At 40.6% G+C, this 144,179-nt stretch overlaps 3 protein-coding genes across 12 annotated transcripts; all 3 read right to left on the reverse strand.

The window, feature by feature from the left end:
• Positions 1–15,239: 15,239 nt before the first annotated feature.
• Positions 15,240–24,101, reverse strand: FBXO5 (F-box protein 5). 4 transcript variants are annotated; one of them, XM_074580442.1, is made up of 6 exons: positions 23,971–24,095; positions 22,826–22,869; positions 18,665–19,398; positions 18,242–18,332; positions 16,961–17,122; positions 15,240–15,817 (listed from the first exon to the last, which is right to left on the reverse strand). In XM_074580442.1, exons 2-6 carry the CDS (start codon positions 22,832–22,834, stop codon positions 15,566–15,568), a joined length of 1,248 nt encoding a protein of 415 aa, XP_074436543.1. In that variant the 5' UTR covers positions 22,835–22,869; positions 23,971–24,095; the 3' UTR covers positions 15,240–15,565. The 4 variants fall into 4 exon arrangements, with proteins under 4 accessions (XP_074436543.1, XP_074436542.1, XP_074436545.1 ...); XM_074580441.1 differs by having other exon boundaries at positions 22,826–22,931; positions 23,971–24,055; XM_074580444.1 differs by lacking the exon at positions 22,826–22,869 and having other exon boundaries at positions 23,971–24,101.
• Positions 23,380–39,534, reverse strand: MTRF1L (mitochondrial translation release factor 1 like). 2 transcript variants are annotated; one of them, XM_074580445.1, is made up of 7 exons: positions 39,165–39,534; positions 36,379–36,458; positions 35,005–35,188; positions 27,894–28,057; positions 26,820–26,937; positions 24,944–25,080; positions 23,380–24,479 (listed from the first exon to the last, which is right to left on the reverse strand). In XM_074580445.1, the coding sequence occupies exons 1-7, from the start codon at positions 39,454–39,456 to the stop codon at positions 24,264–24,266; spliced, it is 1,191 nt and encodes a 396-aa protein (XP_074436546.1). In that variant the 5' UTR covers positions 39,457–39,534; the 3' UTR covers positions 23,380–24,263. The 2 variants fall into 2 exon arrangements, with proteins under 2 accessions (XP_074436546.1, XP_074436547.1); XM_074580446.1 differs by having other exon boundaries at positions 36,379–36,519; positions 39,165–39,300.
• Positions 39,535–45,155: 5,621 nt separating this feature from the next.
• Positions 45,156–119,052, reverse strand: RGS17 (regulator of G protein signaling 17). Of its 6 annotated transcripts, none has more exons than XM_074580447.1 (5): positions 118,769–119,052; positions 74,706–74,849; positions 51,943–52,032; positions 49,779–50,013; positions 45,156–46,241 (listed from the first exon to the last, which is right to left on the reverse strand). In XM_074580447.1, the coding sequence occupies exons 2-5, from the start codon at positions 74,822–74,824 to the stop codon at positions 46,053–46,055; spliced, it is 633 nt and encodes a 210-aa protein (XP_074436548.1). In that variant the 5' UTR covers positions 74,825–74,849; positions 118,769–119,052; the 3' UTR covers positions 45,156–46,052. The 6 variants fall into 6 exon arrangements, with proteins under 6 accessions (XP_074436548.1, XP_074436553.1, XP_074436551.1 ...); XM_074580452.1 differs by having other exon boundaries at positions 118,773–118,937; XM_074580450.1 differs by having other exon boundaries at positions 51,943–52,020; positions 118,773–118,908.
• Positions 119,053–144,179: the final 25,127 nt, after the last annotated feature.

The raw sequence follows: 144,179 nt of genomic DNA on the forward strand, positions 1-144,179 counted from the left end.
AACCCTCTGAGTTCTGTCACTCAGCCAGCTCTCGATCCACCTCACTGTCACCTCATCTAGCCCATACTTCCTCAGCTTCCTAATGAGGATGTTATGGGAGACAGTGTCAAAAGCCTTGCTAAGGTCAAGGTAGATGACATCTACGGCTCTCCCCTCATCCAGCCAACCCGTTATAACATCATAGGAAGCTATCAGATTGGTCAGGCATGATTTGCCCTTGGTAAATCCGTACTGACCACTTCCAATAACTTCCTGTTCCTCTACGTGTTTGGAGACGACATCCAGAATGAGTCGCTCCATTACCTTCCCAGGGACAGAGGTGAGACTAACCGGTCTGTAGTTCCCTGGGTCCTCCTGCTTGCCTTTTTTGAAGATTGGAGTGATGTCAGCCTTCCTCCAGTCCTCAGGCACCTCTCCTGTTCCCCATGACCTTGCAAAGACAATGGAGAACGGTCTAGCGATAACAGAGCCGTGCTGCAGCCCTGTATACCCCAGGCCTATTAAAGTGCAGCTGCTATTCACTGGCCTCAGTTTCTAAAGGCGAAATAAACAAATAAAAAACATAACACAGACGTACCTAGCATACATAATGTCAACAAGCCATTGAGGTGGTTTCACGGGCTCTGAGCAGCCAGAGGCACCTGCTGGCAGGCCTGTGTCAGGCCCAGAGACTCTCCTCAGTCTGTCTCTCGCTATAAAAAAGTGTAGATATGATTCAATGTCACGCGTCTCCCCACTCCCTCACTCGATCTGTTGAAGAGAGAAGCTCATCCTGAACTCCTCCACTTTCCTCTCCACCTCCGGGTGTTTTGAAAGAACTGCCTGTCCTATTTTAAAGCAGACCCCACCTCACGGTGAATAGGGGAGTCTAATAAAACCTTAGGGTACCAATTCTTACTGTTCGCCATGAACCCCTAAGGCTACTGAGACCGCTGTGGTTTGTCCGTGGTGACCGACTCGACCAAGTTACCAGCTCCTGAGGCCCGGGTAAGGGAAGGGCGACCATTTCCTACAAGTGCTCCAGGCAAGACCCTGACACCAAAGGTAGCCTCCTATAGAAACATCCCGCTGCCTTTGCTGCTCCCGTCACCGAAGGGAGTTACCGCCTTGAGGGGAAAAGAGGAATGAAATAAGAAGGCAGTCCTGACAGCCTGCTTTTCTTCCCCAGCCTCCGGGCTTCTATTTTGGGCAGAATAGGCAAATCCGCTGCTTCTCCAGCTGCACAGCTCCCTGGAGCAGCAGGGAAGAGGACAGCTGGAAGCACAGCAGCCAGCTGCAGCCTTCTGAGAAGAGTCAGCTCTGAGTCACCACACCATCACACCGCATCATTATCACCACTTAGCATGCACGATGACCAACGCCTTCCACAAAAGGCTAATAAATGGCTATTACTTCTATTTTAGCTTTTAGCCTTTCCCTTTTTTTTTTTTTATTGGGTCCAATTTCTCATGCCAGCACTTCACAAGCATCCTGAAAAGCAACATTCAAAGTGTCTTCTCCCAGGCTCTCAGCTATACATATTAAAGGAAATTAAATTTCAGACAGTAGCCTGAAGTTTATCAGCACCAGGACCGTATCCCAGCTGAGGGGTGCCTCTCTGGGCTGGCTTGCTCCAGAAGCACGTCTACCTGGTGGAGCATATGGAGGCACAGGACAACACCTGCCCCCCTTCCTAGCTGCCCTCCCACACTGACACAGTGACAGAGGCTTGCCCTCTTGCCTTGCTGTGCCGGAGCACTGCTGGGTGGATTGCTAGGACTATGTGCATTGCTTGAATAACCACTCCTTTGAGGAGAGGCTGAGGAGCCAGGCAAGAGTATCCTGGAATCTAAATCCTTTTTACATGTCACCAGCTGGACTGTGCTGCTCTAGAAATTTTTTTTTCTCCTTGTACAGGTAGACACGCTAGCTGTTAGCAGTACAATAGTTGCAAAAAATACTCTGCAGGGGAACACCAGTTCTAAATATACTGTTATTATGGAACCATCTCATAAAAATCTTCCGCAGATCTGATGACAACTCCTTGCTGAATTATTCAAAGTGATAGCATCTTGGCGTATTTTTAAGAATATTGCGTGTGCTCGCCTGCTTTTCTTTTCTGCTTGAAAAAGGTTCTTGCTTTCAATAATATTCTCAATATTTTAGCATTATTAATTAAATAGAATAAACAGTGTTTTTCTTTGGAAGAGCATTAAAAAGATAGAATCAACATAATATTGTGATTTAACCACATATCTATTGTATGATTAACACCATAATGGACCTAAGTATATGCTTGATAGGTTTTAAACTTGACAACGACAGCAAGAAACATGACATGACCTGGCATTTACATCTTTGCAATGCACATGTCGGAGCTAATTCACCTCTCACTCAATGATGAAATATTTTTATGTTCTCTGCACTTATTCCAAAATTGTGCTGGTACAAATCACAGGAAAAACAGGTCTCAAATTCCTTCACATATAGTAGAAATTACCTAGACACAATTTGGACTGGATCCTCATAAGTTGTGAAGCGTGTAGGTGTTTTGATTTATATCAGCTGAAAAATCTGTCCCACCAGACCTAAATTACAGCCTTCACCTGGGAAGCTTCAGCTGATGTGGAATCTATCTGCTGTTTTCACCTGCAGAATCTGTGTATTATCAATCAAACTCTTTAGTTGCTGAATATTGCCGACTATACTGAGGCATAGGTAATGCATGGAGACGTTCAATAAGTAGAACCATACTTTCATCTCGCAGCCCTCTCCTTTCCTTCCCAACCAGCAGCAGGGATTTCAGAAAGAGGTTTTCTTTCCACTTCCTTGACATTGCTCTGGACTGGAAGCCTTTTTTTCCCTGCCTTCTCACCATGGTACGCAACCCTTTTTACTTCTTTGTTCCCTCCTTCCAAGATAGAACAAACCCCTTTCTTTCCATGTGCCTGGGACAAAGCAGAACAGAGTCCCTTCCACTCAGCTCAGTTATCTGAGGATGTGTATCATTCCATAAATGTAATTAAGAATGTGGGCCAAACTCTAACCACTTTTAAGCAAACTTCTGTGGGCCAAACTTCTAACCACTCATATTACAAAGCAGAAGAATTTACCCTAAACACCACCGAATGAGCTTTAAGCCAGGACTAGGACTGATTCCTGGGACTGTTACCATGCTCAGCGGATACCCAATACTTTCTTAAAACTCTGTAACATACTCATACATTTGATGCCTAAAAATACAGCCTATGATATGAATACCTTGTAGCGTAATACATATTGCTGTTATGGTGACTATTATTTCATGACAAATTAAGCGCGTGCTCTAGTTAGAAAGCTTAAGCTGGGAGAATTAAAAGCTAAGAACATGGCTGTCACATAAAGCTTGGAAAGTATGGCTTTTTTTGTGCAAAGGGATGAGTATGCACATGGAGTCTGTGCCTGCAATTAATAATATAGCGATGCCATCATGGACAACTGCATCAATAGTTTAAACCACCCCCAATCTCATTGTAATTCAACACTGTAGGAGGAGAAGGTCATGGCTATATTCAGGGGTTAAAATTAAGAGGAAGATTCATTAATTTTGAATCCAGCTCATCATGCCTGCAAGACTATGTACTGGGCAATGGCTTCACATTCTTATTAAGGCAGGAAGCACTAGAAACTGAAAGACTATTGAAAATAACTTCACTTCAGTAATACCGAAAACTAAACAGTATTGGCTATAAAGCAAGGCAGTAATTCAAGAAATATAATTTCTTTTAAAAGTGCTCATGAATACATCAATAAATAGATAAATTCAATTACATTTTCTCATGTTGAACTCTGACATCTTTTGGAAATTAATGATAATCAACAACATAGGAGCACTGTGCTAGGATGTAGTGCAAAATATGAGTTGAAATGTTTACGCCTGACAAATATCTAATGAAAAGTAAAAATCTTTGGTACTTTATTTCAAGACCTTTTCTTCACCTCCCTCCTCTTTAGCAGACGACCCTTACTTTAGATGCGTGCGTGGGTACCGGTATTGTTGTTGGCATCATGGAAACTGTCAGAGTTACTGAGATTAGATCTGATTTTATATGCGCTCATAGCAGTGCAAAGAAAAGAGCACAGATATAAAGATAGCCAAAAGTTGAATTGTTATTAATATGATAGCAAATTTGAAACCAAGGCCAAGTTTAGAACCAAGGATGTGGGATGGCACCGATAACATGAACTCTAATGGTTTTTACAGCAAACCTCAGCAGCAGGAAAGAAAAAGCTCCAGTATCACTGAGTTAGTGTAACAATTTCTGTAAGGTTGTATCAGTGTATCAGAGTTTCCACAAGGAAGGTCTACACAGGCATCAGCTGAAATCACCGAGTTCGAACTCTGCCCTGGCCAAAGATGGAGAATTATCCGTGCCTGTGCTTTCACCTGCTTGTTTTAAATCCCTTCAGACAGCTGGTAAGAAGACAGCTCTGTCTCCTCTCCTGTGACGGTAAAGTGTTAACTGGGCTTTTTTTACAAAGGGGGAAAGACTTGTATGGGCGCTAGGTATTTCAAAATAACAAGGCTTTCAAAAGAGTAGTCTCCAGTTGTTTCAGAATATGGGATGGATATCATGGTTCCCCTGGTGAGGATTTGTGAGAAGGCGGCTGGAGTGGGGAAGCTCTGTTGCAGGTCTGTTTCTGCCGCGCTGCCTGTGACAGCGATGGAAAGCAGCACCCTTCCCGCCCAGCCTGCTCCCGGCTGCCTCAGGGTGGCCAGAAATGGGGGAGTACAAAGGTACTTAAAATTTTTCTTTTCACGTTCGGCTCTTGTTTGCTCCAAACATGATAGAGCCTGAGAGGGGAACCAAGTCTTTTATCACCCTGGGGTTTTGATGAGACTAACAATAAGGGATGTTTGGTGTTCCTGCTGTGAACTTGGTGCAGGAGAGTGCTGTAAGATGAGAGCAGGAGACTCGTGTATTCAGTGCCTGTATGTGTGAATGGTGGAACAGGAGCAAAACATAGTACATGTTCATGGACATCACTGCAGTCTCACTAGTGTAAAGAGTAAAAAGAGTGAAGAGGGACTCTTTGTCAGGGAGTGTAGCAATAGGACAAAGGGTAATAGTTCTAAACTGAAGGAGGGTAGATTTAGGTTAGATATTAAAAGGAAATTTTTTACTGTGAGGGAGGCAAGACACTGGAACAGGTGGCCCAGAGAAGCTGTGGATGCCCCGTCCCTGGAGGTGTTCAAGGCCAGGCTGGATGGGGCTTTGAGCAGCCTGGTCTAGTGGGAGGTGTCCCTGCCCATGGCAGGGGGGGTGGAACTAGATGGTCTTTAAGGTCCCTTCCAACTCTAATGACAGTATGATTCTATGAAAACCAAGGAGCAATCCTGAACTCCCCAGCATGCATTCAGGTCTGTGCTAACTCAGTCACATGCCTGGTTTTGGATAGGACCTGCCATGCTTCCTGCTAGTTCACAGCACAGGCAGAGAAATCACAAGTCTGTCCGGAAAAAATAAAAAGAGAAAGGCACTACAGACATGCCCTTATCACATACTCACACTGGAGGCAAAAGAGCTACCTGAGGACTAGTTTTATAAGCAAAAAAAATCTCTTGGACAGTCACTTACTAGTTAAAGAGGGATCGGACCTTGACTCAGGCCTCTTTCGAATCATATGGTGTTTAACATCACAAGTGTGCGTGATGTGGAAATCACACTGACAGATGCGCAGTAGCAATTACCAAACTTCTTGATTGCAACTTTTATTCCATTTCATCATCTTTTCTGCACTCTCTGGGGTGCAGAAGCGTTTACTAAAACTTTTCTGTGCTGTTGCAAAGTAGTTCTTTTTTCCTTTGTAGCTGTTCCCCAGTGGTCATTGAGTAAGAGGACCTCATGAGAGGTCGAGTCTGCTGACTCAGAGAGAGTCTTAGCTTGAAAGCTTGAAAGATAGTGAAATATTCTTGAAAGTATTTAAATCTGTCATCAGTATTGCAGGAACAAGGTGATAGAAATCAAGAGTTATTAAGCAGAAGACTTTATTAAATTTGTACAATGTTTTAAATCAACAAATTTAAAATTACACGGAGCACATAAAGGAGACAAGGAAGTCTCATTAGAAGTGTGTTCTCCGCTCCCTGAATTAAACTCTGTGATCCCTCAGATCTACCAAATGATATATTCTATGTTCCTTTCATGTTGTTTCAATTTTAGCATAAATAAAAAAGCTACATGCTACTACTACTCTGAATTCAAAATGAATTGATGCTAACTGAGGTTTAATATAAAAATGATGCTGCTGCTTTTTCATTGTCCTCGGGGTTAACATTTATTACCTGCAAAACACATCCAGACTAGAAGCACATTGAAAATATAATCAGAGAAGTGTATTTCTTCACAGCAATTTTGCAGCAGCTGCTATGGCAATACAGCAGCAACTCTAGACCAAATTCATATACAGGATATATAACGCCATTGAGTGTTCTGAGTTCACCACCAGATGAAATCCATTTTTCAGTAACACAAATGCTGGCTTAATTTACAAAGATTTATGGATCAATTTCTTGCCCACAGGCTGTGTATTACAGTCCTCTATTGAGCTTCTTTCATGCCCTTAAGGGCAAGCCTAAGGAGAAGCCTTCTGGATCATGTTTCCTGCCATGTTAATTTTTAAAACGGTGGGCTCACTTGCTGGCTTTGAACAAGTCTTAAAAATGGTAAACAAAAAAGATGCTGACTTCTTTTAATTTCTAATCCTTCAAACTTTTACTACCAGCTATACAGCTTGCTACCAGCAAACTGTGGCAGCCTAAAAGGGAGCACTGTGCTTTCACTTACAAACTATTTAAAAATATGAATATTTTAAGCAGCTATTTTTTATCCTGCTGGATTAAGCACTTCCCCAACTATTGCAAGCTGCGTAATAAATAGTAACTACACATTTCCCCTGTAACACTAGGAGCTCAGGTTACAACCTGAAAGCCAAATCTACCCTATTTTGTATTATCTAACATGTTTTGTGTTAAGATTGACTAAATTATCTGTGGATAAATACAATAGTTACATACACATAAAACTCTGGGATAGAAGAATTCTTTAACCTTATTCCCTGAATACAAATTTGGCTGGTTTATAGTAAAGAATTTCTGTGATTATGGCAATGAAAGTATCTATAATTATTTTTGAACTTTACAACTTTATTTAATGATGAGTTGATTTCTCTGAAAAAAAAATAATCTATTAATTTCAAATCAAAGGAACAGAAATAAGTAGTAATATAGCTGATGGGTTTTTCTTTCCAGCATATAATCCTTGTAAACCCATACCAGATTATATACTTAATTTATTAAGGCACATAGAAGAGGAAATGTTATAGTTACCCTCTACCACCCGCTCCTCAATTTATGTTTTTTACTCTCTAGAAGCCCAATCCACAGGTCAAGTCACAGGTATGCCTTCCATTGATTCCATTTTTTTCACTTTGAGTGACAACCATTTCTGCCTAGTTAGCAGTGCTAAAAGTTTATCCTGGTTTTATACGGGAGCATAAACTTCTGCTCTCATCAGCTGCATAAGTAACAAATATGTGATATAGACTTAGGAGGGCTGTAGAAGTATACACTGCTACCTTGCAGTAAGAAGTTGCTTCAAAGGGTAGATTCTGTTTCAGAAGGAAAACCGTGAGTATTTGCTACCTCTGGTCTTCATTTGATCTGAAGTGTTTGAGGCATGAGCTGAGCCTGGTTTTGTCATTTCAGACAGCCTCTTTTGTACATCTTTTCTCTGTCTTCTTTTTTTTTTTCATCAATGTAAGTAAGCAGATTAAACCGGTAATCTTTTTTAAGTAGAGAAGCCCTCACATTCCTTAAAGTTTCTTTGTTTGTTTGAGCACCAAGTATCATAAAATACAAAGTGTTTCTTGATTTACCACTTTAATTACTATGAGAAGCAGGATGGACAAGAGAAGACATAGTCCCAGAATTTGGAGTCAGAAAGTCCAGACTGTATTTGTAACTGAACCACTGCATGACCATGGACCGAGCATTTTGTATCTCCATTGCTTTACATTTAAAATAGAATAAAAATATTCGTCTCACGACATTCTTTGCAACTCACAGATAAGAAAATGACATGCGATTTAGGTATTGTTATGTTCTATTCTATGCCTGGTTTATATTCCAAGAACCCAAGATCATTCTAAAAACTATTTCTGAAAAATTTTGTGTTGGTCATGGATTTGTTTTGCTTAGTGCAAACACTCAGGAGGAAAATGTTTCATGAAGATCCAGCTATCACCTTTAAGAAAAGATCATGGAGTCCCTGAATACTATTTTTCTCATTTCATGCATTGGCAAAAAAAAATGAAACTGCAGGTCAGGGAACTACATCTCCTAAAAATCAAATAGTTCTTAGTGTAAGAGTTACCATTATCTGTCCTACAAGTCAGTGTTTTTCAATAATATGATTATTACTTAGTACATTGGAACAGTTTCTTTTTCTCTGAGTATTTCCAGAGGAAGAAGGGCATATGCTCTAACTTCTTAAAACACGCACAAGCAGTACTTTTGATTTTGGTCAGCAGAATTTAAGAAATTGATATGGAAAAGAATAAATACAGGCATTTAATTTGCTTTGGTGTCAGTATGTATGCACAGGAAAACTGAAAGCATTTTAATCATATTCAAGACTGGCATGTAAACATAAAACAACATACCGAATTACTGTCTGCTCCAGAAACTTTGTGAAGACCTTGCTATAGTGAGGATAAAGCTGTTCTGTATGAACAATGAAAACCTTGCTTTTGATTGAAACTCCGAGGGAAGAGAACCTTTCTTTTGCTGTGATACGCAAAACACAGCAAAAAGGTTGTCTTCAGCTTGTTAAGAAAGTCAGGGTATAATCTATTTACAAGAGTGCTGAGAACGCTGAAGAAGATTATGAGTACTGACAAGAGAATAAGTATTGTGAGTATTAATACGCTGAGAGTATAAATAGAAATATTAAAAAGTGTACTCCTTATCTACTTCATGGTTAATTCGTAGCAGAGAGTGGTAGTGTAGGGTACTAAGACATCTTTCTTTTACATATTTTACATTTGTATATCATGTACAAACACTGGGAATATAACTGGCATTTAAGAGAGGTGAGGAGACCAGAACAAATATGAACTGCTTGCTTTTCTGACACTCTTTCTAAAATGCACACAGGGAGACTGGAAGTCCCGTGGTGCTCTTACTGATTTACTTACCTTTAACATCTGACACCTTCCATGGTTTTTAACACTGCTCCAATGGGCTTTTTCTAGTACAGTTTAACATCTTGTCTTATTACACAACCACAATGTGCCATAAAGAATGACAGGGACATGGAGCAACTCACAAACTTTCTGTATTTCATACTCGTACACAGATTTTTTATCTAGGGGTACAAGAGTAAATGCTTTTCAGAGACTAAGTGTATTATTGTGCTGCCTGTTGTGAATATTTTCAAGGCAACACAGAGCTTTTTAATTTAAAAACATTATGTGTATTTTTACAAGCAGCTGGTGTTTAAAGTACGTTTGTAAGCAAATTGCAATTGATGTCTTCTCTACTAATTTGGTATCCAGGGACAATCTCGAAAATTAGATCTACATATGACTAACGAAAAATCTGTTGTACGATGTAATTAACCGAGCCGAGGTAGACCCTCATAAAATGACACTAAACGTAAAAGGTAAGTCTCAGGGGTCTTGTGTCATCCTCTTGGCGTTGTGATTCGCGCCTGAGCCCGCTCCCCGCGCAGCCCCCGGCAGGAGCCCTCCGCGCTGCGGAGCAGGGACACTGCGCTCTCTGCTGGGCATTCGGGAGCCACGGGCTGGAAACCGGGAGTTTCGGGAGGTGGCAACCAGCGAAACGCCACCACGGCTGTATTCATCCTAAATCTCTCATCTGAAGCGGTAGCCGGCACACATTAGCTCTGGGAAGAGCTCTACCTCCTCCTGAAACATGCAGGAGCATCTTCCGAGCCCGGTCCTTCTGCTCAGCAGCAGCGGACCACCTGAAGTTTATATGCCCGCAGCAAACACTTTTTGTTAGAGCCAACTCCGACTTTCACGAGGCTCTCAGTGCGGGTCCAACACCGGCTGAAGAAGGCAGAGTAATTTGGCCATTTAATGCAACACCAGCATTCACCTACTGTCCTGGTTTGGTTACAAGGTAGCACCAAATATCCATCAGCCTTTGCTTTTCAGCAAACACACACATGCAACAAGCTGTGTTACCTACTGAAAGGCCATAGCCTGCACCCACCCGGGGCCTTACAGCCACCCCAGCTGACTTCCCCAACCCTTCCTTTGTTCCCCAACGCGCCACAGTGCAGCCCCTGCTCCGGCATCAGTCTTCCTCCTCCCTCTTGCCAGGCACAGCTACACCAGCCAAGGTCAGTAGCACTTCTGGCACCTCCCAAAAACTAGCCCAGCGCTTAGGAGATGGGAAATAGGGCAGAGGAGGGGCAGGGTTCCCTCCCACTTCACAGCCATGCCCCTGCTCATCCAGGGGACATCCTCAGGGCCATCCCTGGGGTCATGGGCTGGCTGAGGGCTGACCAAGTCAAAACCTGCAGAGCAGTCAGCAAACATAGGGAACTGAATTTTTTTGCATCTTAATTTCTCAAAATACCTCCTAAGCCCTTGGCTTGTTTGAGTGGACCTAACAGGGCAATTTGGTCATCATCAGGTAAAGACTCATATTCTGGCAGTTGTCCATCTCTGTATCTCCTCAACCTCTACTCCAAAGTTTAAATGTAGTAGAGGGGGAATCTTTTCTACCATGGCAAGTGTATTCCAAAACCAAGCATCTATCACAGCAATTTCCCTGTCTATCCTTGCATTCAGGTAATGGCATTTCAGCTCAAGACAACAGCTCCTCCTAACCATGGCAGAGGCAGTGTATGAGAAGTTGCCTTACCTGTTCATGCTATGCCTTTGAGATATTTTGCAAGTCGGCACCATTAACTTGTGCCAGAGGACATGTCCAGGTCACACCACAGCAGTCACCCAGCTGAGGTGTTCACCGAACCTCTGTTGGTCAGGAACACGACATCCAACCTGGGAAAAGCTTCACTCGCTGCTTGTTCCAGACCCACGCTGAGTGCTTGATGGGACAGCTTGCACCCACTGCTTTGGAGTGGTGGCTTTACTCTCCACTTGTCACTACAGTGGCACAAGGTGGGCAAAATAAATGTGATGTTTTTAGGGCACAAAATCACTCCTTGAAGAAGGCATGTACATTTAGCAGCAGGATGTGGCTTTTATGGAAGGCACATGTATTTTTTTAAGTTTTGCAAATAAGTACATATCCTACACAAATATGTTTGAAAAAAACATTAAGATCAGTAATTGAATTAAAGGTTTGGGGTTTGTTCTTTTAATCACAGTTATAATGTGATTACCCGTGACTGTAGTAACTAGATGGATAGCTACTGTCAGTGGTGGTGGAGAAAATATCCTCTCCGTGAACACAGCAAGATGGAACTCAATGAATTTGGCTTCATGCAGTGTATCAAGAGCACCATCTCGTGGTTTTCCCTTTCCAGAACATATTTTATTTTTAAAAATCTCTATACTACAGTATAATTGCCTCAAAAAGGGTGTCAGCCCTTGGCTTTAGGAGTAGATATTTTGGGAGGAGGGGAGGGAATTCTTACCACAATCTTAATCTAGATTGCCTTTTTAAACTCTGTGGGTCAGGCCAGACTTTGTTTTTTGAGAGTGATCACTGCCAGAACTTTGAGTTTTAAACTCTTTTTTTTTTTTTTTTGCCAAACAAAACATTCTGCATGCTAAAATGTCACTTTTTTTGTGGTGGAGCCTTTGGCTAGTGACAGCGTATCTGACACATGCTGCAGTTTTGCCACGCGTTAGAAACTTCCGAGGTGAACAGCTGGGCTCTGTGCTGTGCTAAGGCACCAGCAGTTGCGGAGTTGAAGTAAAAGGATTTTTTTCTGTTTTGGTTTTCCCATGTCCCACAGTCCTCAAAGGAGCCTCAAAGGCTGCTGCTGGAGGATAAATTACACTGATAAGTGCATACAAACTCAACCTTGTTTTCGCTAGTGAGTATATCATAGGATTAATCATCATTATCTGACACTTCCCTCCAGCCTCTCTGGTTGCTGTGGTGGGACAGCTGAAATTGCCTTTGCAGAAAGATGTAAGTATCTTGAGCAGCTCCTCGGGTTTTTCAGGACAGAATCCTAAGTGCAAGAGACAAGACCTGCAAAATGTGGGTATTCAATATTAATTTCAGAAGGTCCTAAACCCCTTCTTCTGCTTGCCTCCCGGCTAGGGTCAGGATGAAGTTAAGGAATGTTCTGGCTGCATAGTTGTTCAGGCCAGGGGGACCAGTTGCTAGCCACAGCAATTTACAGCGCAGAGAAACATCCCGCCCTTTTCCTCACCATGCAGAGCCATGCCTGGAGATAAGCAAGTAGCTGGGAGAAATCTGTACTCTGTTGCACTAGCCAGAGAGGGGACTCTGTCAGCCTGCAGGTATTTATCACCCTCTGTAGATCTGAAAGGCATATGTAATGTGGGTAAGAAGCTTATCACGTTCCTGCAATGTCACTGGGGCTGCCAATTGTTGGGTCTGAAAGTGGTTTTCACAACACAGCTGTTGTAGTTGGGGACTACTCATCTCCATATGGCAAGGGCTATGCTCTTGCCTTAGGTAGGACTCTCACATTGATTACACATCAAAGGCAGGCTCAAGATAGGCTCAGCACAGCCATTAACAACAATCTGCAGCTACTACTTTGTTCCCACTTTTGGCATATAAATCACTCTCCTCAGCACTGGTTGGGGCACCTTCTAGTACTAACTTCCAACGCCCCCACTCTCCATAAGGATCTGCTTTCTTGCTCAGCAGTAGATGCCAGGGTGGAGACCGATTTTCCTGTTTTTTTCTGCCATACACCATTTACTGAAGCTATTGGTGGAGACGATTCGCAGTAAGATGCATAGTTTTTATACAGCTCCAGTGCTCAGCATTGTTGGGCAAGGTTTCAATGGTTGGTCAAGATTACCACAAAGGAAGAAATAGCCATGTGGCCACTACAGATCCCCATGCTTCTCTAATAGAAATTTTGCTTAAGAAAATTGAAAGCATTGAAAATAGGTCGAGGTCCTTAAGGAGCTGTCACCCACCTGTTGAAGGCTGCAATCTTGAATGTCTATTCTGATTATTAACACTAAAGCTGAGAGGGCAAGGGTCTGAGGACCAGGATAAGGCAAAAATTGTTGGGCAAGAGGAAAGAAACAGCCACAATAGTTTGCAGCAGACCCATTCCAGCTTGGCCAAAGTTTTGTTAGAAGTCAAGTAATCTGACCATTGCAACAAGGTTTTGGGAAGAAGTTAGTTGCCTCTTATCACTCAGAAGTTATTGAAAAATGTCTGCTTCTTCGTATTGTTCACCTCCAGCTGTGACCACTGAAGCCTTGTAATCCAATTCTTCCCCCTTATCTGAGGGTAACAAGGAACTTTCCTCAAATTCTACATGAGCAGATAAATTTCTACAAGAAAGAAGCAAAAAAGAAAAAGCACAGCTGTTCCTCACTCTCTGTGTACAAGTTTTTAGGCCTACTAGAGAGTGGATAGTTTCCCTTAGCAAACTCAAAACCTGAAAAAGTAAACCTGTTAAGTTTGCAACTTCCACATTCACCTCCGAAACAGACACATAGATTTTAATTCAAGATGTATTGTACTCTGCAACACCAGCCTGAGTGTGGATGCCTGTGCTGCATTTCTCAAAATTGATGTACAAAAGGGGCAGTTCTGTCCAGATCACATTACGCTATCTCTACTCTTTAGGACATGGGAATTTCAGTAGACACAGATGAAAGTTTCATAACAAATTTTGCTTATATTTCTTATCTATCTGTGCTCAACCTACAAACAGGCTCATGGTGGCATGCATATCAACCCCCTGACCATTGCCTTTTCCATGTCTCACAAACAATACTGGAGGCACCAATATCCAGTAGCTGAGGGCTGTTACTTCCTATAAAACCCCGGACCTTCGGGCCTGCAGGACTGGCTGGCAAAGGTGGTATGGTCTAGTTACCAGAATAAGGTATAATAGGATGGAAGACTTGTACTTCATTCTCAGATCTTGAGCATATCCATAAATTGGATTTAAACAGACATAAGATTTATGGATTAAAGTTCTTCATCAAAAGATATTACTCATCCAGCCTCCTATTTTAAGTCTCAGGTTTAGGTTAGGAGATTAAGTTCACCACATAAAAATAGAACGCTAGAGGTGCTGCTCAACTCTTTTACCACTGTCACAAATGCAGAATTAACAAGTGCAGGAAAACTGCTATCCCAGTTCAAGGAGCAGGACCTACAGTGCTGGCTGCTCAGTTTGTTATCTACTTACTAACAGGAAAAGAACACCCAACCCTCAGACATTTCTGGAAAATTTTCGTGAAAGCTTGCCTTTCTTTGCTGTGGAATTGCTAAGACTTACTGACAGTGAGCTGGTTCTGCAACAGCAGCATTAATTCAGCCAACAGAAGATTTTTCCATTGAATGCGTTGGTTCAGAAACTATCGGCAATTACTGCTAAGAGCCTTTAGGTAAGCTGAAGGAACACAGCATGAGAATGTATTCAGTACATTTTTACACAGAATCAGGAGATTTGCTCTTTGTTAAATCAACATTTTTAAGAAGCATGTACTAGAAGACATGAGAAACAAGCATGAAAAGTAACCTTTTAAGATGATAAATAAACAAGTACAGGTTTGCCAACCAAGTTGCTGAAAACAGTAATTTATTTTCACATTTAAAAGACAAACATGAATAATATTTAAAGTACATTTACAAATATATACAAATATTAAAAATCTTATCATTTGGAAATAACTGGCAAAGTATTTTTCTAGTCAAGATACAGTACTTTTTCTTTAAGTTGGAAAAGGTATCACCTCAGTTCAAGGAAAACCTGCAGTTTCTGAATGAAGAAATGAAGAGCAACAATTTACGGTTCCCATAAGGTAAACCATCAGAGAAAATGGTACTATGAACTTTCACATTTTAAAATTAAGGCAAAGCCTTGAAAAAAGAAAAATCATAGAATTCACTCACTTCAATTGACATTCTCACTAGAAATGTTTTTAAAAGACTTTTGAACAAGAGTAAACATTTAAATAAAACACAGTTTACCCTTCTGGCATTCAAGAATTGCTAGGGTTACACCTGGAAGGTTACTTGCTAAAATTTTTTTTTTTTTGTTCAATATTACTGTGGGGTGTTTTGAAGACTGGAACACAATAGACAAATTGTCAGGACAATATTTAAAATGTTATTAGAATCCGTATCCAGAATTTTATTTTAAATTTAGATATTAGTAAGGCTTTTTTAAATGGATATTTATGATGATTCCTAGGAATTTGACCATGACTAAATAGTACAGAGGAATAATAAAATTAAACCTTTTTTAAAAATATAGAATAGCAGAAAGCATGTTTTTCCTTGATTTTCTTTGTGGAAAAGTTCATACCCTAAAAAGACTTTTATGGGACACCTGAGTATCTGTACTGGGATGGATGGATGGATGGATCACAATCGCCGTAGATTCTGTTTGCTTTTCTTAGTCCCAGGAAGCGGCCCTAGCTTAGAGCTGGGTTTCACTGGTTTGCCACTCATACAGTCACTGGAGCTGTGGTAGCTGCACATGCACTTTGTGCAAAAGTCAAAGCTACAGCTTTCACGATTACACGTCGCTCTTTGTAGATAGGAGTCATACTTTGCAGGTGAGCCACAGCGATGGCAGACTTTAAGGCTTTCAGTGTTTTTCAAGGTCTTGGCAGCCTGTTGGAAAAAGCATATAAAGAAAATCATGAGTGGAGGGTAAACACACCCCAAATATTCCCTGATGTTATCCAAGTGCCACAAAACATTTAACTTCTCCTACTCCTACTTAAGCCTAATTCTGGTTGTACCAAATTCTGATGGAGATTGAACAGGAATAATTGGTCTATAACTGTGAGTACTTTGGACTGGAACAGAGGTAGCCAATTTAAAATTCTTTAAATTTGAAATTTAAGGGACAGACAGACTAAATGTACAGCTGAACTTTCAGATTCCTAATGGTACAAAGTGCCATATAGTAGTATGAGAGCAGCTTGATCATACTTTCCAGTGTGATTATATCTTCTTCTCTCATTGTACCAATTTGCAGACTTTGGAGCTTGAGTGTAAAAACTTTTTCTAGTTAAGAAAATACATTGCTCATTAACAAACAATGACCTTCAATAAACATTTTAAAAAGTCTTATAAGACCTTTGCAACGCAGACCTGCACTTACACGTGGAAAAACAAAAGCTTCAGAAAAACAACAAGGTAAAGGGAAGCTTACACTGTCAGCAGTTGTTAACAACTCCAAATGTGTGGCACTTAATAAATATGAAGTTAGAAAAAGACATTTCAATGTCAGATAATTAGTTGAAAAATAAGCATAGAATGGGCAGAATTATTCATTCATCCCATTTAAAGAAAAAAAAACCTAACTACTTAGTCTTTACCTTTAATAAAAAAAAATTAATTGCCAATCAGTGTTGAAGCAAAATTGATAGTTTTTGTGCGAATGCTAGGTGGAAAACATGATTCATTATAAACCCATGGAAACTAAGAGGAAATTACTAAACATTTTCATGTCTTATCCAAGCCAAAATTTAAGCCAAATGAACCCCACTAAGCCATTTTGAGGATACCTAGGCACCTGGGAGGGGCGGAAAAAAAGATGTAGGACATCTCAGTGTATGTACCAATATTCTCCACTTCGTTTCTGATGTCATCTTAAAATATGCTCAACAAGCAAAGTCTGGCAGCCATACGAGTAGGAGTTACAAGCACTTCAAATTGGAGACACTACTTTTAGAAATACTCTTCACAAGCTGATCGTGGGCCAGACAACATATGAGAAATTAAAGATGAATGGAAATCACCAGTTACCTCAGAAAACTCCATGAGCCTGCTGTGATTCTTAGATGCTTTGGATCTGGTGCCTTTTTTACTCAAGTTTTTTGGTGGGGTTGCTTTCTGAATGGAAGCTAAAGCTGCTCGGTAGACAACAAAGTCCCTTGTTGCTGCATGTTCTGGTGCCTTAGCGCCATTCTAATGAAAGAAAAACAAGAATAAAGTTTGAGAAGAGACTTATCAGATACTGACTTTTGGTTTAATAGAAGTCTACAACTTATTTTTGATCTGTCCTCCTGGCTAGAAGGTTTCCTATAATAAAGTGTCATACCAAGTAGTATGTTAATTTTACCTTAGCTTGCTTGGTTGCTACTGTTATAAATGTGCAGAATAGTCCACTAGTTCAGACCATCAAAACCAACCATCTTCTATTACATAATGCAATTGACTTTCGTATTAACATAATTATTTAGGTAGAGCATGTAACCTAGTCACAGCAATGTTTTAAAGAACAAAGTAATACTTGTAATTCTTTACAGTGAACAGGGATACTTTTTCAGAGAGAAAACTTCAAGCAAACCCCTCCCACACTAATTTTTTAAGTTTGCAGTTCAGGTTAAGAAAAAGCATACAATGCCAGGGAGGAAATCAAACTTTATGGGATGAATGTTCACTGGTGTCCAACTACTTCATCCCAACAGGCTAGCACCATAAAATACTACCCAAAATTCAAGCTAGTTGACCACCTTATTCTGTGGCAGACTCTAAGCCTTGTTTAATTGTCTCTCAAGGAATAAAAACACCCTGAACATTTTAAAAGAGTCCTTCCTTGGTAAAGTGCAATGCTAGCGTGGTTGGATCTTGTATTTTTTTTTTTTCGTGGGACAAATAGGCACTAGGAGTAGCTGATAATGCAAAAAGCCTTTCAGTTTTCTGAGGCCAACATGTCGCACTTCAGAGACTGTTGCTAGAAAGTATAAGCAGAGAACCTGCATGGCACAGGCAGCTGAGTGGTTTCTCTGTGTGCCTTCCTCTGTGCACAGACATGCGGAAGCTCCTAAGAACATCTACATCTCTTCTTGGGTACCCTGCTCAGTCATCCTTCCTTGGGCTCCAGAGTCTATGCACTACCAGTGGAGTGACTAGCAACACCCGAGACCAGGCATCTTAACAGGACACACTGAGACACTTCAGAGACAAAGTCTTCTATCTAACAAACTCTTCTGTGATCTCTTAAGGCTGGAAGGAGTCCTGAAATAGCAGAAAGACACTGCTGGTTTAGGCTTGACATATCCTACAAGTGTCCTACAAACTTACAGAAAGGTTTTTCACAGCTTTATTATACATTTGGAAAATCCATTTGTCTTCTTGTAGAATCTTCTGCCATGTTGTGCTGACTTTGGCAAAACTGTAATGACAATACAAACATATCAGTTACCTCCTAGGAAAGGAAAAAACTATTTTTTAAGAGTAGGAATAACTATGTAATCTTTTTCTTTCATGGAGAAGATGGAATATATTCACAGTAGTAGTCTTTAATTTACCTTCTAGGGAAAAGACACATTGTCCATATTTGGCTTATCCATGGCTTACATCAACAGTTCGTGTTTCAATATATTAATATATAATACTAACCATTGTCTTTGTCAATGTCACAAGCCCCATATCTAAAACATTCTTAAACCATCTGATTAGGTTGTTTACTTTCCCAATGAAATACAACAAGATTGATATACTTACTTTACTAAATCCATCTCACTGAGATGCCTTAAGATATTTGCTAATATATGCTTCAGGTTCTTTTGGAAGAGTTCGGCAAGAATGTCTATTTTGTCTAATCCCATTTTCTTTCCAATTAGGTTACAAAGTTCAACCTTTCCCCTGAGAACAATTTTGTCCACTACAGCCCAAGACTTGAGATTTCTTTTACCACTTTTTTTCAAAGTTGAGCAAATCATTTCTTCGTAATGGATTACTGGCAACAAAGTCTTCTTTGAAAACTGTGCTTGGTTTTGGTTCTTGAGACAATGCTTTGGTGTGCCACAGAGATTCCCAGCCAAAGGTATACTATCATCATGTTCTATTGCATCAGCGTATTGGCTACTTAACATAGAGGAATAACCACTGTCCTCATTAAATTTGCTGTTTTCCAGTGCCTCCATTTCATAGATACCTTCATCAAGCGTCTGGGTTACTTGTTTATTTTCTTTATTATGTACAGGTCTTCCTTCATCTTCAAGTTCTAGATTTCTGGTGGCCGCATGGTTTGAGTCACTAAGAAGTATTTTCTGATGGTCTTCAGCACAGCTTTTACAAAAGCCTTCCTCATAATTCAAGGAGCAGGATTCTTCCAGTCTTGTTTTCTCCACAGCAGACTTCAATGGTGCAAACCCAGCAGGAAGAGACGTACAATCAAAATCGCGTTTCATTTTGAAAGAGTGGTTAAGGTTTGATTCAATTATTTTGTTTGTATCCTGCAAGAAACAACAAGGACAGTATTACAACACAGCATAAACTGCATCACAGATTCTTTTTCTTATAAAGAACCAACCACACCTTTCTTCTGCATTACACATTTTAAGCTTTTATCTAACTCACCCTCCAGGGTCTAAAACACAGACAACTGGCAGAACTGAGAATCTGATCAGCCACACATTAAATCTATGAGATCTTCTCAAAATTTGAGCTTTCTGCTGCATATAACTGGGGCTAGAGAACCGACTAGATGATTTACTTCGTTACTGTTCCACCAGTACAGATTACTTTTAGAGACACCGATGTCTCCACTTCCTACCCTAATACTCAGGACACTTGCGGTCCCTTCTAGGGACACCAGTGGCAGAGGGTCCATGCGTGACAGCAGGCCCGTGCAGGGCTATAGCCAGGTCGGAGCAGCCTGAAGTTTGCATCCAAGGGCAGAGGCAATGCTGCTGATGCAGGCAGATATCTGGCATTTTTAGAGAGGGAGGGGGCCAAGTGGCACAGGAAAAACATGAGTGCTCACATGCATGTGTAAATTACAATGCATGTATAAATTACAATGGAAAGCAGCGACCCTTAAACAATCGTCAAAGTGAAATACAGCGTACTTACAAGTATGATTTTTAAGAGGGTGGAGGGTCAATAGATATTATAGGGAAACCGGGTGCTTTTTGCCCTGTTGCCTTCCCCTCCCCCCGAAGTGTGGTGCTATCTATATTAACAATTGCGGGGGGATGGGCGAGGGCTGAAGGGAAGAAGGAAGCCATCTCTGTGGAAGTGTTAAATCTAGAGGGAAAATAATTTTCAACATGCTTTGTAATCCATATGAAAAGTAAGTTCCCCCATTTGAGCAGGCATTTTAAAGGATTTAAGCGCTTCCAGCCGTTTTAGAAAAAACACATTAGGAAAACGTGTTTCGTGAACGATTCAATAAAAAAAAAAAAAAAAAAAAAAAGAGTCCCTTCTTCGTCCCTACGTTTGGTGGAAGAAAGGAGCAAATAGGCTTATGGCTTTGTACAGTGTGAGCGAACCGGGGGGGAAAGGCGAGCCCTCCCTAAGCCTCCTTCCCCTCTTCCCCCCTCGCTTGCGCGGCGCGAGCGAGCAGGGGAGCTTTTGGGCTGAAACCTTGCAGAACTGGGTAACATGTGTGTGTTCCCCCCTCCTCCTCGTTCTTTGGGGCGCCCAGGCCGGCCCCGACCCCCCACCGGAGCGGGCTCAGCCGCGGGCCCCCCGGGCGCTGTCAGGCTGCTCCCGCCCGGCGCCCAAAGATGGCCCGGGCGGGCGGCAGGTAGACCGGCCGCCGGACCCACCGTACCCCGCGGCCCTGGACCCCGCGCTTTCGTGGGGATGGGTCTCCGCTTTCCCCCCGTTTTGTGGGATTCTCCCCTAAAATGGTGGCGGCGGGGCGGGCAGGAGCGCGGTGGGGGGATGCCCCCCTCCGGCGGCGTGGCCCGGCGGGCGGGAGACAGCGCGGCGCGGCGCCTCCCCGCCCGCCGCTGCCCGCCGGCGGGAGCTGGGCTCCCCACCCGGCCTCGGACCCGGACCCGGTCCCGCTAGTACGGGATGGGCCCCACACGCGGCTCGGTGGCGGGACCGGGGCGCTCCGCGGCCGGCCATGCGCCGCCGTCCCGTCCGGTCCCATCCCATCCCGCCGGCGGGATGGCTGCGGGACGGCTGCGGGACGAGGCTGGGGAGGGCGGCGAGGCCGCCGGGCATCCCCGTCCCCGGTCTGCCCGCCACCCCTCGCAGCACCGCCAGCGCCCGCAGCACCACCACCGCGTACGCCGGTAGCCCCCAGAGCCCTCACCATAGCCCCGGTCACAGAGCCCTCGCCACGGCGTCCCACCGTCCCCAGGCACAGAGACCTCGCCACGGAGACCTCGCCGCGGAGTCCCGAACGGTCCCCCAGCCACGGAGCCCTCGCCGCGGAGCCCCGCTGCCCCGAACGAGCCTTGCCGCGGAGCCCCGTCCCCGGCACCCGCCCGCGCTTACCTGCAGGGCCGCGTCCCGCAGACCGTGAGTGCGCTGCCGCCCGCGCCGGCTACTTTTAAATTAAAACTTTGAATTTGGTATCCAAAACCGCGCCGGCCAATGGGGCGCCGCCGGGGTAAGGGGATGCGGCCAATGGGAGGCGGGCGGAAGGCGGGGGACCAATCCTGAGGGGCGGTGGGCGGCGCCGGCCCGGCTCAGCATTTTCCCTCCTCGGCCGGCAAAAGGAGGGAGGCGAGTGGCGGGGAGGTGGCGCGCGCGCGCTCGGCGCGGGGTGGGGCCGGGCTGGGGCCGGGCTGGGGGGCGGAGCGCGGGAGACCCGGGCGCGGGGCGTCTCCCGCCTCTTCCTCCTCTTCCTCCCTCCTTCCCTCTTTCCCTCTCCTCCTCCGGCAGCCGGACGGGCTCGCGGCGCTCTCCCGCACCCACGGGCGACTTCTGCGCCCCGGGGGAGGCGGGGCGGGGGTTGACACAGACGTGTAAGCGCCCGCCGAGGACGGATGCGCCCGGGGCGGTGACATCGACCACAGCGCGCAAAGCTCCTGCCCCGGGGAAAGATTTGGGCTCTTACACCTGGGTTCTTCCCCCGTGGAAGAATTGTATTTGTTTGGCAGCATAACCAGCGTTATTCGCAGCTGTCCGGGCGGGGAGATGAGGTGCTGGGGGAGGAGTGGCACTGGGAGCTACGCGGCGTGGACACCAGTGAGAAGACAATCCTCACAGCCCAGGAAGGTCGCGTTTGTAGCGCGACAATTAATATTCCTCGTTGCTGTTATACCAGTCATAGCTGTTGTATTTATTCATACAGTGACAGTTCAGATTCCTACTTCAGTGACACCGTTTCTGAATATTGTAAGTAGTGCATTCCAGCTTCACGTGGTTGGAATCAAACAGGAGTGACCTCCCAGTAGGTTTGGTTTTGATTGTTTTGGGGTTTTTTATATACTTTTTGTTAGAATCACTCACTACTCATGCCCATGCTTTACAGATACTGACTTCTACGTGAAGCCATGTATCGGTATCTTATTAATGTTTTAAAGCCAACAACACCGTTGGAGGGAATCAGTTGAAGTCTCTGCATCAACTCAAACAGATGCTGTGTCATCATTAATATGGTGCATCTATATTTAACTTGCGTTAAAATGAATATGGAGCAAGAAAGGGACTTCAAGTCTCCACACAGCAATGCTTGCCACGACAGGCCAAGAAGGCACAACTCAGGGTAGCAAAGTCCACCTTGTATGATGCTGTCAGATGCCAGTTTTGGGATACCTCTGTCAACCTCCTGCCAGAACCACGTGATACCTGGGATTTCTCACACCGATCAGAGGCAACAACACATCTAGTGTCTGTTCAGGAGCCAGGCAAGAAGAGGGAGGCTGCGAGCCAGGCATGAGACCTAGGTCTCACTAACAGGAAATATGTGTGCCTCACCTTATGCATATGGGCATTCCTGCATCTCCAGTTAATGTACGCATCTTTAATGAAAAGATTTGGAACTTAATCATAGTTACCACGCAGTATTTCCTAGAAAATAAAGCTGATAAAGGTAATAAATGATTCTATAAGTTTTTCTGACATGCATTGGTTCAAACTGCAGTCTCAAATGTAACACAAGATGGTAATAAACATATAACAATCAGTTGATTTTTTTTATACAGAATGTTTAAATAATGCATTTCTATAAGCTATCTCTAGCAAACTTTCTTCCATTTCTCATTTCTTACACTAATTTTAATTACAAGTCTGCAAGTATATTCCTGATAACATTTTCCTTAGGTTCCAATTTCTTATTTACTGGTATTTACATTTCAAATACATTCTGTGTGTGTATACACACATGCATAGATACAATGCATGATGTGATACTGTGGCATGGAAGGTGCAGGTTTTGTATTGCTGTATGTATTTGGCATTGTAAATGTAGTCTAAAATAAATTTAACTTAAAAGTCTTCTTTACCCACAGATATAAACACAGGCACATGTATCAGTAGGTAAGAAAGGCAAACGTTTTAATTTGATTTCACAGATCAAATGTTTTAAGATGCTGTTAAATAAATAGACAAAACCAGTAAGATGCCGTTCATACCACATAACGTTTAGGAAATCAATAAACTGGAGAGTCAATTAAAAAAATAAAGGATAAACTGGACTGAAGCCACATGGAGACTGAAATATCAGACAAACAATATTGTAATGATTCTATTCACTTTTGACTCAAGAACAGAAACATCCTTTTCAAAACCAATTCATATAACTTGGCAGTTGGCTTCCACCACTTTTTTTTTTTTTGAACGAGGGATATTCCTTAACATTTTTTTTTGTTTATTAATAAGGGCCGGAAGGCCATGATAATATGAAGGATACATATTTCGACTCCCTCTCCCATGCCATGTATAAGTGATTAACAAATATACAGATTAGTATTGGGGTCATTTATTTATCACTTTCTTCCAATCACTCAAACAAAATAGGATTTTTTTGTTCTCTCAGGTAAGCTATTTGACACTGTCCTGATGTTTAAACTATTGTTTAAATGAAAACTGGAATTAGAAATACCTCATTTTTTGATGCGTACCTTTCGAGAGTGGTGTGTCGGTATCTTCTCGGCGGAGAAAGGTAAAAATCGCAGTTACTTCTGGCCCAGTCAAATTTATTTTTTAAAGGGACTGCTGCAGCAATAATGTCTCATATGAAGGTAATAAAGTCTTTTACTCAGCAAGTAAGAAAACTGTTTATCAGTCATGAGGAAACAAGTTGTGGTGTCTTTCATGATCTGAAAAGCAGTTGCATTTTCTGGGTGGTGCTCCAAGAAGCTCCTTTGCAGACAAATGTCTGCATCTGTTGTATTGGGCTGACAAAGGGCAACGTTCAGGATAGATTCTCTTTTTCACTTTCTGAAATAATTTCCATTAAAGATTCATAATCAGCATATTCTCTCAGAGTTTGTATCATTTCATCTAGCATTTCTTCCCCTAGCATGAAAGACTCAATATGATGCACTGATCTGCTTATCCTGTGGTCAGTAATCCGGTCCTGTGGAAAGTTGTATGTTCGGATCTTCTCCGATCTTCCTTTTGTGCCAACCTATGAAAAAAGAAGAATCAGTTTATCATCATCATATTTTTTATAAATAGCATGAAATATTGATTAAGCATCTGAAGCAAAAGCTTTCTCTTCCTCCCATGATTATCCAAAATGTTTTATAGTTAAGTTGTATAGTGCTTAGACCAGTTCAGCAGTTGCAGTAATTGTTCTCAAACATGTAGAAGAATTATTTTACTGTATCTTTTTCTAAAACTGTTCCGGTTCTTCATGTTCCGATCCAGTTTCTTTCACTAAATCTCTAGAATTTACATACTACTGAAATTTTAAGTCTGGCTTATAGATGACCTTTATTGCTCAAGTAGACTGTAATTTTTTTGCCTCATATAAGTCCTTCCTGGGCTCCTTTTCCTCTATATTTCCATTTACTATTTGCAGTTCAACACAGGAGTTACCCTAAGAACACATGCTTTTACAGAATTATATCTTTACTAACTGAAACTTACTTGAATCTTTCGAACACTGTTTCTCTTTTTGGTTTCTTCTTCCAGTTTGGCATTGTAGAGTTTAGCAGATAACATTTGCATAGCCTTCTCTTTGTTTCTAATTTGAGATCTTTCTTGCTGACATTCAGACACGATCCCTGCCAAAAATATCATGACATTTGACACTTAACGGTAAGGCATACTAAAAGGGTTTTGGCAATTTCTAGAAGTCTAGGCTTATTAATGTCTAACAATACAGTTTGGGAGAGAAGTGCAGGCTGAGTTTTACAGGTGCTTTAAGCCATAAAACAAGAAATTTAATTCGATATGTTGGACAACAGGCAGATAAGGAAATAGAAGATACGTGATGTAATCTGAGTTACAGAATACAACTTTAATACTTGTAATTTTTGGCCACAGTTCCAGGAAATTTAGGATTTAAGGAGCAGTAAAATACACAAGATAGTGAGTATACAGAATATGATCAGAATATAAAAAAATGGGCACTATTTTCTTTTAAAAAAAAGGTGTGGTCTCTTCCCCCAAAACATACGAGTCAAATTAAGATGAGAAGTGAACAGATTAAGAAAGAGGAGAAGAAATACAGGAATAAGACAGCACAAGCTAAGTTGTTACTTGGATTTACTTTAAGTAACTCTGGTAATTTGACATTATGCTTTTATAAGATTACATAGTATTACTTTATGAAAGACTTGTTTACAAACTTTTTGGGTCAAAATAAAGGTTTATAAACCTAAGAGTTAGGATGAGAGAAATAGAAGAAGTAACAGGACAATTGTAAAGGAAGAGAACCCAGAGGAATGAAGAAGGGAATGGTGGGATAGGAAAAAGTCAAGAGATAAGGTGAAATACAGACACCCTATGAATGATCTGCAGTGCATAACCACAAAAAAACTTGCAATACATTTTAAGATTTCTATAACTAACACTAATAACTGCCTTCAGCAAAACCTAAGATCATTTGCTGATTTTAGTTTGTGTGGGGTTTTTTTTCCCAAACATGCAGGCAATCCAAAACTTTTTGAATCTGGAGTACCTTTTTGTCACCATACCTTGAACTGAATTCTATCCTCTCTACTATTTACCTTCTGCTTTACTGAGGTGATGCAACAAGTGCAGAATGGATTAATGTCTTCAATAAACATGAAGAAATGGGTGGCAAAAATCTGCGTACGTGAAGATACTTGGGATTACCTGAGGCCGTAAAGCCTGACTAATGTTTGTGGTAGAGAAGAGGAAAAGTTAAAAAGCAATGAAAGTCAAGACAGCTGTTGTGGATTGCTCAAAGGGAAGTAAAAAGCTTAGGAATGGCAATAAAAAGAAAAGATATGATAGCTAAAATCAGGTAGCATTTGAAAGCGTATCTCACATCCCTCCTGCATTTCCTAACCTGAGCCCTGGGGCTGGGCCTGCTAATTATATGTGTAATCTACGGGAAAGGAGCCAGCAGACAAAAAGAAGCTGGCATCATGAGTAGACTCTGCAATTAAAAGCAACATTTTCATATGGAAATAGAGCAATCTCTCTTTCAGAGACTAGTCAAGAAAAGGCAAATCATCAGATTTTAACCTACTCAGTTTTTCAGTTTCTTTTCCATTATTTGAAAGCTTAAACATAACTTTTTAATAGAAACTGATCTGGATGCTTTTAGAGTGTCATGATTAATGGCAAAATGGATAGCTCACCTACTGAAGGCAGTAGTACTCGTTATTACAAAGTGGAGTGGGCATAAGATGGTGCATTTACAGTACCATGAACACACATGAAAACTATATGAAAACTGCTCTACTGTTGCCCAGGGTTGAAAATAAAACCATTGTTTCAAACGACATTCTGACAGCAATATAGATCTTGTACTAAGGAATAAATGAAGTACCTGTTGGAATATGAACTATCCGTACAGCACTGTCTGTGGTATTGACATGTTGGCCTCCAGCTCCACTAGCTCGCTTTGTTTCGATCCGTAGATCTTTCGGATTAATTTGCAGCTTCATCTGTCATGGGAGACAGAAGAAAAAAAAAAAAGAATGTATTCATGTTATTTCTTTCTAGATAGATGTCAAATATGCATAGTTGGTTTATTTTATATGGCACATTCAGGCAAGATCAAACTTTTTAAAGTTTATGAACGGTATCTCACATCCTCTTATGAACATATTAACAAATCCTTGCAGCCAGATTGGAACGCGACATGATAGAAGCCAGGAAATCAGACAAATAGTAGCTTAAGGCATAACCATCCCTTAACACTAATCTTCTTCTTCTGAAAGCTCTGCACCTTCTTCCAGCAAAGCTAACCAATATTTGGACTTTACCAGATGGGTTTTTAGATAAAATGGAACATATTCCCTTGATTGGCTCTGGAATGGGGCGACAGTCTCTGGGAGGAAGGAGAGAGACAACTTCGGGAGAGAATAGGAAGGATAACATCTTTGACAATTTGCGAGGTCAACGTGAAACAAAGATCAAAACAAAGCTTTAATTCTTAGTCAGTTTTTTTAACCAAGCAAATATGGCGAGAATGAATTATCACCCATACACTTTGGAAGGGGAAAGTGAGGACACTACAAAAATGGAGAAGAGAAGGTGCTAAAAGAAATCTCTATGGGCTCTGTAAACTAATTCAGCCTGTTGTTACTTTGTAAAAAACCTAAAGTTTTCCACAAAACATGCAAGACACAGTCACAGTGAATTTTCAGGTTACAGTGAAGTAAACTGCCAGTGACTTTCTTGAGAATAGGATTATGAGGAAATCCAGAAATCCTTTATTGCACACATCTAGACAAAAATAAAAATAAACCAATAAATATGACTTAGGTTAAAACTAAGATTAAAAAAAAATCATTAAGAGAGAATAACAACAGAGACAGAAAACATTTGGGTATCAACAATACAGCATGTAAAAACATTGCTCATGGTAAAGTCTGTTATACTAGAAGATAAATATTACCTCAGTGGGTTGGGGTAATATTGCAACAGTCATTGTGCTGGTGTGAATGCGTCCTTGTTTTTCTGTCTTTGGCACCCGCTGAACACGATGCACTCCTCCTTCAAATTTCATGTACTTGTAAGCCTCAAGACCTGCTATACTGGCAACTGCGTGTCTTAGACCACCTTAAATATAGAAGAAAAACATCTGTAAAGCTGTAAGAAAAACTGCTGGTACTATGCTATTTCAGTGTATTTAGGCATCATTGTCATTTGTTTCTTAAAATTATGATTTTTTCCATTTAAATATTTAGGCAGAATTGCACCAAAAATGCAAGAAAAGTCTTAAAAACAAAGCCAGACATACATGCTCACACACTACCTCAAGTAAAGAACTGTCTAATTTTTATAGAGTCCAATTTTATTTTTTTATAATCATAAAAAGATTGCCTAGAAACCATGTACATACATGTACACATACAATCATAAACCACAGTAGAACTCTAACACCAGTAAGTTTATGCCACCTTCAGAAACTACATCAATTTTTTTATTGTTAGTTCAGAACCTTATCATTCAATGGGAAAAAACCTAACTCTAACTAAAGGATGAATACTATTCATACTCCTCTTCCTATCCATTCTCGTCTAGGCATCCTACCCGTGTCTCATCTTTGCTCTTTCATTTCATTGTAATCTTTTGCTCCCTTTGAGTAAGCAGAACTTCAACTCCTGCCCCTCTTACGAATACATCCAGCAAAACATTTGACAGCAATATCCTAAAACCTAGCATTGAACAGCTTGGAACTTGCAAGTAAAACCCAGTACAATTATGGTTTCACAACAGAAAGAGTTTGTTGCAATACTAGTTTCTAGCATTCTTGGTCTTCCTTGTTTGCTACTGTGCAAAGCCTTCAGTCACGCTGGTATAACTGTTTGAAGGATCAGAGAAGTGATGGCACTATAAATGATTGTGTTCCCCAGGGGTCAGTACTGGGTCCAGTCCTCTTCAATATATTCATCAATGACCTGGACGAGGGGATAGAGTGCACCCTCAGCAAGTTTGCCGATGACACAAAGCTGGGGGGAGTGGCTGACACACCGGAAGGCTGTGCCGCCATACAGAGAGACCTGGACAGGTTGGAGAGTTGGGCAGAGAGGAACCTTATGAAATTCAACAAGGGCAAGTGTAGGGTGCTGCACCTGGGGAGGAGCAACCCCCTGCACCAGTACAGGTTGGGGGCTGACCTGCTGGAGAGCAGCTCAGCTGAAAGAGACCTGGAAGTCCTGGTGGACAACAGGATGACCATGAGTCAGCAATGTGCCCTTGTGGCCAAGAATTCCAAGGGCATCCTGGGGTGCATCAAGTGTGGCCAGCAGGTCGAGGGAGGTCATCCTCCCCCTCTGCTCTGCCTTGGTGAGGCCGCACCTGGAGTACTGTGTCCAGTTCTGGGCTCCCCGGTTCAAGAGGGACAGGGAACTGCTGGAGAGGGTGCAGCAAAGGGCTACCAAGATGATTAGGGGACTTGAACACCTCTCTTATGAAGAAAGGCTGAGGGATTTGGGTCTCTTCAGTCTGGAAAAAAGACGACTGAGGGGGGACCTTATCAATGCTCATAAATACTTAAAGGGTGGGTGTCAGGAGGATGGGGCCAGGCTCTTTTCAGTGGTGCCCAGCGACAGGACAAGAGGTAACGGGCACAAACTTGAGCATAGGAAGTTCCACCTAAACTTGAGGAGGAACTTCTTTCCTTTGAGGGTGGCAGAGCACTGGAAGAGGCTGCCCAGAGAGGTGGTGGAGTCTCCAACTCTGGAGACATTCAAAACCCGCCTGGACACGTTCCTGTGCAACCTGCTCTAGGTGATCCTGCTCTGGCAGGGGGGTTGGACTAGATGATCTCCAGAGGTCCCTTCCAACCCTACCATTCTGTGATTCTGTGAATGTAATTTTTCACCTGTTTTGGTTTTTAATCCTGCTCAGCTCCCAGATCCCATTCTCAGGACTGTGGATGGTGTGCCAAGGGAATAATTGAAGAGGAGATAGGTGGCCTTCAAAGAGCACTGCAGTTGAAGTCTTGCAACAAGAAACCACAGATGAGGAAAACAAGAGGAACACACTTCTCAGAAATACTGTTTTAGGCTGTCTCTAGACTAAGGAAATCGGCCATAGGGACAAGATATCAGCTTTTTAAGAGAGGAAAATGAAGACAACATAGAACATGAAAATGCCCTGCAGAGCATAAAAAAATCATTAGCCAGAACATAGGCCAAGTTTTTCACTTCCACAGAGAAGGTTTGCAAACGTTTTCATTCTACAGAAATTTAACATTCCCTCATAACTTTACTAAAACATATTTCTTTTTACAGTCACATTTGTGGAAAATAGCCTAAACTGCCTCTTCCTTTCTCTTTCATCTCGTTTTTGTCCTTCTGACTTCTACAAGTTTTCTTCTACTTGTACAAATCTGTACCACTTTGATTCAAATGCACTATTCAACATACCTAGTGCTTCACTGATTTAATTTATAGCCATCATCTACTATCAATTCTATGAGATAAATCAGTTATGTTTAGAATAAATATGACCATAAAGCATGTAGTTTAACAAAGAAGAGTATCTGTCAAAATCTTCAGTTTAGATCAGTAAGTTTCATTCTAACAGGTACTGTGAAATCTTTCTACTGCTATGCAAATGCTACTCAAATGAACAAAAGATTTCTTCTGTACTCTAAAAGAATCTTACATAACCTAAAATAATTAATGCAGTTGAGGAATAAAACTTATGTACTCCTTTACATATAAAAGCAAGTACTAAAAAAATCATAAGCAACCTCTGCACATGAGGAAGGAGCCAGGCTATGCCAGGAGTAAAAATAATGTGAATGTCCACAAGGCTATGGTGCTACTGAAAAGTATTAATTACGTGATAAGCAGTTCATTGCAAAAGCTAATGTTCTGTCTTTTCTCCCTCACTTCTCCCAGCATTAACATATACATACCATGGGTACAGACTGTCTGAGCTGCAGCCACACCTGTGACACGTTCAGGAGAGTTTAAGTTTGTAGCAATAACAGTGTGCCTGCGGCACCATAGTGCTTCACATGAGATGACCGAGAAACTGTTTCAAAAGACGGGTATTTTAAGTCATACTGCTTCAAATCAACTATCCTGTCAAATATAGTTACCTCTTACGAACTATATGCTTGCCCCTTTCAATTAAAATGTCCCTCTCTATCCTGAAAGCTGATGTTCACACAACAAGGGTCTGAGTTCATGCTTGTTTTTTATGTGGCGTCTTATACCCAGATTGAGACTAAGTCCCAAATCTGTGTCTCTGCCTGCCACTACAGGGCAAGAGGCAGTGGATAAATAATGACACGTGGGTTTGTGCTGTAATGTGCATACTAAATCTTGAACATGCTATTTTTGCACCATGGCATCCCTTGGGGTAGGTCAGTAAAGTTAGTCAAGAGTGGTCTGAAACCAATTCTTAATTGCAGCTTTGCAGCTCAAACATTCGCCTTGTTCACACAGGCTCACAGTCAGATTTCAGCCAAATTCTGGAGCTCTCTGAAATGAGGGAGGCTGATGTGTTAATGCAGGACCTTGCTCTTGCTCATGCAGTCCATAAAAATGAAGCATGGCTGGGATGCAACAGCTTAGTGTCACCAGCAAGCGTCCTTAACTCCATTCTTGCTCAGCACAGCTCAGACACTTTGAACCTGAGGGTTCAAACATGCCTTTCAGTGGCAGTGCCATCTATAGTGCCCCTACCTCCCAACTGATTTCTCGCTCCTCAGTTTTGACAACATGCGGTCATGCAAGTAAGATCAGAAAATACACCGCAAGAGGCTGACAAAGGCTAGGGCTGCCTTTATTTTTCTCCAAATTTACATCCTACCTTCCTAAACACTCATTTTGGTGCAGAGACAGGTGCAAAAGAGTTTAAACCAAATATATAACCATTAAAAACCTAGCGGTTTCAAAGAGAAAATACAGTTAGATATATACCAGGCTAACGTATTACTTCAATTTCTCACTTAAGGCATTGAAGAGAATGCCTCTGAAGGTGTGGGCTCCTTGTCCAAGGATTGAGCTTTCACCAAAAGGGTAGTCAAGCACAACTCCCTTTCTCTTCCAATCACAGGACCACAAGTTGAGTCAGACCCGACTTTAAACTATCCAATCACTGAGAGTTTTTAAGCCAAATCAGCGTATTGATCCAATTAGCACTGTGGCCTCAAAATTGCTGGAGCTGAGAGAGAAGGAACACACAGCTGGCAGCTGGATGGAAGGTGGGACAGCCCTTGTTCAAGCTGACTGTGAAACTGTGCTCTGAAGGTGAAGTTGTGTGCGACTGCTGGGGTTCACCCCACCTACTTCTTGCTTCAATGGGAAGAGCAACTCCCTCTAGTATATGAAATAAGGAGGACCCAGACCCTTCCCCCATTCTGTTTAAACGCAGCTAACCTGCATGATGTTTATTCCATATACTTCAAAAAAAAAAAAAGAAAAAAAAAGTTAATAGAGTTCTGTCAGCTTTGAAGGCTGAACGGGATCAGCTCCTGGCAAAGCGTTTGCCTGGTTGTGAGTGGGGACAAAGATGACTTTCCTCTTTCAGCAACGAACTCCGCTGTAACGTGAAGCTGCTTCTTGTCCCTACCTTCACTTGAACTGTGAAAACAGTTTACTTGACAAATGACCTCTTGACCATAAAAAAAAGTTTTATTAATAGTAACAAATCTAGACGGACAATAATGAATTCAAGTATCACCAAAGTAAAAAAACGTATATTAATTGAATCGACAGCAGACACTCTGGAAGGAGATTCTGATACTGTAAAAACCTGAGATCATGTTCATCAACTTGAAATGTCACCAGCTAAGAACTCTAATGAACATTATTCAAACATTTTACAGATATAGCACTTTTAAAAATCAAATTCTAGTAAAGATTTTAAAACCCCAGAAGTGTAAGTGAAATCCATAGTAAGTTAAATTGTATCTGTATATCTGAAAGGTGAAGTGTGAACACAGACAACAAATCAAGCTAGTTTGTGATGTCCAATTGCATTTCTTCCATGGGGTCTGATTTTTGAACCTTCTTTTAATCTCTCAATATATAACAGTGAATCAAAAAACTGTACTTATGCAAGATGGTCTTAGGGCACAGTAAGACCCTCATTAGAAGGGGAAAGTAGCTCACTGACATGAGAAGCTCAACTAGGAGAGCTGTGGATATTGATTGTATTTTTTTTTTCATTTCTACACAGTTGTAACAGAAAGGGTTCAAGATACTTGAAAATATCACTGAGTCCAAAATACGGCGTAAGTAACCAGAAGGAGTGTTAGAACATCTCTCAAAGCTGGCTAAAAATCTCTCTGCAATTATATTGTGTTGACTGAAAAAAAATATGAGTTTTTCTGACAGATTGCATATCCTAACATCCTAGCTTTTCTCATTTCTTCTTCAAAGTTTCACTAAAAAGAAAAAAAAATGCTGATGAAAGTATGAATACAGGTAAAGTTTCACAAGTGATCCGAGGTATGGGCAGTAAGCTGCACAAGCACCCATCTACTGATCCATACCCCCTATGATACATCCGTTACCCCCACAACAATATGTGAGTAAGCAAAATGTGCTGGCTCTACTCACAACAGCATGGGTAACAGTAAGCCTGCAGATCTGTTAACACAGACAGACACAGCAAATCCAGCCTGCTGAAGAAACGTGGCTAACAATCTATCAATCAAAACCCGAAATCCCTGCCACTGGTTGGGCATGTTTTGGGTTGCAGTTTCACAGTTGTCTTAAGGTGACTGAACCTCTTGCTGCTGGAAGGAGGGCCTGGTTTTCTCCCTGTCAGCACTAGTAGCCACACACTTCTGCCTCCACCACCCACATGAGCATTTCTCTGCTTCCGTTGTGCTGCATCACCTGAAAACTAATCGGGGGTGGGTTTTTTTAATGCTATTTTTCAGTTGGAGTGACTTGGTGATGGGACTCTGCGAAGATGCATAACGCCAAGTGCCAACGCAAAGAAGTCAGCAGCAACACAGAGACAGCAGCCTGATCTTTGCGAAACAACTTTACACACTAACTGGATTAAGCTAAAATTAACTAACATGTGCCACAGCCTCAGTTTGTTGCGTAATGCTACCAGTCCCCATCTTTACAAAGATACTGTTCCATGAGACGTGGTGAACCAACTTCACAGCTCATCACCAAAAGATCCAGTTTTTCCACCTCCTTGCATTCACCCCCCTGTTGCTGCTTATCTTTTGCTAGCTCTAAGGCTCATGAGAACTGATTTAACACATTAACTAGGCAAAAAAAAAAATACCCGTTGTAAAAAGCAAAGTCTTTGCCAGTTTTAGTGAAAGGACATCAAAACAGACACGCACAAAAAAGGTAGGACTGCTCAGAGAGACAGTGAGGCAGTAAGGGAGAAAGGAGAAACATCTCCTTTTACCGGCAACAAGCTGTTAAACTGATTACCTGTAAAACTTTCATAAATAATTAGGTCTCTTATCTCTCCTCTGAAAGTCTCAACAATTCCCCCATTTTGCTCATCCGTTAGCTGTTACAGATGGCCTACGTAAATCCTCAAATCACATTATTTCAGATTAATTCAAGACGTTTTAGATTAAAACTCAAGAACAGTTTTAATAATACTCATCTCTCTCTGCCAAGGTATTCATAATAATACACTGACTTCCAACCCGCCACCAAACCGATCTATAAACACTAGAAACATTCAGTAACTAAGTAGAACAGTGTATCCAATAAAAAGTATATGTAATCTGTATTTGTAAAAAAAAAAAAAAAGCTAAACCAACATATCTGCATCTTCTTCCACCAAGCACTTGGTTTCATTTCTACTTTTTTGAAACTAATGAAAGGCAAGTTTTATATTTTAGTAGTTTAGTATTTTAATAGTACTCCTGAAATGGAATTTCATTCTCAAATACAGAAGCTGAGGAAAATCATATTCAGACATTCAAACAATCTTCCGCTTCTAAAATTAAGTTAGTGCAAATTAGCTTCCTGTAGTCAGGAAATTCAAGTGTCATATGAATGAGCGTTTCAACTTAAATTAAAGAGTTACAAAGATTAAGTATATCCATTACTGACCTATTTCACTGGGAAAGTATTCTAATACTTCAAATTTCCACTGTTTATAGGCAGCATATCGTTGATACATATCAAATATCTCCGAGGTGAACAGCATGGCTTCCTGCCCTCCAACTCCAGCAGTTACTTCCATGACAAGATCACTCTTGTCTGTTTCTTCTGAAGGAATCAAAAGCAACGCTATCTGCGAACACAGAAACACCCAGCTAAGACTTCCCCCTCTGACGCTGCTATCCACAACTGGGACAGTATAAAATGCCAGACAAGCCTGTAATGGATCTAGGCTGTGTTTTCTCCTGCACGAACTCCTGGGATGCCCAGAGGACAAACTCCTCCTGCCTCTTGCAGGGAAGCAGCAGTGGTCGGGAAAATGGGGAAGGGAGGGATGCTGCATGGCAAGAAGGCTCCCTGTGTCTGGCTGCAGGAGCGACGTAGGTCTCTCTAAAGACATATGAAACTTCACAGAAGTTTTCACACATCAGGAGCACTGCGACTTTTGAGCACCACGGGATACACCCTGGTTCTTGCAAGACAACTGAGCATCTCTCTTCCCAGCAGGTTCCCTTTTAACCTGGTCCCAACTGCAGAGCTAATAAGGTATGGATGTTCAGGTGGACAGTCCTTCAACAACAACTCAGCTCTATTATTCATTTATTTATTTACAAAGGGAGAGACAGCCTTCTAGTCATCTGTAGAAGAAAGATACACTAGAACAAAAAAAAAACCAACTCTATCACAGTTTTGCAGGCTGGATCAAAACTCTGGATGATTTGCAAGTGCTTTTCAGTCATCTTCCTTTGCTAGCATTAGGTGATGTTTCTTTCCACAGACTTCTCCTCCTTCTTTTGGCAAAACCATAAGTATTTAACAAAAATATTTATAAAGCGACTGTTTCATTGTTGTCAAAGGAATAAAGAATGTGACAATACCAGCTTTTACTTCATCAGTAAATTAAGAATATGTAACAGTTTGTTTACATAAAGATCATTATTTTTAATGTAGCAGTCTAAAGTAGTTACATACTACTAAAATACTTTTTTCAAAACCACTGTGTATTTGATACTATACAAGCTGAATGTTTCCAATGGATAAAAAGCTGGACATCCATAAAGGTACACCCAGACAAGACAAATTATAGCACCTACTTACAAAGGTGTATTGATTCAAAGAATTTCAGATACAAGTAAGCGCTTATTTAGAGGCTGTCTCTATACCAGCTGCGTTGTTCATTTTCCTTAGATAACAGACACTAGTTGAGGAGTACAATTTGAAGGGGAGAAGAGTTGATTGTATACATCATGTTTTGATGAAGACAATTTGTCTTTGTTCATTTAAGAATGGCAAGGTAATAGAGGCTTTTAAAGGGGATCTAACCTCCTTTTTCAGTTCAGCTATCTCTTCTTCACAGGAGGCGATTTCCGTTTCTGCAAGCTTCTGGAAATCTTCATTCTCATCTGGAATATTTGAGTATGGTTAATCCTCAGACTTTTATCAGTGCCACTCTCAGAAAACCTTCTGAAAAATAACCACACGAAAAATTTACTCTACAAAAAAAACAAAAAAACCAAAACCCCACCACACAAAACCCCGAACACACTAAACCTGTCAGAAAATGAGATTAATAATACGATCTGTAACAAAGATGAATAGTACACAAAAACCCCAACAAAACAACCCAACTCAACGAAAAAAAACAACAATCACTGTGCTGGTGGTCAAACAGTGGTACAGGTTGCCCAGAGAGGTTGCAGATTCTCCATGCTTGGAAATATTCAGAACCCAACTGGACACAACCCTGAACGACCTGCTGTGGGTGACCCTGCTTGAGCAGAGGGTTGGACTGGACAATCTCCAGAGGTGCCTTCTCACTTCAGCCATTCCGTGATTCTAAGAAATTACTCGCTGTATTTGACTGCGACAGGAACATAAAAGATTTACGGAGCAGCCCCACGACTGACACTTCCTTAAAAGGACTATTACCCCGATCATTGTATGCAAAAATTTGAAGACAGCAGTGGTAATTTCATGTATTTCATGTCTGTCAATTTATTCCAGAACAGCTGCAAAACTTCTAACACATCACTAAAAACAAAGGTATAGGAGAACTTTTGCATAAGAAGAGGAACTTGTAATTTTGAAGTGTTACTTGACTGATCAACACAAATGCTTTACAATTAAGACTTGTTTTTCAGTACTACAGTTTCGATATGTTAAAATGTTCCTTTTCTTCTGGTCAATATCAGACCCCCGCCCCCTCCCCCCCCCCCCCCCCCCAAAAAAAAAAAAATTCAGCATCCTACATAGCCTCTGATCCGCACTGATTCAGCTCACTCACCCAGAAGAAAAAAATATTACCCCAAAAATGAGAAAATGGTATACACAATGAAAAAAGGGGGAACTGGGGAAGGCACAGGAACACGTAACTGCACAGTCAGCAGCAAGAGAAGAAAAAAAAGATGCTAAACTTCTTTTTTCTGTGTACAGCAAGCTTCAAGAATGCACTCAGCTGAGACAGAAGGTGTACTCTTACAGTAAAGCCACATCTTTTCAGCACTTTAACTGCATTTAGCCACTAGCACAATTTTAAATGAAGCTTTACAATTTAGGTTTAACATTGGTAAATTACCCCCCCCCAGAATCACTTCTGTAAGAAGGAAATTCTAAAGCGAGTCATGCGTAAAATTGTTTTAAACAACAAATGTGCTCTTTACCTACAGCTGAATAAGAGCACCCACGGTTGACTACCTGACTAACTGTAACTCTTTAAACATGTAAACTTGATCATCTCCAACTATCTACATTTCTTTACAATAACTGCTGATCAAGGGCTAGTCATTAAGGCTAACAGAAGGAAGGATATGAATTAAGGAATTACAAATTGATTACAATCAAATCAGCTATTCATAATGCAACAATTATACAATTAAGAAATAATCTATTTAAAAGCAGTTGAATACTTTAAAGTGCAAATGTAATATAAGTTCTAAAATAATTTAAAAATAATATATACAAATATTTTTAAGTAGGAACTACAGAGGTGCTCAAAGTTACTGACTAAGCCCTTGTAATCACTTCACTTTGCTGAAGTTCTAAACCTGGTTTTGATGGCACCTACTTCTCCAACAGGTTCTGAAAGGCGAGGAAAAAAAATCCCTCCGTTCCGTTTCATTCTGTTAGTTTGGGTCATTGATTAGTTTGTTCAGAAGAATCAGTTCTCCTTTTTCAGTATGAGGTGAGAGAGAATGAACAGAAAAAAAAGAGGCCGTTTCCTGTCAGACAGTGTTTGCCATCTCCACCGGCTGAAATAACTGAATACAGTTAAGACTCTTATTTCAGCAGTATTTAGAGAAGCAGTAAGTATTAAATGATCTGGGGAACATTTCATGATCTAGTGAATGCTTACTGATCTTAAAGTACTGTTCTTCTGCATTTTGGTTTCTGACCGCTACCAAAACAAAGTTTGATTTGGGGAAAAAAAAATAAATATTTGGTATTTGGCAACACTAAAAGCTGACAACACAGCTCAGAGTTAAATCAGAGCACGGAGGCAGCACGAAGAGCCGCTGAGGCCCACGGCTGCCAAAATGGGTGCAAGCGGGCATACCACAGCAAGAAAAAAAAAATTATAAAAAAATTTTAAAATTAAGTTTTTAATCCCTAATTAATTATCTTTATGTTATATGAAGTAGATGCTGTTACGCTGCCCTTCCTTCAGGTACCAGCGGCTCCCACGCACGTTGGACGCGCCTCTCCCACTCCCACTCCCTCCCTTCCTCCTTCCTTCTCTCCCGCCCGCGCCGACACCCACTCGTGCCCTGACCTCTGCTGCGGAGGTGTGCTCGCCTCCTTCGGCCGCGGAACCCTGAGGAACCACCCCCCCGCCCCCGCGTTCCCGCACTGCCGCGGCCGACAGGCCTTTAACCCTCCCACGCGTGTCACCGCCCTCCCGCCACCGCCACGCGCGCCCCGCACGCGCCGCCGACACCCTCACGGGTGCGCCCCGCCCCCTTGCGGCGCTCCACCAGTCGCGTCGGCGTATGCAAATCACCCCACCACCCACACACACCCCGCCAGTAGGCGCCGCGGGGCAACGCCTTCGCCCCGCCCCTCCCGGCCCAGGCCCCGCCCCTCCCCGTGTCCCAGGCTCCGCCCCCCCGCACCTTGCCGCGCCAGCTCCCGCGTGTCGCACAGCTCCCGCTCCTTGTCGCGCAGCCGCTGGATCCGCGCTGCCAGCTCCGGCCTCGCCCCGCCCTGCGCCCGCGCCTCCAGCAGGCGGTGTAAGGACGGGGCGGCGAACAGTTCGTCTAAGCCGGGGCGGGCGCTCAGCCCGCGGCGCGGCTGCGTCCCCGCCGCCCTGCCCCCGCCCGGCGCTGCGCGGGGTCTCCGCGGCGGGGGCAGCGCGGCGGCCCGGCAGCCTTGCGCCGCGCGGAGAACTCGCGAGAGTAGCCGCATGCCTGGCTGGGGCGCTTGTCCTCCACCGGCGCTGGCCGCGCCGGCCGGAAACACCTGAGCACCCTCAGCCGCCTCCCTTCCGGGTTTCCGGAAGCTGCCGAAGAGACTCGGGAGCGACCGGAAACTGTCGTGACTCCTCCGGCGGAAAGGGACGAAGGGGTTCGTCTCCCTTCGGCTAGGAGGGGCGGTGCCCGTTGGGCGGGTGCGCTGTGATTGGCTAGCGCTGGCAGGGCGGGGCAGGGGGCGTGCCCCGGGGCTCCACGCCTGTATGCAGGCCACAGTGGGGCGGCTGTCGCCGTGTGAGGGGCATTTGGGTGCGTTTTTATTTATTCTGACTAAAAGAAGCCCCCAAACCTCGCCAGGTCCTCTGTGCCACAAGTTCAAAGCAGGGCTCCCGGGGTGAGGGCCCGCGGGGGCGCTGAGGTGGGCGTGGGGGCGGTGTCGTGTCCTCCCACCCTGCGGCCAACCCCAACCGCTTGTGGGGACGGGGAGGCGGGGGGCTGGATATCCAGGTTACTCTCCTTTTTCCTCTCGCTCCAGAAGAAATTTTCAGAATTAAAACACCCTGAGGAGGAGGAAGCCCCAAATACTCGTGGAAAGATACCTCCACAGTAGAAGCAGGCGCAAAATCACGCGTTTAGAGGAAAAGAAGAAAAAAGGGCAATTGAAAGCGCGTTCACGTCAGGGATAAGTGGTGAGGCTGAGAGTACCTTTTACAAAATGCAGCATCTGAGCACAGTGTCTCACGTTAAAGTTTTAAGCTGGAATGCAGTGAAGACGCGGTCGTTTAGTAAATGGGATGTGACGGGTGTTGTGGGACGATCCTGACAAATCCCTTCTGGTATGCAGACAGGGTGGCATAGTAACCTTGTTTTACATAACATCATTAATGAGATTCTTGGCTGAACTCAAAACAGTTTGAAGAATATACTTTATTATAAAAATGTGCAACTATCCATGAAACTTTATTAGGCAGTATTTTATATTACAATCATTGGAGGAGTCAAAGTCAGGTCTTTGCTGTTCTTCTGTCCTTGTTCATGTCTAAACAGAACTACGTAAGCATACTTTACAACTAAATTCCACTGATGAAATAACAGTAAATTCCACTGGTGGAATAACAGTAGCTTCCACGTGATACATTAGTAAATTGTTATTTTCATGAATGTAATATCAAAAGCAAGAGGAAGGCTTGCACGCCTAAGTAGTTTTGGTAGTCAGAAATGAAAACTTAGAAGTCTTGTTCCATTGTGTAAATCCAAAGGCAATACGGTCAACATGAGAATTTATTATTTGGAATGTGAAACGTTAAAAGGAATGGTTGGGTAAAAACTTTTTTCTATGATTCCAAATGCACCACTTTGAATAAGGTTTATTGTCAAAATATACTGTAGCAATAATTTATAAGTAAAATCACACTCGGAGAGCTTTGCGGAGAATGTACAGTCTGTGCAGGCTAGTCTGGCACTGATAGACAGCCCAGGCCGTTGCCTATGAAATCTCACCCACCAAAGTCTTCCCTTGCACTCACTGCTGACTGCTCATGGAGCTTCTTGAAGCTTTCTTTCAGAAGGGTAAAGGAAAAATGATCAACTTTATGCATTTAATAGACCAAATTTTGGTGGTCTCTAACAATAAAAGAAACTGTGAGAGTCTTAATGGCTGTGTGAACCCTGCTTGTGAGACAACTGCACAGAACTCTGGAAATTTAGAGTAAGGCGTGATTTAATGTAAAGTTTTTGAGAAGGAAAAAGGTAGTGTGAGTCAATGTCTGCTGGTCAGCCTTTGAATCACCTGAATTGTATCTCTGTTTTAAATCGTAAGGGTGGATTTCCATAGGATGAGTTTATGGATAAAGGAAGGGGCAAAATCTGGCCTTTGGTATAACATTAAAGTAATACACAGACTTTTTTCCCAGCTGATTTTGGCACCATTATTGCTTTATTCGTTCATCCCACAAACCAGTCACTTCTACTGCTGGCAGAAGTATTTGGGAGCAATATAAATAGGGCTGATGTTTTGTCACTGCAAAGGTACTGAGGCTTTAGGTGAACAGGACTAGACCTTTGTCACTGCAGCCATGTCCCGGGATGTGCTACAGTGCTACTCTTGGTTCTCTCAAAAAATAACAGCATTATGGGGTGAGAAAAACTCCGTTTTGAAGTTGGTAGTTAGACATGGTTCAAATCAACTTGGAGCAGGTGTTGCAGCTGTTTGTCTGTCTATGTGCAACCTTAATTTTTTGCAGTGTTGGATTTGATAAGGACTCAGGCTGTCGTTGGCTGGGTTAACGCTGTCGGGAGCAGGCTCACAGATATTGTAGAGGTATGAGCTTTACTGTCATGGTGTAGAGAGTCACTGACATTAGGAGACTGTCTTGTAGCAGCTTTGATTGCTTTTGAATTGGTGATGTGGAATACTTATGCTAAATGGCTTTCACAAGCACTTACTGCATACAGAAGCTGCTGGTTCCTGAGCAGGCTCATGGCGTTGTCAGTCCAGCAAGCTGCTCCCACCGAAAGAGCCCCCCACCTTTTTTAGGTACTGGTTCCACAGGCAGCTTCTCCTTGTGATGGAATTTGCTGTCTAGGGGAGCAAGTCTGGCATCAGGTGACAGCTGAAACCCCAGCTGTTTAAGGTAGAATGTAGGTCTCCTCTATTTGCTTAGTTCAGACCACAGTCTAATAGACACTTTAGCATGCTTTTTATTTGAAACAGAGCTATTACTACCTTAAGTCTGGTTTGTGTCCACTCTCTGTTGTCCTGCGAATAGATTATGTGGACTCCACAGGTGTTTAAGCAAGTGGTGGACAGGCTGTGGAGCTGGGAGTGCTATGGCCACGTTTCCATGGTACCTGGACTCAGTTGGTGAATATGCAGCCCAGCGACCTGTGTCACTGACCTGTCTTTTCTCCATCATACCTTTAGTTTCCTTCATAACATATGTGCCTTCAGTCGAATTTAAATACTCTTGATACTATCTGCAGGTTTTGTTTTAACCTGCGTATCCCAAACTACTTTCAGCTCAGTTATATGAAAGTTGACTATAAACACCTAAGTTGAACACATTCATAATACAATAAATATTCAGTTTCTTTGAAAGGTAAAGGTCAGGAGCGTACACAAGTGCTCTGCTTATTTGTGGCTATTTGGCATTAGGCTCTGCTTGACAGAAAAGATTACACACTGGGCAAAAGTGACGAAAACATAACTCACTTTCTGTAGTGCACTTGTTATATACATTCTCATGAAAAACTGAAATACAAGTTAAATACATACTTATTTTATTCCAGGCTATAGAATAAGTGTATTTAGGCAGTTTTTCAAAGTGTATTGTACACTGCATGCACAATAAATCAGTTTAATAGCTTGACTGTTTTACAATTTGTGTTCAAAGAACTGTATGATAGGCAATGAGATCATGTTACGGCATGACTTGTTGTCCATCTAGACCATGTGCATTTTTTTCATAAAAAAATTTTGGAAAACCCAAACGGATGGATGAAGAGTGTATTAAACATTTTAATATGAGCATTTGCTCCAAGAAGGAAGCTTCACATGTTATGTTAAATTTTTAAATCCCTCCAAATAGAGGATTTAAGACAAGAAGTTTTGAACGTGATTTCATTGCAGTATTACACTGAAGATTGGTGTAGTATTTTTCAAAATGATGTAACAGTTTCCAAATACAGATTTTTTGAATCTTACGCTAGAAATCAAGATAATATTTTAGGGCGTGCACATTTAGCTTTAAAACTGTCTGTGAAAGGATGACTTGTCTGTGCTGACAAGAACTTCTACCTGTGTGAAATATCTTATAAAGATAGTTTATGACTAGCAGGTCACCATCAAATAGTAACATTAAGGATATTCAAGTCTACATTTGTAAAGACTTAATGCATGCAGTTTTGTCTCTTAAACATTGCTTAGATGTGTGGACTAAATGTATTGTGCCTCAAACACCAACAAACTTGAAATTACACTATGTAAATATATACATATATGATGCTGTATATGTTTAGTACCACAGTAAATATAACTGTAATCAAATGATACTAGACATATGTAGGACCATAGTTAAATTCCAATTAAGAAAAAAAAGCCAGAAAAATTCATTTTTTCTAACAGCATTTCACAGTAGGAGGAGGCAGTCCTTTTTTCACTGAATTTTCCCCCCTCAGGATTTGTAAACATCATAGCTATTATTCTATCAGTATAATAATTGAATATTTTATTCATAATGGTAAGTAGCTAACCAACATGAATAAAGTTGTCATAACACGATAACACTTTCAGACAAAACAGGTATTTATTAAAAGAAACATTTATAAATATTTTGTCTTGCATTTTAAACTACATTTTCATAAATAACAATATTTAAAAGTGCTGAATATGGTAGGATAGTCAGCAACGCCACTGTAAACAGATTTGTTTTCCACTTTGCAGATTTTTTTTTTTAGATCCCATTTTGTCAAACACTACAACAGTTAAAATATTTGCATAGGGAATAGAGAATAGCCCTTTTAATCATCTCCTGAATTCTATTTAAATTACAAAACCAAATGAGTTTAAGAAACAGTTCATTAAATTGTTCATATATATATCCAAAAAAAGCACACAGGTTTCAAGTAAAAAGAATGATTAAAAAAATTCCCCAGACTTGCTTTTTGAAGCATGTTCAATAAATTAAAAAAATGAGAGGTAGTAAAACAAAGGAAAAAAAAAATAAGCCCCAGAAAATAAACTAAGACCTGCATCCCACCCGTTACTGTATAGCAGCAGACCCGCCTGGGCGGCAGCGTCTCCAAGCGAGAGCCGGCACCGGAGGCTGCCTGCGAGGAGTAACCGGGTGGTTGGAGCCACGTGTGTTGGGGCTGGATTCCACTCAAGGACACAACTGCCAGACCTTCCGGTCCCATCGAAAGCAAGGGGCTGATGCCGTGTTTAGTCCTGTGTGAGTGAGAAGAACCTTGCCTCTGAAGTCTTAGTATAAGACCAGAGTTGTCAGTGTTAAATATATATATATACACGCATACATCCATCCATATATATATATTTAACAAGTATTCAAAGCCATTTCTTGGTATATCTTTAGCAGTTTGTGAGGGATGCTAACGCTCATTTTGCTTGTATATGGTAGGTATGAAGATGTTTTTTTTTAAGTTCCGAGTCACTGTCTCTTTAAACATCAAAATGCATCCTAAAATTGGACTTTTTTTGATAAAAAGGCCAAGCAAACACCTATTAAAAACACCATGGCAGCCCAGCGATGGGAGTACTGTGCTGCCTTAGCTCTGATTAAGGGCTCAGTACAGGATTCTTTACCCAGGAAAGACACGCGTTGTGTTTCCGTAGGCATTTTGCTTGGGTAAGGACTGCAGGTTTAGGAGCCCTTGAAGTTTGGTTTAATATTACTCTCCAAACCCCTCGTTTTCAAGGAGTTACTCGAAATCAATGAGGTTAGAAGCTAAGATAAGACTTCTTTAACCTGCCACCTCGTAAAACATTACTTTGTTTAAAAACATTTTTTCACTGGATTTAGCTTTCAAAAAAAAAAATCTTACAGGACAGATGCAATTCATCAAAATGTTCTAAAATGCTCTAAAATGCTACATGTAGGCAATCTTTTATTAAATTTCTTTATTAAAAAAACTAAATTATCAAGCTTTTTGTTTTTTTGTTTTTGTTTTTCTTTTTTTGCTGAAGTACATAACATTATACAACAGTGTTAGAACTGGATAGCCAGTCTTTAATAAATCAATTACAGTATCTGACATCTGAAATGTACATTGAAAATCTTTGTTCTTTTAACAATTAAACAATATCAGCGCATAGATTGTGTCACCCAGATACGGATCCCTTTAAGTGGTTTGTGCTTTTTTTTTTTCTTCTTTTTTTTTTTTTTGACATTGCAAACTCTGTAATGAAAATGCCACAGTTTTGGCAGTGAACAGCCAGAGGAATCCTCCGCTTGATTTATTTTAAATAAACAGTGATAAATAGCTCTTTTTTTTTTTCTGTACAGAAATATTGGCTTCAAAAAGTCAGTGTATTGTACTCAGTAGAGCATGTTCAGTAATGCTACACCTTAAAAATTGGCTTTTTTCAGTTAGTGATGTTAAAAAATGCAAGCCTCTTTCTGGTTTGCTGCAATTGTTTCTATGTACCATAAGACTGTATTGCACAAAAAAAGTTCTTAAATACAGATATAATTTATGTTATTGGATTAAATATTGCAACAACTAAGTGGTAAGTGAAGCAGTTTTACCTTGCACATGCAGTGTGAGGATACACAAGGAGACTGTTCATAAAACTACAAATACATCATTGCAATCTTGACTGCAGTAGGGTGAAAGGAGTGTGAAACAAATGTATTTTGGCAAATCCATTGTTCCCCTCCCGTGCCATCTCGAGCAAGGAGGACCTTGGTAAAAATGTAGACAGAGACCATAATACGTATTTGTTTTCTTCACAGTAGCCTGAGTAGTGCTAAACTGTAGTTCTCCAGGAACCCAGCTCCAGATGTTATTAAACTACTTTTCTTCCATCCCACCCACCCCCCAAAAAAATCAAGTTATTTTGTTTGAAAATTAGAACTAAGTTTCAGAAGTAGAGCCTGTAATACTTTCAACGAGAGACTTATAAATCTGAGAGTTCAAAAACCTTGGAAAAGAGTCTCTGTGCATTAGGGTGTATATCTGGAGTTGGGCATCTTCATACATGTGAGGGCTGGGATCCAACAAATTTCTGTTGATCACTTCTCTCACACGGGAATCAAGACTAACCTGAAGAAGATAAGAACAGACTAATATTAAACAGTAATATCAGAAAGGCTGTTATGTGTAACTTTTATTTCACGGGGCTCCCCAGAACATGCCGGAGTTTGTCAATTTATTCAAGTAAGGCTCTGTGCTTCTTTTAGGGCCACCACACAGTTACAGACTGAGACCATCAGCTCTATTTCAGTTTTGACTTGGTCTTTGCATCCATCTTAATATCTGTAAGATGAAGTGCAGCCGTATAACAGAAAAAATACAATGCAACTAAATAAAGCTCTGCAGCAACCTGGATTTCCCAAAATATGCTATTTTACTTTTTTTTTTTTACTTATTTAAAATTATTTCAATGAATGTTGAATTACTCTCATTCAGAGAGCTGAAATGTTTTTTTTCTGACCCTTTAGCAGATTTCTGTTCAGCATTCTCTTCTGGCTGCCCTGCAGATTTTTTCCCAATTTTTTTCAGACACTACACTTGTTACTCGCAAATTACCCAGAGGTTTTTTGTCATTTTTATCATATTAATCTCCCTGTTAATATTAACTATTTCAGATTTGTTCTTTTTTTCAAGGCCCTTTAACAGCTGGTGATTTTCAGGATATCATGTGTCTGTATTGAAGTTGTTAGCAAGTCTCAGTTTTAGCTTCTCATTTACTTTCCATTTGTAATGAACTCCTGCACCTAGGCAGAAAAGGGCATATTATGCTTGGGATGAAAGCACAGATGATATTAGAATATTCTTTAGAAGTTTGAGTGAATGTACAGCTTATCCACAAAATACTCAAAAAACAGTAAAATTAATGCCTTCTGGATTAAACGAAATGGCAGTAGCAGGGAAAGCCACCGGGGCCAGCAAAGGTTTACTCAGCTAAGAAGAAAAAGGCTAAAAGACTGAATAGAGAAATACCAAGTACAGATCAGTTAAGCTACTGTGATTTACACCGGTTTGCGGCCTGCAACCATGTAAATAGATATTCATATTTCTGAAGGATTGAGTTGAACCCTGGAAAGCTCCACGTACTGAGATAGCTTGGTATGTGAAGGATGCTAACAGACATGAAAACTCAGAACGTGTGTGGATGTGTGAGCTTCTGGGTTATGTATTTGTGTATACGGTGAAACAAAGTATTTGAAATCAGTGGGATGGGATGGGATGGGATGGGATGGGATGGGATGGGATGGGGTGGGGTGGGGTGGTAGTGAGGAGATATCTTCAGTACCAACTACAGAATCTTGCATTGTTGGTTTGTTGGCATATTGGAGTATATTACTGCTACAGCAGGCATGCTCACTCTTCTCCAAGATTTGCTGTTACTTGGTCGGTCACAAGGCACAACTGCGATGCAGCCTAACTATGAGTAAATTGTTGCCCGTTCATGCTAGCAAACCGTACCTATTACTCAAGTACGCTACCTCTGCAGAACATCCCTTACGCCTGCTTAGCCCGATTCTCTCTACATCCATCTACACTCATCTACACGTCATCTGCAATCCATCTACACGCTCCATCCAAGTGCTCAGCACCCCAGGGCGCAGCAGGCGTCCCAGCTGTACGCCTCCCATACGGATGGGCAGGGGTGCTGCATCGGCTGCCATCAACAGCCTCCCCCCCTTTCCCATCCTGGCGGGGCTGCCTGGGCAGCCCCCCAGCTAGCTGAGTTAAGGGATCGATCGATCTGAAAGTGGCTGTTTCTCAACCCAGGCATTTTTCTGATCGAATTCATTGTGTAACTAATGTAGCTGTGCAAGCAAACCGGGCTGCTCAGCAGGAGCGAACAGACCAGTGGGGCTGCTTGAACAGTGTCTACCTGCTTTTAGACACAACAGCGTGCAAGGGTGTAGCGTTTATGGTAGTTTAAAGAAGCTGTGTTGCAGCCATGTATCTTTGGAATTTATTGGAATAGATTTCAATCCTAGACCATTGCATTTCTGTAGCACAGAAGTGGCACACTAAGATTTAAGCAGTTCTCCCCCTGACACACATGCACATGCACGTATCTTAGCAAAAACAGTTTGTGCAGGTAGCTAATTGGTTCTTCATTATCAAATATAATAGCTGGGATAAAAAGCTCAAATTTGTCAGGGTGGTGGGGTTTTGTGCCATTGAATCTACTAAAAGTTAATTGCACTTATAGAATGAAAAAATGTAATTATGGAACTATTAATTTACATTGTAGTTTTTCAGTGACTCGCTAAAGCCATATGGCAAAACTAGTTGGAATTACAGAAGGTATTTCCTTGCTACACAGATGAATACAAGGTATCTGTTCAGAACACTAAGACTTTCTGCCTCAGTAACTTCATCACTGAACAAGTGATGCTAAATATTTTGGCTCTTATGCCAAAAGATAACATCTGGAATGGGATGCCTGGATGAACAAGAACTTTTCAGCTCCCATGCTGATCTAAAGCATTGCAGGCAGTTCTTGTTTGTCTCATAAGATGTCCAGTAGGGGCAGGAGCAACTGGATTGATGACCTGCACGCATGTCCAGTGCATCAAGTTTGTGACTAGTTTTGTTAAACCCTAAGTCAAACAACATTTAGTTAGTATTTGAATTTCAACTGCTGGTTGATTTTAGCTTAAAAAGACAGCTGAGCATTCAGCACATATATATGTATTAGAGATATTATATTATGTTATAAGGAAAACTCATTATTAGCTTGCTGCGCTGGCAGTTATCTCACTCCGAAGCAGAAGTATACATTATGGCACAAGAGAAGATAATGGAGCTATAAATTGCTGTTGGCTTCATTCATATGAATGAAGTTGCAAATTATTACTGAATGTAGTGCAGAAGTAAAATGTAGGAAGCAAGGTCCACAGTGAGCATAAATTAGCATAATGCTATTGAGTAGAAAGTCAGATGCAATGCACATAGACAAGGCAAAGGAGCTGAAGGTACGTGACGTGGTCTAAGAAAGACTCTTCTATAGTGCTTATATATTTATATATTGCAAAAGATGGTTTGATAGGGGATTCTTTTTCATTGCTCCAGGTGAAGATCATTTCAGAATTTGTCTATTTCAGTATAAGGGTTGAAAAAAATCTCATACAATTTCCTAGATAGTATCATACCTTTCATTAGGGAAAATATGTGGTCTCCATTCCTGGATTCTCACATAGGAATTACCGGTGCAAATTTAGATTTTCTCCCAGACAGCTGTTGCAGCAGATAAATCTATAATGATTCTGATTTAAATTTCCTAATTTTGGTGCCTTTTCTCCAGAAGTCCATTTGTATTACTTCCTCTCTCTGGCAGGCATGTAGCGTTACTAAAGAAGCATACCTATTTGTCAGCCTTCTCTTACTGGAGTTTCTTGAGTCTTACAGTGAACTTTGAGGTGTTGTAGCCAGTGATGCTAAATGGCCCAGCACCTGTGTCTCTACTTTTTCTGTCCCTTCCTTTCCTGATTTAATGTCCATACTAAGACGTTCATCTGACAGATCAGGCAGCCTTTCAGACCCCCATCTGGAAATCCAGGGTATAACATTTCTGCTCTGGAATAACAGAAGATGCATATGTAACATTTACAGCTTTACCTCTTTTGGTGATAGTATAGAAATGTAATCTTCATATATAAGTCTAGCTTTTTCTTCAATAACTTTCTTGTTCTGCTCCTGCTTTAGATCTTCACATGCAAGCCAGAAAAGCAGGTTCTCCTCACTATACTCCGTTCGAAGAAACTCTCTGAAAAGGTTCCTCCCAGCTGGTGTTTTCATCATCTTGTCAAAATTCTGAGCCCAAGACAAAATTTCATCTGCAGTAGGGTTTTGGCTGCAAAAGCAAAGTATCATTACAAATATGCTTCTATTTTCGTAACACTGTTTTCATACATTTGTCCAAAAATTCTCCTTTCAACTGCACTTTAGTCCACAGTGGAAACTGGAAGCAACAAGGCTTCAGCGGTGACAGGCAAATTTTGTTCACTCTTCACTTGTGCATTCATTATCTGAATAGCCCTCTAAATGTATTTAATGTTACGCGACATGCACTTGGCTTTCTACAAGTTCTCTACCAGTGTTGTTAGCCATCAGACTCAAAGACAAAATCCCACAACAACACTGAATTCCTGCCTCTGCAGTTACAGGAGATGTGATTTCAGGAAGCTGGCAACAGACTCTCTTTCACGAGGGGTTTAGATGACACCTGATGTCCCTGCCTGCTTCTGATGGTGTTTGGCCAATCACTGGCTGCCACCCAATTTGGTTCAGGAAGGACAAGAAAAACAAAAGGCTCTTGGCAGCCAAGAGCATACTAATGAGGCCCAACAAAATAGTGATTCAGAGAGCTTTTAAATTAGCATATTTCTCTGTGCTTGTACCTAAGGGTTGCTAAGCTTCCCTCTGTTTGGTGCTATTGACCTGAATGATGATCTATTGGCACGAGATGTGATGGATGTTGCTGGCAAAACTGGAGAGAGAAGAAAGGGGAAAAGTCCTTATTCCCATTTTCTGAAGGAAACTATTTGTGGCTTGTAACAGTGGACGCGCTGGATAAGTGATCAGAAGACTAACTTGCGTCACTAATCCATTAATGTACCAATGAATAGCTTGAGAAGGTAATATTCCAAGTTACTTAACAACAATTAAATATGGTTTCAAACTTAATTCTGAGCATTCACCCTCCTCTTCCTGATAGGATCCAACACAAGAGCTTTACTAGCTGTTGTTAATAGCTTCTGTGTAATCATGTTGCACAGTTAAGTGACATTGGTCTATATGATTTCTCTTCAAGTCCATTTATCAACTCTACTCTGCATGCAAGGCAGACTGGATGATGGGAAGCTATTTGTGATAGCTTTTCGGCAGTCCAAAAGATGTAATAAATGAGAAGGTGTTTAACATTTAAAATATACAGCAAAATAATTGTAATCTGAACCAAAAAGTATAAACATACAGATTTGAAGGTGAAAAGTCCTCTGTCTGAGGAGACTGAAAAGAACCTGCTGAAGTGGATGGAGCTGACAAGCATCCTGTGCTCCCTCGTTGTCTATTGGGAAGCTCTCTTCGTGACAGTATTTTGTGGAAATTTCTGATGTTGTCTTCTTGTAAATGACCATGCGCAGCAATGAAGAAGTAGCAACGAATGAAGTAGCAACAAGAAGATGTTTGGGTTGCTCTTGCCATCAATCATATCCTCTAGAATTAAGTTTTAATTTGCTTTTTATGGGATTAGAGAATTCAAGGCCACTGATATGTTAGCATTTTTTCAACACAATAAACATGGGCCCAAGCTTTAGACAGAAATAGAAGCTCAGGCTTTCAGTGCATGTTAGCCTGTTTTTCAAGGTTAATTCCAATGAAACCGTGGTCCAAGCTGTTTATGAAAGGTAGCCATGATAAAAACCTGACTGTAAAGTACACTTATGCTGGTTAGATTTTCTTCTTGTCTGGATAAACAGAAGAAAATGATCCCACAGGTAGCACAGGCTTCTTACAGAGACCCACAGGTCTATGGAACCATCCTTGCACCTCCCATTCCTCCCTACCTTCCCCACAAATAAGAAACTGTAAGTAAGCCTGACTTACGAATGTCTCTGCTGGCATTTCATCGTCAGGACAGATTTTGCTTCCTTTTGTGTAGAATTTTTTGAAGGAAAAGTAATTAAAAGGACACTCGTAAAGCATAAAACTCAAGGCAATTCTTGATATTAGTTATAGGCAAATTAAAAACATTTGTTAGGCAACAGTTTGACCAACTCACCATTCTTCTATGACTTGGATACTCTCCATTTTGGTCGTATGTGTTGGCCTTCCTGCATTGTCTCCTCTATCTTCATTCCTAACAGTGAGGCTGCAATGTAGTACAACACTTTATTTTGTCTAGAGAAAGTTAATTTAAAACAATGACTAAAGTAATGCAAACTTTTAAAATATACAAACCTATGTAAAGTGTAATTTTTCACTCTTGCCCCTAAATTTTACAACCACAGTTTGGAGAGAAATTTTTGATAATGACTTTTTCCCTTAATTCTGATTAATGTTAATTAACAGTTGCTATTAGCATGTGTAATTTTTTTACAAGCTCACAGTTAACCCACTGAAAGATGGACGTAAACTTAGAGGTCACTTCTGGAGTGATTTCACTTAGTAAATTGAGAATATTAGTAACAATAAGGATGGGGGGGATAAGAATATCTGAATTGGGTATCGACAAGGCTTTGGTGCCCCATCAGTTCTGGATGGTTGTTCATTCTTTATGAACGTTCCCTTTTTTCTTTCCAGGATACGGTGGCAGTAGATGGCTTGGGTACAGAACTTAGGTCGTGGCAGCTCCTTATGATTTTCTTCTCTGACCCAAATTCATTTTTCAGTCCAAAAAGTAAAACTTACTGGCCTCTTAATAGAAAGGCATCCATTACCTTCACATTACCAGAAGAAAGGAAAAGAAAGACTTCCTTTAGGTGAGGGTGTTTTTAAATTAATTTTTTTTCTTCTCTTTTGAGCTGGTAACTGGCATCATGTATTTTTCTGTAAATATCTTTTAAATTGGATTTGCTTTAGTGGTAGCAACTTCCTCTGTGCGTGCTGTCTAAGAATGTTCTGGAACATGGTATTGCCACTGAAAACACAATTCCTGATAACTACTGCAATAAAGCACATTTTGAATGGCATAAGTATTCATAAAGGAAACCTAGTTCCAATAATTAAGCTTAAGAAGTGGAACATAGTAATGAGATGGAGATTTCCCCTCATCAGGTGTCCCCTGCACGTCCAATTGAGAGAAAACAAGCAATTAAACAAAAAAATCTCCCCTCCCAATCCTAACAGAGCTCATATTTTGAATATTGAGTATTCACCATACAACAATGCTCTCAGTCATCCTAAGTGGTGATATACAAAAATATGTTGGTAGCATAAAGCTTCTCCCTCCCCCACTAATCTGAATAACTGCTCAGCTTTAAGAAGAAATCCCAGCTTTGAGACATTTTTAGCACCAGTAACTTTCTTTCTAGCCCCTCTGCATTTATGAGTTTCATCAACACTTTTTCAAGCGCTTGCCAAAGTTTATAGGTGAACTCGAATGCTCATCTGAAAAGTGGAAGTTTAAGCTCCCAGGCAAAGCAGAGCACATATTAAGACTTAAACATTACAAAGACATACACTTTCAAAAAAAAGCTGTTTGATACTGGTTGCTCCTTCACTTACCTGCCAAGACCTTAGTTCAGGCCCTTGGTCCTGCTTCCCCTGTTACAGCGTAGGAATGCAGCTCCAGTGCTGCTAAGGTGTTAGGGTGTCATCAACTGCTGCAGGAGAAACAACACATCCTGAACTCTGGGGTTGGCAGGTAAAAAGCCTTTCCGTCTCCTCTGACCTGTTGCTTGTCAGTCTATAGAGGGAGCACCCAGGAAAGCCAATGGGAGTTCCGTATATAGGAGGAGAAAAAAAAGGGACCATCCATCCACTTTCTGTCTTGTAATCTTTAAGTCCACACATGTAACTGCTTAGGGTCACCTTGCATCTGGCTGGAGCACAAAGTTGGGGTGAGGGAGAAGCAGGGAAGGCACAAACCTTCTCACTCTTCCTCCCTCCCTCCCTCCTTTGCAGTCCATAGGTAGAGCAGCATTTGTCTTCTCTGCAAGGTGCAGAGAAGTGAGTGTCCTTTGGTTCCATGGAAGAGTAACACCGTGGAAGGAGGAAACAGCTTCTGTATGTTGGGAATGTAAGAGGGTGTTCACCTGAGTCCATACAAAAGGGAATTAAGCTGCCCATTTTCTTTCCTCCATCACATGAGCAGCAGCTAAGCTGTATTGAGATAATTTACTTGTCAGGAAGTAGGCTTATTCCAAGGTTTGGATGCAGAGTTTTACTGGAAGTAGAAGGTGACTCATCTGAGAGCAGTTAATCAACACTGCTAATTTAATTTGATGTCTGGGATCAAATACTATTGTTTTGCTCATGCAAAATCTCTGCTAAACTTAGGAAAACCAACATGGGCGGAAGAAGGTGGAATACAAGTAGTGAGTGGGGAGTAAGAAAGAAAAATAGGAAAACAGACAAGAAAGCCATGTTGACTTCATTGCACTTTTTTACCAAAGAACTAACGGATAGGCCCTATGCATTTTGATTTTCTACGAGATTACATCTCAGTAAAGAGTCCAGATGGTGGGCCCAGAGCATAGCGCGTGGTTTTCTGGTGTCTATACCAAAGTGACAATGCGAGGTACACACTTGGCCCTAATTCCTTCATCTCACCATTCGTACCTGGAGTTCAATGGCTGAAGTTAGTCAGCATTGCAAAATAGGGAAGACTCTAAAGAAAGAAGTGTTACACTTGGTTGGAACACTTTCTCAAGTTTTGGTGTTGTATTTAAAGCTGTGCTAAATTTATAATACATCTTGGCCTGAATTATGCGTTATGTTTCCAGTGACAAACGCTACACTACATTTCAACTTTTATTTATCTACATCTGTCAAGGCTGGAGTTCCATCGGATACATTACTTTTGATATGTTTTTCCTGTGAAAGAAACCATCATTTTTATACAGAAGTACATTCAATTCAGACAGGTTCTGTTTTCACTCAAGGAACTGGTTCATGTTTGCTTAGAAAAAAAAATTAAATATTTATACATTTGTGACTGCTAAGCTAATTTGAAAGCAGCCTTTAAATAACTCTGATCACAGTAAGAGATTGCTACCTTTTGCCTCAAAATGACAGCACTGCATTGCTATTTGCTATGTTGCTATCTTCGGTTGAAAACACCCTATCCTTTCACATTTCTCTGTGGAGTTCAAGCAGTGCCCAGCAGACAAGGCAGCCTGCATACCCTGAGCTGGAGTTCTTGATACATTATTCCATCACGGAAGCTAGCTGATTATGTCAGAAGAATTATGCTGTATAGTGTAAAACTAAACAGAGTAAAAGTAACAGGATAAAGATTAACAAAATGATCTTACTTAGTTAAGGCTTTGAGGAAATTGCTGATATGCCTTATCAAAACATAGTTAAATAAAAAGGAGTGTTCTAGAGAGACATCTGATGTAACTTAACATATATAGTGCCATTATTATTTATTAGTTGGAGTACATCCAGCAGATGTCTTTAAAATTTGGAGATGTAAATTACCCACGACAAAAGGGCAAGAAAACCACTAATGCCTTAAAAAGAGAGAATGTGGGGTATCTAAAGGCAGAACTTAAGTGGAAAGCACGAGCACTGGTTTGTTTTCCTATGGAAGTTTTGTTGGAGGTTTGTTCTGCCCATTTTTATGCTGATTCTATTGCTCTGGCGAGTATGGTAAAAAGTACGTCAGCAAGCCCAAGTGGCCTGACCTGGATGTACTTTTCAAATATATCTTGGGTTCCTGATTTCTACAAAAACAATAGTTTCTTTAACTACTGCAGTAGTATTATTAAGAGTAATTTCTCTTTGGAGTGAGTGCATATCTATTTTGCAACTTCACAAACTTTATAAGTAAAAATGTTAATGACCAGGGACTATTTGAAGAAGTATACAATACAAAATGAACAAATTGCCACACATAAGGTTAAACTCATCCAAGTTCCTAGCTGGTGTGTTTTTGGAGGAACTACTGGGATTCAGAAGACTAATCTTTATTTATTTAGCTACTATTATTCAGCTGTTAATATTCATGTTCAGCAATTAAGTAGTTGTTCTGTTGAGTAATTACTTTGCTACATCAGTATTGCAGGCCACTGGTGCATGGTAAGGTAAAAAAGCCAAGCTAATTGGATAAAATCATCAAGAGAGTTGGACTAATTTAAGAGCAAAAATCTCACTGGCTCTTCCTCCAGGTGTTTCCAGCTGTTGGTTTTAGCCTTTTTTTTAAAGTTGCTTAGCATCCCTACTGCTGCACTTACCTTCTACTGCAATTAAGAAACTGAAAATCATTTAGATCTTGGACCTGATCTTTTGTTCTCTGTCTATCCAGTACACAAATACTCTTTAATTGTTTCGTAGCGTCAGATTCTGATGTAGCAGTAGCCTAAATCTGGTGAATCAGTGAAATTACTGTTACCACTATGGCAAGAAAACTATGCCATTGTGACAGGTGCTAAGATTTTGCCCATGCATGGCTAACAGCAGTTACTATTCGCTCAGGTGTTTTCTCAGTTATATGCATCATATGCAGTATATCATCACAGTATTTTGCAATTATGTCTGGCATTGAAAGCCATGTGACGATTAAAGCCTCTTGCCTTAGCCTTTGGGTTTTTTTGGGCTGCCATGAAGGTAAGGAGAAGAAATCAAACTGGGACGCTGTGAACTAGTTGGTGGGCTCTTGGGTTGCCATTCAGGAGGTCTGTGCTCAATTCCTGCTTCTCAGCTGAAGTTTGCGGACGTGAGGCCCTGCCAGGCAACGATTACATTTTAGGCTGAATCTGTGTATGTCACACAGTGGGGCCACGACCCCTCTAGCCACCACTGTAACACAAAAACCTTCCTTATTCCACCCCAAAGGCCACATAAGGCCAGTTGCGCATACATAATCTAAAGGCAGAATTTGGTTTTTAGGTGAAAGTCAATATTCAGTTAAGATCCTCCGGATAATACGTGTTCTGATACGTTTCTTTCACTGATCTGCCCTTTGAAAGAGTGTATCTCACTGGCTCCGCTCTTCACCCTATCCTACTTCTAGGAATTTTTATTATCACCAGATCAAGACACAAAATATTTTTAGGTTATAGGTCCAAAAACAAGAAGGATTTTTTTGATGCTTGAGTCCAGCTTCCAGTGCAAGCGAGCTACAGGCAGGACTGACAAAACTTACATAATGGTGATTTAATAGGTGTGGATTAAGTGGCGGCTTTCTTAAAAAAACAACTCTCTCCCCCAAAAAAGCACAAGAGATCAGTATTTAATTATGATTTTAAAATTCCACTGGTAGATGATGTAAAATGGTCATTCACCTAAAAAGTTGACAAACACAGGTTGAATGTACCGAATAGATTCAGTTAGGAAATATTTTTTCAGGGTCGTTTGGAGGAGGAAAAGCCCTCCTTTAAACAAGCCGGTTAGTGCACTCATTCAGGATTTGACACACCCTCCCTGTGGGACTGTGGTAGGGTAGATGTCGTTCAAGCTGTTCTGCTGAAGCTGTCCTACCTCGGTAAAATTAGTAGAGTACGCATTACACAAGACAGAAATAAAAGACTCTGAACTTAATGGCAAATCATCATGTAGTGAATACTTAAGCATTTTATGTAAAAAGTACAATATTATACAACTTTGAGGGGAGAGCCTGAAACAAGAACGTGTGATTAGTGCGTTTTCCTGAAGTGAGGGGAAGGTGCTTTTGAAAACTCTGAAACAAAGATGGGCACCAACCCTACATCTTTCACCAGATGGATAAATACCTTCACTCTTCAACACAAAGTGGTTGTGCCCCTGCCTGCCTCCCAGCCCTTTGATTCCTTTACTTTTATTATAAGTGTCTGGCATAAAACATCCTGTATGAGCAGAAACTTATTTCTTCTGGTTTTAATTTGGATGCAGAAGAAGGGCATGCCAGTGTCTTCTCTCATTTTTGATTGCGGCTCAGTCTGATTAGACTGTCTTCAATACAGCCAGTCATTGAAAAATCAACTGTCTGCACTGCTGTGTTCACAAATGACTCCTGCATGCTGAGGCAGGCTCTGGTAGAAGTCAGAGATGGATGTGGTCCCCGTCTGCAGCCATGAAATAAATAGACAGCTGTGCTGGCACTCTTTAATTTCTTTTATGAAACAAAGAAAAAATTATTTTCTATCATCACCTTGTTTTTCTGACAGCTGGAAGATTTAAGCCCGATAGCAGTGAAAACTAGTCAGGGCTGTGTTTGTTTATGACCAGAGGAGCATGATGATTTTGCTATATTGTACGAAGCAATAATAAGGAAAGATAACTGCAATATTATCATGATCCATTCATAAAGAACAATACAGCTATGTTACTCTCAAAAATCACTTCGACAGAGTCTAGTCAGTAATGCTATATTCTATCTCCCTTTTATTGCCACAAAAATAGGCATCCAAGAGAAAGAAATTATTACATGAACAGAATTATCTTTCTTTTTTTTTTTCAGACAAGTAAAGGATAACAAATGCTGCTATCAAAGTTAGGAAAAGAGTTCACTTTTTGTTGCAATAAATGAATATCACCCAGAATAATTATTCTGAGAAAAACTAGAGCTAGACTTATGATTTTTATGAAGAATTGATGCCTTGCACTAGATATTTTCATAGGATCAGAGAAAGTTATAGCCTTCATGCCCCTGGCTGTATGAGAAAGGGGAGGCATCAGCCATCAGCCATGCGTTGTGGTGCCTTATCTCTCACCTCTGAGAATTTATCTTCTTGGAAGAATAGCTAGACAGACTAAAGCACTTAGACTGTTGTAATAATACCTGTATATGCAAAGCATAGAGGTGCAGAGCAAACTTCAGCCAAATTAGCGGCGCTAAATGAATTCTGGAGCAAAGGCTTGCGTGGACCCCTGGAGGTCTGCAAGGCCAGCATAAGTGATGTGCAGTTCATCCAGAGAAAGACATGAAACAGCAAAAATTGCAAATCTGGTATCTCCATATGTCAGCATTGGTTTTCTGTGAGAAAGTTTGGAAGGTAAGAGTGGTCAAGAGCCTTTGGAGTCATTTACTTAAATTGATCAGAATCTGGTCTTAAATCAGTCATCAGAACATGAAAATTTTTGTTCCATAGAAGAAACAGATCAAAAAAATTTGAAGGATTTTTTTCTTTAATTAGTGTCCATCCAGGTTCTTTCATGAGGTAAGATTTATAGATCTTCACTGAATTCAGTAAAGCAATATAGGATGTAGAATTTTATACTGCAAATAAGTTGGAATTTTAGTGAAAAATAGCATCCTGCTCTGAGTAAAAAAATGAATTGTCTTGTGCTTAAATCCAAATGATGGAGATTGTGTTTGGTAGACTGACACAGGAAAGCAGTCTGTTGGGGAAAAGCCAACAATTACCATAAGGCTGTAATCAGCCTACTTGGCAGTGTCCACTGAAACTATAAACTCCTTTCAAAAAGTCCAGGTACCTGTGGTGCTAAGTTTCCTGAGTGCCAGAGTTACATTTGCCTTAGGTGAAAAGATGGTGCAAGAGACATGTATAATCCAAATTGTTTTAAAAGAAAAAACCAAACAAGCATAGACTCCAGCTTCGACTCAGCTGGTTTAGAGTGAAAAAAAAATGTGTTTGCAGGGAGAACTTATAAACTTGAGATCTTATTCTGCAAGCCTGACATCATGTAGGAAAAAAACCCCAAAGAAATATTTGTTTTCTTTTGTTTTGTTTATTAATAATGCAACTATTTGCAAGGTTGGCATCCTGGAGATTTTATATTACAGCTAAAAAACCTCCAATATTTCAAAGCTTCAGATGAGGGAAGGAATGTGGAGTCACAAACCCCCCAGCTCTTTGTTCAGCTTACACTGTGGTCTCATCATTTTGACCTGTAACCATAAAAGCTGCAGTGATAACAGGGCTTGTTTTTTTTTTTTGGTCATAGGTCACAAAAAGTAAAACAAAAATGAAAAAAATTATAAACCCAGATGTTTTGTCTCTTCCAATGGCTAGAAAACATTCATTTTCTTCCTTTCCAATTTTCCTTGGTGGCATTTTTTCCCCTCGATTCACTTTGCTATGTTGTAGTGTGGTGTACTTCGTATTTTTTCCCTTTTTTCCATCTCTTTGTTTGAAGAGCGTACAGCTGAGAAACAGTCCGTAACAGACGGTTGGGCACTTGTGTGTGCCGTGAATGTGCTTTCAACTGAAAAGCTCGGTGTCTGCTCAGGATCCAGTAATAGTAAACGCAGGCAGACTTCTGGCTCCCATATGCACCGTTCTGCATACCATAAATCCTGTGGGCCAAAGGGGAGCTCAAGGTGGAACTTTTCTGGTCTGATTTCTGCTACCCAGGATGGGTGCGGAAGCTGTTTCACAGGCGCTTCCTCTGGGGTTTTACAGAGAATGCAGCTGACTGGACCTGAGTTTGTGTTCCGCACAGATTTGACAGTTAAAGATAATTTACTCCTGAACTGGATTTTCCACAAAATAGTGTTGGTGGAAAGGTTTAAGATGAATGAAATGTCATTTTTTTTTTGATGGTTTTAAAAATAGTTATCATTAAATTGTAAAATGAAATCATCGGTTGTCTTGGCTTCATTCATTGTTAGTAACTGTTATTTTCCCTAGTCTTTTGCAAATAATTCTAGTGAATGTAACCAAATAATAGATTTAAATGAAATACTGTGCTTAACTTTAAAAAGCTCTTTAGGAAAATTACATTCAATGTAACATTACAGTGTTTTTCCTCATAAGCTTTCTGATTACAAGAAAAGAGATTGTCTAATAAGCAAACAGCTACTATAAGCTGTTTGCAAACAGCTACTAATAAGCTAAACAGCAGCTATAACTCTTAACTTCGTGATACCTGGAGTTTATTAGAACTTTGTCTCTCGGAGTCCTGCAAACAGTTGGCAGCCCCACCTTTCACTCATAATCACGTTTATACAAGAACTGTGGAGAGAAGCTTAAAGAGCAATGCCTTACAGTGTCAAAATCCTAAAGCACAGCAAAACCTGTGTTTGTTTTTTGGGTTATTTCGAAGTATCCTCACTTGGCTGTGGAGTGTGTGAATACAGTAATAAAGAGATGTGGTCAAAACCCCCTGTGCCTACACGCAGGTATCCTGGCCTGTTCACTGCCGTATTTCTGACACCTGCGCTGTAGCAGCAATCCAGGGGCGACTGAAGGAAGCATTGACAATTCTCCTGTCTTTGTTCCATAGCACTGCTCTTGCAGTGTTATGTAGACTTTTCTGTGTGAAGGAATAGCTTTTAACCCTGTGAGATATTTGAGAGTTTAGAAGGAAATACACTTGAAAACACTACTTATGAATGGGATCCTACCTTTCTTCCTTGTGAAAACCTGGACTAAGGTCTGTGAATTTTTTTATTTAAAGGCATATGATAAGGCCAGCTCATCATTGTTCAGAGTTGTGAACATCCCCGTGAAAAATTAGAAAGTTCTCAGTTCATCTGAGATTGTATATTTCTGCCATACTTTCAAGGTGGGGGAGAGCAGGCTGAATTTCTTACCTGTTTTTCAATTGCAGTGCTTTCTTAATACTGTGCTGGATTCAGCGTAATTGGACAAAGTCATTACAGATTCAACTATAAACCATAAAAGAAAAAGGAGATTGGTGGAAATTGAGGTTTAAGATATCTGGAGCATCTCAGGCTATTAAGGTCTAGTCAGTTAAGACATTTAACTCTGTCCTGATAGTCTTATTTATGTTGTGCTACTCCTCAGCTTGAGTAAAAGCAGAATTGAACCCAAGTGATCTAGTGCTTAAGAGCATAATCATCTCTTTGTTAATGGGAAGTCTTGGCCAAGATGTTGGAGTTTATGTAAGATCATTATATAAGGTTATTAAATTGCATCCCACATGCCACTGTGAAGGTAGATCATCCTTACAGAAATATGAATGCTAAGATAAAGTAAGTCATAGCAGGATGTGCTCAGTAAAGCAAGTACCTAAAAAGATTTTAGCAAATCTGCAGTGTTACACTCTATTCCCTTTCTTGTATATTTAACGATTTAAAATGGAATAGATCTAAATTCTGCTAACCTTTTCTGTTCATAAGGGACAGTCGAACTAACAGTCTCTTTCTAAAGCCACGAGTTACATTCTTCTGCTGTATTTTCCATAGAAGTTGAATTCAGTATACCTTTGGCAGACAAGCTTTCAGATTTGTCCAAACTCTGCATTTTCCTTTTGGACCCCACGAAGAATTTGAAAGCAAAGCCTTGTAGAATCAAAAATCCACATGTCAATACATCTTCCATCATAAATTGCTATTTGCAATGTGATCTTTGATGTAATTTTTATACTGATTCTTTCTTCTTTTAGAGAATGTTCAGAAGTGGATTCTAAGTGGAAAAACTAACCTGCTGGAAACCCTCTGAAAAAAGGGACATTTTCCTAAGATACCCACAAATATATCCAGAAATGTTTTGCAAACATTTAAGATCTGAGTTTAGTCTTTGCTAAGTTGAACACAGAATCACAGAAACAAAGAGTCACAGAATGGTTGAGGTTGGAAGGGACAGAGCTCTGGAGGTCATCTTGTCCACCCGCCATGCTCAAGCAGGGACACCTAGAGCAGGCTGCCTAGGATCATGTCCAGATGGGTTTTGAATATATCCAAGGATGGAGACTCCACAGCCTCTCTGGGCAACCTGTGCTCAGTCACCCACACAGTAAAAAAGTGTTTCTTGTTGCTCAGAGAGAACCTCTTGTGTTTCAGTTTGTGCCCATTGCCCCTTCTCCTGTCACTGGGCACCACTGAAGAGCCTGGCTCTGTGCTCTTTGCATCCTCCCTTCAGGTATTTATGCACATTGATAAGATCCCCCTGAGCCTGCTCTTCTCCAGGTGGAACAGTCCCAGCTGCCTCAGCCTTGCCTCATAGGAGAGGTGCTCCAGTTCCCTAATCATTTTAGTGGCCCTTTGCTGGACTCTCCTCGGTATGTCCAGGTCTCTTGCAATGAAGAGCCCAGAACTGGACACAGTATTTCAGGTGTGGCCACCAGTGCCACAACCAACACATATACTACAATCACATTTAAAGAAAGATTGTGATTGAAGAGTATTTATGGGGGCTAATTAAAAAAATGTAATGATATTTACACTTCAGGGTGACTTCAGGCTGAAGGAGGGAAATGTTCTCAAGGTTAATGCAGGCTAAAAGGTACGTGAAAGGAGACTGGTCCTTTTAATGGACAGCCTTGCTGAACTTGCTTTCCTCCTCTGTTCGTGTGTGACTTATTTAAACTACCGGCTACAGATATTGCAGCTCAGCAGGCATCCAAAGGCAGATGGAAACTACCAGCATGCACTGTACTTGAACTTCTGAAATAAAGGACAGTATCTACCTCCAACTTAGACTAGTGCTGAGCAAAAGTTGTAACTGTGCAAGAGAGGCAAGGACTAGGGGTTTAAAGCAATCTGACTTCCCTAAACTCTCCTTTTTCTCAGATGTATTTTGTGCTTCTGAAAATCTGTAAGAAAATATGCTTTCTGCTGGATTCTACTTTAAAGAGATTATATTACTTTTACATAATGATAGCCACACCAGAAGCTATTACAACTTTTGGAAACTTGTAGTCCTTTCTAGGATAAATTTTTGAGATTTTTGTGCTCAGATGTGGAATGTAATTTCTGTATAGGTAAGAAATCCATGGCTTGCCAGTTTGCTTGCCAATGATTCCTAATGGAGTTAGTCTAGCTTTGTTTCATTACTGTAGAGCTGGTTTCTGCTTTAGGCAAGATTCAACTCAAGGGTGTATTTCTCCTGTCAGGTCACCCAACAGATCACTACTCCGGCTGTCAGCTTCATTCCTTCCTTCAGAATAATGTTACCACCCATATTCCATCTTGTACAATGAATACATCTAATTACTAGACAATCTGCAGTGTCCTTACTCCTGGCTACAGCTATTTTGCAAGCAATTCCTTCGTATATTTGACACAATTAAAAGTGGCAGTTGTCTAGTGTTCAAAGAAATAGAAATCGTATTCCTTGAAAGGGTAACTGGATGAATAAAAGCCCTTCAATCCACTAGCAAGCAAGACTAATGGTTTCAATTAATTCTGAGAAATTGGCCTAATCTCAGTTTCCACAGTGGCTTTTTTTTATTATTTTTCATTTGCAGAGATGCAAATAGCAGGAACAGTAAAGAATTGAGCCTGATTAGGGTCACTCCTTTGATTCCATAGATTTAGTTGCAGTTTCCAAATGGGAAGAGATGCCTGGGAATATTCATACTAAATTCACATTTTTCTTTTCATACAGTGTTGCAAAGTTCTTCAATTAAAGTGGGCTTTATGTATTTGTAAAATATAATTCCTACCATCATGTTTATGAGCACCGTATTTTATGATATTAGAACGGACCAGACTAGTTTACGCTTATCAACATTACAGTCAAATAAGAAGAGGAATCTTCCACTTAACATCTGTCCAGCAAACAGGATTGAGAACCACCATGCCCGTCTGTGTGTATTACAGGCATCTGTTTTGATGGGTGTTAACTGCTGGTTTCCAGATTTTCTGCTAGATAGGGCCCTGAGCTGGGAAGTACTTTCAACATGGATGTCAACAGGAACTGAAGATATCCATTGCTCTGTAATAGTTGCTCAGCGTCTGCCGGTATCAGGCCCTCAATCAGGTACTTCAGAAGAGCCAGAGTTGCCATCATCGAGACAAATATATGTGCTATGGAATTATTAAGGGTGACTAGACAAGATTCGCATCTCCTTTGCCTTTCTGCCTCACATAATGAATGTCTGACCCACTTTTCTAGTGAGAGGATCTCCATCTTATAAGTGTTATCTACTAGGGGTGCAGACTCATTTCCATGATACATTCTCTCATTTTTTTCTCTTAAAAGCGCTAGGCATTTATCCCTGTTTTAACTGACATTTTAAACCGATTTGGAATGATACATGGTTAAAAAATAAACCTTTGTAAGATGGAAATTTTGCTGCTAACAGATTTAAGTAGCCTAATTTTTTTTCCCTTTTGGCTTGGAACTACAGACTGCATTTATTCTTGCAGATAAAATGGGCTGGGAGAGTTCTCTGGCCCTGAGGCTGACTGGCACCATGTAGCCCCAGTCCATAAAGCCCATACCCAAAACAAGGTTTCTGCACCTGCGACAGGTCTTAGCCTGAGAATGTGCACTTTGGCACTGGCCAAAACTCTGCCAGGGAGTTAACACTTGCAAACAGTTTAACTGTACGGCTGATTGCTTGAGCCCATATTAGACCCTGGCCCTATAAAGTTTACTAGTATAGACACAGCCATTGTGTTTAATTCCAATAAGATTTTTTGTTGTTGTTTTTGCATGTTAAATATTTAAGTTTTTATTATACTCTACGATGAACAACGTTCAGAGGATCTGCAAGGCCACATTGGAACCTTTAAAATGACACCATCTATCAACATGCCTTACTTCAGCTTATATTTTGATCTCAGACCCATTTTGACCTTTCACACACTTCTCCTTTTCTGTGTTTTTCCACAGACTCCTGAGTTAATGCATCTTTCTGTAAATACATAATTGTCAAATTTGCAATAAAGAAACAAAAAAACAGGCCAAACTCTACTGGGGGAGAAGTAAAGGCTCTAAACTCCTAACAGCTGAAAATCACAGCGTAAACTGGACTCAGGCATCCTCAGCACTCTTGGGTTTTTGTTTTGTCTTTTTTTCACAGCAACAGTCAAGCTGTGCGCCGGTGACAGGAAATCTGTCATGACATTACGAATCTTCCCTCAGCCACTGTTCCGCAGACATCAAGCTGAATAGCATTTTGGCACAGACAGGTGGGCAACGGGCATGAGTGGCGAGGGAGAGCCAAGATGCTGATGCTCTGAAGCAATCCATCTCTTCAACAGCCTCTGAGGAGACATCAAGCTGCTTTGCCCCAGTGGAGGTGATTCTGCCATTGCTTTCTCTCCCTCTAGTCTCCTCAAGAGCAGCTGTCCCTGAATACACTCTGTGTGCTGCAGCAGGGCAGAGTCAAGATCATTTTCTAAAGTTAACTAGATTTAGTCTGCTCTCTCCTTCTAAGGAGCTACTGTCAGCATCTTATGCGCGGCTGAATTAGAATGAGCCTTGTGTAATCCCAAATCCCCTCTGAGCATATATTTATTCTTCAATTTAGGAGGATTGCAGTGCTGGTTTTTTTTTTCTTCTGCATTCCAATTTTCTTTACAGAATTGTTTGCTTGAAATAGGACTATTTTCTGCAGTTAGACTGATGAGGCCTTCCTATCTTAGTAGTATTATACACGTAGAAATCTATGCCTTTGGTTTGTGAAGCTTCAGTAACATTTATTAAAAATTTGCTAATATATTATGTTTATGTTCTAACCATTCTCTAATCTGCTTGTGTTATCACAGATGGGTAAAAATGTCAGTAAATACATGAGCCTCCATCTGTTCCTCAAAACGAAATGAACTTTCAAAGTTTAAAATATTAAGGATAAAATCCTGACTAGGAAAGCTTGTCCCAGAGACCCCTGGGCTGGTTTTGATGTTAAGGAGGATTCTACCACTGGCTTGTGATCAAAGCTAACAGTCCAGCTGCATAAGAAGCTATTGCTTCACTCTTCACATTAGGCTTCTATTTTATTATGAGGAGTAACAAGTTTATCTCATACCTTTGAAAATAGAAACATTTATCAGGTTTACATGGAGCTTGACTCAGTTTACAGTGTTAAAGTTTTTTTCAAACCAGAGTTCTTGGCTGAAAATTAATTTAAAATTATTTCTATACGCTGAATGTCTGTGTAGTGTCTTGCGTATCTTTGTGTTTCTACCATGATCTCATGGTAGGCCAGCACTGCCTTAGTGACTACTCCTTTGCAGACACTTGCCAAAATAGATGCGGTGTGTAGCTTACAGCTTTCTCCTTGAGAACTACATGATTTTGATTTATTTTGCATGTCCCACCAAGCAATAGCGTGCATCAAAACCAATTCTGCATGGCAAATGACCTGTGGAAATCCATTGCTGCTGTGGGAGCTGGAGGCTCACAGTTCCTGCCCCTGCTCCAAGGCTGTGCAGGACCTTGTGCTTCCACAGAGCTTTGGAGCTAGGCGGCAGGGGGCTGAGAGGAAGAAAGGAGGAAGATAAAATGTGGTGGATGAGCTTGGAAATCAGGATTCCTGGGCTGCTTTTTGATGAGGGCAGATGAGAGGTACTCGATTATTTTGGCTCCACAGTGACCAAGGCAGGCTCTCATGAGATTTAATAGGTTAATTTTAAGCTTCCTTTAGTTGATTTTACATTAAAGCTTGCTTTTTGTAAACTTTATTTCTATAGTCCCTTAGGTTTGCTGGTAACATTTTGATTTCCTGCATTTGCATCTTACTCTTTAGACGTAGATGCAGAAAAACTTACGGAGAAGTAGTTTGCTGCAGTTAGTATACCTGAGACCTCATCCATCATACCTTTGCACCTTGTGGCATTATTTATGTAGAAGAAATGTGCTCCCCTCTTTTGAACAGCAGCGGTTCACATCTGCTTGACAGGGAGGTGCAGGAAGTGGTCAAAGCTGCCTTCACTCGCCACCTCTGCAGCTCTGGGATAAGCCCCGTATTGAATCACACCTGAGGTATATTTGTGTTCCGGCTCAAGGAGAGAGCAGACTTCCAGGAATTATTAGGCTAACACTGACAGTCTGGCCCAGTGTCACAGCAGGGCGCAAGCCCAGAGGTTGGCAAGTCAGGCTGTGATGTCCTGGGAGAGTTGTGTAAACAAGCGTGCAGAGAGCCACCTGTCCCCAGCCTGCCCTGAGGACCTAAACATCCATAAAGCTCTGGCAAAATCACATGCCCTGGCTGTATTATAAAGCAGAGTGAGCCTACGAAATGCTGCACCTATTGGGAAGACATGCTTCTCCCCTCTGAGTTTTTAACTTTAGAGATCATCCCTTTCTTTTGGTTTAAAGGGAAAAGAAATGCTTTACTTGGGTATTATTTAATAAGTACTGTTAACATAACTTACGAAAGTATGAAAAAAAAATACTTGACAAGCTATTTATTTTTAGAGTGTCTTCTGCTTGTTTTTCCAAATGCTGAGAATTTAAATTTCTTATTTTAAGTAGCTCAGGGAACCTTGAGAGGCTCATTTCCAAGGACTAAGTATTTAAATCCTTACCCCACACTCACCCCATGGTGCATTCCAGTGACAAGAGGAATGTCAGCCGGGCAGCTTTCTCTCATGCCCTCAGCACTGAGGATACATGGCCTTAAAGACAAGGTGATTTAAGACTGATTTTCTAGAATACCACATTCGGTAGCGGGTGTGACAGGTCATATAATGGATTTTATCCAGCTTTAAATTCTACCTGTCAGAAGCTCCTTTCCTAAGAAAGCACCAGTGCTGTGATGACCCGGGGCAAAGCAGATGATACTGTCCCATAGATGCATAAAGCACGAGTTCCCATGCTGGCTAAGCCTACTATCCCTCAGAATAAATTATTCTTCAGGAAAGAGAGGGAATGTTTTCATCTTTGACCTCTGCAACAGCAAATGCTAAAAACGTAAGGAAGTCCTGTGATGTTTTAAAGTATAAAAAGGCTCAGAATGGAACATCTTTTCCCATTAAATATTTTTAAAAATATCACCTTCTATTTCAGTAAAATGGAGTACAGTAGCCTGCTTTTCTGTATTCTGCACTAGAGTACAGTAATTCCCGATGCAGTTTTCCATATTTGCTTTTCTCAGGTGTGATGTTTTGAAAAGGTAAAATGCAGAGAGTTGAGTACATCTGTTTCAGATGTGTTGTCCTATGTGTTCAGGGAGAAAAAGAAGAATTAAAAAATTAGGTTTGTAAAAAAAATAAAATTGAAAGCCAAAAATATTTCTCTACTGAGTGCTTTTGTTTCAAACATAAAGATTTTCTTTTCTTGCTGAGAGCGTTAACAAAATCCTGGAGCCTGCGTGACTCTTTCTGTACCAGCCCACCTCTAGTCTACTCCTAGTATAAACATCCCGCTGCAGACAGGCACGGGAAGAAGAATACGGATTTTATTTTCCATATATTTCAGAACATGTAACTAAAATTTATTGCATTAAATTGTTTTTTGTTTCCATCCTTTCTTTGCTTCCCTCTCCTCCAAACTTTCTGCCATAGTTAAATAAGGTAAAGCAGCCAGGACTATAACTCCCAGGGGTTATCTTGTGTGAAGTCATGCAAAGCTTAAACACAATTTTTTGATGGCAAACTAACACTGAATATGCCAGAAAAATAAAAATAAAATTGTTCATCTGAAAGTACTAGAGAGGTGGGAAATGCAAAAAAAAATGCTTTGGTTTGTTTTTTTCATTTAGACTACCATGCACACTATGTGCTTCCTAGGAGGAGGAAAACGTTGAACCCCACAGAGGAAAAATATTAATATAATTTAAAATTGTCTTTAGAACCGTATCTGTCATCTCATATTCATGGGACAAGTGACAGAAATATCTTCTTGTAGGCCCAAGTCAACTGTGAAAGCCATGCAAGGAAAACGTTCCCTTTAATAAAGAAAAATATTTGTGTAACAAGGTCATCAGGAAGAAGTTTCAGACGTAACTCACAGCAGTCATAGGCAAGTTGTAAGAGCTGGAGGAGAAGGGTTTCTTGCCAAGAGCAACTCTTGTTTACTGCCAAGCTGGCAAATACCCTATCTTCCTCAGCATCTCTTGGGTGTGTGGGAAAGCAGTCATGGAAAGGTCACAAGAAATCAAATGGTAGGCATAGCTTTTGTACAGGGCACAGCTCGGAGCTGCTGGACATGTGAGTCCCTTTCCCTCTTCCACAAGAGTCTTCTGCAGTTGTTTTAATGGTTCCCTTTAAGGTAAAGGCCTTCCAGCTCTCATATTTGAATCGAGCTACAGAACCAAGTGAAGCTGTGTGATCATCTCACTTATCCACAGGAAGCCTTTTCATGTCCCCCCGACTCCTGTACTGCTAAGGTCTCTTGCAGGGCAGATGTTAGATGCCTTCTGAGCCTTCTGTGTGTGGTAAAAGGAGAGGGACTATCAGATATCAGAGTTTTAAAATTCACTGAGCACCTTATGAAAGGAAGAGAGGATAAAAAGATATGACTCCTGCTCAGGGTGTGAGACAAGAGAGGAAGCACAATAAAATTGGCAGAATAGCCAGCCTCCCTGCACTAGCGTCTTGAGAGGTTTTTTCTGAAGAACGTGATTTACAAGTGTTTGCAAGAAAATGACTGGCTTCATGTCTGCTCAGGAAGCTGGAGTAACATATTGCTAAATAAGATTGGGGAGGTGAAATAGGAGGCTTCTACCCTTACCTCGCCAGGCTGAGCTCAAAATTGTAAAGCCTTAGCATTAAATACTGAATGCGCAGCTCTCTGGGAAAGCGTAATTGAGGAAATTATAGACTGTCATGTTAGCAGTCTTACCGCAAACTCTCAGGCTACCCGAGTCATTGAAATGACACCTAGTAAGGAAGCCTTTTCTTTTGTCCTCTATGGGAATGGTGTTTTGTGGAGGCTTAAGACACAGGGTGAGATTCAGTCCATCACCTTCAGTACCTGACTGGTACTTATCTGTTAGATGCGTTAGTGAGGTGGTCTTCCTGAAGTAAGCACCTTAAGTCTATATCTGGTCAGCGGAGAGAGGAAGGTCCTATAGAAGATCTCCGGATGGATCTTCTATCATCTGCCTCTGCAGTGAGTGGACAAGCTTTTCCTGTTGGGAACTTCGGAAGCACTTTATTTTCTCCACTAGGGAGGACTGCTTCCTTCACTACTGATGCATGGGCACCTGCTCAGGGCTTAAGCTAATTGGGCATCTTCCTGACCATACCTATTATAATTAAATGGTCTGTTTAACTCCACCTTTTCCAATCTAAGCAAACCTTGGTAATCAGTCCTGCTTTGTCCTTGTAAGCTGAACAATTTACTGTCCTGACAATTATCAGTGCCATGTCTGGCTGGGATGGAGTTAATTTTCTTCGTAGCAGCCCATATGGTGCTGTGTTTTGGATTTGGGACCAAAACAGTGTTGATAACACATCAATGTTTTAGCCGTTGCTGAACAGTGCTTGCACAGTGTCAAGGATTTCTCTGTTTTCTATACTACCCTGTCAGTGAGCAGGCTGGGGGTGCACGAGAAGTTGGGAGGGGACACAGCTGGGACAGCTGACCCCAACTGACCAAAGGGATATTCCACACCATATGACATCACGATCAGCAATAAAGGCTGGGGGATCAGCAATAAAAGAAGGGGGAAGTTTCAGAGTTGTACCGTCTCTCTTTCCAAGTAACTGTTACACACGATGGAGCCCTGCTTTCCTGGAAATGACTCAACACCTGCCTTCCGATGGGAAGCAGTGAATTAATTCTTTCTTTTGCTTTGCTTGTGCACACAGCTCTGCTTTATCTATTAAACTGCCTTTATCTCAACCCACGAGTTTTCTCACTTTTACCCTTCCGATTCTCTTTCCCCATCCCACTGGGCAGGAGTAAGCGAGCTGCTGCATGGGGCTGAGCTGCTTGTTGGGGAAAACCCACAACAATGGAAAAGTGCTCCAAATATTCATTACCTTTAAGAAGGAATTATTAGAGAAAAAAAAAATTGTTATATACTGAATAATTTTTGGATCTAACTTTTGCTGTTAGCAACTCTCTATTAGGCAAGGTACTATTTCCGCCAACAAAGGTGAATATTTGCCTATGCTGTTATGCAAGCAAAAGACTTAATGCCTGTTCTGATTTTAACACAGGGTAGAACAGAAGAAAACAAACATCACATGATTCACAAAAGATATTTTTAGAATTCTAATTATTTGTTTGGATATATGAACTACTGAACTAACGTTTCAAACAGATACAAGTGAAAGCTTCTTACTAAAAGCTGCACCTACTCTCGCCCCCCCTTTGTGTGAATGGTGAGGAGGTTGAGGCACTAAGATGTTAGTGATATAGGAGCTGTCCTCAGTCACGCAGGCTGGTGGAAAAACAGAAGAAAAGCCTCCTAATCTTGATATTGACAGTTAAAGCATTGTCATCATCATTAATGAACATTATCATGAATCAACATCGTTAATCAACATTTCCAGACAGGTATCATTTGAGAAATTCACATTACTCAAATGCAAAGACCTGTGGAACTAGGGAAAGCATGCAATTTCATTAGGTCCAGAGAACCTGTTGCAATTATCGATTGGGCGGCTTTCCTATTACAGAGACCTACCCTAGAGAATTACCTGCCTAGAATCCCTGATATAATGAGTGACTAGTAAAATTTGTTATGTTCTTTTAAATTATTTTTGTAGTTTTTTAGGGTACACAACTGAGGCAAGAACAGTAATCTGTACTCTACCTGGACAGTTCAAATTTACCAAACAAATTTTGCACCAGAAAAAATTACTTTATTTCAACTGAGATTCTGAAACATTTCATATTGCCTTTTTCAAAGTTTTGTCCCATCCCTCCTCTAATGGAGTTTCCAGTATGGAATCACTGGAGAAGACTTATTACATCATCTGTTCTACCTTTTTGATTTCAGAAGACACAAGTGATGTCGCTATGCCCTTTGACCCATTCTTTGACTTAATCCTGAAAGCTAGCTTAAATTGACAGGGTTTCTCCAGGCTCAGTCTAATCTACTTTACCAAAAAAACCCCCTCAACAGCTGAAAGACAGGATATTAACAGCAAAAACAATTACTAATGCAGCTGAAGGGACATCCTACATTTTAAAGCAATATTTGCTCTAGTTTAGATTTAATATGCATAAACTGTTCAAATATATAATGGTATTGCATTCTAAGGAGTGGAGGCACTCCAAGGGTCACAAAGCTCATGAAAACTTCAAAATAGAGTATAGCTGTCAAATAAGACCTCTTGAGCTACAGCATGCTTAAAAAATAAAATCAGTTGTCTTTAAGTTTTAGAAATTAGACTGGCAGTTTTACGGCCATTCATGTTCCAGCATGCAAGGCAAAAGCCAACCTTAGCTGTACATGCACAATGATAGGCTTTATTTCCATTCAGTAAAGAGATGTTGTAGTCACGGTGGATAATTCTAAAAAAAAACATCACGTCAGGGATTGTTTAAAAGCAAGCAGAGTGCTAGGAATTAATAATAAAAAATCAAGAGCAAACATAAAACATGACACACCCATGTCTTGACTACTGCAACAGATCTAGCCACACATCTCAGACAGGAGACAGTAGAACAGGAGAGGTACATAAAGAAACACAAGGTAGGTGAGTAGATAGAAGAGAGATAAGGATAAACCATGGTCTGGGTCAGTTTCTGTATCACAGAGATTAAAATAGACTATGGAAGAAAAGACATCTGAAGGAGGATATGAGAGAACTCTATAAAAACTTGATCAACCTGGGAACAATTATTCACTGTTCTTCACAATCATAAGAACAAGGAGGCATCAAATGAAATTAACATCTAGTAGGTTAATACAAATAAAAGGGAGTAATAGTTCATAAAGTGCACAAGTCTTTGTAGAATTTATTGCTATGGGAAACTTTGGATGCCAAAAGCTTAGATGAGTTCAGGAAGTCGCTTCAGAAATGGTTTGACTAATGAAAGCAAGTTCCATCAAGGGCTATAAAACACACAGAAATAACCTCTGGGCCAGAAAGTCCCTAAGTTGCAGATTGTCAGAAGTTGTGAGAAGTTTTGCTGTGGGTAGGTTAAGAAAGTGCACGTCCACTTGTTTTCTCCTTTCGTTGTGCCATCCACTACAGGTCACTTCCTGAAATAGGATACTGAGCTAAATGAACCTTCAGTCTGTAACAGTATAGCTAATCTTACATTGTGCCCTTGTCACAAAGCAGAGATAATAGTGGCAAAACATCCGCCCTTTTCTTCCCATTTCCTCCACTTCCAGCTCTTTACTGTATGGATTGAACACATTGCAAAGTATCTTTATAAAAGCTCATCCTTGCTCCAAATATCCTTTGCCTCCAGGTGAAATTGAAAGTAACAGCCAAGGCAGGTCCACCCTGGTACTGCCTCCAGGATGTGGCATCTTGGAAAAAGCTGTCACGTTTGATGCCTGATGCATACCTGCTGTTATGTATTTTTAAATATATTGGGGGCAAATAACCTCAGATTTTAGACTGGGGCCAGATGGCTGATTCAAGGGAAAATAACACAGGTACACAGAGGAACGGTCACTCCCAAAAGACTGAACTGTGTGTGTAACAGGATGCACAGGCTCCAAACTGTACTGCACATCAATTACTTTATGTTTCAATGCTGTGTTCATGAAAATAAGGCAGACCTGATGCATCTCAAGACACTGATGCATCTCAAGACATTTAAAGCTGTTTTTGAAAGTGGCCTTAATTCTTTCCAAGTGAACTTTCCAAGTGAACTCTTTTTTTAGGAAGAGGAAATCAGCCACAATTTTCGAGCCTTTTTTCCACTAAAATTGTGCCATGCCAATTAAAAGAGAAAGTGGAATTTAAGGCTTGTGTTTTCAGATTTACAGAATATATATAATTAAATAACTGAGTAGTAAAACAGGCCACCATATATTCACTTTTATGACCATCTCCCTTTTTCCCACCTGAATACAGAGAATTGCAGCATCAAAAGTACAAGCAAGCAGAAAAAAAATATGTTTTGAATTCAAAATATAAAATATTCAGTATCAAGTCTCTCATTCACACATACTAGTTTTACAACTGAATTTTCCTCTTTTAGTTTTGGTTTAAGTAGGGTAAATATAGCTTGAATTTACTATTCTCTCCTCTTCCCCCTCACAAGATGTCCAAACAAATCAGGGGATTGTTTAATCAAATTTTTTAAGCGAAATGTTAAATTGTGCCTCTTGGCAGCAATCCTCTCCCAGAAGTCTGCATGTTCCCAGTGCTCAGCACTTTCCATTCTCATCCTTTACCTGTGGTGGAAATGAAACCAAATATACTACAGGACATACCATGAACAGCTGCAGCAACAGCACCAACAAAAGCAACATGTGTTGTTGGGCCTTTGGTTTCCAGGTGCTTGAGACACAGCTGATGTTCCTTCATTTTGTGACTGCTGCCTCTTTCTCATGTCAGCTACTTCAGTGCCCAAGTGGCTATAAGAACACAGACATAAGAGATGTACAGAATTACTACAGGCCGTCATAAAGCACATTCACATTTCCACAATAATCTCTTGATTCTACTGGTTCTCGTGGCTCGTGGCAACAAAAGCACGTGGCCATCAACTGCGCTGGCCAAGGAATAGTTCTATTGTGTTAAAAGCAGTTTCCAGAAGACCGCATTTTCGTGACATGCTCGAATCATGTCTATTCTTATCACTTGGGCTGGACTAAAAGGGCTGTTTATTACCCTTCTGAACAGCAAGCTACACAGCTTGTGTAGCACTTGGTAGAGACTGAGTCGTTTCCTTACCATATGACTATCACGGCTCTTTCCATTGTACTAAAAATACAGCGGGATGGTTATTCACTTTGAATATGAGCTGGAAACTGATCTTTTTTACTTTTTGACTTCTCTGGTCAATGCTGGACCAATCAAATTGATATAATGATATTATATCACAGGCACTAATAGCTGTATGTTAATAGCCAAGATTATTGTAAGTGTCGTAGCTGGGAGGTTTGCTACTTGAAAGTTATTTTCTGTGAATAAAAGGAATAATAAATATGTATTTCCAAAATACTTTTCCAACTTTGTGACTCTCTTCTGGTCACAGAAGATTTTTTTTTGCTCATTGCCAGTCTTTCCTAGGTTTTATTAGGCCAAGATATTTTTCTTTCCAGTGACTTGCAATATGCAGCTGGAAGTAATATTCCATGCGTTACTTAGTTTTCAAAAGAAGTTAAAACGGTTATTGCTAAGTTATGTTATTTAGGAAGGTTTAGATGTCAGGATCCTTCTAATGGTTCGCATCTTCTTTGTGCAACAACCGTAAGTTTCCCAGAGTCATGGCTATTACAAGCCTATGTAAATTAGAATAAATTTAGTACTTTTGCCTTTGAAAAAGTAGAAACAGATTACTGTGGGGAGGAGCCCAGTTTAAAACAGAAGCGGGTAGAAGACGGCCTGGTGTGAGCAGCACGCGCCGTGCCCCACACCCCCGGGGCATCCTCCTGCAGTCAGGAACACGGGGAAAAGGCAGGCTCAGGCTCTGGTCGATTTGCCAGCTGGATGCATCACGCGCAAATAACCCAGAGATGTGCTACTCTGTCTGCGTGCATTCAAGCAGCAGCTGTGAGAGCCTGCATTTACATGGTTGCTAAAACTCCTGAAGTCCTTCTCCTGTAGTAGTGTCCTTACAGACAGTTTACACAACAACAAGTAGCAAGGATGTTTACGCAACAACAAGTAGCTTCAGAACTCAAACTCATGCTGCAAAACTCGAGGTTGGTGGTTATTTCAGCTTCTTGCATAGCTAACTTTTCCATGTACGCTGTCACTGAACAGAATCAAGTCATTTCTGAGGTGTTTGGTCAAGTTAAACAATGAAGAAACATTTAACTACCTGTGGTGAGGGCACCTGCTTATCCTGTTGATATTATTTATGGTTTATAGTTACTGAACTCTTGAAGATTAAAATGACATATTAAAAATGCACCTTTTGTTCAGAAGGGATACTATGACATAATTGAAAAAACGCCCATATTTTTATGATAAATAGGAAGGAAAGGAAAAGTGTTGTAGAATAATATGTAGCTCAGAGAGTGAGTGACAGTATGGAGTCACTTTCTCCAAATTACAGTGCTGAACTGCTGACTGCGCGTGATGCAGTTAAATTATTTCACAGATAGCTGTGTCATGCTGTGGATGGTACTTGCTTCAGCAAGTGCAATGCCCATGGTTAAAGAAATTAAAGCCACATATTTTCAAAGGAAATGTTTGTTTCTTGCAAAGATTCTAGAAACATTTGTACAAAATCACAAAATTTATTCATTTCAGAAACCAGTGAAATTACCCATACTTAGGTATTTATAGGGCTGTAATCTTGGAATGAAAACATCCCATGCATTCCACCTGTGTACCTAAAATTACACATTTCATACACAATTCTAGCTATATATAAAAAATGCACTATGGCTAGAATCTGTCGCGCTATAAATACAAGGGGGCAGGATGAAGGTTATCCATTCAGACACGATGATGACAGTTGGTGACTTTGCTGTAGTTTCACAATAATTTTAACACAGCAGAAGCTGCCGTGCCACTGAAATGTCTCTCTGCCTTTTCTCCTGCACAGCTCACGGTCACCCGTTTCCTCACCTGAGCTGCCCCCTGCTCTGTGCTGGCAGCGGCGTTTGTGCAGGTACTTGGTGAATTGGGTAAAAGAGTAGGCGTGATTTAAAATTAATCCAGAAGGGAAAGATAAAAAAGAAATTAGTTTTAATCTGGTTTGAGTCCCAGTCTCATTCACTTTGGGAAGGTGTGAGCACTTGGGCCAGGGCAAGGGAGGAAACAGAGCAGTGTAGCACGAACATCAGGCAGGCGAGGGGAGAGTGGGACGCTTCCTTCAGTCCCTGCTCGCGCTGGCAGGAGCTGGTGGTGAAACGGATGGGAGCTGCTCAGCTGCAAAAAAGTAAAATCTGCGACTGGAATTCCCAACAGACTGCACACGGCATGTCCAGGAGGCAGAGTCAGAAGTGCGGTTTCACAGGAATGGTCCACACCCTCAGCCCTGCCCAGCGACTTCTACCACGGAAAATTCTCCACCTTTCAGTTTGGACTGCCACGACCAACTGTTTTGGAGGTTTGCAAGTCTGGCAGTACATGGTAGCAGCAGGAGTTGTGAGGAAACATGGGTCTTCATTGCAGAGCATTTCAGGAGGCACGGTTTCCTCCAAGGCTGCTCAGACCCCGCGGGCTAGCCAGTCTTCAGAGTGGGGCTGCTTGCTTTGCTACACTCTGACTCTGTGCTGGAATACGGGGAAGGGCAGGACCCATCCCTTTCCTGACCATGCAGTATTTGGAGGAGAAAGATGACAGTCCTTGACTGCGGGTACAGTTACGTTTATCTATTTAGGCTGTATTTGAAAGAAGAAAAAAAAACCCAACAAAAATAACCGCAAAAATCCAACAACCCCCAAAACCCTGTGTACTTACATCCAGGGATAGTTTGCATTCTGGTCCTAATACAATATATTTGGTTACTGGAGGCTAAGGCATTAATTATGATGCTAAGATAGTGCTGTAAGGGGTTATATTTTGAAATGGGTTGATAATATGGATACTGTGCAGTGGGACTATCCTTAGCTTCCAGTTACAACGAGCAAAGATCTCACTGGCACAGTGGGACAGAGGTGCATTTAATCCATTTCAGATTCTGCCCTTTCCACAGCTGATGTTGGTGTTCCCCTTGAGCCTTGCCGTATCTGACAACGCAAGCTGTTACTTAGCTTGGTGTGACTGGCATGCTGATCAACAAAAGCGCAAGGCTGAAAATCCGAGCAATGAGACAGTGTTCTCAGGGAACACATGAACGATGTTCACTCATCCGGCTTGACCACTGGCTGAAGTCAGAGTTATCAGCCCTTTTCTTTTGCAAGTGTTGCATTCTCTTGGAGAGCTTCTAAGCTGAAGTCGATAAGAAATATGAAATATCCATCCCGTGATGCAAAACAATAGCATGTTTACTAAGGATGGAGTAAACTGGGTGGAAACTTTAGTTTCATGCTTATTTTGGTTGGATTTTGTGTTTCATGTTGTATTTGCAAATACCAGATGTTATCTATGCAAAACCATAATTGATTCCATTAGATTATTTAGGATGCAGAAGCAGGAATATCTTAATTCTTGGCTATATTTAGAGACTGACTGTAGACAGAGGGTTTATATTTGGTGCCTTGGTCCAAGGCATGAAAAAGAAATTTAGAATCTTTAATTCAGCAAGTCAGTCTGATGAGATAAATTATTTTTCTGTAATTAAGTGTGAAAGTTAGTACGTGACTGTGAAGGAGTAGAATATTGTGATATTGTGAACTGATATTGAGCAGACCTAGGATAGTGGTATGAATTGCACATACCGTCTCCAAGATCTCAGTTTGCCTTTTTCAACATTTTCATTGTTCCTGAGACCCTCTAGCTTGGCAAAAATACCAGGTGGTGAAGCTGGGCCTTTGTCCAATTGAAATAACATTTCTCCTTGGTACTTTATATATGATCTCTCAGACTGTTGCAACACAGGTATAAGCTGCTTCTACCAGTTTTGCATCTGGTTCTTTGCCTCCATTTGGTGGCATGGTTTACTAACAGTGTTATAATTTCCATTTGTGCTGATAGGAAATGGGAATAGTATTCTATTTTGCTTGACTGACTCATTCTCTTGGGAGTGGGTAGGTATTATGGCCCTCTGAGCAATCCCATAATCATGAAGGATTTCATTTTGCAGAACATCTGCTGTCCCTACCCTGCAGCTGAGGAAAGGAACTCAAGGGTACAGCAACTGTTTATTATACAAGTAATGAGACAGGTAGTTCATATAAACTGCAGAGCAAGAAAGTCTGTACCACCCTCTGTGTGTCTTCGATCTTGCAGTGCTAGAGGAATATAAAAACTTAAAAACCTTCAGAAATTTGGAGTAAGACTTCCTGTCAGCTGTGGAACCGATGGCACGAAGATCTATTTCTGTGTTTAGACAGTGTAATTACCACTTATTCCACTGGGTACTCAGGGGTAATTATTACAGAAATCCCCTTGTGCACAGAGCAGTATCTCGGGAAGAGAGCTCAAAAGGGAATAACTGATGGAAGAATCATTTGGTTTATTACATTTGTATTGGGCAGCCCTATTGAATACTGACTACAGTCATTTCAAATTCCACAGAGTGCCTCTAGAAGGTGAAAATAATGTAATTTCTGAACAGTTGCACTTCCCTGACTCTCCACCTCCTGCAGGACTTATGCTAAGCTTTTACAGTGTTTTCCCCAGAAATTCCCAAGGTGTTGGACATGGTACAAAACACAGGCTGCATCATTTCAGTTATTTCAGTGGCTCTGTTGATGTCTATTCTCTGATGAAGCAAGAGCAACCCTTTGTTTGTTTGTTTGTTTGTTTGTTTGTTTTTTATTGTCTTAATTTTTTTGCTGGCCTCAAAAGCCTGTCATTACTGCCCCGCAAATTATCTGAACTTCTGGCACTGTCCCATCCAACCCCCTCTGCTCATTTTGGAGCTTCCCCCTGCACGTGACCTTCCTGTTCCCCCTCCATTTCTGTTTCCCTCTCAGGATCGAGAGGGCATTCACTGGAGAAGCTCATGCGCTAGGAAGTCATAGAAACATCCTGAAACTCCATTAGGGATTGAGAAATTTTTATCTTCTGGAGCCATTCCCTAATGCCTGTTTTGAAAGAGAGATATCATATAAGGGTACGGATAAACACACACCATCATTTTATACGGCAGGCATGTGGCATTATGTCTTTTGTTGCAGGTAGGACACATAATGGCTTAGCTTTCAGGACAGAATTGGAGCAGAATCAGCTAAAGCAATCTGTCTTTTTTCAAACTTCTGCAATAGGCAAGAAAGATCACCTTGCATCAGAAAGGTGCAGTCAACGACTTAAGGATATATAGGGTGATTTACTCTGCAGGCAAGAAACTTAGCCCTTAAAATACTGTTTTGGGTTTGGGTTTTTTGGTTTTTTTGGGGGAGGGGTGATCTATCGCATCAGCTCTTCTGCATTGCTTTGCTTCCTTTAACTTCACCAATAAAGAACCAAAACCTCAACTGCGTAGCTTACGTGAATTCAGACCTTATATCAGTTTATACCAGCCCCCCGATGTGACTCTATTGATCTTTTAACCATACATCATGTTTTCACTATCTTAACTGGTGTTCAGTTGGCACATGGATTCCTAACAAGAATTTTTTAAGTTTAGGGATGTTGAAAGCCTTCAAACCCTAAGCATTAAGGTAAACAGTGCCCATTTAAGACCTCATTCAGGATTCATCGTAAAAAATGAACATGCACTGAGGAAGGTTTTGTATACTGTGAATTCAAGACTTCCAACTATCATTTTAGATTTTACACATATTTGAAAAATCTCAAAATTTGTTAGAATAGAGTTACATTAACACTTCTTTGATTTTTTTAACTGGTTGGTTGGGGATAGAGTGATCTTTATAGGATTTTGACTGGCTGCTTGGTTTTTAGTTTCCTAAAACAGTCAGTGGGAGAAGTGACAGATATACCCCTGAAATTCTATTTTTTTCAGAGGAGTTAGGTGCCTTATTGAATTTGTAATATATAAGTCATCTTTTTAACTCCAAGCACTAAGCAAAAACCCTCAGAGAATGCTGTAATATGGTACTTCTAATGTTCTGTGGTATGCTATCTGTTTTAAAACAAGTAGTTTTTTTAAGGACAGTCTTACTAGCATACCAGCACAATGCAATACCGCTTGGATGCACCTGCCAGTTAAATAATCTCACAGATGCATGTGCTGTTCTTGCAAAGCAAAGCCAGCCCTAACACAACACTGTTCTTTTACTTGTGCTGTCTTCATTCATCTAGAGGACTGTCTTACAGGTACCATGAGCTAAATGAAGACAGACCAAGGGATTTTATCAGATGTCTGTGAGCTATAAAGATTTCCATGCGCTCCTTGCAATGCCAAGTGAGAGGAGGAATCAAGACAGCAGAGCCATAAGCACCCTTTAAGTGCTGCTTATACAGTCTTCCTAGAGCAATGGCATTCATACTAGTCACTCTGCCCAAGAGAAACCTTGACACCGGTACATTCTCTCTTTTGCCACTGAGTCCTGAAAGCCATTCAGTATTTCACAAATAAATTAATGTAAAGTAACAGAGAAGAATAAGTATATTCTTCCAGAAGAAGAAGTATAACTGAATTACCTTGGGCTCCATTTACTTATTTCAATGTATGTATCTGTGGTCTATTACAGAACAATTAGAAGTTATTGGCAACAATGGAACCTTAATTGCACCTTAATTGATTTAAATATAGCCTACATGGAAAATTTCAATTAATTGCAGCAATATGAAAAGTTTGAAATTTTTGGATTTGAAAGAATTTGTGTTTTGGAAGGAAAGATCAATGCAAAAGTCAATTTCTAAGAACTATTCTGATTAACAATACTCATGTCAGAATTTGAATTATAACTCCAAATTTTAACAGATTTGCTTTTCTGTGTTCTTCAAAAACTATATTTTGCACCATGTCAAAGTTCTAAAAACTTGTGAAGAGTAACAAGATCTGAGTCAAAACAGCACTTGACCCATGTATTTGTAACTAGACCTTCATATGGCATGTATACCCCATGTTGATGTGCCATACAGGCCAGCGCACAGATTCTGGGTTCTATGTGCTAAGTTCAGCCAATAAAGGACATGGATACATTATAGCTTTTAATTTTAAAAGCTTGGCTGCCAGCATCAAGCTGTATGAACCATTGCTTTTAACTTCGATAGTCCCATACTGATTACCAAGGCGGCAGAACCACGGAGGGAATTTATTTCTCTGAAGTAGCTTGAAGTGCCCAAGACACCGCATGGCCTCCATTCTGTCATTCTTCTTCTATAAGTGGCAGACCACATTTTGGTAAAACACTTTTGAAATTGTAGGTATTGAATGCTTTTTTGCTCAGAGAACAGGTTATTGCACCTACTGAATTTTTGTTTTGGGGAATTGGACTTGAGTGCCTACAGCAAAACATCTTGCTCTTCTATTAGTTACTGCAACTCATTAAAGAGTTTCAAGACATGTACAACTCTACCATACAGACATCTTTCTCCTGTCATGTCTTCTGCTCTGGAGATACTTGACTCTTTCTAAAGTCTATCATCAGAGCAAGCCCTGAGAGGGTCATATAGTGAACATTCTGTCCATTGATGGAATAGGAAGAAAAAGAAATTGTGTGGACACTTGGCAGAAAGTTTTCAGACATTAAACATTTTATTAGGATAGAACACTGCTGTGTGAATATTCATTTCAATTGAAACTATGCAATTCAGCTGAACATTATAAAATCCTTGCCTTGTGTACAGTAATATTCTTTTTATGACTTTGCCAGACAGCTTCTGTGCTCATAAAGGATGTCTGAGATTTCTTTTTATTATTTTATGGTGAACTTAGTATCCTGAGGAAGCCCTGCTTAAATCTCTGCATCATCAAGTAGATATGCATTTGTACTTCTGAATCAGACATTACTGCTCGGTAACAAAACATTAAGCCTGACAGTAATGCATTATTGAAAAGTTTGAGATGCCTGCATGTGGTTTTTAAGGAGCTGTACTAAAATTATGATTAAGAGCACTCTACAGTCTTCAGGAACATTTTATAAAGAGCAAAATGTAAAACTCATCAGGAAACCTTTTATCTTTTTTAAGCGTATTGTTTTTGTTTGTATGTGTTTGAGAAACATCTGAGAATACCATTTTACACTACACCTATCTACCTGTTTGTTGTGGCTAGTATGGCTGCAGCTGACTGAGACACATGAAGCCACTACACTTTAGAAAGCTGAAAAGACACTTTCCTCACAGGGGGGAAATACAGATCTTGACATATTGCTGGAAAATTAAAGAAGTGTTTGTTAAAGTCCATGACATTCTCCATAAAGAGGACACTAAGAAGACTCTGGAGAACACAGAGAGCTTTACTGCATGCATTAGCATTGTAATTTCTAAATAAACTTTCCTGTCCTTAAAGCCATTTCTCTATGTAAAGAGGCAGATGACATTTGGGGGTTATGTGTACTGCACAGATTCTGTACAAATTTCAGCAGAAATTAAAGAAAAAATCACAGGGCCAGCATAAGAATTTGTAGCTAACGCCAGGTAAAAAGATTTGCAAGTGCAATTCAAGTACCAAACAAGTTTTAATGTTGGTGAACTGCTTTTTTCTGCACATAAGACCAGTCTGGCAAATTTTCACCTGCAGAAATGAGAGCATTTAATCAAATAAATGCACACGACTTTTGTTTATGGTGCACGTGCTACTACAGGCTGAAGAACAAAGGAAGGAATTAGGAAAATTTTTTAGTGTGAGAACAGTTTTTCGGAAACCACTTTGGACGTGGCTCTAGTCTTTGAAGTGACAGAATCCACATTTTTCACTGTAAAATGAAGACTTGTATCCTCTACTTCCAAGGCACTTTATTTTTCAAATTCCTTCTGCAAATAGAAGTCAAAAATTTGGACAGAAGTAGCCACCCTCAAGATTAAAAAAAAAAAAAAAAAGTATAATAAACAAAGTCAAGAGATTTGTGTGGCAGGGAGAAGGTATTTGGTTGACATGGTAAAACCGCAAGGGAGAGGAGTGGAAGGTGGCATGAGGTAGAAACAGGTTTAGGGTCTTTCTGGATGGCTTGAAGTAGTGGGAGAAGGTTAATCCAAAAAGCAGGGGGAGGGATTGTTGAGGTATACCGTGCTCTGCTCCAATTACAGTATCTATGGACTTCATGACCGTAGAACTAAAGGAATATTTACCCTTGACAGATAGTGGTCAGACTGGGTGCATACTCATCGTTAATGGATCTCCACTTCCCTCCCACAAGCTACGCTAATTCTGTTAAACTCGTAGGCAAGCTCCTGATATTTCTGCTCCTCTAGTTAGCACTAATGCTTGCCTCCTAATCAGAGGAAGGGAGAGGAGACCAGTGTCTACTCCACGCAAAGGACATGCTCTTTCTCACCACGCTGGCATTTGGATCAACAGCAGTTAGTTAAAAGCCTTGACTCTCTGGTGCACTGTGCTGTCGGCAAGGTTCTTGCTTCCACCTTGCTATTTCTCTACTGTTTACCTTGCTGCTATCTCCAGACAACACATTTGTCTTATCACTTCTGAGCTCTTCTTTAGCTGTTAACTGAGGGTTTTCAAGAGTTTCCCCAGGATTTGTATGTCAGTGTATGACACTTTCTACTACTGCTCCACAGTTGCTTTGGTTCCCCCTCCTCCGCTCTCTCCCCAAGTCTGTAGCTGCTTTAAGTGACCTGCAGTCCATGGCAGCTTGGGGTTTTGGTTTCTTGCCTATGCTGTGGGTGGTCATCTGCTCACCTGCAAAACAGGTGCAGATTTGTGGTGGTTTTATTCCTTAGCATTCCTATAATGATGTCTGTGTCAGGTCAAGCATTTGTCTATGTGTTTGATTCTAATAGGCAGATCTTTACCTATCAGTTTGTGCAGGGTTATAATTAGCACCTGCTAAGGTACAAGGGATGATTCATCACGACATAGGAGGGATCCCTTTCCATCCTTCTTTATTCTCTGTCAATTTCTTGGTTATCTTTACAGTTTCTGTAATCTTTTACAGAAATCTTTTACAGATCTTTTACAAGATCTTTCCATTGTTTCATGACTATTGGTAAAGATGCGCTCACAGGTACCAGGACTGGTGCTATGCCATGGGTGCTCTAATATTGTTCCACATGGTAAGAGAACAAACTTGTAATCATAGTTTTGCCCAAGCGTCTTCTAGGTTGCCAACTCAGTTTTGGGAAGTGATCTAACAGTCATTCAAGCAAACAGGCTTGTTCTTGACTTCTTCCAGGTTTGTCTACAATTTCCTTAGTATGTCTTTCTATTTAATTGCTATGTTTTTATCAGGGCTATACAGATCATCAGTTTTCACTTTAGGCAGATATAGTAATTATTCCCTGGGTGGTTCTGCTGCCATGAACATTTTAGACTGTAGCTTTAGGACGAAACCTGCTACTGTTGGATGCTACTTTGTCTACCTGTTAGTCATACATCCCCTGCAGCGACTCTCACTTTTCCCTTGGCTGCTACCAAGCTTCAAGTCCTTCACGCTGTGTCACATGAGAGGGTTCACCACTTATAAAATGAACATGGCCCTTTTTTTTAGTAGCAGAATGGTTTATGGAGGTGCAGTAGTGAGCACTGTGGCCACATGCTTCCTCAAGGCTTCGTCACATCCCTGTAATTGCTGCTCTTCCCTCCCTAGGCTCCGTGTCCCTCGCTGCTGGTTTTGAGAGCTGGCTGGGGCTTTACCAGTGTGGAGAGAGGTGGGAGCCACCGATCACAGCCACAAGCACAGGACAGTCATTGAGAGGAACTATCCCTTTCTGCTATTCAGCATGTTACCAGGAAAAACAGGCATGAAATTAAAAGGGCAGCTGACAACAGTGGGAAAATGGGAAGACAACAAACAAATATGAAAGACAGAAGACATGGTTTACCTGACTAAATCTTGGGTTAGAACCATTTTGGAGCAAGAAATCAGAGTGGGTGTCAGAGACGTGACAAACTATGTGGCTTGAAAAGCTTCAAAATTTTAGTGGGAGGCTTCTTTGAGATATAGAGGAATAGACACTCAGTTTTCAATTTCTGGGTGCCTTGAAATATATACATATATATGTTAACAAAGTAAACAGTTCAACAACAACATTCATTTTGGTCAAAAATATAAAAATTCTACCTAGATCTCATGGAAAAGTTGAGGCACGCCCCATGACTAACACATCTCTCGGCCGTGGAAGCCATCAGTCTAGACCCTGAAGCTGTTTTCTTCTAAGATCCCTGACAGCAGAAAAAAGCGTCACAAAGTTGTTAAAAATGATGACACTGTGCTCTTCAAGCTTTGATTTGCATTCACCTGCAACAACCCGGTACAGTGGTAGAGGATTCACTCAGCTGACAGCAGAGTGACAGACTTTCATAGGACTGTCTGCCTCCTCCTAATTTGCACCAGCGTCTTAGCTCATCTCCCTTTCCATGGTCTCTTTTCCTTCCCACTCCCGAGGTCACTGGCGTTTCCTGGCCGAGATGTCTGTCAGCTCAGCTGTGAAACCAATAGCCTGCAGAGCAATACGGCAGGCAGATATGTGTCTAATGCTGCTGCAGCAAGCCTCGCCGCGACTCCTCTGTCAAAGGCACTAGGCAGCACAGGAAATAAAGAGAGATTTGTGGAGAAAAAGAAAAATCAGACTTCCAGGTTAAATCCCCTTGCCATTACAAGAGCTTTCTAGAACTTACTTTTCAGTGAGAGAAAGCAGGTTTTCTTTCCTTTCCCTTGTCCTTGTTTTATCTCTTCCACTGCTGGAAGGATTCCCATGTAGAATGCTGCAGCCTCCTTTGTGTACCTCATCACTTGAGTATCTACCTCGGCTGCCGGAATCTTCAGCAGCATCTTGTTTGTCAGCTTGCCTGGAAGAACAGGTTTCTCCAGACCTACCCACAGGTCACTTTCTGTCAACCACAAATTTATGTGGCTGTTGGTACTTTATAACACCAGGTAGTAGACACTTGTAGCACAGTTTCTCTCCCCAAAACATAGAGGTATGATGCAGGTGTGCAGCAAAAGAAAGCCATAAGTGTCTACATTATACAGAAAACGCCTAACAGTCAAATTGGTATCTCTTAAGTTCATAGAGATTGTCAAAATACCACACTGAGGCAGAGGGCTTCAGATGTTTTGAAACTAGCGTGAGGAGTCCCAAAAGCTAGTTAGCATCTTGTGTGTTGGAAGGAATGTATGGAGGTTCAGAGAAAGAAAACAAAACGAATTATGATTCCTTCTCCTCTCCTTTCTCCTCCTGTGGTCATTTTTTAATGTGTCAGTTTTAAAAATACAGATTTCCAACCATCACAGTAAACGAATTTTTATAGCAAGCTGTGCATGTATTCTTTCATATTCAGCAACAGAAAAGAATAAATTATGTCTTCCTGCAGAATCCGACAGCTATGGCATTATGGAAAATTTACATATTAAAAAACAATACAGAAGATTTTCTTCCTTTTTTTTTCTTTTAAACCCTATCAAGCATGTGAGTTAACTCTTTTAACATTTCTACAAATGCTAAATACAAATCTGCACAGAAAAAAAGTCTTAACATAAAAGTTCTATTTTGAAGACCTTTTTTATAAAGTTTAAAGGATGGAACTGCTCTCCCATAGTATAAATTTCCCGATGGCAAGTGTCGTGTCTAGTCAGATCTGTACATTTACAAGCTCTCTACTGTTATGCTGAGCATTAGCACAGATTTACAATCACCAGCTATGTTACTGTATAGCAAGGCATTAAAGTAGCTCTTCCACTTGAGTATGCAATGGGATGGAGTGAACCAATTTAATTTAGATAATAGATCCCTGAAGATCAGCAGACGAGACCTCTTGGAACACTGTCTTCCCAGATTACTGAGTGAAGCTTGATGTGAATGTCTGGTCTATCATTCTTCTTCCTATAAAAGCTCTCCTCACTGGCAGTGCGACCTGTCTGATGTCCTTGTTTACTGCCACAGAGACTATAGGGTCCATGAGGGAAATCCCTCAGCATCCTTTTATCCAGTATTTCATGTTAAAAAAAATTAGAGCACTTTGCATAAAAAGCTGTATTTCCTCCAGCCAGTGAAATATACTCAGGTAGTTTTCTTCCTGAATTTTAGAAAAATTATGTCTACAATGATAAGAGGACAAGGTTATGTTTTAATTTAAAAGAACTGTACAAGAGCTCTGGGCACCCTGTTGACTGTATGTCGAAGGACAGCATTAGGTGGATTGAAAAGAATTATGGGTATGGCACATCTGTCCCAGCCAGCTACCCACAGCTCCATCTTCCCCACAATTTGCCCTCTCCCAGCCATTCAACTGTATTGTGACTTGGGCATTGACTTCTGTCCCAAATTCTCTTTGAAAGCAGGACCTTGCTGTGAGACTTGTAAGAGGATGGGGAACGAGGGAAGCTTCAGAACAAGCTTGGGTACAAGGCCAAATTGTACTGAGACCTCACACACTGATTGTCTCTGAGGACCTCAGTGAGCTGTCACAGCAACTCTTCCAGCAGCAGGGGTTTATACAATGTCTGTGTTGGCCAGTGAAGGTTAAGCTTGGAGACGAAATCTTCTCTCCACGAGAGCTTTAGTAGGACCTCTCTCCTTCACTTGGCTGCTGGGGTTTTTTTTCATGCATTTGGGTTAATTTTCTGTCTTTGAGATTGTCTTTGAAAGTTCGATCTGTCATTTGGTTGAAACTGGATGACATACACGAAGTTAGCGGAGAGGGACAGACAGGCAGATGCAGCAAGGTCTTACAAGCATCATCAGCTTAGGAAACCAAAACAAAAAGTCAGAAATCAAATGAGTGTGAAGAGCGTTGAGCAGTATGACCTGGAATAGCCCACCAGTGAGTAATAAATTCCCATTCATCCATCCACAGCTGTGATCCAGGGGCTACCTTCAATGATAAGAGGCAAAGGGTAAAGGGTGTTGTTGGGGAATGGTGTGGAAGGAGAAGAACAGTGCTCACTGTCTAGCCCAGGTATATTGAGTAAAGCAGAGCCAGACCCCACCGTGGTTTTATTCTATCGATCAGGAGTATTTAGGGTAGATCCAGTCCCACCAATTGTGCAGCTTCATCACATGCTTTGGGGAGGAGAAAAAAGTCATGCAATAAAACTAGAAAATATGATTGAAGCTACCAAGCTTTGCAGCAGGCTAAGGAGGAGGTTTAATATCAGAAACTACTTCAGTCTCTTTTTCTTAAAAAGGCAACAATTACAAAGAAGGTTTCTTTAGACTTTTTTCTTTTAGTCCCATAAGACATAAAAATTAAAAATATTCCAGCTGAGGGGCCTTATCTAGCTCCCATTTCAGGTCAAAATTTTTATGTCCTGTTTTTATTTGCCTCAGTTGGTTCTACTGAGGGAGAGGATAGTGTATCTCATCCTATAATATATACACGTTATAAGAAATAAATATTGAATAAGTTGCTTTAAAATCTCTACACTAGTTATTTAGAGTATCTTTTCTTCCAAAACCCTTTACAATAAAAGAATAATGAAGTCTTTTTGAGTGAGTAAACTGGAAATTAGGGGATAATGCTAGTAGCAAGCAGAGCTTGTTATGGACCAAGATATATCTTTCCTCTTCTGAAAAACACAACATGTTCTGTATGATAGGACTTTCAAAAACATCTGGTGGTTGTAATATGCTTCGTCCACTGAACCAACTCTTAAAAACTTCTCTAGTTTGAAGCAAAGTGAAGATGCAGCTCTCACCCTGAAGAAGGTGAACATCTCTGAAATATTTTTACTCTTAAAACCTTCTTCAGTAGAAAAGATTTTGGGGACAGACTCTTTAAAAATATGCATAAATCACAGAAAACTGCATGGAATTAATTTTATTTACTGCAAACCTATCTGTGTTTTAAGTATTAGACATAAGGTTGCTTCATATGTGTGGTTTCTAAGGTTGCACAATATGGATCAGAGATTCCTCTGACTTTCTATCTCTTTCACAAAGCAAAAAACATTACACTTGCTACAGATAAATAAATCCTTATCCTTTGAGACAAAAGATGAATATTTAACACAACTGTGCAGCCTCAGAGATCTACTATATGTGTTTCCTTGTTGATACCTGTATGGTGTGCAACTAAGTGCAATGATAAATAAGAACAGAGGCTTCACAGAGGGACATTAGACACAATATTTCTCAATAAGAGAGACCACTGCTTTGTTTCAAGACCTCTCAAACTAAATGCTGTTTTCATGTTAAGTTTTATATTTGACTCTGTCTCTTGCAAAGTTCTGGCACATTCAGGGAACGCACAACTGAAAATGCAAAACTCAGCATTTCTCCTCAGCACACTTGACACAAGTCAGCATGGCTAATGCCAGTCTGTCAGTCCTTGCTAGTTCCAATAAACATCTCTTCAAGGGGCTTCATTCCATACTATAGACAAGAAGAATAAAAAAATCCCAGTAGAGTTACTCAGTTATGCTTGGTGACAACTGATGGAGAAGAATTGCCCTGTGCTGCACAAAGGAGCTCACAGATGTGGAACAAATGAGGCTGATGTGGCAGGCACCTGTGGCACCTGCAGAGCACGTCGGGGCAGAGGTCTCTGGATTACCATTCCACTGGAGACAACCTGAAGTCTCTGTCTGAAGGGAAGACAGCTTACAGAGAAGAAGAAAACATAGAACAGATATTAGCCCTAACAGAAATACTTTTCTCCGGCAGCACTGCAGGCGTTATCTTTTCCATTTGTTATTTATCTGTTCTCCCGTGGGTGAAGTGTCACCTTGAAAACCCTATTCCTGGTTACCTGTTACTATCTGTTGCTTTTCTTGCTGCGATACTGTCAGCACTTCCAGCACTATACTAACTTGTGCATCAGCATTCAACATTGGATAACTGAGCATTCCATATATTTGCTGTTAATAATCCGGTCATCTTTTATTTCAGGGCTGTCTCGGACTGTTAGGAAGCATTCTTCTGTTCAGCGACTTTCCTGAAGTTTGCAGTCTTCTTAAGGGCATATTCCAACACAGTTCCTTCATTTTTTCCACGCTGGGCAGCCATACTTGTGTTGTTTGCAGGGTGCTGCCTATGGTGGACCGTGAGTTCTGAATGCCGTTCTACCTCAGGGCTAATTTTAAATGCATTTTATGTTAGTCCTCATTTTCCACAGTATCGAAGTTCTGTTTACTATTCAAAACTTCAGGCAGGGGCACTTCCTTTGCCCAGCAATAAGCACATTGCTAAGAGTTAATTCTGAATCTTTCTGTAGGCTGAGGGCTTTGCCTCAAACTGCAGCTCGAGTCTCATTTTGTATCTGAACACACCTTCCCAAAATTATCTTTGAAAGCTAGACCAGTCATTAACTCCATTTTTACTTGTGTGTAATATCTTGTTAAATACCACGTTGTTTTTGGGGCTCATTTTTGTGCATTGCTCATATTTTGAACATAGCCTGGTGGTTAACCACCTCTACTTGACTTAGCAAAAATAATGAAAAACAACAGATTCTTCCGTGCCATCTACTTTTCAGAAACATGAATGCTTCTGCCCGTCTTCTTTTCCGGATAGCACTGACTCCTGTCAAAATGAAGGAATGTCTGAAGCTTCTCCATTAGCCTTCTCCGTTTCCAGAATTTCAGCTCTCAGTGGAGGACGATCTACTCCTTTTTTCCCTTACAGCAGGGGTAACAGTTTCCATTCCTACTTTGTCTGCTCTGAACTGGTGCCTGGCTGCGGTCAGCGTCCCTTGCAAGGCCGTTGTGTGACCTCCCTCCCCCAGGCCGAACGTCCATCCCTGGCCTCAGCCCTCCTAAGGAAGCCGTTCTGCAGAGGGGACCGCATCAAGGTCCCCCAGTATGGGCGGAGGTATCTCTATAACCAATGCTTACTGCAAGAGGAACATGGCAACGTGAGGGAGATTTGGTTTTTCTATTTGTATGTAAATACATCTGCCACCCTTCCCTCCCATGTAAAGGCAGTGCTTTTAATGGCACAGAAGCAGGAAGTGGTTAAAGGCATGTTGCCAGGCAATTTTTTTCAAGTTGATTAATCATTACAGATAATCTGAATGTAGTTAATGAAAGTGATGAGAACCCAGAAGTTGCATGTGCTCTGACACGAAAGCTAATTCAGCTGAAGCAAAAAATGGCTTAAGAAAAATTATGCAGGTGATGTACCTGGCCACTCTTGTTCTTGTGAAGTCGCCAGGTATCCTACATGTGATTTATTTATCCATAAACAAAACTTCCAAATCTCTATCCTAAAACACTTGTCAATTACTCAATAATATTCACAACTATGATTGCACTTTTTTTTCAGAGAAAAAGACTCAAATTAAATGCTGATGATGAGAGCAGATATCAGAAAAAACTTTCCAGAGATATTTTCAAGTTATATAGTTTAAAAAATGCAAAAGATTCTGCAGAAACAAACAGTTGTGTCTTCCTGCAAATTACTGAACAACAATCTGGTTCTGCCAAGGTCTAATCACAGTTTCTCCATGATTGCTGGAAAACAGCATTTTTGCAACATTGCAGGTTTCCAGGGGTGTGGTAGTGGTGGAAAGACTTTGCTGGTTATGTTCTAAGTTTCTGGTTGGGGGAATCCCCCCCCTCCCCATTTCAGATTTGTTCTGTTCAACATCGGGTTGTTTCTGCTACTGATGCCATGATTCACTAATTTCCCAAATGCTGGGAGCATTTGCTAGATGTCTCTCCTATGATGCACTGTTTTCCCCTTGCTGCCTAAATCCCATAATGTGTCACTGAAGTCCCGTTACTGGATGTGCATTATGGGAAATGGTGGGTAGAGAAGATCTTGACACAATTCTATTCTGCAATTAATGCCTCAAATATTTTGATGGGAGTTGTTCAAATGACAATTTCGTATTTCTAAATCAAAGTTCAGAAGTTTTGCAGAGTTATTTCAATCATTTGAAATGAACACAAATATTTAGGTAAGACAGAGTTCCATTGAATTGGTATTCTCTTTTTTGTCCGAGTTAATTATTGTTTTAGAGCCATAAGAGGGGCTGAAAAATTCCATTGGCACTTCTATCAGCTTTGTGGTCTTTTCAAATTCAAATTAATCCAGAAGAACAATTTTGCTGGAGTGTGTCCTTTCCTACTCACTTATTATTTTAATTGCCTATATTGAAACTTTATTTTAGGATTCGTGAATTTTGCCACTTTGGTGACAAAGGGCCAAATTCTGATCTCCCTCTTTAGTGGTAAATGATACTACTCTGTTGACTCTATTGCAGGTGTTCTTCCTTTGCAGAGATGTCGGTGAGCCTGGGTTTTCTTGCACAAATCAGAAATGCCAGCCACTCTGGCACTTCTAAAAACTCCATCTCTGTCCCTGCCCACTTCTCATTCAGCAGTTCAAGACTCCCTTTCAGTCGGCCTTTTGGTAGGCCGAAGTAAATCAAGCTGGATCTGGGTCAAGTAATTTATAGCCACTACACTCCCAGTTTTCTTCCTTCCCCTCCCCATTCCTACTGGCACCCGTACACACAAGATGAAGTAAAGAAGAATTTTAATCAATGTATGGGCATTACAAGGGATTCCTGTAACAGTGGCATTCATTCTTTCTGTCCTCAAGTCCTCAGGAAAGGAGGGTAGTAACACCCAGCCTGTTGAGGTTAAGACAGTGACCTGTCGTCCTCTTGGTACATCCAGGGCTTTAATGTCAGTGAGGCATATGCAAAGGAGACTATTTTTATTGTTACGGTTGAAAGAAGAATACCTTGGTATCTTCTATCTTTTTCTTTTATTGTTCCCTAAGATTCCCACTGAAGACTGGCTGCTTCGCTGAATTGGGTATCTAGGGGGTCTCTGTCCATTTTCTCAGTTCTTCTCCAGAATTACACATAGCACATTCCCTCTCAAGGAGAGTTTGTTTTCTTCTAAATGAAGAATTATTCACCACAGCTTCCAAACATCATTTATTCAAACTCTCTTGAAACGTATCGATTAGGATGTTCAAAGTGAGTGATTTGTATCAGTGAATAAATCTGCCCTGGGGAACAAAGGTGTCTGCTGAAGATGAGACTTGGAGAGTATCCCAAAGCATTCTCAAGCACACGAGGAAAAGATTAATTATATCTGCCCCCAAAACGGCTGTGACTAGAAAGCTGGAATTGCACAGGGAGACTGTAATCACTATTGTCCTGTGGCGCTCTAGCAGAAAACAAAACAAAACAAAACAAAAAAACAAAAAAACAAAAAAAAGAAGAAGACTTGATTTGGAGGAATAAAAAGGTTTTGAAATCTCTGCAGCATCTCATTTCCTCTCCCTAGGGGTGCAGAAATTCCCACTCATCCTACGTGTACCCGACACTTTTGATACTGCTCTTATCGTTGCACATTTTCCACCTCCATGAGCACTGCAAGTACCACTGCTGTCTCAGTGCACCTTACCCCCTCCTCTGCTAGCGAGGCAGTTGTGGCAGTAGCAGCAGTAACAACAGTGGTGGGAGGTGCAGCAGCAGCAAACAACACTCCTTTTTTTTTTTTTCCCCCTTGAAAATTTGGCCTAAAAATGTGGAGATGCTTTATAAGCAGGGCTAATTTGTAGTTGGCAAAGTAATTATTCTGTTAAGGTATTTCGACAGGAACATGAAGCTCCGCATGTGTGCATGTACGTAGTTTTCTGTAGCCCTGCAATTAGCAGAACATAAGCTGTTTAGTGGGCACCACCGTCACAAAAACTATTCCACAGAGTAAAGGGAAATCTAGATTTTAATCAAAATGAGATAACGATGACTCCCATTTCCTGGGAAATGTCAACTTTTTAACCACTGGCACTGTGCATGTTGATACACTACTGCTATGTCCTGCAGAGGACATATTAGTAAGTGCAGATGCTTTCCACAGCCAGGGCATAAAGCAATCCCCATTTGGCCACGCTAGTTCCCCTTGCTGTCACAGCAAACAAAATCAGTAACGCTTTCTGCTCACTATGAGATTTTTCTGGGAAAGAAACTGCCTTATATAACATCACCTTAATTTTATGCCCTCACTCCGCAGCTTGCCTTTCTTCCTTGGGCTGTGCAAATATCATATTTTTTTTGCACAGTGTCCAACTGCTAGCCAATTCCCATGTCAGTCTAGAACAGGCCCGGTCAGGAATTTTTCAATTAAACATTAATTAGAAAAGTCTATGTTGGTCAAACCCAAAACTGACTGCTGAAGCAATTGTTTTTGACAGATGTCCTCTTAAAAAAAAAAAAAATCTTTTAAAGAAAGTTTGGAAGTTGTCAAAGTATCTCACTGAAGTGGTTTTGTTTTGTTTTGTTTTGTTTTGCTTTGTTTTGCTTTGTTTTGCTTTGTTTTGTTTTGCTTTGTATTAATGGAGGCCAGTTTTTCATTTAAAGAAACCTTTGGTTTGAAATGAATCAATTTATATTGGCAACTGAAATAAAGGAATTCCAAAACCCCAATGTTTTAATGAATCCAACCAAATTTCCACATTTTCTATTGAGGAAGGGTTATTATTTTTTTTTCACTATTCAGGGCAGAAACATTTTTGAAAATTCAAAGGATGCTCATGGGACAGGACAAATCTTTCTCTTTCTGCCTCCAGACTGGAACTGTTCAGGATTCTGTGTCAACTCATTCCTAGAGACCCCAGCAAGTTGGAAGTAGAATACAATCCTTTTGTGATAATATCAATTTCTGCTTGCCTATAAACCACTAATTTTCTAGATTTAAAAGTTGTATTCTCCTTTGGAATCCAATTTATCTTGTTTTCAAGCAGTTGTGCTGAAAAAACCCTGAGTGCTTCCACATGAATAGGGAAAACTGCTGTGGTATGACTAAAAATGGGAAAACAATTCAGAGGAGAAATGAGAGCTCAAGTTATAAAATTTGTAAATAGTTGGTTGGGAAAAAACCAAACCAATATTTAGAGAATACATTGAGAGTTCTTCTTGCACCCAAATCATGTTTGTATTGCTTTTTATGATGTGAACAAATACCTTAAATTTTGCTCTAATTAACTGATTGCTACTGATTCAGTAGGGTACACCTGGTTATTTTTCCCTCATAGCAAGTTATGTATTTATCTTAAAGTAAATACTAACAAAAGCTTTTTAGGTTACCAAAGCTTTTCCACTTAATAAAGCAATTATACTTGAATGGCAAAGAGTACACACAAAGGCACTGGGTTGTGCTCTTTTCTCTAAAGTAAATGCATAGTAGCTAGAAGCAACTTGGTTATTCTAAGTAACTGACAACGAGAAGAAAAAAAGAATATTTAGCAATTTTGACAATTTAATCTCTTCTGTTGCAACCATCTAGGCTACCTCTCCTAATTAGCTCATCCCCTTTTGAGTACATCAGTAGACAAGCAGATGATTGACTGAAGGTATGGGATCCTCTGGGGATAATGGGAAAGAAAAGCTAGAGATTTGTTCAGTCAAGTAGTGTCAAATAGTCAAAGAGTACTCAGAGAATTATAATATTATAATATCTGATATTATAATAATTATAATATTTGAGGCTTAAGGTAAACCTGTGCAAAAAGAAATCTTATACGTGAGAACAGTAAGTTGTCACATAATTACTTCTGCCCATGCCTACACAGATTGAGTGACCACAATCAAATTTACTGAATATTATAATAAGGCATTTACTCCTGATTGTACCTCAGCACACGAACTGTCTGGAAGGTTTCCTGTCTGGACAACCACATGGGGCACGGATGCAAAACTGAGTGGTACACGGTGACTGCTGCCTGAAAAGTTCTGCTTCAAAGATGTCTTTCACAAGACAGGTATCTATTATTTGCATAGCTGCTTTCTAGGGGTGTTGAATCATAAATACATCTAGGAATTATTAGTCACCATTTACCATGCCTTTACTCTTATACTGGAAAAGCTATATAAACTTGTATTTTAAAATGAGAAGGTGAATAGTGAGCAGTGAGCTTTACATGAGCTGATGGAGAAGAGGGGTAATTTAAAGAGAAGCTGTAGTGCACATCAAAGAGTAATCATTTTAACCAGTGACCCAATAAAGCTGCCTAGGTGTATTTCTGGTTTAACTCCATCTTAGCTATTGTAAAGGAACAGTTTGTTTGGTAAGAAAGCAGCTTTATGCACTTGCATAGAATTTCCATCACCTTCCCAGCGCCTGAGATACGAATCAGGTTCCCAAATAACCTTGAAAGGAAGATGAATTTTGGTTTCCTATAACTGGTCATATCAACATAAAATCAAGTGCATAAGGGTTTGGTGGGTTTTTTTGCAGAATTACACAGGAAACCACCAAGAGAGGATTTAGAGCACAAAGTCTTCCTGAATCCCCCAGATGTCCCCAGTTAGAATTGCACACATTTCATATTAGATACAGATAAAGGGCCAGGGTTTTTTTCTTTGGGTTTTTTTTTCCTCTTTTCTTTTATAATGGGAGGAACGGGGGGAAAAAAAGTTCTTAACACAGAATGGATAGCCCTTGCATTTTTTACTCCTATGAAGAATGAGGGAATGGTATAGGACTCAGATTTTTGCCTCGTTTGCTTGATAGTCAAGAAGCTTGATACTGAGAACTGAGATGTCAAGTTGCTATAGAACAAGCAGAAGCAAAGTGAAAAAGAAGCAAACTATTTTTATCAAAAGCCAAACAATAGCTTGGATACACTGTGTTTCCTAAATGAGTCAGGATTACTCCTGGGCAAATGTAGAGGATGGTTTACTCTCCACTCCTTGCTCAAGAGAATGACATATGCCATGATACAGGACATATCCGATGATACAGAACATGTTCTATAATATAGGAGTTTGCAGGTGCTCACCTTGGTTTCCTTTACAAAAGCAGTTCTGTCAGCTGTCTCAGCTTTTTCTGTTCCCTTTCTCTGTGCTCCACCCTCCCTTACACTGCTTCATTGTTATTCAGTGAGTGCTTACGCTTCAGCTGCAGAGATATCTACTGTAGGGCTCTAGTGGCTGTTCGTAGACGCTTGGCAAAAAGAAGGATGGTTTATGCTCTATCATCATGTCAGGAAAGTGCGATTTGAGGCAGTGAGGTTCAGAAGCCATGTAGTTTTAACAGACTGACCTCAGATTTCAGGAATAATCTCAGTCTGGTTTCCTGCTGTAGCGATGCCTTGCTAGTAGCTTAGCTCTGAAAGTCCATTAGCTCAAGTGAGTTTATGGAGGCTAAGCTGCAGGCAAGAGAACAATACTTTCGTCTTCAGCACCAAGTCAGATTCTGTCACCAAAATGAAATGAAAGAGATTCAAAGCTTTCCATCCCATGCTAAATTGTGTTCACCATTGCTTGTTCAAACATTTTCTTCAGTGACAGCTGAAATTAATCACCCTGTGAGCACCCTTGCAGTTTACATGGGTTACTTTGGTATGCTTGCTTTGGGAAAGGTAGCAGGACAAGGTTTTAAAAAAAAAACCAACACCAAAACCCAAACCCCAAATCCACATACCATAGTTGAAAAGCTGAGTTTCTCTAAATCTGGAGTAACTAATCCATAAGCTCACACCTACCGTTATACTAAATCTATCTATCTATCTATCTATCTATCTATCTATAGATAGAGATGCAAACTAAACGTGAGCCTCCTTCAGATACAGAGGCTATTTTTATCAACTGGGGGCAATAAATTACTTTTTTGACGTGATACTCAAGACATCAACCAAAGGAAATCAGAAACTGCAATAGAAGGAGAAATGGAAGTAATATATAAACAGTTAATCAGTCTTTAGACATGCCTGGCAAATTTTTCTGGTAAGAATGCTATCACTTTGGAAGATAACTTAATAGACACACAGGACAGGAAAACTGGTTTGCTTCTAATGGCATTGCTATGGTGTAATGGGGCTGAGATGGCTATATTCAAGACAGATGCTATTATTTGTTCTAGTTTTACCATAAGTGACACTATGATATTTCCAAAATCAAGCCTGAAAGCCCATTAAAAACATCTTGCTGGCTTGACTCATAACAAAGTGTAGGAATTGTTTTTTTCAGTCCTGCTGAATGGAGAAGCTTTCAGAACACTCAGCCTGATGATCCCGAGCTTTTATGCCAAAGTACAAGGCAAACTTAGCCGCCTAGTGTTATGCTTTTATCACCCTTTCTCTTTTAATGGTGTGGCCTCTTCCATCTAAGTTAGTGCAGCAATGGATAGAAATGTTGCTTCCCTATTTATTCATTTATTCCTGTTACTGTGCATTTGTGTCACTTTCATGGGAGGCTTAAAAAAGTTGGTCAGTCCGTTAGTCTCACCGAAAGATACTTGCATGTTTTTTAACTGAAGAAATGAGTTCCATGCTCCATGTGCAATCCTGATAATTAAAGTTTAATTTTGCATAAAAACCTCTCTCTTACTGCACTTTGGTTTTAACAGTGTTCCCTTACAGTAAGTCATTGCATTCCCCTAACAGACCACATTGATTCTTTATATGATTTCTCTTTCAGTGTTCATCTTTACTGCTCTCTCTTATCCTAAAATTTGACAGTGTATAAGCAAGACATTCCTTTCAGGAAAAAAACAGCAGCGCAGAGGTAATGTTTACATTAACTAATTAGAAAATCTGGTGATGGAGATGAGGACGCTTTCTCAAGTGTGTCCAGTTCCACATGAAGGCAGCAGGCGATTCTGCTATGATTCACATCTGGCAGAGTGTCAGTGGATGAGGCAGAGGCATTTTAAGAGTAAGTGCTCAGATTCCACTAAAGAACGTAAGCTTTAAACTTTCTGCAACAGCCGTTCACCACAACTTTAAAATATAGTTAATAAAGGAAATTCTACTTGTGCCCAAGACAGGCCCCGTACCCAATTGATCAGAGGTAGTCAACAAACTGGAGAGGAAAGATGATCCAGTAGCTGAGGGCTATCCTAAAATTTAAGAAGCCTGACTAAATTGTTGCTTATTGTCTTTTAGTCAGTTACTTCTTTCATTAGGAGTTGGAGACTACAGGTTGCGAAGTGATGCATTTCAGTTTTTCGTGTACAAAGTAATTTTTCCATTTCATGAAAGATATCTATGATTTAAAAATCTTTCCAGTTTTGCATCGAGTGACTTCAGACTTCTCCCGTGTGCACAGGTCGCATCAAAGCAGATGTAACTGTTATCAGATACAAAGGTAGGGGATGCAAGAGAGGCTGATGTAAGTCCCTTTTCTGCTCATCGTGAACTTAAACCTTGCTTTCTAAGTCCAGGTGGAAGAACAAGTGATTAACTATTGGATAAGCAGCAAGGAGTCTTTGCTTTTTGACTAGATAGTCAAAAAGTCGAGCTTGGATTTTTAAGATTCTGACGCATTTGGACAAGATGATAATGAGAGATACCTAGGACATTTAGATAATCAGAGAAAAACTAACTTGTAAAAATTTTCTATTTGCATTTCTCTAAGCTACTGTGTGGGGCCACAATAGTGGACCTGCCTGCATTAAGGGAGCCCTGTCTGGGATTACCAAAGGTGGTGTACATTATTTGTTTCAGTCCTACGATCACTTTAAAGCAACAACTTTTATCTCCTATGTATGACTCCTGTCATACTAATAATTTCACAGACTAGGGGAACAGACAGCCTCTTGTCACTTCCGCAGGTCTCTGGACCGACAGATAATTCACAAATGTTAAGTGGGGTTTCCTAAATCCATCTACATTTTGCATCCATCAGCATGGGTCCTGACCCCAGGAAGTAATTTCCATACAGTCTTGTTTGATGTCCTCATGGCATATGAAAGACTAAAAACAAATGGTTTCTTTTCAGAAAGCAGCAATTTCAAGGTTGTCTGATACAGCTCCCAGAAGAGCTCATCTGTGCCCAGACCAAATGCTGTATCAGAAGAAATGCTTAGAAATGGTCTGCCCTCAGTGCACTCTCCACCCAGACGAAGTTTCAGGAGACTTGATTACAGTATAAATAGAATAAAAGAGGAGAGGGAGAAACTGTGGGGTAGAGGAGAAATGGGGTTAGGATAACCACATAGCTGCAGAACTTCTATGCAAGGATAAATACCTTTTAGGATGTCCGGTCAGGTTGAACATCCACTTAATAATAATTGCAGATCTTTGAAGAGAACTTGTCGGGCTATTTGTTGCATGTAACATTTACTGTAGGTTCAGTCTTTGTCCCAGGCAGGCACCCAGACTTTGTTGGTTTTAATGTGCTCCCTTATTACATTTTTCCATTTGTTAGAACAAGAGTTCACAAGTTGAACCACCTTTTTTTGCCTTTGATTCAGTTTTTGTTACATGTTAGTCCTATTGCATGGGTTCATATTTTTGTAAGATAACAAAAAAGCCTAACCCCAAGTTAAAACTAGATCCCAATACAAATATAATACCAAAAGAAAAAATCGCACAGTTCATATGGGCACTATTACCAAGATGAGGAAATGAGAAAGCCAGCCTGATGCTCTTCTGCTTCTAGTGAATTGTGGGGAGCTCTGGGTTCCCCAGAGCTGGCCCCGCTCAACTGGCTTCCGGGTACCAGACCAGACAACTCTGGATGCAAAGAGGCAATGAGCCTTTTAGAGGGTTTATGTTCAGATTTTTTTTTTTTGCCCCTTAGGAACATTCTTGTGTACCTGGGCATCTGTAATACCTGTACAGGATGAGACACCTCAGAATGAATTCCCAAAGGCAGCACCTCAGGGATGAGGCTTCTTGGCAGTTTTGGTCAACTTAAGTCCAAGCCATCGGTCCTTTGACTCCTGCTTTCTAGCGATGTGTTTCTACCGTGTGGTAACCCAAATCAAGTAGCTATTGTGGCAGAAAACTAACTCTCTAGAAACAAATGATTAGTTGTCACATGGATTAACTCTCTGAACTGATTCACTGTGGTCACTCACAGCTGGCAGGGAGCGAGGAGCAGCAGTTCTGGCTTAGACTGGCTTAAGCTGCTGCACAACCATGAGTGGAGGACTGGTGACCAAGAGAGTGCTTTACCCTGTCCCTTCCCAGGACTGAGAAACCCAATCTGAACTGCAGACTGACTGAGATTTGCAGCCATGGCCCTCTCCGAGATTTAGGATTCTGAGTCATCCCTTTTAAAAATACATTAAGGACAAGGATATGCTTTGAAAAGGGAGATAGTGGATGTGCTTTCTTGCTTTTATTCAATATTGCAAAGATTAAATAATGTGGCTCCCACACTCTTTAGTGCTTAGAACAGGGCAGAAATCAAGGTGTTCCTGCTCCCAGGTGGACATTGTAATGGTGGGCACTTTGCTGCCTCTCTGGCTAATTACTCTTTAATTGTTTGATGGGGTTTGGGGTGGGTTTTTCTGCAAAGCGCCATACTGTCAACGGGAATAGTGGAGATTGTTTCTCACTTTGAGTATCTTCAGGACACAAAACTGGTGATTAGGGCAGGCTTCTTGTGATGGGGAAGGGAAGGTCTGAACTCCCTCAGATTCACATGGGGTGAATCCATGTGTCTCACTCACATCTTGGCCAGAGCTATCCCTCCTACTTTATTTTATGAAAGAAAAATGGAGGAAATGGCAACAGCTTTGGTGAGGGCAGGAGGGATGAAACAATCACAAAACTTACTCCTGACCAGCCTCCTTCTCTGGCTGTGTTTTGGAATAATAGTTCGTTTGTGTCTTGTGTTTTGTGATGAGTTCAGCTCTTGTAGGAAATGAGAAGCACACTCTCAGCATGTCTCCTGGACCGAGCTCCTCTGGGATCTCAGGCAGAAAACATGTCCTGATGAGAGCTGGTTGTGACTTAGCTGGAAGCAGTTCCAAGCATGAGTAATAGGCACTCAAGGCACTTGACTGGGGAAATTTGGTTACCTAAGGGTGTGAGGGGAATGGGATATTGTGGGTTCTTAGATACAGAGGACTGGAAGCCAAATAAGTCCTAGTTTGGATGCCTAATCTCTGCAGCAGATTGGTGCCAAGGTGCATACAGCAGCTATTGTCATCCCAGCTTGAGTAAAGAAGATAAACTCTTCCTTGCCTGTCTCTATGCTATGCCAATTCAACCTATGCACAAATACCTTATTCTGGAAAGCTGCACGTAAAATGGAGCTGTAGGAAATTAAGTTAAATATTCTAATTACATTTTTTTTCTCTTCCATCTGAAAACTATTTTTTTCTCAAAAATGATGGCAATTAGTAATGCCTTTATCCCTAAAAATATGGAGATCTTAGATATGATCCCAGAATGCATATTCAGGCATTATTGAAATGGCCACTTTCTGTTTACCAGGCAGTTGGTAATCAGGACACCAGTGTTGCCAGTAACTATGCTACTGTGATATTTATGCATCTTCCATAAACAGAATTGACGAAAAATAATATTAGGTAAATTTTGGATGGTGGAAAATGGCTTTTTTAAAAAACAATGAACAAAAGCAGTTTTTAAATGTTAAAGGTATTCATCAGGATACAATGAAATTTTGAATTATCTCTAACAGCAATAAAATAGTTGGGAGACTTGCAGTTGGCTCAACAGTACCTTTTTCCTTAGTACCTTAGTCCTGTAATAGAAAGCATGCTGTGGATAAGAAAGGCCTCTGGTAGATTTGCCATGTAAAGCAAATCTAGGAATGGCATGAGTATTTTACTTTAAGCGGGGCATCTTGCAACAGGACAAGGGGTAATGGTTTTTAACTGAAAGAGGGTAGATTTAGACTAGATTTAAGGAACAAATTTTTTACAATGAGGGTGGTGACGCACTGGCACAGGTTGCGCAGAGAGGTGGTAGATGCCCCATCCCTGGAGACATTCAAGGTGAGGTTGGACAGGGCTCTGAGCAACCTGATCTAGTTGAAGATGTCCCTGCTCATTGCAGGGAGCTTGGACTAGATGACCTTTAAAGGTCCCTTTGAACCCAAACTACTCTATGATTCTATGATTCCATGAGATTTTAATGCTATGAAAAGTTGTCTGCCTTCTTTCGCTTCATGTGCAGATCTCCTGATCCAAAGAAACTACAGCTTTGGAAAAGTTGATCACCTTTCTATTCAAGAAGGTTGTCTGTTTGTACTTAGTCAGAGGTGTTTTACTTATTTTGAGTGTGAGGTAGGATCAGGAAGGAAGAGGGAACAGAGGTGTTATCTAATTGTTAGTTCTGATCTCCTGTTATCTCCAGATCAAACAAATTTGGTCAAATCGCACATAGTTTCGAGTGCCACAGGAGTAAATTCTAGTTGCAGATAGCAAAGGAAAACTGAACCTGTTTTTTGTCTAGTTTTTTTGTTGTTCTGGTGTTGTCAGTGTGCCATTATTTATTGCACATAAAAGAATTATTTCAATTTTTAATATTTTTTTTAAAGCAGGACACAAGTAATATCTTTCTTAATATTCAGGCTGAACAAACATCTCCTTATAAAGACTGAATTCCTCAGATGCTACAAACATCTTCTAATAATCAAAAGCTATTAGAAATCAGCTTTTATTTTAAAAAGTGACTATAATAAATTTCTTCCATTCTCTATCACAATTCATTGAATAGAGAGAAAATGTTTTTATCTCCTCTCCAAATTTTCCTATCTGTTATGTACCATAAACTTTCAAATCACTTTCTTTCGAACCTTTTAAACTTCAGTCACCATTGACTCCTCTCTCCATTTGTCATCTCATCTGTTGCAGAATACGGTTGTTCATTTTTCCAAGCTCTAAAATCCCTCTCCTTCCCATTTCCATAGCAAAAAGCATCCTTCTGCCCCTGACCTTTACTTTACAGCACCCTACTGTGCTATTCCGTACTTCCAAGATTGCATCACTGTAGCCATTTCATTCACCTTTTCTTCACTAATTTCCTTTTTTCTTCACTTAACTAGCATCCAGACTCATGTTCGCGCTTCAGTACCTTTCATTGCTATCTACCATTACAATCTCAATGTCGTATTATGCCTGTTTCTTGCCCTTTCACGCTTTAAATGTCCTTTTAACATCTCAGTGTTCTCTCAGTCTGCACTGGTTATTACTTCTGCTGTTGCAGATTTGTTCCTTTTCCTGGAAGATCTGGATAGCCAGTTCTGAGATGTACACACTCTCTAAAATTTTCTGTAGACCATCTCTGTCCATAATTCAGTTTTCCTGCTCCCCAAGTTCAGCAGTTCTTGCCTTGGGATGTAAGCAGGGAAACAGCTGGAGAGCCAAGGGCAAAAGGCTCACAATGAATATAAATGTGGTATAAAAAGTTCTTTAGATCTTATGGAAGGGCTGTATGGAAGGCAATGAAACAATATTTAGCATCTCAATAGAATATTCATCCCGCTTAGTGAATAGGATAAACTTCTGTTCTCTGTGGAGCTGACTCAAGCACTTCCTCCTGCAGGGAAATGTTTTGTAGTTTTGTGGAAAGAGCTAGTCAGAATTAAATTGAACCGCCTGCATATTTGTTCACAAAGTAAGATTTTGCAGATTTTTCTGCTAGGGCGGGGGCCTGCATTCATGTTCATCGTTCCATTGTGTGGAAACGTAGGAAGGAGTTTTGCCTTGCAATTATTGATTTGGACTAACAAGTTTCCTCACCGGGACAGGCCTGTGGGCAAGTGCTATGATACTTTTGTGGAGAATATTTTTTATTCCATCTTTCAGGATGCAGTAGCATCAAGTACCTTAAGAAAGTATATGTCTGCTCTTACCATCAGAAACCATTCCCGGGCACTGACTCTGTATACCACTGCAGATCTACTTCTAACCTTCCCATTCTTCTTTTTATTCTGGAAGAAGTTATAGATACTTTTCAAAGACAAGCTAAATGTGTCAAAACTCCTGGATTTTTTTTTCTCTGGCTTCACCCTAACATACAGCCTTATTGCTATAATTGTGTGATGACAGATTACTTCTGGAGAAAGAATGACAAAGTTTAGATACTCTTTGTCAACAATATTCTGTCTAAATCCACACCTGAAATTTTGATTTTGGGGAGTTGCAGATTAGTTTAGAGTCCTAGCAAGAATAAATATTTGCTGTGGAAACTTTCTGTCTTCCTTTGAGAAGCTTTGCTTACTAGGGGACCAAAATCACAGGTCCCCGCCAGCTGTATGCGTGGCAAGTTCCCATGGTCCATCCACATCACTGTCTTACGAACAAGCTGGCAAGATTTCTTGTGCCTGTGCGTGGCATCACAATAGCAGCAGGGCCAGGGAGGCTCAGGCACTCAGGCCTGGGTGAGATGTCAGGTGCCTGATGGAGTAACCATCCACTGAACGCTCAAAGGATAAGTGCTTATCACTTGGGCATCCAGACCATTTCAGTCTTGTACCCACATGTTTGTCGTAGTGTCTGAGCCCTAGACTAGCCTTTAACAAATGCTGCGTGTGTAGCTACAACCTCGGGGTAGCTGCTTTTTCTGATCAGGGGACTGTTTTCTGACACACATAGAGAATACTCTTGACGCATGTTGCCCACCGGTATGTCACCCATGCATCATCTTAGGAAGGAGATGTGGATGGAAATGTTTTCAATGTGCTAATAGCACTGACCTTTATATTTCCATTATACATCACTCAGAAGCAGTGACAAGGCATTCAAAATCTAAAACAGTCAGGAAGCCAAATTTAGATGGTTTCTGAATGGCTTTTATATTTGTTCGAACAATTATTTTTTTAAATATAAAAAATAAAATGAGGTCATGTTACAGTTGCATTTGGGGAAAGGGGGGCATAGCTGGCGTTTGGTCATTGTTCAGCCACTGTAAGTTTGGGCGCAGACAAATTTTATCTCTGAGAGAAGTCCCTGTCCTGAGTATTTTTCTCAATGCATAGTAACAGGCAGGATGATAGCAAGCAGAATAAAGGATATGTCATGCTTATTGTCAGTTCAAACCTCTTCTTGGGTGTAAAGACAACTTTTGAGATGTGAATGTGAAACCCTCATATCTGTATAACCCTCATACCTGCATGATCTCATTCTGTTCGAGTCTGCAAGCGGGTCAACAACACCTAGTTCATAACAGAACTGAACTCTAAGAATAATCATCAGCCGATTCATCCTAGTGGCCCAGATTCTTCATTCCTTGACAAATGTTTAATTTTCTCTTGTGATTTGACTTTTCTTTTGAAAGTGACTCATGCAGCAACAAATCAAAGCAATGACATTTTTGTTTGTCCTGTGCAATCTCATCTAGGTGAACCAAAGCATTTGCATCACGCAGTTGTTACTGCTGGAACTCTGCTCTTCTAGACTAATATCTAAGTGTCTACATTAATATTTTGTTTATTTATCTAGTCCCACAAGATGTCAAGATTGAGAACCACTTATAAGTAACTTACAGAAGACTTTCCTGAAAAAGTCAGTTTGTCTGAGAAATTATACTGATACCGAAGCTTTCTTGTGTCCAGATCAACATGGAAATATCTTTTGGTGATAGAAAAAAAAAAAAAAGAGCCACTTTTAGTCCACCGCAAGGTTTATGTAGGTGAGTCTTCTCTTACACACATGATCTCACGTGTTTTGCTGCCACTATTCACAGCAAGGATTGCACTGTGTCACAGCAGGGCATCTCAAGCAGGACACTTCTAAGATTTTTTTAGGTGTTAGCTGCACCTTGAATACTCCTTAGCAAGGGATCTCCTTTACATAAATGGGAGAGAGAGGGTGCTCATGGAGTAGTCACGCAGCCTACTGCATTCCTACTCCAGGGAGCTCCACAGACGAAGTTATGAAGGGAAAGGGCTGGAGGAGGGGTTCGTTGATTGGGAGGAGTGCTGCTGCCATGGCATTTGAGCCCTCTTTCTTCACAAGATACAAGGATTTTGCATTCTGAGGGTTCCATCCATCTACTGATGTCTGTTTGATCTAAAGAGCATATTACTGGGACAAATATTTAAAGGTGAGGGAGATGAGCATGTCAGGTGGACAAATGGAGGGGAGGGAGACCAATTTAATATGGACAATTGCACAAGAACAAATGGGGAATAAGCTGCCTTTGAATAAACGTGGCTGGAAATGAGAAAAAGGTTTTCAACAGGAGCTCTGGAACAGCCTTTGTGTAAGAATAGATGTAAAAAAACCCTTCCTGCTTTAATGTTAACTTGATCCAGAAATGGAAGGAAAGGTAAGAACTGGTTGCTGGAAACAGCCGGAGATAGGGATGCAATTAGCCAGGGTGTTCCCTCCAGTCTCTGTTCTTATTTTCCAATGTTCCTAAAACTACTACTAAGCCACCTGCTGGAATTGGTCATACTAATGAAAAGCAGTCTAATCCAAAAAGCTGCGGAGCACATGCTGCCAGCCTGGTTCGATAGCAGTTGATTGGCTTGGCACTTTGCTGGATACGCTCTGTACCTTAGAGGATAGCACTGTAGCACAATTTAAAACAGTCTCTCACCTACATAGCTCAGGGTTTAACATGGGGGGGGGGAAAAAAAGTCTGCTCTATGAATAGTACCCAACTTGGTTTTAAAACATAAAATACTGTCTTTGGGTGATTCCAGCTAGTACCTCAGAGCATAGGGTGCAGTCAAAGTCAAGGTGTCTCTGGCTTCGGTCCCCTTGTTGCGTATGATCTCACTGTCCAGCAGAACAGTTTCTACTTAACAAAGCCGAAACAGAGCCTTGCAATCACGTGTTTTAAATGTGACTGATGGCTGGCATTGCATGTAGGAATAGTTTCTGCCATAGAAGTCCATTCAAGTTAATGGAAAAATGCCTTATACTTCAATAGCAATTCAATTATTTGGAGTCTTAAAAACCCCTGTGAACCTTAAACCAACTGAATCCCAGCTACAGCTGCGTCTGCAATAAATTACAGACAAATTTAGTCTTCTTACATTAAAGTTCTTTTAGACCATACTTACTTGAATTCAAAGAGGCCTTTCCCCCCCCCTCTTTAAAGGGACATGCAGTAACTTACTTTTCATGGAAAAATAAAATACCTTGCATTTACTTGGGCCATCAGCATACTTCAGGGTAAAGTTACTGGGGGAGTTGATTGGAAGGAACTTAAGCCACAGCCCATGGATGTATTCCGTCATCGTGGTAAGTAGAAGACAATTAATTCAAACTATCTTAGGCTAAATTACAGAGAAATACATATAAGCGTATATAAAGTATATGCTGATATAGACTGATTAAAGCATATCCCCTAGACCAAGCTCTGATCAAACCCAAGAATGCAGTGTTATTAAAATTGAGAGTTCTCTGGGGTAGAAGATATGTTGCATTCGTTACTAGCATTATGTGTGAGTTGACTAGTTAGTCCACTCTCTGTTATCACCTGTAAAAACATTTTTTTGTATGTATTATAACTGTGATCTTGCAGGATCTTTTATCGTAAAAACTAACAATCAAGCCAGAAGAAATGTGCATAGAATTTTTTTAGATTTAATGTGGTAAAGCTAAGACAGGAGGTGTTATTTGGCTGACTTCACTGTATTGGAGTTAACTCATTTTATGAGGACAACAGATCTACAGGTAATAGTTTAATGGATCACAAAAATCTCAGGTTGTTTTAAAGGACTGATGAAATGAATATTGGGAGATATATGCAGAAGATATCATGCTACCTGCTATATGTTTCCATTTTCTCTTTCTGATTTTTGAAATGTAAAGCCACGTTGCTCAATCATCCCAAGTCTTCATGTTTTTGAAGTCTTTTGCTTATTGAGAATTTTTTTTTTTCTAACATGGCCATAACTAACAGTTTTCATACTGATATTCAGGTTACATATTCAAGGGAACGGTGTAATTGTATTGGATGGGGTTTGCTCTGGTCATTTTCAAAATGTCTAAGAATATTTGATTAGAAAGATTAGAAAGATCAGAAAGATTGCCTTCTGATTCAACTGCAAATGCCCATTTTTGTCCTGGAGATTTTCTGGATCTGGATATTTTCTGGATCTTAAGCTCTCTCAGATGTTTTATGTATGAGCGTTACTTTGGCAAAAGGGAAGCTGAGAAGTGGAGTGGGAGACGAGATTCTTCATGTTAAATGGTGACCCTTGAAATCAACAAGAATTTTTAATTTTGCCCCTTATATTTAATTTCTGCAGCTGCCACTATTTTACCGTGTGATCCTGTAATTGCTTAATTAATATGTATCTAGATCTCTTTTCTGTGAAATAGCAGTGCTCTTTACTATGTCCCAGCATGCAGAGGTGATGTGGTTGTTTGAAAAGTGAGCTTGTAGAAAAGATGGCATGATGGAATAATTATCTTAAAAGACTTACTAAGTCTAAAACCCAGAAATCTGGAAAGACGGTAGTAGGCTTTTCATAATGTGTTCTGTATTTGTTCTCGGTCCTTACTAAATTGCCTAAATTCACAAGGTAATAAAAATATGAACTGTTTTGAGCTTTCTGGATTCTATATTTTCTTTAAAGTTCCTGAAATATCACCTGCTTTTACACATTGTATGAAACCAGGTCACAGTACTTGTCACAGCATTATATGCCTGACCAAGAAAAATGCTCAGTAAAAGTCACACAAGGTATAAATTTTCCTGTTATATCATGAACATACAGATATGAGCCACTCCCCTTTCCTAAATTTTACACTTTCTTTATGAATATGCTTGAACAATTCTCTCTCCTCTTATGTATGAAAGACATGAATATTGAACATAAACCATACCTACCTCATCCCACAGATTTCATAGAATATTAACAGTAATAAACTCAAGGACTTGAATGAACCCAATATAATTAAAGCCATTCAGTATGAGTTATGCCAAATACAAATTTTAAACCTATACATATTTGAGATTGATAAGAGATGCAGTTGTATTAATATTTTACATAAGATTTCCACTCTGATGGCTGAAGTTGATGGCTATATTGTCAATATAAATATGTCCACTTCAATTAGTACACACAACATTGTCACTGTAAAATAAACATGATAAAAAATCAACATGATAAATTAAACGTTAAATTACTAAAAACTGATAAATATTGGTCTGGAGTTACAAATGGGGAATAATTATTAAGCAGGTGTGTTTCTAATTGGATCCTTCAGGAATATGTTCTTTTATACAACTTGACAACCTTCCCCTCTCTTGTGAACAAAACAGAAGGAACCATAAAAATCGCTAATGCTATTGTTTGTAGTAGGCGCATATCAAGGGAACAATAGAAGGTAATGAGGACGAATCACTGACTTAAGGTGATCTGGATCCATCGGTAAGTAAATATCACATGCCTAAGAAGAAAGGATGCAGGGCGAAGCCAGAGGCTGGAGGCTATATCCTGAAGAGATGTGATGTGTCTGTACTGGGAAGCTAAGCGATTCCAGGGCTTGTTCTCTGGCTCTGAGGCCAAATGGCCAATTTAGTTATATTCATATAATTAGACTGACCTGCTCTGGGTAACAAGACAGCCTCATACAAACATTTTATTGGGAATGGTCCCTGGACTGTGGTAACTTTCCAGACAGGTCTGTGACCATTCTAATGATTTAGTGCATAGACAATCAAGTTCTAGTGCACAAGCTTGGGCTTTTGTTACTTTATGGAGACATAACCTACGACTCAAACAAGAACTGAAAGTCACAGGAAGTAAATGAAGTGCACAGTGCAGTCCTGCACCCAAAAGAGCTGTGCTACCTTGGCTACGTAAAGCTGAAATCTTAAGACAACCATGTGAAAGCCACATTACTTCTGTATTTTTCACTGACTGCTATTGAACCAACAGTTGCGATGTCTTTGGATGAAGAGGGCTATTGATCAATTGAAGCGGGTTTAAGAAGAGCTAAGACAACGGTTGAAGGAGCATGGAACATACTGCATGGTAAATGCCCTCAGGAGACATTTAGCTTAAAAATAGAAAAAAAATTCAGGGGCGGATTTCTCAGTTTCTGAGTAGTCTCTACTGCAGGATGCAAGATGACATACAGATAGTAGAGGTAAAATAAGGTCATTTTTCTTGCACAGGACTCAGTGTTGCTTTAACTAGATTTTTCAAGTGTCCAACCTTTGTCAGCTATCTCTACCCTACATTGCAATTTGCAGTGCAGACGTAGGCTTTGAGGCAGATACTTGATAGGGGATGGTTCTTCTGCAGAGAGAGTTGAGGACAAATCCAATAAACAGTGAGATTTCTGTACAGTGAATCATTGTACACCGAATCACTAACCAATGCCCAGTCCTAGGTGAGCTGTCAGCTCAAAGCTGCCACTTTCATCACTTCATAATTTATGAAGTCGCTGCATTCACTGGGTAGAGGTATTCCTTCTGTCCTTTTCAAGATCCTCGCTACGTGAGTACTTACTTGATTTTTTTGTAGTTGCTCTATGTCTTGATTTTACATATCAAATAATCAGACATAGAATTTGTAAAGATCCTTGTCTATTCTGGTCAGCATGATGAGACTCTGGTTATTATTATTATTACCAGTGGTTTGGTTTTTTACATTGTGAGGGTCAATAAGTGTTTATAAAAATCCTTGAACATATAATACATGTGACAGTGAAAAAATGCTACAAATAAATTAAACTCTAGTTACCAGATTATGAGATATCTCAAACTGTATCAGTTAGATTATCAGATCATTATAGGACATCTGCATTCCAAAAAACGAGTTTAGACTTAAGCATCAAAATAATTTGTGGATATATTTTTAAACCATTCTATCTGAATGATAAAAAATAACTTACGCATCTCACTCCTCTCTTCCCAAACCCATCTTGAAAGCTATGAAGTATCTGATTAATATTTTAGGCCTTTGTAATTTCTGAAGACAACAAGACTCGGAAATAAAAGTACCTTTTGGACACTGAGTAATTAGGACCACACTTCCCACCTACATTCATTAAAACAGGGATACTTGTGAAGCCCTTGTACAGGAAGTTATTACTCACTGTTCTTGATTTTCCTATGATGCACATCATTGAGAAAGCAGCATCTACACCACCCAAAGCTCTGGTGCAATGTGAATATCGGAGAGCGTGTGCTGCCTGCAGTGCGGTCATAAGAAGGTGGATTGGATAAGAAATTCCTTACTTCAGAAGGTTGCTCGCATTACAGAAATGATAGACAGTAGCCATGGTATTAAAAATATACTATATACATCCCTCTAATTTAGGTTTTTAGGAGATCAGTGTGTATATGATGACAGGAGCCGGCCAGTGGCACTGTGATAAATGTAAGGACCTCCTGAAGCTCCTTGGGGCGCTGCCTGGGACACATGATTGCCTCTTGGGGTGCCCAGTGTTCTGAGCTCTCTCATTTGAAAGCTGCCTGAACTACAGTAGGCAGAAAAGTACTGTGCTAAGGATACCGTGACAGCCTTCATCCACAATTCCTGTGGTTTAATTGCCTTATCTCATAGGATTATTTTACTGTAACTGACATGAGTTGCTGATAAATGAAGACATTGTCACAGCATACCACAGCACAGCAAAACACAGCACAGCAAAACACAACACAGCAAAACAGCCCAAACCATATTCAGCCTTCCTAAAACTGAGTAAGACCAAGTCTTGCCTGGACTTACGCTTAACTAAAATTGCAGAGCAAGGTGGCATAATCAATTGACTTTTACAGCAGGGAGCCATGACAGAGTGGCAGTCTCCCTTTAAAGGCAGTGTTACTCCGGTACACTCCCTTCTAGTCTGTACGTATAGAGTTAGGGCTATATAGAGTGGTCCAGCTTGTGATGTCTCTCATATTTCAGCAAGCACAGAGCTGGTATCACTGGAGAGAGCAGCCAAGCTGCTTTAAATGAAGCTGCTTTGGTGGCAGAAGCTGCATAGCTGTCTTAATGCATCACTCACTAATTTACTCCCTTTCTCACTGAAGAAACTGGGCTAGATATATAGTATTTTTGCATGGAGAAAGATCACGCAATGCAGATGTAGTGTTCAAGATGTCTGAGTGTCTTTAAGTAATACATAAATGCTTGGGTTTAGGATTTAAGATTTTATTAACCTTTTATTTCTATTCCACCTCCCTATCTGTAATTCCCCACACACATTCTGTCTAGAAATGTACTGGTTTGTAAGAACCTACTGTCATTTGCTTACAGAGTAAATAATTTTGATTGTATGAAAGGTAAGAAGCATTTCATTCATGTTTTATAAACAAGGTACTTAAAGACAAAGCTATCACTCAAAACTTATATGAAGATACGATAGAATCAATCTTAAACTGATTGCATTACTTTTACTCTTTTTTTTTTTTTTTTAAATTTAACCCCAGATTCATTAATATTCCAGAACAGCACAAATTATTCAAAGCATACCCGTCATTTAAATTGAGTTTACATCTACTTTGCATCACCAGAGCAGTGCAAAGCAGATAAAGCATGCTAGGGTTTGGCGGACCAGCGTTTAGCTGCTGAGGCCCAGGTTACACGGTGGCTGGGCAGGAGGGGCACTGCAGACCCTGAGTTCATCTCTGTGTGTGCTTTAAGTGTTCCCCCAGGTTCCTGCCACGGTCACACTGCCTGGCTGCTTCCTTTGTGCACGTTAGAGACAGCAGCAGTGCCAAGGGAAACCTTTTGAGAGCAGATACCCGACTTCAGGTCGAGACACAAAATCTTTGCAGAAAAGAGATCCCTGAATTGGTTAACTTGACAGAGGATGGGAGCCAGACTTACAGGTACCCCCTGCCTCAGACCCACTGTAGCCAAGATCCGCAGAGACGCTGAGATGAAGTGCTGAGCTCCTTCGGATGGTGCAGTAGCCCCCCAGGAGTCAGCAGCAAAACTACTCACACAAGCCTACTTACAGCCTGCATAGTTATAGCCATTAGCTACAACCATGAATAGATAAACTTAATTACAACTTCATCTATTCATTTGTTTTTATACCCTATGCACAAGCTTTTAATTAATTAACAGTATGGAAAGTTTGATTGCATTATTTTATTAGTAAGACAACTTAGGACAAAGAAGAGGTCAACAGAAATGCAAAATTCCTTGAAGGATGTAGTTTTTAACTAATTTTAACTCAAGCTAATTAGCACATGAATTTTTTGTTCTTAGAAAACTCCTTCTGTAGTCACAGAGCAAGCACTACAAGTGTGGTGAGATTATATTTTTCATTTAAAAAGCTGAAGTTGAGACCTTTGTACAAGTGCAAAATAAATCCCTGCCTGCCATCACGGAGACATGATCAGGAGGGAGCTAATGGAACTGTGATGAACATCTCTGTAAGAGCGAATACTGTTTTACTTAGTACACTTCTAGCGTATTCCTAAGAATCTCCATATGTTTCGTACTTAAAGGCATGCCTGTGAAGCATTCAAGAAAGTGGTATTTAAAAGATACAGGATTGTAAAATTTATTCAAGCTAATGTATTTTCTGTGAAGGAAAGTTGATATACTTATGTATATATATATATGGTTTGCCACATACACACACACACACACACATACACACAGATATGCCATTTATAAGTGGAAATTCATTCCCATATTTAGTTTGAAACTGGTTTCAGTCTGAGACTGGCTGACATCCCTCCTGTCCTGTCTTCATAGTGATACCACTCACTCTCTTCTTTTAGTTTTTTGGGAGATGACGATTACAGCATCTGAGGTTGCCAGTATTTTAGTTTTTGTGAAGGATTCCTCAACTCACGTGGGTTTCTACTGTTCTCCACTTGTCCACATTCTGCTGTGGATTGTGTTGCTCCAGGTTGGGTCTGCTGCTGATTTCAAACTGTGACAACTTCTGGGTCTTTGGGCCTGGGCTGTGCTTTTGTAGTTCTCTGGTCTCTTATTCCTTTATTATTATGAGGAAATCAAAGCAGGGCTACCAGTGAGATCAGGGAAGCTTTCTGCGACGTTGGTCTGATCAATACTAGTGCTCCTCAAGCATGATTCAAACTCAGTAGTACTCTTGGGGAGACAAACTTGTGTCACAACTCCTTCCAAATCAGTTAGATTTTATGGGACATTTAAACTTTACCTTTGAAACTATGCTTATTGTTCAATATGCACATCTTATAATGAACATTACACAGAACAATTAGAAGTGATGCTCATTCAAATGTACAGAGTTTACGGAGATATGTCCCTTGACGTGTATCTTGTGCTTTGTATGTAATATACTTCCTAAAAATTATAAATTGCAGTTTGAGAATAAAACATTTAATTTTATTTTCAGGGTAGGTAGAGAACTGGATTAGGATGGGCAATTTTTCACCAAGCTGTCAGTCAGATTTCAATTCAAATCAATAGAGCAGGGAGTTAATTTTCAACAGACAGCGTTTCAGTAGCCTTCTTGAAATGAGTTCATGGGTTCAGGGCAATTCTTTGTGCACAAGTGTCCATGTTGCATAACAAGAAAAAGAATGACTATTCTTATCTGTAGATTTCAACATGAAGAAGACTGAGGGCTGACTATGGCTTTACACCCCTAGGCAGACCTCTCAACTCAGCGATAGATAAAATGAAGGGACTTGATCTGCCAGCGCTGTACCTGCTCTGGTGTGAGAGGACACCGCTAGCACCTTGTACAGCCACAGTGTGTGCTCCTTGTCACATACGAAAGCTACAGAGGACTGAAGGAAATTATCAGGCAGCAGGTTCATAGCAAACAGAAGGAAGTACTTTTTTACACAAAGCATAATTAAATTGTGGCGCTCATTGCCACAGAATGTGGTTGAGACCAAAGTATAAATGGATTAAAAAAGGGAGTAGAGAAATTCAAGGGCTTATTAAATATGATGGTCTGTGAGCAAACCCCAGTTTAAGAAATCCCTGCACTACCATTTGCTGGAACTTAAAAGGATACACCAGGAAAAGATGTCTCTATACCAATCCTGTTTCTTACATTTTTCTCCCTTCAGCATCTGCTAATGACTGTAGTCAGAGCCAGGATATTGGACTAGATGTCCAACTCACTATAGCAATTTTTTTGATCATATGCTTTTAATCAAATTATGTTCTTATTTTGGCTACTTAAAAGGATCTAAGGCCCTGACGAAGAAAGGCATTTAAACGTCTAACGCTTACGTACTTTAGGGAGGTAGGTACTTGTGTATGTCACAGCCTTCGTGTCTTAGGCCGTAAACTTATTGGGGTGGGGCACATGTATCTTTTATTAGGATTTTGCTTATTCTGAGCATGAACTCAAATAAAAAAATATATATTTGATAACAGTGATAACGGTGTGTAACAGTGTTTCTTTATAAAGGTTAAATAATTTGTTTGCCTAAATGGCTTGTGCCACAGGAAAATTCCCTAGTGATTTACGTAAGGATGATGACACTAGCATCCACTGATGTGAAAAAGAATTAATTTCCTTTATAGAACTCCCCACATTTGCAATGCATGAATATTACATTTGTAGAAAGCTATTTATCACCTGTTACCCATAATACTATCGCCAGACGATATGTAACTTACTTACATTTACCTAGCAGGGTATTTGAGATTTCATCCATTTTGCAAAAGCATCTGGCTGCAAACCTATGACACACGTTGGTGAAAATCCAGATACGTAAATGAAGAAATCAAATACCGAAAATCCTAAATTTTACTCCTACCAGTTCTAAGCCTGACAGTGCGGGTAAGGTTTCCTTGTAAATCAACAAGAGGTGGCTACAAATTCTGCAATACCGGGCTGAGAGCTGAGCAAGCTAGGCAACCTCAGCTTTCTTAATTGCGGGCGGTTTCATCCCAAGGAGAGGTGAAGAACCGCAGGAGCCGCACACGGCGGGGTTCGGGCGCTGGGGCAGCGTTACAGCATCCCCCGCCGCACCGGGAAGCGGCGGCGGCGGCGGCTGCTGGTGTTTCCCCGGGCGCAGGGAAGCCCCGTGCTGGCCCTGCCACGTCCCGCTCTGCTCGGCACCGGCACCGGAGCCGGGACCGGCGCCGGACCGGGAGCATCCCCTGCCCCGCCGGCCGCGCCCGGCCACCTGCTCCTCTCGCCGCCCCCGCCCGCATCCCGCCGACATTTCCCAGGGAGGGGCGGCGGGAAGGAGGCCGGGGCAGAGGGATGGCGGTGCCGCAGGGTACGGCGGGCGGGGGAGGCTGGGTGCCGCCCGGGGACCGCGGAGGGCGGTGCGGCCGGGGACCGCGGTCCCGGGCTGGGGGCGGCCCCCGCCACCTCCCCTCGCCGGCACGGCCGGGGGGCTCCCCGGCCCCGGCCCGGCCCGGTGGGGGCAACGGAGAAAGGGGGCCGGGGGGACGGATGGGAAAGCAACTCTTGATCTTAGAGCAACGGCTCGTTTGCTCACCCTCAGCTTCCGCCGGTTCCTCGGATTAAAATAATAATAACAATAATAATTACAACACCTCCCCCCCGGCCAAACAGACCCGCGTTACAGGGAGGGGAAGGTCAAGAGGAAAGGCAGGAGGAGCGCTGCCTCATCTACGAGCCGGCGGCTGTCACACCGCCAGCCCGTGCCCCCGGCTTCCCCGGGGGCGTCCCGGTCCCTCCCCCTCCCCGGGCTGGGCAGCATCGCCCGGCGCGGCGGATGCCCCGCGGCATCGCCCGGCGGAGCCGCGGCACCCCCAGACGCAAACCCCGGGGGATGGGGGGGAGGGTTCGGCGGGGGAGGGCGCGGGCAGAGCCCGGCGGCACCTCTCCCCACCCCTTTGTGCACCGCGGGCAGGGAGACACACAGGCGCACAGACAGACAGACAGACAGACACACACACACACACGCACCCCACCTTGCAGCCTCGGCGCAGCAGCCGCCCGTTGTTACACACGTACACACACACACGCGCGCGCGCGCGCGCACACACTGACACACAGCCGGTCCCCCCGGTGAATGCATTTTCTGTTGCACTCCGCCGCCCTCCATCCATCCTCCCGCTCGCCTCCCTCCCTCCTCTTCCTCTTCCTCCCCCCGTTTGGTCGACGTTCCCCCCACCACCGCCGCCTTCTCCCCTCAACTCAGTGCATCAGTAGAAAGCAGACATTTTGATGCCGTTTGACACGGTTCAGGCTAAAATAAAAGCGGAGCGCCTTACCCACCCCCGCCCGGCTGCGTGCGGCTGGCGCTGAGCGATCCCGGGAAGGGTTCGGTGCGGCTCGTCCCTAGCGGAGGAGGAGCGGGGCTGCTGCCATCCGCCCAACTTCAGCACCCAGCCGGCGGGGAGAGGCGGGCGGCGGCGGGCGGACGGCAGGCAGGCAGCGGGAGGGAGGGAGGGAGGGAGGGAAGGAGGGAGGGCGGCGGAGAGGGAGGGAGGGATGGAGGGAGGGTGCGAGGAGCGGCGCGGAGGCAGGCAGCCTCCGCACATGCGCCCTTCCCACCGGCGGCGGCGGCGGCGGCGGGAGTTTCCCCGCTTGGCCCCGGCGGGTGAGTCACGACCCGCCCCGGTCCGGCACCGGCTCTCGCTCGACCATGGCGGTGTTCGGCCGGGCTCCGCCGCAGGTCCCGGGGAGGCTCCCCGGGCAGCCACGGCTCTCTGCGGGGCGGGCGGCGGGTCCCCGGGGGCCGTCAGCGCGGCGGGGGCCGGGGCAGCGGGTCCCCCCCGCACCGGGAGGCAGCATCCCAGCCTCTGGCCTGGAACGGTGTTAACGGCAGGAGCAATACACCCCGGTGGTAAAAAGTGAAACGCTAGCGGTGCTGGGCTCCTGCTTGTTTTTATTCCTGTTCGCACGTTGGCATGTCCAAATAGAAGAAAAAAGAAAAAAAAAGTAGGTGAATAAACCGCTATCCAACTCTTCGTTCTCCTTCTGCAGCCGAGAGAGAGGCAGGGATTTAGTGGCCGAGTAACTTTTGGATGTCGGGCACCTGAAGCCCGATGCCTAAATCAAGAGCAACCGTGGATGTGTAGGTTGACACCATGAGAATCAAGACCAGGATGCTCTGAAAATCTGGCTCTGAATCCTGAATCCTGCCAGGTCTTTCTTGCCAGTTAGTTTGTCCCAGTTTTCCAAACTCCAGTTTCCAAATTTTGGCTCAACAGAAAACATTATTTAGCTTTCCCACTGCACCTTAAAAATCTGGAGACTGATACGCCTTAGGACAACAGCTCTGGAAAAATACGTATTTGGCATCTGAATCCTGTCAAATCATGCCACGAATCCAGAAATGTGAATATCTGAAGAGAGAAAACTTTGCTGCATTTACCACTTTGCCAAAACAACAGGCAAGATGGTACAAAAAGGCACAAGGCTGGATTAAGGTGGTACTGTGCCTTGCCAACAACCTGTATTAATTCTCTTCACAAAGCTGGTCTAGACGCTTGTGTATTCCATCTAGATCCCAAAGTAGAGTGCTACAAAAACTGAAGCCAAAACTGCATGTATGTTAGTAGGGCTGAAATTAAAAGGATTGGACACAGTCCAGAAGGGCTAACTTGCATGAGAGCCATAAGATCACGGGCACAGCAAAACCATCTCAGCTCCCAGGAATCTGTATTCAAAACATAACTAATTTAACAATGTGGCAGTAGCACTCATGGCTCTGTGGCTTACTTTTTGACTTCTGGGATAGAAGTTTCAAATTCTGAATCATAAGGACAAAAGTCAGTGTTAACCTCCCTGAACGTCACTCCTCATGAAACCGTCACTTCTATTTTCTTCTGATCTTGATCCTTGTGGAGAAGTTTGAGGACTGAAGGTCATAACTCTGCTTGATACCAAAGGCTGTTGGCTAACCGAAGGCACTTGTTTCACTGATTCTATATCAAAATTATATGCAAAATATATATGCAAATATATATGCAAAATTTTTGCAGTCTCTGTCCTCTTTGTCTTATAGTTGCTCATACCTTTTCACCTTTTCCCTGGCAAACATCCCCCTCTGCTCCTTGTGTATCAACAGACTTCTCTCCAATTGTTCAGCCAATTTAAAATAATTAAACTAAGAGCAACTGATATTTAGCTTGATGTTTAAGCTTTTCTTTAAGACTTGAAGAAGAGCTTGAGGGCCTGAAAAATTGTTTTTTCCAACTATCCCAAGTGTCCTAATAAAAATGCTACCTACACATAGAGTCTTGCCCTCAGAAAATCAGGCCATTTTTAGTTACATGCCTAAATAAAGATGTAGGTGTAACTCCAAGTTAAACATCTGAGTGCATGGCAGTATGGAAATCTTTATGGAAATTTAGCTTACATTCCTTTCTTCAGAAATAGTGCTCAGAAGAGTATTAAAAAGGATAAAACATATTCATGAAGAGTTAACAGTGTTTGTATTTGTTAATTGCAATGATTAAACTACTGCTTGGGTATCTTCCTACAGCTTTAAAGAGCACCAGTTCTATTCTAAGGCCTCAATTCAGAAAAGCCTCGATGTTTAGGAAATAGTCTTAAGCTTTGTTTAACGGTAAGCTCATATGGTGGATCTTATTGACCTCAAACTGATGACAGTAAGCCTTCAGTGGCTGCTTAATATTAGGAAGATGGTTCTATTCTGACCGAAGCTATGAAACCGATCAAAGCAAGTGTCTTCTCCGGAAGATTTAGTAGGTAGATAGAAGGTATATGCAGATGCTCAACGTAAAAGGGAGACTGAGTAATCGGTAGGAAAGAAAGGAAATTATTTTATCTACATAACAGAAAAAAAAATTAAAATTTTATAAGTTTGAAAATGCTATGCTTAAAATGTTTAAATGAATAAAAGACTTCAGCTTTTTATGAGTCTTTTAATGTTTCCCACAGCTCTCAACAAGCCCAGCTATTCCTATTTACCATAGTTTCCTGCATCGAAGCCATTCCTTGACGTTGCTTGAACTCCTCTTTGTAAATCCACTTCTTTTCAATAGCTGTTCAGCCACTCTGTTCTGACCGCTGCCTAATCCTTCTGCCTATTTCAGAGCCCTGCAATTGCCTGCAATGACTTTTTCTTCCAGACATTTCTATCCTCTCTCCCTGGTTCGTGTGTCTTGTTGCGGGCTTCTTTCATTTCTTAACCCAAACAATTTGATTATTACCATGCATTCATTGTTGTGGTTTGTTTTGGTTTTTTTTAGTAAAACCTGTTGTCATTGTTTTTCTAATGAATTGTCACTGACTTTTGAGAAAAGAGGCATGGATGGAGTAATGCATTGTAAAAGGACTTGTAAGAATCTAGAACATTGTGTACGTGGGAAGGCTTTCTGTACAAAGATTACACACAAATTTAATAAAATCATTTTATTTCAACTTTGTAATCTTTAATATCTGGATTCCTGTTGACTTTAATGGACATGAAGTTAGGTTCCTTATTTTCTAGTATTAAGTCTACATAATTATTTATTGACTGTATAATTTCAGTTTACTTTATATTTTACCTGTAGAATACAAGATGTTTAAAATTTGTCATGGTCATGAACTCTTTAAGATAACATTCAGGTAACAGCAGTCTACCTATCTTCAACTTAAAAAAAAATAAACTAAGGCTATCATTAAAACAAATCAACAGTCAAAGACTTCAAAATGATCAGAAAGCTATGATCTTCTTTCATGTCCCCACCATTGCCTCAATGTGATACAAAATGAATTATTTAAAGTATGCCTGAGCCACATGTATTTTTTTCTCTGTAAGCAGCAGTATTGCAACAGCTTCAAGACGCTTATGTTTGTAGCATCAACTAGGCAATGGGTTAGGAAAATGTGCTGTATTTTATAGATGAATATCTATAAATAAGTATAATAGTATAATTAAGTATAATAAGTATATAGAGATGATATATATTTCTGGTCTGCTTTATGGAAAATACTGCTTTGAATCTTTCTTAGCTATGTCCATGCAATACCATGGCTCTTTTACAGCCATGGCTGTTTATAACTATCAGGCTGTCCAATGCCCTTTAACAATATTAGGAAGAGTTTAAGGAATTAAATAGATCTTTCCATGCTGCTATGCAAAAAAAACATGAAAAAAATCAACAAAAAACCCCACCAAAACCCCAATATAACTCTTCCTCTTTGACACAAAGCAAATGAGTTGAAAAAGTGATCATCTTCAGTTGGCTATTTGGGTGGAAAGCTGGCTCACAAAACGTAATTAGAGCTACAGCATCTCAGTGTTACAGGGATTTACTCTAGCAGTAGCAACAAATCTAACAAACCCAGAGTCTGTCTCTGAGAGTCCACTTTCAGATTTCCTCAAGCGACATTTATAATTTGCCTTGTTTATATGCAGAAACAAAGGCTTCAGAAGTCCCCTTATTAAAGAACTGCTCTTTGCAGATGGCAGTGCACTTGTAGCTCACTTGGAGCAAGACCCAGAGATAATGACATCTTGTTTTGCAGCTGTTTCTGTTAACTTTGGCTGAGCAATCAGTATTTCAAAGGCTGGTGTTATGTGCCAACAGCCACCAAAACCCAAAAGTCTGTTGGCTCAAATGAGAAGAAAAATGTCACTGGCACTAAACTGAAGAAATCAGACTGAACCACAGCACGGGTTCTTGAGAGAGCTTCCTATGGGCTTGAGCTACCCTGGTGGTCTCTTGATCCTAGCTTAGTAATAAACTGCCATTATCATTTTACCTTTTCACCAAATATATTCTTCCATCCCAAGCTAGACAAAGATTCCTAGCACTGTTCCTAGAGCTAAATATATTTTATCCCCCATCTGTAGAGTGAATAGGTTTTGAAAGGTTTCATTGCACAGAAGTGGGAGATGGAGATTCACTTCAGTAACCAGGTGATCCGACCACTCTGCAGTGAAACACTTCTGGTCTTTAAGTGGAAGTGAACAGAAAGGACCAGTAGATGATAAGTAATTTTTTAAGGCTAGTAGTCATAAAACCCACTTATATCTCCCAAGAAATGATGCTTGGATGGCAAGAAGTACACCGTACTTTGAACATGTCGGCTTCTAGCAAATGGTAATCCCAAGGTTATGAGTGTTCCTAAATTAACAATAAATTATCAAGATTAAAGTTCAACAATGAAATGCTAGTTTTTACTTAGCTTGCCGATCCACAAACTCTTTAATATTTCTCTTTAATAATGACCTGGTTACTCTTAAAGGTCATAGGACATACATAATGCCATTTCCTTAAAACTTTGTTTTGTCTCACTAAAAAGATGAGTAAAAGTTTTAAAATATGATCCTGAATCAAGAAAGCCTTTAAACACATATTTACTCTCAGTAAATGGAACTTAAATATAGATGTAAAGGTAATTCTATACTTAAGAAGTTGCATAAAGGTAACACGTACTTGATTGTTTTCTCAAAAGGGAGTTTATATTTTCTGTTGTTTTTTTACACAGTTTGTAATCTTATATATTTTGCTGAGGGTAAAATGAAAGCACAAAGACTTCTGGTTTATGTGTTCTTTTTTTACCTAGTTTGTCTACTTCGTGTTTCCATGAAAATCACAATTAAGCTGAAACTAAAGGCCAGAGTGCAAATAATAACAGGAAAAAGCCCCTCCACCTCGTGACACAACGTGATTATAAGAGTTTACATTGTGGAAATTAAAGAAAAATTCAGTTATGGTGAGACTTAAAACCTCCAAGCATTTGAAACCAAAGAATATGGGTGAATACAAGCTCACCTCTCAAAACAGGCAAATTTTTTAGGTGGAGATTTGTACCTGATCTAGAACAAGGTAGATGTACTGGACTAAAACTGGAAGAGTTTGGGTGGTATCTGTTATCTATTATAAGCATGGGCAATGTGTTCGGTATAATGTGAAGAAATTAATTTTGTGTCCGGTAATTAAATTAGCCAATTTCTTTTCATTGTTATTTTTGAAATATATGCAATTGACCTGTCAGAGTTGTTAGCAGCAACCAGAGCTGGGATCAGAAGCACACATGAGCGTCCACTTGGAGCTTCTGAGACAACCAACAAGATTTTTTTTTCAAGGGGAAAAAAAAGGGAAGCTGAGACCCTCCCTTTCCTCAGTGCCCTGTGAGGCAGGTTTTGCAGCCCTCAGCTACCCAGAATTTATTATGCAGCTGAAGGAGCAGCGTGAGCAGCTTCCTGGGCTATGGACCCTCTCATCCATCCCCACTACGTGCGGTAGGAGTTTATTAACTCAGCCCAAAGCCTACCAATTTGAGCATCTGAGAAGCAACTTTCCTGCCCGGCTCTGGCGTCAGTCACAGGCTGGTGCCAGAGGTTTGTGTGTTCCCACAGACCCCAGACACATGCAGTGTCCTTAGTTCCATACAACCAGGATGTGCCCTGTGCTTGCTGCCTGCGGCTGCACCCCTGAGCCCACCATCAGGGATCCAGCTTTGGTCCTTCTTCTGCTGCCAGCCTTGTTGGCTTCAACAGTCAACGCCATATCGCCTGGTGAAAGCACTTCTCTGATCTTGTTTCCCTCTTTGAAGAAGAATCCTCGCAAAGTCATATGGATTTTAATGGCTAGGAATCAGCATCTGACCGTAATGTGAAAAGATTCCTTACCACAAACTAGACACGTTTTCCCCTTCTTCTTGGATCGGCTCCACAACCTGTGCACTTCACATGTAGCTGCGGTGATGGCGAGCCCCAGAGCAGTGGTGGGAACACCCTGGGAGAAAAGCTTATGAGAATCCGTGCTGCCCTGTCTGTCATAGCACAGCTGTCCTCCCCCTTTGAAGCATCTGTTCATCTGGCTTTTGGATCAATGAAGAATCCAGATGAAAAAGTCTCATCTGGCTGTCCTTCCTCTTGTTCGCCGAGAGATGGAAGCAGAGCACTCCCTCTCCGGTGCCAGGCCACTGCGCTCTACCTGTGCCACTTAGAGCCCTTCAGATGGGGGGAAATAATCTAATGATATGATTCAACACAGCAGATTACTCAGCATTCACACACATGCTCCTCTTTAGAGGATGTCTGGTCTTTCTACCGTTTTTTGTATTTGCACATAAATAACACTGTTCTCTGGCTGGTACTTGCGATTTTCTCTTTGTGATCTATAAGCTGAAACTTTTTGAAGTAGAAGTCACAGACAGTCCACACAAGGTGATTTTGGTAAGTAATCTCTAGCAGATGTAACAAAGCAAATAGGCAAATGTCACTAAATTGTCCTTGTGAATGATGCCTCAAGTATTCTATAACACATGCTTTTGTGGTATCCCTCTTCAAACCAATAATAAATGGAAATACGAACTTCACTCTTTGTCTGGTAAGCTCTTCTACAAATACTGTCAGATAATTTAATGTGTGTATGTGTATATTAATGTGCTTGTACTTGTCAATAAAGTCTGACAAAAGTAATTGGAGATTTCTGCAAAATCAGAAAAAATGGCTTTGAAACGGATTGCAAGGTATTATTTAGTCTGTTGCCCACAAGGAAATTTCAGGCCCTTCTTGGATCATTTTATTAACTAATTGCTTTTGGCTGTATCTTATCGCTTGTCTGAGTATTTGGAAAAAGGGATCACAGCAGCATTTGTATATGATGTAAGAATAACGAACTGGTCACTGCTCTGGTCAGAAAGCCTTAAATTTCCATAATACAGATGAAATAATTTCTATTTGAAAATAGCCTTCTAATAAAAGTTATGAAAGCAAAATCCATCAGTCCTTAGAGATCAATGACTTCATGATCTTAAGGTACAACTCCCAGGTGAGATACCAAACAACAGACTTTGTAGATGGGCACGGATTTGGCCTTGTGAGAGGCTCACAGGTAGGACAGAAATTTGTTTTCAACCTATTTGCGAAAAACATTTTCAGCAAATTAGACCCCCCCACAGAAGAGATGTGCCATGTGCAAGTGCCGTGGCTTTCATTGCAGTTGTCCTCCAAAAACCTCGGGCCTCTATTTTTTTGGTTGTCATTCCTCCTCACCCACTATTTTTTTTTCCTTCTTTTTGCTTTGGCTGAGAATAGCTACCGGCAAAGCCAATGCAAAGCAAGCTTTTGTCAAAGCTCCACTAAAATTACCATTTTGCTTCAATTTAAGTTTTCTGCAGCAAAATGGAAACTTAGAGGCAATTTCCTGACTTCTGAAAGAGTCTCCTGAAAATCAAAAGACAGTTTCCCTGTCGGATTTTCCTGCACGATTAATTTAGTCTTTTATCTGCAAACAAACGGCTTGATCCAAACACTGAGAGATCAGGAGGTCTGTCACCTCCACGTCCTTCCCACAGAACAACAGAATGATGTTGACCTGCGAGGGTTACATGCAGCTGGTCCGAGGATGGTGCTTCTCAACCTCTCTTATTAGAGACAGTCTAAATTCTTTTGAAAACATCCCAGTGCCTATGTAGTGTTTCTACACTCAGCTCAAAATTAACATAAATTCTGAATGCTCTCATACAACTTGCTTTTTCCCAATTTAGGTTCTTTTCTCAATTGCAGGTGTCCGGGTATGTAGGATGTGTTCCGTTTCCTTTTTCCCCATAGTCATTTTGCAAGGCAACCCCAAGCTGAGCAGCAGTGGCATATGCACACTCTCCTCTCCCAGCATCACAGCAGTAGGCTGCATCAAGTCCGGTCCAGCCACATCACTGATGCTTTGAGAGATTTGCAGCAGGTGAAAAATCGGGCAATGGGTGAAGGTCCAGCAATTTGCAAAACACTAATTTGAAAACACGCTGGTTTGTGCAAAATGGCTTTTTTATGGCTCCATTTGGACTCGTTTAGCTTTTTGTTTCTGTTATTGCTCTTGCAGTCTTACTGACCTCTGACTTTATGACTCCTTTTGGAAGACTGGAAACTGCACTCTGACTATCAGGAGAGGTGGTAGTCCTTTATTTCATCTGCGTATCATTTTAAATGTAACCAAAGTCCTGAAGCAAGGGTGTAACAGCAGCCATATTCAGGGACTTCTGCCAAGCGGTGACAACGGTAACAAGGCTGAGGGAAGCAGCGTGGCATTTGGCTCCTATGCTTTTAGTCTTCATTCTTCATATTTTAGGACTATTTCATGTCCTGAACTTATAGCTCATTTAGAGGGTAAAAGAGAGGGTAAAAGAGGTTGTGCCTTACTTGTACAACTGAAAGCATTTACATTTGAATATGTCATAATTATGACATCAATCCAAATTATAAGACAACCTGTAAGTTTGTCACTCAACTAGGCACCGTGATTTAATGAGCTGAGCACATGACTGGAAGCTAACAGGCTGCATGTGATTACTATTCATATATGGTTATTATGTACCTGTCAAAACTCACTTCCCTAAGTAGACTCCTGGACTAGTCTTTATTTATTTAAAGACTTTTAGACTAGTCTATATTTATTTAAACATGATAAAGCAATTCCAAAGTTGTACCCAGACAGCCACATAACTTCATTATTTCATTTTTAGCCTCCTTCCCTCAAAAAATTTCCTGTATTTATTATCTTCTTCTGTTGCTCTTGTGTTGAATTAACATGTCATTTCTCTTAAGCAAGACTCCATCTTTATTTTCTAATGCATATGCCTACAGCACTATGAATAAAAAGGAAAGAGCTTGCCATCATGTCAGTGGTTTAATATTGTACCGTCTGATGGATCTAATCCATAAACATGACTACAATAATATTGTAGAGAGAAATGTGAACTCACACTCTTTGTTCAGGAAGAATCACTGTGAGCTCCTAAAATGAAATCAGCCAAAACCGTCTCTCCCTTTTGAAATTGTTGGCTAGAATCTAATCTAGGGCATATTACTGTAAATCCTGAGAAACTCTATTTAATTTAATACAATCCAGAATGACAGTGTGGTAAATATGTGTGAATGTATCCTCCATAATAAAAGATAATTGATAATCACTAGGAAATTTGTATCTGTATGAAGTCAAAATCTGCCCACCAAGTTTCTTCTTCCCCTCCATGAAACAAACATCTTTCAGCTCTAGTTTGTCTCAAAAGTAAGACAGACAGCACTATAAACACGCTGTGGCCAACATCACTGTTTGCATATGTAAAAATCCAGCTTTTTAAGATCAATTGCTTGTTTGCTGAACCTGTCTGAAGCCTAACTCAATAGATGGCATGGAGCTGCTATTGCCCGGTAAAATACTTCAGACACAACAAACAAAAGGAAACAGAGTCTATTTGAGAAGAATGATACCGTTGTTTTTAAGAGCATTTCAATGCCTGTCACAATTCAGAAGGCAACAGACCAGAACTTGAACAGCAACCTTAGCCTGAAAAGTGAATGTTTAAAAATGGCACCCTCTAACCAAAAAAGCCTGTTCCCAAGATACAATCAGAGCTATAGTGGAGAGGAAGCATCTGGAAATTTAATCGTGCTAAGGAACACTACAAAGAATTCCAAAGCACCACTTTATGAATCAAATCAAAGGGTGTAAAATGAAATAACATCAAAGCACCTTAAACTGTAGGGCCTCTTTTACACTCACCAACTGTTATTTACAAGATCCAGGCATTCTCCTGGCCGGTGTGTTGTCAGAGACAGGTAGATAAGGTTGCCAACATTAAAAAGAATCGCTTTTCAGAAATTACTCATGATTTTGGCTCAACAACCTGCGACACCCCGAAGCCTCTCATTTTTAGAGAGAAGGCGGGGAAAAGGAATGATCATGAGTTTTTGAAAGGCTGGCCTTTTAAAAACGTCTCAAGTTGGTTGCTTTAACTCACTATTTTATAAAAATCATGGTCACAGTTTGACCTCCATTATTATGATATAAATTAAAAAAACTCCACCAAATTCAATGGAATTGATTGAGCAGTAGTGCAACGTTAATTTAGGCCTGGATAGGATTCCCATGACATTTCAGATTCCATAGGCAGAAATATGAAAACATTTATTTTTCATATAAATCCCTCAGTGGATGAGGACATAGTCCAAGAAAGGGACCTTTGGTATACAAGCCTTTTTTTAAAAAAAAAAAACACAAACAAACAACAACAAAAACCAAACCAACAAATAATAAAATCTTTTCTCTCTTAGAAATTTTGTGATATTGCCAATAGTAGGAGAAGAGGACTGTAAGCATTGCCTGTGTATTTTAAAAATAATTTCTGCTCTGTTTGTCACAGTGTTACATGCTGAAGCATCCTGTAAGAGGCATACATAGTCACTGGCCGTAGGAGAATATAATACAAATGGTATTGTACATGCATGCACAGATACACAACACGTTTGGTGCCGAGGGCTTTCTGAGAAAACATTTTGATGAAAAAAAGAAAGACTCACGCAACTGGCCAGGCCAATCTTTTAATAGCCCTTTATAAATTAAGATCCTAGATAAAGACGTGCTTTCAGTTATACAACTCAGTCCATAAGTCACACGCCAAATTCAGATCTGCTTCACAACAGGGTAGATGAAGATGCGGTTCAGTACCTTCGCATTGGGAAAACCGCTTCATCAGTCTGCTTCTGTGCCTGAAATCTGCCCACACTAGAAGCCGAGCTGCCCTCCAGACCTCTTCTGCTTATGGAAAAGCCCCATCTCCCCCGCTACGACCAGGCTTGACCTTGTCAGCAACCGTCTTCTTCGACAGCATCTTTCAGAGGCTGTTAGACCATATGCTATTTTGGAACCTAGTACAAGGAAATGTGTCTGACTTTTCTGGTGATGCTGGCAGCTAGAGTACCGTTTGTAAGAATCTCTGCAACACCGGATAATCTGCTTGTGCCTACAGAAAATGGCAGGGAAGTTTTTAATTACCAAAGCTCTTAAGCCCTGACCCCATCTATCAATTTGCTGTGAGCCAAAGGTAAGTCCAAATGTAGGAGAATATCAGAAAATACTGTCAGCGAAACCAAAGGCTATTGGATGTGATTCCTTTATAAAATATGTATGGAAAGTAAAATGGTGGCTCCAGCAAATTTTACTATTAAGTGAATACAGTATTTCATTCCTTACCCACTCAAAGCTCCCCTGGGCTTTGCTGTAGAATAATTGTGTTGGAATTGGAAATGCAGTTTGTGTTTCAAAGTAAATAAAAAGGGAAGGTTTCAGATCATCCAATTTAAGAGAATAACAACATGACCAACACATAACAAATGCAATTGTAGGAGTGGGAGAATTTTGCTGATGAGAAGGAAAAAAGGAGAGGAAAAAATCAGAGGAAAAAGTGCAAAAGGGCTTAAACTTTATCAACTTGAGCAATTTCTTAACCACATTTCCAAATAAATACATTCTGTTCCTTGAACATTCTGACATTGTACTTTTTCTCCCTCCCTCCAAAGAAAAGAACATGAAGCTGAGAACCCAGCTTTGCTGCTGGCAGAGAGCTTAACAGTTCTGTGTAAAGGAGATACCAGCGCAGACCATCGGGACAGACAACTGTGCACGTCCATGCTTGTCTTATGGAGAAAGAGATGTAATTACTGAAGTTGGGATACCCAGCACTTAAGAGTCCAGTGGTTACTGAAATCAGCCGGAGCACTGAGTGTATAATTGGGGGAAGGGCTGTCCTATTTCACTTTAGGAACTGTGTAGCATCCCTGCTTTCTGACTAGCAAAGACAATGCCTGATTTCAGTATAATTAGATGTTAGCCTAGGTCCTATTTAAAAATTCCAGCATTCGTGATAGACATTTGTTATTTAGTGCAGCAGTGAGATTATGTGTGTCTGATGTGGTTAGCCAGAAGTACATTCTTCTGGTCTGTGCATTGTCTGTTCCTTATTGTGTGATGTTAGCCCCTGCACCCACAGAATTTCTGCCAGTCCAAACCAAAATGTCTATGCAAGCACCATGTCAACTAATGGACTCACTGGAACACTGAAATCAGATGCATAGTAATTAACATCAGCAGAAGGTTTAGAACTGAGGATGTGTAAATATAAGTATTGGGATGGATGACTAGAAATGTATCCACATTGTTGTTGACTACCCCAAAATGAACTGGTGCTCCAGAGTTTCCCCATCCTATGGATTACTGATTATTGTTTGTCCTTTACAAAAAAAAAAAACAAAAAAACAATAACACTGCAAATTTTAGTAAATAATTCAAATTATTAGAATATGTCCTTCACATTCATTTGTTTCTTTTCACCGTGTAACAGTGATGCCTTCCACCGATAAATCCATGTTGTTAGCCTTCCCTCTTCTTGACCCCAGTGTTCATTACTGAAAGTTTACAGTGAATGAAAACTGGGTCTGGGGTTTGAAAATCTGTTTCAAAGAACAGTATGTCAACAAACTAGAAGCCTTTCCAGTTCAATTATAAAGCTCATTTATTCAACATTTTCTTTCCCAACAGGAAGTAAATAAGCATGTCTGCTTTTTTTTTTTCTTTTAATATGCATTTACCTTTTTTGTTTATGTGAATATCGCAACATCCCTCCTACACAGCATTCACATAACTTTTCTCTGTGGGGGAGGAACAGAGATGAAATTTCACATGACAGACATTAGTCTTCTTTGTTTAGTCTTAATTTGGGAAAGTGCTCAGATGCTGTGATGATTGGCACAGCATGAATGGGAAAGGACAACAGAGTAATTCTGCTTCTTGTGCCACCCTCTCACTCCCACAGAAGTCCATAGGGTCTAACTGAGGGCAAAATTCATCCGACATTTCCTGAACTGAGCTTGGTCTTCCGCCTGCTAGCCTTCATTGGAGTAGGACTGTGACCTTAATTCTTCATGGGATGTGTTGTGAGGAAATTAGTGCTGTTTCCATTTTACAAATGTTAAGGTAAGTTGCTTACCCAAGAATGCGGAGATAACACTACTAACCTCAAGATCAATAGGTGTGCTCAGTCCATTAAACCACAACATTTCCAGTTTTCCTTTAATCCTGCTATTATTTTGCAATAGATCTAAATTTGCTTGTGAAATGTGTTGTGTTTGTAAAAAAAATAAATGTTCACGGTGGTTTAAAAGAGTAGTGTAAGACAAAATAAATCCCTCCAGGCGTACCCAGAGTACATCTTTTGCTAGATTTTAGTCACACTAACTTTAGGAAAAAAATCGTAGATTCAATGCCTACTTGTTTCAGTTTGAGTTTTATACCCTCATCCTCCTTATATATATAGAGAGAGAAATGCAAATTGCTCTCTGACATGGAAATGCCCTTAAAAATCCTGTGTGGAGCTATAGGGCCTCTGCCAACTTTATAATAAAAAATTGTAAAAACCAAGTCTTTGTGATTACATAGAGCATCTTGGACAACCTAACTCAAAATGTTTTATAACCCGTTTAGGTTCAGTGTTGATGTCAGATTTGCCATCTGCATTTTGGTCTTTTTGGATCATGAAAGGGAATAATACATGGGAGTCCCTTCAGTTTTGCTAGTAGTTGTGTTCCTAGCCTCTTTGCTGTGAGGCATTCGACATTTAATAGCTTCATCCTGCTAGGCACCAAGTGCCTCCTCCAGGTCCCTGAAATCCTTGAACTCCTGCAGTAATTTGAGGGGTAAGGAGAGAAGCTGGGAAATAAACAGATTTCAGTTTCTTGGTTATTAAAGCTGACTTCTTCTAAGCATTATAGAGTGGATGCTGTATTTGATGTAGTCCTTGCTGTACTTCTAGGGGTTGTCGGTGCTAGTAAATTGATCAGGCTTTAATACTACAAATTAGCAAAACGGTGAGGTGAGAGAAACATGCGCTCCCTATTAAAGCCTTGTCCCTGAAAGAGCCCCAGTACCTTCAGAAATCAAGCCAAAAAGCAGACTGAGAAAAATGAGTGAAAGCAGCAGGAATTTAAAAAGCAAATGCTACATCAAAGGCACAGGAAGGAACTGCAATAACACTGCTGTGATTGCAACTGGGCACAGTCCCAGGAGCTTGGGGAACAAGCACCTCCAATAAACAGAGCTGTTTCTGTACCAAGCACTTGTGGAGGCTTGGTGAAACACGGAAATATGCTCGGTAAAAGGTGGTGAACATGCTGGTATTTCATCTTCACAGGCATTTACTCCTCAATCATCAACAGATACAAAACCCAATACGGACACATCCTGCTGCCAGCATATGCGGTCTCTGTGAACCCCAGTAAAAGGGTGCCCCCATGCTCTGAGAGCTAAGCAGACAAAGGCATTCAGATGTGCCAACAGGCCCTTGGTAAGAGCCCAAGGGTTTGAAATGGATTAGGAAAAAAAAAATGCGTCGGCCTTTTTGCACTTTATTTTAGCTTAATTCCTCCCAACTGAAGGAAACGACAAATCCAAGGGTAGTCACATTGACCGTACAACACCAAGGCAAGTTACTAATTAGCTATTCATTCTCTGCTGAGTACACCAAGAAAAGAAGAGTGTTTAATTCTGAGAGTCACCATCCAGTCCTGCCTTGCACCCTGATGACCGCAATGCAAATAACCACTGTGACTTGGCATAAGTTACTTGTCCCGCTGTATGCATTCCCCAGTCTCAATCTGAGAAACAGAAGCACAGGAAGAAGTGCCTGCTTTTCGCTTTTACCAAATAGATGTGTGCCCTGGGAGGAGGAACGCTCCTAAAGAGCAAGAAAGAAGTGTCTGATGGCTCCGTATGTGCCAACTTGCATGGCTGCCCAGCAGGACCCATGGGCAAGTCGTCTCTGGATTTATGACATGTGGACTGAAGCCATGATTCTGCGAACAGTTTTGCATATAATTTATTTTATACAAGTAGTCTGTTTCATATGTTTAATTTTACATATATGAGGGGGACCATCTGTGTCTGTAAAGTTTACGATGTGCGAAAGAGAAAGAAAGCACAGGAATATTAAGGAAAAACAAACAAACAAGCAAACTAAAGCCACACCCTCAATAATAATAATAATAATAATAATAATAATAATAATAATAATAATAATAATAATAATAACCAAAACCCAAAACACCTCAGTACTTAGCAGCATAAAAGGAAGCTTCAAATACTTTGGAAGGAACTGAACTGAACAGGAGGGCCGTGCCTTTAATTTTCAGAAGAGCCACAAAAGGACTAATTGCTAATTAACAACCATGTGGTAGGAACAGACTCACTGATATGTGAGTGCTTAGAGTGCCGAATGGGAGCTGATGTGGGATCCTTGCATAGCACAGCATAACTCGCAGAGAGGAAAGGCCAAAAAGCAGCTCAGTGTTGAGCATAAGCTTTATATAATCAAGTTACCCATCTGTGAAGGGGATGGCAGAACTTCCCTGCCTCACCAGAGGGAGCATGATAATGGAAGCCATATATAAACACTTAATGGGCTGAAAAATGAGGTTCTGTGACCCAAAGCACGATGACTGTTTCAGATATTCTTTGTGTGGATACATGTTTTCATGCCCCTTCAGCTATTTTGTGATAGAATTAGAAAAGAGAGGCAATAAAAGGTTTTCATGATAGCTTTCTGAATAGCCAGCAGATAAAACTGATAAGGAACAAAAAGTGAGTTTTCCCACAGGAGCTCATTGAGCCTGTTTTCAGAAGCCTTGTTAGCCAAAGACATAAAGGAGTAATACAGTACAACACAAGACTACTGACCAGCCAAAAAACAGCACTCCTTTTTGATCTGCACTCCGGATCTTTTATGTGCCATTTGGATATCAATCTACAGCACACCCTGCACTTATTTGCTGTAGAATATGCAATGTACTGTGATTTGTGACGTTGATCAAAGAGATGCCTTGATTGGGATGATTAAAGTAGGAAAGTAGACCCATGTGTTTCTCTTTTGCAAAAGTGCACACAAGGGACAAAAATTAATCAAAACAATGTTAGGAGCTGAGGAAGCCTTGTATCACCTACCTGCTTTGGTCTGCAGGACTGACTGTGAGCGCAGAAAAGGCTCAGGAAAAGAGAATATATGCCTTAAACCATTCAATTCTCTTACCACATGCAGAAAAAGACTTGCCACGTGGATCATAATAGAAGCATGGGGACTGGGCCAGTACCGCCAGGTAGGAATCCCATTTTTGATTCCTTTGATGAAGAGGTGTGTTATCAATTGCAGGATCTTTCAGGAAGCTCGAATTACTGACAAAAACTTCAGCTTTATGCATCTCCTAATGTATCTGTTCTATAATTCTTGGAAGGAGGCTCTATTTTTTTTTTTTAATATGTTTCTCCACAAGGCTGCCTACATTTTGCTGTATACTTTCTTGAGAGATTTGATATCAGGACAGAAGAAATATTCTGCAAATGTTCCTTGATCTCCTACATCTCAGGGAGCTCCTTGACATTTTAATCTCTTCTGTGTTTCACAGCAGCTAGTGAAGTTTTTTGGAGCTGAAAGTGACCTTCCCCATCACTAAGCTTACCTCTGAAAGCGCAATATCTATTGAAACAGCTGTATGTAGGCATCTCACATCCCAGGTCCTTACAATAATTTCTTCCAAATCTACTTTACCATTTTTTATTTTTTTTTTAAAGGAGAATGTGAAGCTAATTCAATTCAGTTGTGGGCACAACGGTCATAGTGAGAGCTACCAGTATTCAGGTTTGTGTCTTTGTGCCTGCAATTGGAGAGTACAATGAGGCATTCTTATGTACGGTGTGATTTACGTAAGATGTGGGCAGATTGGTAGACATTTGTGCAAATTATAGATGGTCCTGAAATTCAGATGCTATCTCAGAGGCAGAAAGACTGAAAGAGACACTGCTGGACAGAGCAGCTAACACTATACTGGTTGATTGAAAATGGGGCAAGCATACTGGATGGATGAAAAACTGAACGTGAGCCAACAATGTGGGTTCGCAGCCCAGAAGGCCAATTACATCTTGGGCTGCATCAGAAGAATTGTGGCCAGCAGATCAAGAGAGGTGATTCTCCCCCTCTAATCTGCTCTCGTGAGACCCCACCTGGAGTACTGTGTCCAGCTCTGGAGCCCTCAGCACAAGAAGGACATGGACCTGTTGGAGCGGGTCCAGAGGAGGGCCACGAACATGATCAAAGGGCTGAAGCACCTCTCCTATGGAAACAGGCTGAGAGAGCTGGGGTTGTTCAGCCTGGAGAAGAGAAAGCTCTGGGGAGACCTTATAGCAGCCTTCCAGTACCTGAAGGGGGCCTATAAGAAAGCTGGGGAGGGGCTGTTTGCAAGGGCATGTATCGATAGGACGAAGGGCAATGGTTTTAAACTAGAGCAGGGTAGGTTTAGATTAGACATTGGGAAGAAGTTCTTTACAATGAGGGTGGTGAGGCACTGGAACAGGTTGCCCAGAGAAGTGGTGGAGGCCCCATCCCTGGAGACGTTCAAAGCCAGGCTTTATGAGGCTCTGAGCAACCTGATCTAGTTAAGATGTCCCTCCTTACTGCAGCGGGGTTAGACTAGGTGACCTTTAAAGGTCCCTTCCAACCCAACACATTCTATGATTCTATGATACTGTGGCTTTTTAGCCACAGTAGTATTAGAGAGAACATGACACTTTTCACTCAGCTTGTGCTGAGAGCGCACAATGACCTCTGGAGTGCATCCAATGACAATTGGGTGTGATTTTCAAGATGTTCTGCAGTGACTCCTGTCCCCAATATGTACTCACATTGTCTTTGCATGAAAATGAAGGTGTGTGAGTATGGGTGGGCCTTAATGATGCCCAGATCTGCCTCCAGTACAGGATGAAGCCAAGAAATATATCTGGATCTGGGAAATAGGAGGCAATTCTGGATGCAGGAAGGTGAAAGTAGCCATAGAGATCTAGAAATTTATGATATCTACCTGGGTGTTGTGGTTTGGGCCGGTCTGGCCACTAAAATGAATGACATATGCTCTCTTTTACCTCAAACCAGGACACTGAGTTGCAGTTTAGAAGCACAGAACCATGTAAATGTAAAGCAAAGTCATATCAACTAACATTCTTTAATCATTCTTAAAGGAAGTGTGGAAGAGTCTCATAAATCTTATAAATTAGCAGGAAAGATTGGGAACTATTAGAACAAATTAGGAAGTCAACGTTTTTTACACACATAAAACGTTTCATTGCATAAGGTATTTCACAAGGCATTTTCGTAGTTTCATTTTATTGATGAAAAAAACAAACCCAAGCTGTTCACAGTTGCATACATCTTACTAAGATGTAAAATAGAAATAATAGACAAATAAATTTGTTTCATCATCTAGATTAAAATTACCCAACTGTTTCTAATAATATAGTATAGACCTAACTGTCCTCTGTTAGAGCATAGATTAATGATTTTCAAGTACTTTAGAAAAAAATCTAAACTTACTGTAAGTACTACGTTATTACTAAATCTAATAATAAACTGGTGCAATAGTGAAGTATCTTACTGTATCAATTTTGTGCCAACACCGTCACTGTTTAAAAATAAGCAAATGTATAAATGAGACACTTACTTAGTCACATTAGATAAAAACTGCCTAAGAATAAACAAGTCATCATTTGCAAGTTCTGCTTAACAGCAAGACTTTGAATAATAGATATTTTTTGAAAAGTGCTGTATGCAAATTTAACTCACACTGAAAATGCAGTTTTATTTAGTTATTTAATAACATGTATTAACCAATAGGAATCTTCAGCTGTGTTTAGATCTTGTGAACATGTTGAAAGATTTTCCTAAAACTTATAGGATGTTTTTTTCAATTAAAAGTGAATCTTTAATAACATGTTTTCATAAGAACATGAAATCCAGAGACTTCTGAACCTCTTAAATCGTAAGCAAAACAAGATAGAAAGTATAACCCTCATTCTATCCACTGCTCAAAGGTAATGCTGTGTTACTGTAGAAATTAATAACCAAAAAACCCTCTAAACCTTAATTCCACAAAACATTCTGAAAGGTTAATACTGATTTTAACATAATCATAGTTAACCTACCCATTATATGCTTGTTAACATAATGTAAATCTGGCATTCAGAATGGAAAGAAAAATATTCGCGACTACAACTAGACCCTTTTCTCCCAGACTTTTTTTTTTTTTTTTTAACTAGCATCTGTTTTCTTTGACTGACCAGCATAATTTCATTTCAGGTTAATACATTCTGATTACGGTTTTCTTCTGCATCCCCAACATTTAATGGAACAGCCTTTCGGAAATTCAGCAGAGACAATATTCCACAGCGTGAGGCACCCACTTTTAAAATCAGATGGCTTGGAAAGCTCACTCATCCAAGCGTGCTAATTGGCTGAACGCTCTTGAGTGCTTTATCACATTATTTCCAAGGGTTGCCCTAAATGCTAGGAAGCGAGCCATGGTTCCGCTGATTAGTGCCAGAAAGCTGAATGTTAATTATTGCTGGGCTACATTAGTATAGCGACTGATTATCTGTAACAAATTTCAGAAACAGGCTATTGAAAGAACTAATTAAAATCTAATTATTTACATTATGAATTTTTGATCAATTCAGTACAAAGGTTGATCACACATTCTTTTATAGTTGTTCAGAATAGCATGGAAAATTATCAATTTATTATTAAGATTTTACCAATTCAATAGAAAAGATTGTGGTAATGACATTACATAGGATGGGAAAAAGAAATGAAATTTATCTGAAACAAAAAATTTTGGTCAGCAGGCATTAATTTTTTTTCTGTGAAAGCAGAAACTTCAGAACAAATTTACTTTTCACTTGCTGAAAGATCGAGCTTCTCTGAAGGTTCACTTTTTCTGACAAAAGCAATCTAAAGACATTTGCAAATTTCTTCCTTTTAAATGTAATTTTACCAGTTAGACATTTACCAGCCTATATTGCCAGATACATTCAACAATCTAAGAATATATCTATTAATTTTGAGTGCGTATATGCTCTAAGGTTTATTACCCACTCACATTACTTAAAAAATCAGTGATGGGGATAAATGAGGTACAGCTTATCTGGATCTGGCTGCTATTTTTTGCATTGGAAAAGACTTTAAGTCATACTTACATCCTCTTCACTGTTAGCTTTCTCTGTTTCATCATAGAGTCAGGTTTCTTATTGGGTATTAAACTTCCATTCCCAGTTCACCATTTCATTTTTAAAATATTTTCAAAACAATATGTGGATGGTAGTGGAATGATAGGGACTATAAAGGGCCAAATCCTAATATCTCTATTTGGCGTGATAATCTTGTTCTGTTCTTTCACAGTCCCACTAAACTCAATGGGCATTCACTAGCTAAAACAAACCAAAAAAAAAAATGACCCAACAGCGTGAACAGGTTTTATTTGTAAAATGCATTTGTAAAACATGATTTTGAATTTATTTATTAAGTCCTAAAAAAAAAACAAAACAAAAAAAACCCGACCACCACCAAAAACACCAGATAAAACACTGTGTTCCAGAGTTTGGACACCTCTGACCAAGTCTTGCAACTTGTATAACATAAACTCAGCAGACCCCAGCAGTAAAACAAAAATGTAACAGTAAATCCCCTCCATGTTGGTAACTTTAGCATTTCACACTAGTGTCCTTTTGGCACCGGAGAAAAGTTAGACCCAGCACCGTATCTTGAGACTTAATACATCAAGTACTTTAGGCACCTAACTGGAAAGCATCTTCCAAAAACAGGATCCCGGCAGAGATCAACTCCCAGGAGCCCTTCCTAATCTGAAAGAGATAGAAGCGATCTCAGTTGTGGCAGTATCAAAGATAAACTAGTGCCAGAGAGATACACTTTACACAAGCAAACCCTGTGCTTTATTTGTTAAATGCACATACAAAATATCAATGTGCAAAACAAAAAGCAAAGAGCGGAGATCTTGAAGCCTGGGTTAACGTGCTTATAAAATGTCACACAGTTGAAAACGTGTCTGCTGAAGTCTTCACCACCTTTTATCTTGATAGGAATTCAGCTTGGAGTATGAAGTACAGCAGTATAATCCGAAACAGTAAATTTATAGGACTTCTTGCAAAGGCTGCTTTGTTCATAGGTGCTCTCCTAGGAGCAATGGGAGAATAACCTGGCTCTCTGCCTAACCACAAACCCAGTTCACGCATATTTGTCGGTCACTTCCAACCAAAGCAGGCTATTCATGGTGAGGAAGTAGATGAGGAAGAAGAAACACATGGCAAATCTAATGACTGTAATAAAGTCTTTTCAGGAGAATAAGAGTTATCTCCAAACTGAGAGTTTGGAGGATCCCATTTGAGGTTGTTACCTCTGAGCATTTTGAAAATGAACTGTATAACGGTCAGGCTTGAATACTGCTGGTAGTCCAAAAAGAGAGACGTATTTGATGCAGTTTTACCTATGAAGTCATATATATAAATAACATAATCTTGGAGCCAAACTTCACAAATGTTACTATGTTTTAGCTAATTACACTCACGACATATCTAGGGCTCTGTGCTATCAAAGCACCTTGGACTATTACGGAATCACGGAATCACAGAATCACGGAATCTTCAGAGTTGGAAGGGACCTCTAGAGATCATCTAGTCCAACTCCCCTGCTAGAGCAGGATTGCCTAAAGCACATCCCTCAGGGCTGCATCCAGGCGGGTCTTGAAAATCTCCAGAGAAGGGGACTCCACAACCTCCCTGGGCAGCCTGTTCCAGTGCTCTGTCACCCTCACCGTAAAGAAGTTTTTCCGTGTATTTGAACGGAACTTCCTATGTTCTAGCTTGTGCCCATTGCCCCTTGTCCTGTCACTGGGAACCAGTGAAAAGAGCCTTGCTCCGCCCTCCTTAAACCCACCCTTTATTGCCTGATTCATCAATTGGACAGGCAAAACACTTTCAGAATTTTTTATTTTTATCATAAAATACTGTTCTACTGAAATCAAAATGTCTTTAGAGATAACTAGTTTTGGTAACACATTCAATGGAAAACTTCTTTGCAGTTCAGCATACAGTCTCTAGTCCGTTCCCAGGGGAAAGAATAAAACTTGCATGAAAAAGAAGAGCTTTTTGATCATAAATGGAGTCATCACTATGATTCCTTTTTTGTAAATCTTGTAAATCTTCTGAAGGCTTTACTTTCATGGCAATGTAGAATGCACAAAGCTTTAGAAATGTCAAAAATTTTGCAGTGAGGGAGCTGTCAGTCTCAGGACACCATTAATCACTAACCCCATCCTGTCAACACAGCGTTATCCGACTGAATGGCCTCCTGACGGATTCTGACTCCAAAGACCTGTATGGATGTTTGTGGAATCAAAGACAGAAACACTATCAGGTTACCTGAGCATGATGAGCCATGCACAACCTCACATGAATAACGGTCTCCTTTCTCTGGATAGCTGCTTTACCAGAGAGTCCTCTGGTGAAGGGATATGGGTGATATAGACCCACAATACCCTCTGTAAGTTGATGGTAACAGCTTAAACCCACAAGTTTTAAAATCACCAGTGAAGCTATTTCTCTTTTGGCAATGTTATTCTCTCTCTGAAAGTATTTCTAATAACTATAGTAATCCAATTGATGGTAATAACACTTTTTTATTAGTTCCCTTTCTTTATTTTCCTAACAGTTAATTAATATGTCTTTTAATGCTAGATGTAATGAGGATAACAATGCCATGGACTCTTCTATGATCTTCTGTCACTTTTTTCTGCAATGCTATCAAGTATACTCAAAATGCAAATCTAGTGAAGAAGGACTTCAGAGTGCGGCCTTTGTTGTTTTGCTATTCAGAAGCCAGACTGAGAAGACCGACAAGTTATTTAGAAGTGGTTTTAATTTCCAGATGGAAGAAATAGGAAAATTGCAGTGTACATCTGTCCAATAGGAGCTTTGATAGTTATGAACACTGGTTTCTTACAGATAAGTAAAAAATATGGTTCTGCATCACATCAGACAGACATTTCTTTGCAATGTTGACCTGACCCATACCATAAAGTTTTATTAAATAAAGTTCACAAGCTCTATAGAGTCCTAAACTTTTCTACAGTTTGAGAAATAGATTAATGACAAGCTACTGTTACTGAAGAATTAAACAATGCATATGTAAACAGTTGTTATTATGCTGAAAACCCTACTATTGGATTCATGGTGAAAAATATTAAAATTAATATAATCAGGAAATACTAGTTAAAGGTACAGGAATAACTACAGGTAACTGGATTCTTAATTGAATCATCTACCTGGGTAAACACAGAGGAATGAATTTCATATTTATAGTTAATGAAAAACAAAGAAGTTAGCTTCTGGAAGAGAGAATAGGCAAATTCCCTGTCTTTTTTTAGACAAAAAGCTTTTTATCTTCTTTCTTAAAAATAAGTCTTCAAACTAGAGGAATTTAAAAGGTAAAAAAAAAGAAGAATAGAAAATATTTCTGACTCTAGTTTAGATCTGAACAGTGAAAAAAAAAGAACTTCATATCAATATAAAATGATTTATTTTATAGACAGCTAAAAAATACAGTACAAAAAGTTTCATTACTAACATCTCAAGCTTTAGTAAACATTTATTAAAAATGAAAATAAATTATAAATAAAATATCCTTTATGTAATATGTTTTAAATTGTTTGCTTAGAAAAGAACCACGGCATCAAGATTACTAAATTTTCAGCTACTTTTTTACCCTAGAAATAAACTTAGTGAAACTAACACTAATGCACAAAAACTCTGTAACTGTCTTCAATCTGAATTTTCTGTTGAAAAAATATTGTAGAAAAATTTCACTCACTTTGCCGAGTATTTCTGGCATAGAATTCTCAAAGCAAAGGAAATTCAAACCAAGATTATCCAGTTATCTGCGTTATAGATTTTTCCTGACACGCACCCCTACAAGACTTTTCTGCTTAGCTAAACATTCTTGACAGAAAATACTAGCAAAAATAGTTTCTTTTTTCCTTATACGCCATTTGGCATTGCTTTTTGCATCAATCTTAGAATGTAGGGTTGGACATTAATTCCTAAGTGACATGGTATTTTCTGCTGTAATTAATTATATTTTCCTTATAGTATGATTGTGCGTTCTACCATGATTTCAGCAAAATAAATCACTCATGATCTAACCTAAGGATTAAATATAAAACACGAGTTATTGATACTAAATAACTCACCTGACCATTTTATTCGGGTTAATCTTCCATTTATATTTATCAGTGTTTGGGCTAAAGAGGGTTTGATCGGGAAATACTGATGCCTTTACAAAGAGAGTTTGTATGCTTGTCTTTGAAACAAAAATACAGTTTAGCAGAAATAACAATTTTATGGAGGATTTTGTAGTGTCACACACAAATAAGAAAGTGAAGACTGGCTTGGTCTGAGAAGGCTGGCATCCTCCTAAGGTGGAATGGAAAGAGGTGGGTGTTGTACAGGTGATTAAGCAAAGAACCCTCAGCCCACTCATCTTCACAAAGGAATCCAACCCTGTACAGTTCGGCACCTGGTGCAGTTCACTGGATTCGAACTACTACAGAACAGAGTTTAATATCACAGTTTCTATATACTAGGTGGTATATACTCGGGGTTGCCTGAGTGATTCAGATGGCCAAGTCCTGTTTTCAACAGTGATGTATGGTAATTCATTTACTAACTAGTGATAATTACGCCATTACATCCCTGTCATATTAATCACTATTAGAGACATAAATTCCTTTGAGGATTAGAGTGTAAAGAACTATTGAAAATAGGATTTAGCCTTCTAAATTCGTGTGACCTGCAATGATAAGAATAACGCTCAGGTATATTTAAAAAAAAATATATATTTATTATACATTTATAAGATATAAATTAGCGAATTGGCTTGTATGACTTCAGAATAATGATGACTGTTGTGTAAGTGGATGGTTTATCGATGCGGTTTATACTAATCCATTGTGCCAAATGAATCGTTCAATAGATTAGACTGAGTCACCTGCTA

Source organism: Larus michahellis, chromosome 3 (genome assembly GCF_964199755.1).
Source record: "Larus michahellis chromosome 3, bLarMic1.1, whole genome shotgun sequence".
NCBI lineage: Eukaryota > Metazoa > Chordata > Aves > Charadriiformes > Laridae > Larus > Larus michahellis.

Coding starts and splice junctions, on each gene's coding strand:
- FBXO5 (XM_074580442.1), bottom strand. Junction 18,333..18,664: donor AGTGAGATGGATTTAGTAAA/GTAAGTATATCA, acceptor TTGTCATTACAG/TTTTGCCAAAGTCAGCACAA. Junction 17,123..18,241: donor AAGCTGTGAAAAACCTTTCT/GTAAGTTTGTAG, acceptor TTCTTTCATTAG/AATGGCGCTAAGGCACCAGA.
- MTRF1L (XM_074580445.1), bottom strand. CDS start 39,456: ATGCGGCTACTCTCGCGAGTTCTCCGCGCGGCGCAAGGCTGCCGGGCC. Junction 25,081..26,819: donor GATAGTTCATATTCCAACAG/GTACTTCATTTA, acceptor TATTTTTGGCAG/GGATCGTGTCTGAATGTCAG. Junction 24,480..24,943: donor ACAGTGTTCGAAAGATTCAA/GTAAGTTTCAGT, acceptor CTTTTTTCATAG/GTTGGCACAAAAGGAAGATC.
- RGS17 (XM_074580447.1), bottom strand. CDS start 74,824: ATGAGAAAGAGGCAGCAGTCACAAAATGAAGGAACATCAGCTGTGTCT. Junction 50,014..51,942: donor ATCCAAGTCATAGAAGAATG/GTGAGTTGGTCA, acceptor TTGCTTTTGCAG/CCAAAACCCTACTGCAGATG. Junction 46,242..49,778: donor CTATACTATCACCAAAAGAG/GTAAAGCTGTAA, acceptor TATCTTCTTCAG/GTTAGTCTTGATTCCCGTGT.